The 112,904-nt window shown below is 34.6% G+C and overlaps 12 protein-coding genes across 32 annotated transcripts in view; 6 read left to right on the top strand and 6 right to left on the bottom strand.

The window, feature by feature from the left end:
- Positions 1–260, top strand: part of LOC122310395 (oryzain beta chain-like) — an 11,765-nt gene extending 11,505 nt beyond the window's left edge. The window contains exon 2 of the mRNA XM_043124290.1: positions 9–260. Coding sequence (XP_042980224.1) covers positions 9–260 — 252 coding nt within the window. The remainder of the gene's footprint in view (positions 1–8) is intronic.
- A 6,673-nt stretch (positions 261–6,933) lies between these two features.
- On the bottom strand, positions 6,934–13,729 carry LOC122311977 (cysteine--tRNA ligase 2, cytoplasmic-like). Of its 3 annotated transcripts, none has more exons than XM_043126779.1 (9): positions 13,442–13,729; positions 11,059–11,122; positions 10,479–10,640; positions 9,337–9,507; positions 8,975–9,256; positions 8,753–8,878; positions 7,756–7,989; positions 7,511–7,624; positions 6,934–7,436 (listed from the first exon to the last, which is right to left on the bottom strand). In XM_043126779.1, the coding sequence occupies exons 1-9, from the start codon at positions 13,609–13,611 to the stop codon at positions 7,179–7,181; spliced, it is 1,581 nt and encodes a 526-aa protein (XP_042982713.1). In that variant the 5' UTR covers positions 13,612–13,729; the 3' UTR covers positions 6,934–7,178. The 3 variants fall into 3 exon arrangements, with proteins under 3 accessions (XP_042982713.1, XP_042982712.1, XP_042982715.1); XM_043126778.1 differs by having other exon boundaries at positions 7,511–7,627; positions 13,442–13,724; XM_043126781.1 differs by lacking the exon at positions 13,442–13,729 and adding an exon at positions 10,715–10,955 and having other exon boundaries at positions 7,511–7,627; positions 11,059–11,110.
- A 21,408-nt stretch (positions 13,730–35,137) lies between these two features.
- Positions 35,138–36,130, bottom strand: LOC122311288. Its single transcript, XM_043125776.1, has one exon. It carries the CDS (start codon positions 35,867–35,869, stop codon positions 35,360–35,362), a length of 510 nt encoding a protein of 169 aa, XP_042981710.1. The 5' UTR covers positions 35,870–36,130; the 3' UTR covers positions 35,138–35,359.
- A 4,734-nt stretch (positions 36,131–40,864) lies between these two features.
- On the top strand, positions 40,865–43,834 carry LOC122309128. 2 transcript variants are annotated; one of them, XR_006242352.1, is made up of 4 exons: positions 40,865–41,881; positions 42,004–42,081; positions 42,312–42,387; positions 43,397–43,834. XR_006242352.1 is itself a non-coding variant. In XM_043122491.1 (3 exons), the coding sequence occupies exons 1-3, from the start codon at positions 41,123–41,125 to the stop codon at positions 42,315–42,317; spliced, it is 843 nt and encodes a 280-aa protein (XP_042978425.1). In that variant the 5' UTR covers positions 40,866–41,122; the 3' UTR covers positions 42,318–42,622. The 2 variants fall into 2 exon arrangements, 1 of the variants encoding a protein (XP_042978425.1); XM_043122491.1 differs by lacking the exon at positions 43,397–43,834 and having other exon boundaries at positions 40,866–41,881; positions 42,312–42,622.
- A 3,297-nt stretch (positions 43,835–47,131) lies between these two features.
- LOC122308749 lies at positions 47,132–49,125 on the bottom strand. The gene has a single exon (XM_043121957.1). It carries the CDS (start codon positions 48,485–48,487, stop codon positions 47,693–47,695), a length of 795 nt encoding a protein of 264 aa, XP_042977891.1. The 5' UTR covers positions 48,488–49,125; the 3' UTR covers positions 47,132–47,692.
- Positions 49,126–69,283: 20,158 nt separating this feature from the next.
- LOC122309993 (glutamine--tRNA ligase-like) lies at positions 69,284–79,159 on the top strand. Of its 15 annotated transcripts, none has more exons than XM_043123855.1 (21): positions 69,284–69,626; positions 69,906–69,953; positions 70,350–70,421; positions 70,496–70,595; positions 70,949–71,044; positions 71,442–71,488; positions 71,613–71,714; positions 71,812–71,904; positions 72,774–72,926; positions 74,353–74,439; positions 74,904–75,073; positions 75,185–75,307; positions 75,827–75,956; positions 76,057–76,193; positions 76,292–76,391; positions 76,466–76,561; positions 76,918–77,018; positions 77,103–77,208; positions 77,346–77,435; positions 77,570–77,699; positions 78,733–79,159. In XM_043123855.1, the coding sequence occupies exons 1-21, from the start codon at positions 69,489–69,491 to the stop codon at positions 78,825–78,827; spliced, it is 2,214 nt and encodes a 737-aa protein (XP_042979789.1). In that variant the 5' UTR covers positions 69,284–69,488; the 3' UTR covers positions 78,828–79,159. The 15 variants fall into 15 exon arrangements, with proteins under 15 accessions (XP_042979789.1, XP_042979788.1, XP_042979790.1 ...); XM_043123854.1 differs by having other exon boundaries at positions 71,427–71,488; XM_043123856.1 differs by having other exon boundaries at positions 69,285–69,626; positions 71,427–71,488; positions 75,185–75,283.
- A 3,312-nt stretch (positions 79,160–82,471) lies between these two features.
- Positions 82,472–84,161, bottom strand: LOC122309996 (MYB-like transcription factor EOBI). The gene is made up of 3 exons (XM_043123870.1): positions 83,789–84,161; positions 83,569–83,698; positions 82,472–83,418 (listed from the first exon to the last, which is right to left on the bottom strand). Exons 1-3 carry the CDS (start codon positions 83,937–83,939, stop codon positions 82,788–82,790), a joined length of 912 nt encoding a protein of 303 aa, XP_042979804.1. The 5' UTR covers positions 83,940–84,161; the 3' UTR covers positions 82,472–82,787.
- Positions 84,162–88,130: 3,969 nt separating this feature from the next.
- On the top strand, positions 88,131–91,220 carry LOC122309724 (acyl-acyl carrier protein thioesterase TE3, chloroplastic). Of its 2 annotated transcripts, none has more exons than XM_043123322.1 (5): positions 88,131–88,417; positions 88,581–88,681; positions 90,028–90,137; positions 90,723–90,818; positions 90,901–91,220. In XM_043123322.1, exons 1-5 carry the CDS (start codon positions 88,356–88,358, stop codon positions 91,018–91,020), a joined length of 489 nt encoding a protein of 162 aa, XP_042979256.1. In that variant the 5' UTR covers positions 88,131–88,355; the 3' UTR covers positions 91,021–91,220. The 2 variants fall into 2 exon arrangements, with proteins under 2 accessions (XP_042979256.1, XP_042979255.1); XM_043123321.1 differs by having other exon boundaries at positions 88,131–88,427.
- LOC122310393 lies at positions 91,210–92,003 on the top strand. Its single transcript, XM_043124289.1, is given in 2 exon segments — positions 91,210–91,324; positions 91,649–92,003. Coding segments are annotated over 2 exon segments (315 nt in total). The 3' UTR covers positions 91,849–92,003.
- A 1,671-nt stretch (positions 92,004–93,674) lies between these two features.
- LOC122309725 (universal stress protein A-like protein) lies at positions 93,675–96,179 on the top strand. The gene is made up of 4 exons (XM_043123323.1): positions 93,675–94,021; positions 94,154–94,245; positions 94,790–94,911; positions 95,943–96,179. Exons 1-4 carry the CDS (start codon positions 93,820–93,822, stop codon positions 96,019–96,021), a joined length of 495 nt encoding a protein of 164 aa, XP_042979257.1. The 5' UTR covers positions 93,675–93,819; the 3' UTR covers positions 96,022–96,179.
- Positions 96,180–96,307: 128 nt separating this feature from the next.
- On the bottom strand, positions 96,308–99,704 carry LOC122309726. Of its 2 annotated transcripts, XR_006242508.1 has the most exons (5): positions 99,450–99,704; positions 98,370–98,436; positions 97,124–97,204; positions 96,535–96,758; positions 96,308–96,481 (listed from the first exon to the last, which is right to left on the bottom strand). XR_006242508.1 is itself a non-coding variant. In XM_043123324.1 (4 exons), exons 1-4 carry the CDS (start codon positions 99,609–99,611, stop codon positions 96,688–96,690), a joined length of 381 nt encoding a protein of 126 aa, XP_042979258.1. In that variant the 5' UTR covers positions 99,612–99,704; the 3' UTR covers positions 96,308–96,687. The 2 variants fall into 2 exon arrangements, 1 of the variants encoding a protein (XP_042979258.1); XM_043123324.1 differs by having other exon boundaries at positions 96,308–96,758.
- A 1,243-nt stretch (positions 99,705–100,947) lies between these two features.
- Positions 100,948–111,278, bottom strand: LOC122310649 (D-xylose-proton symporter-like 2). 2 transcript variants are annotated; one of them, XM_043124736.1, is made up of 16 exons: positions 111,091–111,278; positions 109,978–110,153; positions 108,757–108,812; positions 108,095–108,192; positions 106,724–106,802; positions 106,379–106,438; positions 106,168–106,234; positions 105,950–106,074; positions 105,374–105,475; positions 104,811–105,179; positions 104,688–104,735; positions 104,415–104,477; positions 102,928–103,008; positions 102,529–102,627; positions 102,085–102,222; positions 100,948–101,329 (listed from the first exon to the last, which is right to left on the bottom strand). In XM_043124736.1, the coding sequence occupies exons 2-16, from the start codon at positions 110,030–110,032 to the stop codon at positions 101,198–101,200; spliced, it is 1,572 nt and encodes a 523-aa protein (XP_042980670.1). In that variant the 5' UTR covers positions 110,033–110,153; positions 111,091–111,278; the 3' UTR covers positions 100,948–101,197. The 2 variants fall into 2 exon arrangements, with proteins under 2 accessions (XP_042980670.1, XP_042980671.1); XM_043124737.1 differs by lacking the exons at positions 109,978–110,153; positions 111,091–111,278 and adding an exon at positions 108,922–109,184.
- Between the last annotated feature and the right edge of the window lie 1,626 nt (positions 111,279–112,904).

Raw genomic sequence — 112,904 nt, 5'->3', positions numbered from 1 at the left:
TCGACGAGCACAACGCTGCAGAGAAGAACTGGACCTACAAGCTCGGCTTGAACCAGTTCGTTGATCTGACTAACGAGGAGTACCGGGCCACCTACTTGGGAACGAAGTCCGTTTCTGAGAGGAGGCTTTCGGGGCCGAGGAGTGACCGATACGAGCCTCATGTCGGCGATAAGTTGCCCCAGTCCGTTGATTGGAGGAAAGATGGTGCCATTGTTGGCGTCAAAGACCAAGGGAGTTGTGGTGAGTTTCGGAGTTTTTAGAGTATTAATTAATTCAAATTAATATATATTTATATATATATATAGTTGTTATTTCAGTTTTTCCTTAAGGCAATCATTTTTATACGTTTGGGTCGGAATGTTTGATTCAATCACCAGATTCCTTCTTCAAAAAAAAAAAAAATTCACCAGATTCCAGTCCTCATAGCTAGGGATCTTAACTTGGACTTACGGATTTTCGGGGATTATCACTACATTAGCTTATTTTACAGAATTAAATTTTTTATTTATTTTGAAAAAAAAAAATCCGGGTAGAGGCCGGAACCCGGATTTCCGGGTTGTAAAAACCCGGATCAATCCGGGTTCCAGCCCGGGTCATAACCCGGATATATCCGGGCCGGATTTCGGCCCGGATTTAGAATCCGGGTTCCGGGCCGGGTATACCCGGATACCTAGTCCGGTACCCGGTTGCTCAGCCCTATGAATAGTAGTGAGAAGTGTTGAGGAGAATTGAGGTACTCTTGGTACCCAAACACTAATCACTAATCACCATCTTTCCTTCTTCCTTCACAAAATTTGGTTTAACAACATTTAAACTATGCTTAGAAACATAATAATTTTTAAAAAAAATAAAGAAGTATATGCTTTTGTAGGATATACATTTTTTTATTCCATTTTCTTTTAACACGTAATTTTTCAAAATCAGAAATAGTAGTATGATGAGATTTTCTCTTATCAAGATTTTTAGCAAAACTATATTCTTTATGTAAAGTAATTAAATCAATTTCAAAAGTTTTATTAATCACAGTAAGTTGACTATGATGAATAAGAGCAACCATATCTGAAATTGTTGGAGATAAAGATGAAGCATCCTTATTCTTTATTAGCTTCTTCTTTTATGGCTATACCTTTGGATACGTTTGTATCATTAGTAGTGTAATAAGCAAAAGTAACCTGAGAGGATATAGAAATACCTTTTAGTTTTAAATCGGGTTTAACGGTTTTTATTGAATCTTCCAAAAAGTTTATGAGATTTTGGTCTCTTCTTTCTAGGTTATCAGCAATAGATCCAACAAACAAACTTCTGATTCCAACAAAAGAATTTCTTCTTTCGTTATTTACTAGAGGTTGATCAAAACTAATTTCAACAGTACCATTCAAATATTGTTGAATATAATCATGGTTAAGTTCATAAGAAATAACTTTAGCAGGACTAGGAGCTTCATGTTCCAAAGTCCATTTATCAGGAAGAGTGATATCCTTCTAATAAATCATTTTTGAAACTTGAATATTAGCATAAGGAGTAAAACGCTAAATTAACAAAGTTTTACTTTTTGAAGTTTTTAAATTAGTTTTAGGATTTAAATTAGTTTTTAATATCCGATAATAAATATGGTAAACTATGGCAAGAGGTTTGCTACCTTCTTCCATATCATACCCAAATATCAAAATATTTAAAATCTAAGCTTTAAGAATATTAAGATCATCTAAAGCAAGAGTTAAATAAAAAAAAACAATCAAAGTGGATAGGACCACTAAACTGAAAAGATTGAATCATATTAAGTATACTAATTTCAAATTTTTTGAATCTAGCATCACGCCAACAAAGAAGTATCAAAACATTGATGTCTTTCCTCCTAAGAGCTTTAACAACAATTTGAATAGAACCAATATACAGAAATTTATAACCTTTTACTAGAAAATCTTGAATCAATTTTTTGTTAAACATACAACATTTCTCATGGATTTTAGAAATAGCATTAGTTTGTTCAACAGTTTTAACATTGAACTCAATCTTAAAAGTAGACTAAACCCAACTGATTTTGTAAATAGATTTAGCATCAATATTTGGAATACTCCATTTATTAAAATCAATATTATCAATTTCTTTAACAGAAAAGTCTTTTTCATTAATGATATTAGGAGGTCTACTAGATCTAGAACTAATAGATGAATTAGATCTAAATATCCTATTCATTATGAAATCAATCAAAACCAAACTTAATACTCACTAATCTTGTCTTCACTCATATATCTGTTACATGTTGTAACACATACCATGGGGTCAACCATTTCTAAATGCTCTCTCTAGCAAAATGGGCCAGCTTATAGACACGTTTCTTGGGATTCTGTACAACCGGGATGGTGCCAACAGAAACAAGAATTGAATTAGATTAATAGAGCACGAAGCAAAGAATTGAGAGACAATACAGGAGACTGGATGAATAGATATAAAATTTGGATCTATGGGTAGAATTTCTACATTCAGTATCCATGATTAATCGCTCGCACAATGTATTGGTACTCTCTCTTATTTGTGATTAATACAACAGAAAACCAGCTAGCTAGCTAGCTTTTTAAGCGATCGATTGTCGATCCATGCACCGTCGATGATCACTAACATATCCCCGGTGATATATGATCACTAACGTACGATCGAGTAGTACTGCTAGCTTCATGTATTATATATATATATATATATTAATGATGTTGGATCTGCATGTTTAATATTAGGGGTCGATTCTTTTTTTGATGACTAAAGACATGCATGATGAACTAAATCTTGAAGTTTCAAGTAGTACTCTATTAATAGTACTGTTAGTGATGATCATATGCCTTAAATATTTAATTTCTTGTTTCAAAGCTAAGACATTTTATTATAATGACTGCATTGTTATAATCTACACTCACTTTGTTGGAGTACTCTTAAATTCTTAATGTCTAGCTAATTAGTTTGCTTCGTTTTTTGCCTGTAGGCGCAAAACTACAGGGATTTTGTGCCTAGCTATGTCATGACTCATGCAGCAGCTTCTGCTTGTAGATGCAGGATGGAGAAACCTAATAATTAAAGAGAAATGATTTGTATAAGCTAGTTTAGATAAGTCTTATACGAACACTTTCCAAAAAGTGGCCTATCCCATCTAAAAATAGTGTAAAAAAACTATTTTTTATTAGAACTTATAATTAGTAAGACCTATTTTTTTACAAAAAACTTATTGATCACTTCAATTCGTCTATTTGAGATTTGTACATTACTTATAATTAAATCCTAGCTACTAGTACTCCGATCCTTTTGAGGCACAACGCAAGATTGTACGTACTTGAAAACGCAAGATTGTACCCTTAATCTACATAATCCCTCAAACTGTCCGCAAGGAAAAGAATACATACGCAAGCTAATTAATGCTGTATGGCACCAGGCCAGAAATTAATTAAGGTCAACAGTCGTAGGAAAAATATCTAAAATAATAGATTATACGTATAATCTGATCATATGTTTCTGAATATAGATATAATATGTGTGTGTATATATATATATATATATATATATGTGGGAGGAAAAAGACATATTTAAGATCAATATATATAATTGGTGGGACTACTTGAAAATAACTAAAAGAAATTTGCATGCATTAATTAATGGTCCATGAGACTATCGCATGCTGAACAGACTTTGGAACATGAGATGCTGATGGAAATTACAACCAGTTGGACATAATGTTGAAACTGAAGCTTATGAATGAAGGAATTAACTAATTAATTATAATAAAAAACTAACGTTCGATCTATTCATGGGAGTACTTTATAATATATGGCTGATCATATATATATATATATATATATATATCAAAAAATATATATATAAATACTAATTAAATAATTATAATATATCACGTTTACCGTAGAGAGATATATATACTTTTCTGATGATCAGCTAGCTAGCTAGCTAGCTAGTACCAAAAAGTGAAAGCATTTTATCAATATCTCACATCATAGGCACTTCCATGTCTTTTTGTTGTAAGATACTCGACCTGCATGGACATCAACTACTAGCTAGGATGTTTCGCAATGTCACCGAGTGCATGCCTTTTCATATCATGACCCGGAAAGTACGCATACTACTGCGCGCATCATGAACGCTCTTACCGCGCGCCCTTTTTCTCATGTCCTTTTGCTTATTCAAGCTAGCCTTTGTTTTCCTGTTCTATTCTAAGTTTCACTATGCATATATATATGATCATATATTTATACACATCATGTTAGGATATTAATTAAATAATTACTGATTTCATCATTTTTCATCTAATTAATCTTTCAGGACAGCTAATTATGTACAATTCATTAATTACCATGGAATCATACAAATTATATAAAGTTTATATATGCCGTCTAGTAAGGTATGAATGATGTCATTAAGCTAGCGTATATATTAAGGCTGTGTTTGATTGTTGAACTCATCTCAACCCAATCATTAGTTATTTTATTCAATAGTACTTTGACACATGATCTTGGTTAAGAAATTTCTACGAACAACCTTTGCCTCCAAGACGTACATTAATACTAATATTTTCCCCCCTTTTTCTGAAAAAGTCCCCGTGTTCAGATTGAAAGCAAATTTGAAACCCACCAATTCTCTTGCAGATGATGCAAGAAAATCGTATCCAAAAAGGTAGAGAAATGAAAAAAGACTTTAGAAGTTTACCCCTGGACTGATCAATCAGAGTGAAATTGAATCCCTCAAAGGAGATTGTCAGCTTCTGGGTCCCATGCATGGACGACTCTCTCACTTAATTTCTCGATCTGGTCACATTGACATGTCCTTGTGATGATCAAAGCAAAGAATTTTTATTCACTTTAGAGATCAAATTCAAAAACTTCTGCGGGGATTATAGTCATGTGCATGTCACAGCTATTTCTTTGAAGTTTCCAGCTTCGAAATTAAAGTAATGTCATATCCTAGCTAGCTAGATGTCTGATCTATGCACATACACATACATATAAGTCTTTGATCCTGAGAAGATTGATCATTGAGCATAATCAGCTAATCCAGAAGCTGTCAAGCTACTGATCTAGAGGCTAGATGTTTAAAAGGCCAGAAAGTCATCTGAGCGTGCCTTGTCAACCAAAAGAATTAAAAACGAAAGTTTATTTCTTTATTAATCACAGCCCGAGGATGCATACAATATTCAGACTGACCAGATGGATCGTCTGTTGTCAAGGTTACTCCTTAATTTTTTCGTTCTCAGCATCAGGGAAACATCTCAGACAGCATAATTCATCCTCACCTTGTGTTTTTAGGTCCGTTAAGCCGAAGTACTACCGGTTCCAATTCACATTCGAATTCGAAAGTCCCAAGTGAGAAAGTAAATTCTACAATATCTATCGATGTTTGTGGACATGAATGGTTTAGTCATAATCTTTCAACCGTTAAAGATACGCCGAATTGAAATAACACCATGTTGCCGACAACCGGTGGATGTGTAGTACATGAACATGGAATAAATGCATGACACGAAGTCCTGCCGTAAGAAGTACTTTAGTCTGCCAAGTTTCCATCACTCAAGACTCTTCATAGCCCCACTGTATGACACATTGTTAAGGACAATAGGACAACTCCCCTACTCTTAATTTCTCCTTTTGAATAATGCAGAAGCCTTCACAGTAACATGTCTTTTATATTGTCCTTGTGGGCCTGCCTGCCTGCTTAGAGTTTTCCATCTAGACTAGGGTTCAACTTTAACAAAGAAGACAAGCAGAGCTCAATGTGTACCGAATCACCGATGGTCCCGAATGGCAAGGTACTTTGCGTGGTTCTCAACTAAAAATGATGACACGCCCAACTATAATTTTACAGAAACGAGAGAGATGAGAGGTACGATGTACCTCCAAAGTGAGAGAAAAAAGAAAGTGTTCTCAGTACTACTTTTCTCTGTGGATGGCAACTATTTCCGGGGGAATGATTCGTCTTGGTAATTTCAATCAATCACACATGCATCAAAGGTGTTTAGATCATCGTACTAGCTACGAATACATCGTAGATTGCAAAAATAAAACACTAGCTAGAAAGACAAAAAAGTTTCACAGCGTAAGAAAAAGAAATAGAACATCCTTCATCCTAAAAAACGACAGTATAAGTTCGCATTTGTAGCCCATGAAATCATGAACTATTATGTCAGGCAAGAGTCTCTCTGGCGTACAACGTTGCGTATTGAAAAGAAATTAGAATTTTGTTATTAGCAAGTCATTGTGTAAATACATCACTCATTTTGAGAGCATTATGGTAATAAAAAAGTCCGAATACTTTTGCATATTAACCGAGAAAGTTTCTATATTAATGGAATTCAAATAATAACCTCAATTAAAATGATAAGACCTTTTATTAGAATCAAATAATACCCTCAATATTGTAATTAAACTGATAATTATCAATCTAACCCCTTATTGCAACTAACATCTAACAAGTAACAAAAACAATTGTCAAATATTAAGCTGCTGCTGTCCATCACCAAAGCACCTAACACGCTATTTGGTTCCTTTGGGAAGAGCCCAAGCGTTCTACATTAATGGAGCATCCATGCCGATTATTGCATGCCCCATTAACCAACCCATCGGGACCATTGCCTATTTTTTGAGTAAACACCAGATCTAGTCCGGCCGAGAGTGCAGGGCACACTTGCAACTCATGAGGGCAAGGCCTTTTTATTTTACAGAAAGTTTTGGAGATCATGCAAATGCAAAAGTAGACATTGTTTACATTCGCCTAGACAGGCTGGGCAATAAAGCTATATGAGTAGTAAGATATACATATACACGTACACATGAATATGATGCAATTTCATCCCGAGAATATCAGAATCAAACTACACCTACTAGACTTTATAATGAAAATTGATCGGCTTTTAAACTTTTGCATGTATAAGCAGCCAAACAAAAGTCACCAACCAAAGTTATTGTATTATTTTACACAGACACTCAAAGGCGGTTTAGGTGTTATATGGCCATAATAAGGGCACATTGCTTTATATTTAAGACCCCCTGGCTCTTGGTCACACAGCCTCTGGGGGTCATAGGGGTCATAACTACTTGAGATGGCCAATTATTAATGTTACAACATTATTACATAATTACAGTAATACCAGTAAATAATTAAAACTGTTAAACGGATGCGACTTTTCTTGTTCAACCAGTGGTGCTGGCTGTTTGTTCAACTGGCAGGGCATTATGTTCCTGTTCAACTGGGACACATGGTCTCCAAATAGTTCCATCGCCCACATCCATCAGCGCAATGCCCTTCACAGTTAAATCAGCCCTGATCTGATCACTCTTGGAGAAATCCTTGTTTTTCCTTGCTAGAGTTCTTTCTTCAATCAGATGCAACACATCATTTTCCACCATCCCTGCTCTCTTCAAAGCCTTGTCCTTTAATTGCTCCAGAACCTGTCAAGTGGAAAGCAACTTCTATATCGTATACTTCAATGGATTTATTAAACAAAAATCAGAAATAAAATCACCTCCAAGTACGTGGAAGAGGGTAGTAACCCTAGAATATTAAGAACTTCTTTAACTTCTTTCTCTACTGCGATAAGAGACTCAATCATCGATAACTGTTGTTGCTTCTGTTGCTTCTTCTGGAAAATATCAAAACGGATCATCTCTCATTTCACGTACAAAGCAATGAACAAAGAGAAATAAAGGCCTAGCACATCATAATATCATATCCCTGTTGGAACTGGTTCCAAACAATGCAAACATGTACCTTGAGCATGTTCAAAGAAGTGTTTATGAACTTCAAGGCTTCTTGAAAAGCAACAGTCAATATCTGTGCAGTGTTCAAGTCATCTGACATTTTAGTCTGAAACTCACTGCGTAGGTTACTGATGCACTCTCGGGCAGCAGAAGTAATTCGCACTGTTTTGTCTTTCTGTTCTGGCACCTCCTTAAGTCTTCCTCCTTGGAATGGGGATAAAGCATCTTCACAGTCTTGCAAAGTCTAACAATCGCAAGATAACGGATCAGCTTTACTGAAGCTAAATAGGACCCATTCGCGTGAATCTGTTCTTACAGTTTATATGCCTTGTGTGTCGATAAAATCAAAACATAGTAAATAATATCAAAGCAGAAGAGATAATATTTCAGCACACTAACTTTGGAAAACAAGGAATCAGATAGAATCCGTACACCTACATTCTAAATAGATTAGTATTAGCTCTATACATGTCATTAACCAGAATCATTCTAGTTCTACCTTCCATTCGTTTAATTAACCTGGATCTTTTATAGGGTGTTTGTAAATCTCACACAACAAACCAAACTATATTGGCCGAGAAAGATCCAGGTTTGACGGCTTAACATCTAATCATCATCCCTGCCAATTTGGCCAAACAGCAAAATGTCCTTTAAAAATAAGACCAAAAAAAAAGAAAGAAGGGGGGGGGGGGGGGGGGGGGGGGGGGGGGGGGGGATAAAAGAGGGGCTAAATCATTAACTGAAGTATCTAGGCAGAATGGCTCTAGAACTTCATCATGCAGTGGAGAAAATTACTGTTGTTCTATCAACTTTAAGGGGTTGAATCGACTCAAAATCCAGTACAATTAAAAACTCAAGCTACAAATAACGCACATGCATTCACCTGCATACACACACATGAAAACCTGAATATAAGAAAAAATCAACTAAAGGTGATCCATCTGTGGAAATTACGGAATTAGCAGAGACCCAGATGAAAATTGTGGAAATTAGGACAAGCTTCAAACCTGATATATGTAATAAACAGCATCTGATGCACTATCCAGCTGTGAGACTGTATAATTGAGAGGAGATCTATAGTGTGCGCTTATCAGAAAATGCCTCAAAGCCAGCGGATGATACCGTTGAGTTATCTACAAGACAGTTTATTATTTAAATGCAGATACTCATACGAGACTGCAGACAGAAAATTTAGTAGAAGCATTACCAAGTGTTTAGCCCCACTTTACCTGACGAATTGTGAAAAAATTACCCAATGACTTGGACATTTTCTCATTGTTATTAGTGACATGCCCATTATGCATCCAGTAACTCACACCGCTCTCTTGGCAAGCAGCACAGGTCTGTGCAATCTCATTTTCATGATGTGGAAAGATCAAATCAATTCCACCACCATGAATATCAAATTGGAAAGAAAGGTAATGAGCACTCATTGCACTGCATTCTATGTGCCACCCCGGTCTTCCAGGACCCCATGGACTGTCCCAACTTAGCTCGCCAGGTTTTGCTGCCTGTAATTATTAAAGAATATCTGATATTGATTCATATCAAGAAGACTTAAAGATAATGTCAATTGCAAAGCTTTTTACACCTTCCACAATGCGAAGTCAGCTGGATTACGCTTTCTTGAGTCAACAGCAACTCGTTCACCAGCCCTGTGGTCTTCCAATTTCTGCCCAGATAACTGGCCATAATTTGGGGATTTATCAACAGAAAAGAATACATCTCCATCAATCAAGTACGCACAATCATTGTTGATAATCTGCAAAATACGCCCGTAATATATTATTAAAATAAATAAAGAAGAGATAAATCCGCATCATGAAGGAGCCACTAAACCAAAGCAAAGGCAATTTCCAATTTTCAAATTCACACCATTCCCATAACACTCCAACGAAGACAAATTAATTTAAACTAGGAAGTCATATTATGCTTTTGAGTGAGAAAGCAAGATTGAACTAGATCCATGTGCCATAACCACATTATTGGGCTCAAGAAGGGAAGGGGTGAAGAATGCAACAGAAATAAACTACAATTATATACTTCCTCCATCTTGGATATTCAAGGTCCCATATTTAGTCCTTAATCAATTAGTGTAACAGGCTTTTCTAGCAGGTCAAGCCCAGCTCAATTTGACTTCAAAATGTAATACATATCTTTTTCTTTTATTTTGTTGTTTTTATTCCACAAAGATTTGAAATTTTCATTGATATCGAGTAACAGGCTTTTCTACCCCAATGCACTATGCCCCAGCTCCGTACACCTACACACAGTTTATCCACTTTATTCAAATATTAACTTACCTCATTAATCCAAGTATATTGGAGTTGAGTAGCCAGTTTTATAGTAATAAAAACGGCAGATTAGTTGGCAAAAATTTATTTTAAAACTACAGTTATAATCATTTGATCATCTTTATTCAGGTGAATATACCAGTTTATGAATTTTTAGAAATTAGGAATTCACATATTACATTTGAAAAAAAAAAAAGACCCAGATGGTATTATGTAGATATAAAAATTCAAGCATATGGAGACAATTCATTTTGACAAACACTGGGCGTGTTGGATGCCAGAAAAAGTAAATTAAAAGCAACGCCATGCCACTTTGTGATGTATATTCAACAGAACAGCTCTATTTTCCAGAAATGTACTCTCTAGTTGTGTGTTTTGTCTGTTATCAGAATTTCCCTACATGTATCGGACAAATTGACCCTGGTGGCAGAGATATAACCTGACTTATCATATCCTTTATCTGTTCCATGTGATCGGAAACGCGAGGCTGATGGGTTGGAAGGAGGCACTGAAGATCAGCCATGTCGACAAGATATTCTTCGCAAAAACGATTACTTAAACTTAAGGGTTCCTCCCCAAGCTCATTTGCTCTACGAAATATCTGCAAAAATCAAGATGTTAGCAATTTCCAGATTAGAATTAAGAACCCAAGGAATAAATAATTAACTAAGGTACCATGGGTTTCAACATAAATATCTTTTCCCTTTCTATGGTACTTCATTCCAACCTAAATCTTCAAAAGCAGCCTCAAAAGCAATTTGGAGCAATGGTACCAATACAGGTCTTGGTATCAGACCAATAAAAAGTCCATTCCTAAGCTTCGTTAACAGACAGGAAACAATTGACTTTCTTTATCCTCGCTCAATGGTTGAAATTTTTTTATTTCATCTCACGTCTTCTATGGCTTCGAACATGTCTGCATGCAAGATATTAAATAATTCCTGTCTTTGAACATCTCTGATTACAACATTTTAAATCAAACACATTCCTCAAATCCCAAAATTTATTATCCGTCTCACCTTGTCATCAACATCAGTGAAATTCCGCACGTAAGTAACTTGATAGCCCAAGTGCTGCAAGTATCTGCAGAGTTAAATTCCAAGGTCAAACACGACTACCTTCCTCATCATTATCCTTCCGCACACCCAGCGGTGGAACCAGTAACTTTTAGGAAAGGAATCTAATTTTTATATTGCGTGACACATTTATTAAAATAAATAAAAATTATAAATTATAAAAATATAACTATATATACAATTATATCTCAATAATTTGTTGTATATACACATATAAAATTCTAAAAAGCACAATTTAACATATGTTTCAAATTTCTGACGATAATGTTTTATAGAATAATATTAATTTATTATTACTTTTGTAATGAAATATTTACAATTTATTTTCTTTATAGAAACTATCAAGCGATTTTTTAGAATGTCATCTTTCATTTTAGTATGTAAGCCAGTTTATCAAGTTTCTTGAAAAATCTAGATATTTTCGTGTCACATTAAGCATATAATACTATAATTGAGACTTCAAAAAAAATTTTTTACTCAATAAAGTCTAGAGGATAAAACCTCTCAACTATTTTTCATGTAAATCATCAACCTTAAATGATTTTTTCTTATATTTTCAGTTTGAATTTGATATTAAGAAGTCTAATATTATACAATAAAAAATTTTGAGATCCGTACTAATAATTTATTATTTTTCCTAAATTTAGTTTTAATTTAATTTTGATGAGGCCACATCCTTGAAAATAAATAATCTATAGAAATTATAAAAAATTTCAGAACTATATAAAGGAAAAAAACTTGGAGAAAGATATTTCTAAATATATTAAAATTTTAAAAAATTTTGGAGAATATATGGGAATTTTTAAAGAATGGAGAGGGGTGCCCAGTGTAAGTACTTCTCCCTCTGAGCATGACTATAAGGATGAACAATTGTAATGTATGGTAAACAACCTTTCTATTGATATTAATGTTCAGTAAAGTGTTTTACTTATTTTGTTGTTCTTGACTTTATGAAAGTTATAATCTATAATCTCTAAGATTTGCACAAGTTATATCAGTATAAATATATATATATAAATATATATATATATATATAATGTCTACATCATCTTACATTAAGCTAGCAAATAATAATGATTTCTCGTCTTTAAATTTAGATTTGAAATCGAGAATCTTAAGTCATAGATAAAAAAAAATATATAGACATATAAGATAGGTCCTGCAGTATTCATACACAACTTCAAATTAAAACTTGAAAAAATTCTTAATAAATTGCCCAATTAAATGGTACATAAACTTTTTATGAGAAGGAAATTTTCTTTTTCTCTCAAAAATTTTTTTATATTTTTTTAAATAAAAAAATTATCAATATGCGAATTGATACGTACACTTACTTGTAACTAATAAAACCCGCTAAAAAATAGGAATGAGTTATTCAGTTAGCAGAGGTGGACATGAGGGTGGACCAATAGGCCATCACCCCGGCGCTTCATTTTAAGTCTTCTGTAACATATGGTGCTTGGGCCTTTTGGACCCAACCCATATATTTTATTTGGACCCAAGGGCTAACCGGCTGCAAGTCCTAAGTTTTCTTGGTAAGGTCCTTCAATGGGTAAAGCCAGCGCAAACCAAGAGAAGAAAAAAAAAGAGTCACATGTAGAGCATGAAAGCAATTCAGCCTGATGGTTACATTACGTTTGGACAGTGAGTTGATTTTATATATTTTATAAATAATAATAAAATATTAAATAATAATAAATAGCAGTAAAAAATATTAAAAATTAAGTGAAAATTAATGATATAATAATAAATAGAAATAAAGTATTATCATAATACTTTAGTGCCCTAACTATAGCCCTGACTAAAGGTCACAAGCATGAGGACAAGTTCTCAATCAAGACGCTATTGTTGTTATACACAGCATGAAAATACTGTATCATTGATCAAAGTGTTTATTAAATGGGCTATAATAAAATTTGTTTAGAGACAAAAAAAAAAATTAAATTAAATGGGTGCTCAGAACCCATAAGTTTTATTATTGTACTTAAGCTGTAAAAGTAATATTTTATACAGTCACTTTTGTGTACTCTCTATTCACTCTATTAATATAATTAGTTGCATCAATTTTTTTAATACATAATTAATCATATTAATAGAATGCACAAAAAAATATATAAAAATAACTGCATATAAAATTTTTGTTAAAAAAATAATAATCTTTTGAAAAAATGTCACCATTTCTCAGCAACTTGCTTGAAAGTGTCCGATCAGTTACAAAATTAGCAACAACAGACGCGTCTCTGTGTCGACACTTGACATTCTAATTGTCGAACCATCAGTAACAGAAAAAGAAGAAATCAGATACTCGAAAATGAAGGAGAACAACCTGAAAAGGATGTCGAAACTGACGGCGGCGCGAGCGTGGCCGATGTGGCTGAGGTCGTAGGCGGTGACGCCACAGACGTACATGCCAACACGCCCCGGCTCGTGCGTCTTGAAGATCTCCTTCTGCTGAGTCATGGAGTTGTACACACGAAATTCCTCCCCATTCGCCATATCCCTCCTCACAAAACTCCCGCTCCTCCACTCTCTCACAGTCACGCTACTCTCCCTGCCCAGCGTTTGTTTGCAGCGCCAAGGATGCGATCATATAAATAAGTAACCAAATAGTAAAACCACAAAGCTAATAATTTTTTATTTAGGAATAGATTCGCCGTAACTTGGACGCGAATTGAAAGGATCGCCTGCTTCCCCTACTTTACTTGATATGCCTACCACTTTCACCTATGATCATTACTCTTCCAATTAAATTATTCTAATGAATATTAAGCATTGTTGATATTTTTTAATAGATTGTATTTGTTAATAATATTTTTTCTGACATTACTGTTCTTTCCTTAGATTTTATTTTAGAGGAAGGATTACACGAAATCATTTTCTTCCAGGAAAATTTATTCAGTATTTTTGGGCATCCAATATTTCTGAGTGAATAACCGGCTAACCCAAAAAATTAAAAAAAAAAAAAATCTAATATTTGCTTTTAAACGGCTATGGAGAAAGTTTGGGATTAAATATTGAGAAGTGTTGAAATATGTTATGAATAGTAATGAAAATGTATGTGAAAAGTAATAATAAAATATTAAATTTTAATAAAAAGTAATAAATAGTAGTAAAAGGTAGGTAAAAAATAATAATAAAGTAATGAATAGTAGTGGAGTATGTTGAGAAGTGTTGAGAATATCTCAACACCCAAACTCTCTCGCCAAACCTCCGGTTTATATGTTTTAAGCTCTTGTAGCATAGCGGTATTTCTCACTTTGTGGGCTACTTTTATTCTTCGAAAATACTTTATTCACAATATAATTATATAAAATTAAATTCACAAATTGATGTGATTTGATATGATTATAAAAGTTACTTTTATTATAAAATAGATCTAATAAATTCTATAAAACTATATCAATTTATGAGCTTATTTTGTGTAATCTCTTAGTGTCTGTAGCTGTTCTCTTTTTCTTTATTCCATTCTATTGTTTATATCTGAGGTTCATCTTTTCATTCTGGTGTGTTTCTTTCCGTACGAAATAGAGAGAAATTAATAGAAAAATCAAAGTGTGTGTAGATATTTTTTAGAGTAATTTTTTAGAAAAAAAAGATATGTTCTTTTGATAGAATTTTGGGCTTAACAACTTGTGCATAGTTAGTATGAGCTATACAACGATAGCTAGGCTATCCTATTATGATAGAAAGATTTACAATAAAAATAAAATACGTTTAATGCAACTTATATATTAAAAAAGTATTTGATATGTTAAGAATAATATATCGTTGAAATAATATAAACACATTCGTACAAATATATTAAACAAAAGAAATACAGAGTATCTAAAATTATAACTTGCGTTCTTTTAAACAAACAAAATCATTAAGTATTAAATCTAAATCAAAATTCTTAACTATTTCTTTTTCAATATAGACAACTAAATTATTTGTTAAGAATTCATATTTAATCTTGTTGCAAAGTCTTGTTTTAACAATCTTTATAGCTGAAAATGCTCGTTTACTGGTTGTTGTAGACATTGGAAGAGTCAAAATTAGACAAATTAATCTATTAATAAAATAGTATGTCTTTGATTTCTCAATCTCTACCAATCTTCGACAGAAATCTGCAATGGATCTCAAATCTTGAAACTTTAGATTGCTAAGCATATTAACTTCAAAATGCTTTAATTGAAACATTAAATTGATTTTTTCATTCTCAGAAAAATCAAGAGAATAATATTCTTCCACAAGACAACATATATCATTATTATTAAAGGATTTATACCCATCCTTTGGATCCCAAACTGAACTAAGGGTTAAAAGTTTTGTCGTTCCTTCTCCAAACCTATTGTCAAACTCTTGCATTTGAAAATCTATAATAGAATTAAATATTTCAAAATGATAATAATGTTATATCGTAATGTGATCTCGTTGATGACAATCATGACCTTGTACATAATGAGAGCTCATTTCTGGAATGTCAATATTAAATTTCTTGAAAAAAGAGACAACATTCTCAAGCAGATTTTCTCAATCTTTATTTCTCAACTTTTGAATGAGTCCTTTTGTAGTAGAAACCATATTCATGACATTCAAAATATCTTGAAATTTTTGCTACAAAACTTGACAAAGAACATCAGCAATACCCATATTTTTTTCATTAAATGTAAAGTAAATATGAATTGAAATGAGGTAATTATTTTATAAGAAGCCTTCACAACTCCACGTTGAGAGTAAGTGGATCCTTCTTTTATTATGTTTTCAAACACCGAGTAAGTAGCTTCAAACATTTGCAATAGACTGCAAATAGAATAAAAATGAGAACCCCAACAAGAATCACCGGCTTGTTTGATAGTGCCAATTTGGTTAGCTCATTTTCCACTTTCAACTTCATCTATGGCTATCATATGTGCAATATTTGTTGCCTGAGCAGCTTGCAATTCATCATGATATTTACATGAAGCTCCCACCACATTGATAATAAAGTTTAAATTTAAGAAAAACTCATGAACAGAAGCCATCTCTCTAGACGCAACAACCAATGCGCGCTAACAGTAATCGATGAGCAAAAAAATGAACATAGTATGCATATGGACAATTTTTAAGTAATAATACTTGCAATTAGTTCCATTCACCACCATATTACTAACACCATAATATCCTTATTCACGAATATTTTGAATATCAAGACAATGACGAGAAAGAACTATATATATATTTCATTCTTTAGAATCAATGCCGATGTATCTTTAATATGTACAAGACCAAAAAATTGTTCTTGTATAAAACCATCAACATTAACAAATCTCAAGATTATAACTATTTGCTCCCTCTTAAACTTATCTCATGCTTCATCAACAATAATGCAAAATCGAGAATCTTCAACATTTTCACAAATTTTATTTCTTACTTTCTTTGTAAGAACTTATATTTTAAAGATTTATGAGCATTTTCCAAAACAAGTTTTCCAATCTTGTGATTATACAAAACCAATAGTTTAAGCATATCTAGAAAATTGCCTCGATTTTTTGAATCAAGGATCTCATCGTGACCTCTAAAGGCACATCCTTGAAATGCAAACCATCAAACAACATCAATGGATTTTTTATTCGGAGTCGATTGTTGAAAATTTGTTCAGAGTTTTGTGCATTCATTACTTTATCAATATATTGTGATTGGTTTAATAAATTCTCACAATATTTCACAGCATTAATATGACAAGAATAAGGATCCTTCCCAATATGATTAAAAAAGGCACAATATTTTTCATAATTAATCTTCTTCCAATTACTAAATCTCATGATAGTAAATACATCTCATCCAGAATGTTGAAATGTTTTCATTGTAAAAATATAACAATGTAAACAATATGTAACATCCTTTGATGGAGAATACTCTAACCAAGATTCAAATTATAATAACCATGAAACTTGAAGGTGACAAGGATGCTTTTCAGAACCAGAAAATGAATATTTTGAGAGACGTATTTGATATGGACATATTTTTAAATAAGCTCTTCTTATTTTATCACACTGATTAACTGGATAATCTCATGTAGGAGGATGTAATCCCGAATCTCATTGTAAAGAAGATATATCAATCTCTTTAGAATTAAGTATTGGCGATGTAAAATGAATTCCTTCAGATTCCAAAATTGGAGAGTTAAAATCAGGCTTTTTTTCATGTTCAATCCTTGAAATTTTAGAAGAATTTTCTAAAATATCAACTTCTTTTCTTTGAAGAATGAGTCGATAGTTTTTAATTTAGACATTATTTATGAACTTAAATTTAAAATCAAATTGAAACATATAAAATAAAGTTAAAAACTCAGATATTCTAATAATAAGGTCTCAAATTAAAATCAAACAATTTAAAATTGAAAATCAAACAATTTATTAATACACATAATGCTATTAAAAAAAAACTTAAATCAATACATACAAACATACACAATTAATATATGTAATATATATAATATGATTAATGCTAATATAAAATTTTTATCAAGAAATAAGACATACTCACGTACAAATAAAAGAGTAAGGTGTAAAGAAATGGTGCTCCGTGGGACTGTGAGATGAGAACTAATAGTCTGGTAGGGGTTATCTAATACGTTTGTTAATCTACTAAAAAACAAAATGTTAGTTTACTATATAGAAAAAAAAAATCATTAATCTACTAAATAAATAAAAGTATTAATCTATTAAACAAATAAATAAATAATATTGTAAATTTGTCACTTTGTAAGGGAGGGCTGAGGCCTTAATAAGTAAGTAGTGCCGAGGATTAGAAAAAAAAATATTAGAAAAAAGTAACTAGTGTCGAGACAAAAGAGGCCGAAGTTCCTTTTGAGTCTTTAAGTCTCTGTCTATCTAGAAGTTTTAAAATTCAAAATGGGTTGAACCTTTTGAGTCTAGAAATGTGATAGAGCGAGAGCAATAGCGAGGTTACGAACTTGCGAGAGAGAGAGATGCAATCATGCGAGAAGGCGAGAACTGAGAAGACTTATGGTCCTCTAGAGATCAGGAAACTAGAAATGGGTCCGTTGGTGGTCGCGTCTCACAGTCAAGCAGGTAAAGCTTTTGCTTCTTTTCTTCTTTGTTTTGATGTTGAAAAATAGAGAAAACAAAATGTGAAGAACGATATGTGTTTTTGTTGAAAAATTGAGAAAACAAAGTGTGAAGGACGAGATGTGAAGTATGGTATTGTGCCGTATGCGAAAAAAATGCAGTCTATAAATGGCAGTCTGGCAAATTGTTACAAGCCATAACTTGGAAATTGAAATGCTGTAGAAAATGGAAAGAGATTAGAAATACTACCGGTTATAGTTAGAATTTTTTTTTTAAATTTTATTTCTATTAAAATTATGTATTTTATTTTATATAAGATGTGTTTTATTTATTTCATTTTTATATCATATTAAATTTTATGTTGAGGCCAAAATAATTTTTAGAGGAGGGGCCAAAATTATAATAAATTAATATTATTTTATTAAATTAAAAAAATTAATATATAGTTTTATTTTTCAAATTTATGGGGGGCCTACCCCAAAGTGGTTTCATAGTTTTCCTCTGCCACAAATGAGGGTATTTAATAAAATTGAGGTACCATCTTCTTCTTAAAAAAATTGTTAAAATAAATTTAGATGTATTTATAGAAAGTTGAAAAATGTTGTAGGTCTAATGTGTAAAAAGGTATTAAGTTGAAAAATATTGTAGGTTTTACGTGTAAAGAAGTTTTGAACTAAGATGAATTTAGTGATTTGAAAATTAAGAGTTAAGATGAATTTTAGACTTAGCTTAAAATTAAATTGAACATAATTAATTTGTCCAAATTCCAAACGGGCCCTTAATCACTTAAATTGGCTTACTGTACTGACTAGAAATAGAAAGAGAAAAGTTGGGAGCCGGTCGTCTATAAAAGTTGTTTTTACAGCCAACTAATAATAAGACGCCATTTATGCATTTCATAAAATCCACTCATGCGTCCTATTACACTCGATATGTCCTCTGTTTCTTTCTCCCCCTCTCTGTCGAAAGTCTTCTCCTTCATGAGTCTTCAAAAAAACACTCTCGTCTCTCTATCTCCCACACGATCTCACAGTCCCTGCTCTGCCACGATGACTCACACATGTATTTTCTTCTCTTCTTTTCTACATTTTATTCTCTGTGTAGATGAGTTTATTCTCTTCATTTGATTGAAATTATGATTTTTTTTTCATGAGATTAGGATTTATGGTTTTCTTCATTATCTTCTCTAGGTTTATATATCCCCCAACAGATTTTAGGGCAAGTTGATTTCGACCCTTTTTTTCCCACCGCCTAGCCTTAAATTAATGTTCTTTTCCTTTGTGTCTCTGTGTCCAAATTAAATTTCTTTCACTTCAAAAAAATAAAAAAACAAGAAAATGGATCAGGCATAAGGAGGGATCAGGGTGTTTTTTTGTGAAGTGGTTAGCTGTGAAGGTTGAATGCATGGGGTTGAGATGGTGGTACAAATTAATCTTGGTTTGTGTTGAGTCACATGATCACTGTTATGGTTGAAGATATACTTTAAAAGGCTGACTTCAACCCTTTAGAACATCATTTTTGTGAAAACATTACATGAGTCAAGGTGAAGCAGATTTCTAAAACTAAAAACTGTCATTCTGGAATATCTGGAATGTGTGCTTTATCACACATTAGTTACTCAAAATCCTTCCTTGCTCAAATCTCACAACGTTAAGGTTTTATTCTCTAGCTAATTGCTTATAGACATCAAAGTTAAATGCCTTAGATTGAAGTACTTTATGATTGTTGCGATTGTTAGAATCTCAAATATAAAATTGATAATTCAGACAGTATATTCAGTTTGTAAGTGGTGTAGAAAATATCAAATATGAAATTGATACTCCTAGTGCTCACCAGGTCTCAAGATATCAAATGCATGAATGATGAGTACATCAAGAGTTCATATTGAGATTTTGGATAGTTTTAATTGTAAGATTGATGAAGTTGAGATAATTGAAGAGGATGGTGACATTGATGTCGACAGGAACATGCCCGAGGAAGACCATACAATGTCATTTTCATATGTGGAGCCGTATGTGAGGCTAGAGTTTGACGACGTAGAGAATGCACTTAATTGCTATAAAGCCTTCTCCAGAAGAACTGGTTTTAACATTTGAACAAATCATACTCTGTTGTCAAATATAGATAAATCATTAATTGGTGTAGACTTTGTGTGTTCAAGATAAGAGTTCCATTGGTATAATCGTAAACTTAAAGAGAGAGCAAGACCCGAGCCTCTGGAAACAAAGTGAGAGTGTAAGGCGATGATGACAATAAAGAAGAATTGAGGTAAATGGGTTGTGTCCAAATTTGTACTCCAGCATAATCATGAGTTGTTGACACATTGGAGTACAAGTTTGCTTCGTGGGCATAGACGGGTGACACTGGCTCAAAAAAATTTAATAAACACGCTAAATGAGTTGGGAATACCAACACAAAAAATAATATTCGTTTTGAATAAAAAGCACGGTAGTGATTATAATATTGGCTGCATTTATAAGGACATTCAGAATTATTTAGACAATCAAAGGAAGCAACTTCTCGAAGAGGGAGATGCACAAAAATTATATGAGTACTTTTTGGAAAGCGAACGTAATGATCCAAACTTTGTATACTCAATCCAAGTTGATGCAGATGGGTCAATGGAAAATTGCTTCTGGGCTGATGGTAGATCACTATCTGCATATCAATATTTTGGATATGTTGTTATGTTTGACACTACATGCCTAGCAAATCGGTACAAGATGCCATTTGTCCCATTCATTGGAGATAACCATCATTATCTGTGATGTTTGGATGTGCATTATTAATAAATGAGGCTGCTGAGTCTTACACATGGTTATTGAAAACTTGGCCAGAAGCGATACTTCGTCGTTCTCCCTCTACAATAATAATTGATGATGACAAGTCAATTGTTAAGGCTATCGTGGAGGTATTGCCCAATACAACTCATAAATTGTGCTTATGGCATCTCCTACAAAAAGTTCCTGAACATCTAACTCATATTTACAATAAATATCCACAATTTAAATATGATTTTAACCACTATATTCATGATATACTAATTATTGAGGAGTTTGAGTTGGAGTGGACTGAATTGTTATTGAAGTACAAGTTGGAAGAAAATAGTTGATTGCAAACTATTTATATGAAGAGAGAAAAGTGGGTGCCCGCTTACTTGAGATATATATTTTGCGTTAGAATGTCCACAACTCAACAAAGTGAGAGTATGAATAACTTTTGTAAAAACTATATTCGTTCAAGTACGATGATAAGTGAGTTCGTCCATCAATATGAAAAAGCTTTAAATGCTCGTTATCTAAGTGAGAAATTGAAAGATGTGAAGACAAAAACACTAAGGCCAATTATGAAAACTTGTCTCAGTATTGAAGAGGTTGTGGCAAACCTCTATACAAGAAAATTATTTTTGATCTTTTAAGAAGAGTTATTTACTAGCCAATGGTTCAAGTCACACAAAACAGTGAGGAAGATAGAAGGAAAATTTATTTGGTGGTCATTCCAAAGAGAGAAAAGTGCATATGAAGTAACACTTGAGAAGGATAAAAAAGTTGTGTCTTGCACATATCTTACATTTAAATTTATTGGCTTTCTATGTCGGCACATCCTACACATTTTGACAAGAAAAAATTATTTGGACTTTATACTTCAATCATATGTGTTAGAGAGGTTGACTATCAATGCAAAGAATCACATGATAGAAGTGATATGCGTAGATGAGGGGCCATTGGAGACAATCTCAACTATTTTTGATAAGAAATATCATTTGATAAAACAGTTTTATATAGTTGTTGAGGTGGGTGTTGGAGTTTTGAATAAATCCGAGATCACCAAGATCTTTTATCAAACCAGTGAAGAAAATTAACAAGAAAATATACTTCCAATCACTTGTGATGGATTTTCCATGGAGCTTTAAAGTTCCTGTTAAAGAGAAAAGAAAGTTTGTTTTCTATGGAAAAATACTGCTCTCTATCCCTTTTTTTGTGTGTCTCAATACGTGTCTAAGTCCCCTTATTTTCAAAGAGATGAAAAAAGGGCCAGTTGAATACACATAAAACTCATTGGGCTAATTCTATTTAATTGAGGTGAGAGTAGAGGCCTCTATGTGTCTATAAAATGGCTCATCTCATTACAAGCTCAATGTTTAAACTATAATGCTAGTCCATTATAAATAAATACAACAATCTCTCACTTGGATAACATTATAATTAATCACAACATAAACGCAAACAAGCATCTCAAAATCGAAAAACCTTATTCAAAATGTGCATTCAAGTACAAGCTAGTGAACGATACACCGACAGGGTATACGACACATGGCTAATAATTGCAATCACGTAACTCAGGCCAATGAGATGCAAGTGCATTATGGAAATAATCAAAAGAGTAACAAACACTCATTTCCATATGAAGCCCCAAAGACAAATTTGAATGTCTTTAAAGTAATAGGCCTTGTCCAAAATGCAGTTGCAGCACCTAGTCTAGTGACTATATCGACAGGATATATGACACCAAATTTATACTCACAACCACCTGACTCAGGCATAGACTAATTAGATTATCTCTAACAGGTAATAAGCCTTGTTCACAATACACATGACTCAGACATGAGACTAATCAATATGTCTCAGTACATAAAGTATGTCATGTCCAAAATGAGCGTGACTCAAGCATGAGACCAAACATAATGTCTCATTACATAAACAATCGCCTTGTCCAAAATGCACGTGACTCAGGCATATATTGACATGGATATATTTAAAACAGAATATGAGCATAAAAAATATAAGCAAACAGTTAATGATCACAAAACTTCCACTAACTAATTACAACAGAAGACTCTAACAATCCTAAATGAGTCACCTGCTCCTAAAACAGTTTTGGAGCTAAACCTTTAGTTAATGGGTCAGCTAATATGTGTTTTGTGGAAACATGCTTAACACAAATACAAGACTCGGCTATTTTCTCTCTAACAAACAAATACTTAATATCAATATGTTTGGAACGAGATGAGCTTTTGGTGTTTCGAGAACAAACAACTGCTGCAGAATTGTCATAAAATATCTTCATCGGCCTCAAAATGGTGTTCACAACACCTAGCCCCAAGATAAAGTTCCGCAACCATATAGTCTGACATGTAACCTCATAACAAGTTATGTACTCTGCCTTCATTGTAGAGGAAGCTGTAAGTGTCTGTTTGACACTTTTTCAAAAAATAGCTCTTCCTGCCATTATAAAAACATAACCAGAAGTGGATTTCTTGTCATCTAAACAACCTACAAAATCAACATCAGAATATCCAACTATATCAAGAATGTCAGATCGCCGATATGTAAGCACTAGATCTTTAGTGCCTTGCAAGTACCTAAGTACTTTCTTTGCAGCTTTCAGTGAACCAAACTAGGATCACTCAAGTATCTTCCAAGTACACCAACAACATAAGTAATATCAGGTCGTGTACATACTTGGGCATACATCAAACTGCCCACAACTGATTAATAGGAAATTGTTTGCATTTGAGTCCTCTCATTATCATTCTGAGGGCATTGAGATTTAGAAAATTTATCTCCTTTTACAATAGGTGCTTTCCCAGGAGAACAAGAATGCATATTAAATCTACTTAGAACTCGATCAATGTAGGTTTCTGAAACAATCCAAGAACGTCTTTAGTTCTCTCACAAAAAGTCTGGATGCCCAAAACATAAGAGGCCTCACCAAGATTTTTCATATCAAAATGAGATGACAGCATGCGTTTTGTCTCAAACAGAAGCTCAATGTCATTTGTGGCGAGTAATATATCATTAACATAAAGAACAAGAAAGATATACTTACTCTCACTAATCCTTAAATATATGCATTGATCAACAAGATTCTCCTTAAAACCGCAAAAGGTAACAATCTCATCAAACTTCAGGTACTATTATCTCGATGCCTACTTAAGCCCATAAATGGACTTATTAAGCTTACATACCATGTGTTCCTTTCCTTCCACTTGAAAACCGTATGGTTGCTTCATGTACACATACTCAAATAAATGTCCATTAAGAAAAGTTGTTTTGACACCCATTTGATGTAGCTCGAGATCAAAATGAGCTACCAATGCCATAATAATCCCAAAAAAAATCTTTCGTAGAAACAAGCGAGAAAGTGTCTTTATAATCAATGCCTTCTCTTTAGTTAAAGCCCTTAGCAACAAGTCTAGTATTATACCTTTCTACTTGACCTTCAAAATTATACTTGGTCTTAAAAACCCATTTGCAACCAATTGGTCTATAGCCACATGGTAGTTCAACTAAGTCCAATACATTGTTTCGACACATTGATGCCATCTCATCATACATAGCATCCATCCAATGTGAAAATTGAGGACTATCAATGGCCTCCTTAAAAGAGACTGGATCAAGAGACATACCAATATTAAACTCATGCTCCAGCAAATAGACAATATAATCATCAGAAATTGCTAGTCTCCTACTTCTCTGTGATCTCCTTAAAACAATATCATTTGTTCTCATATCAACATCAGCTATAGTGTCAACAACCTGGTCTTAGACAATAGTACTGGTTCCCTCTGTCGATGGTGGTGCAGCCACTGATGGGAAAATAACCTGAACAGGTATAACAACGTGTTCCTCCCTAAATAAAACCTCACGTGTCGCTAAACTCCCACTATCACTAACATCCTCAAAGAAGATGGCTCGATCAGATTCAATAATTCTAGTAACATTAGAAAGGCAATAGAATCTAGAGCCTCTTGATCCCAAACAACAGCCAACAAAATAACCAGTAATGATCTTAGAATCAAGTTTCTTCTACTGAGAATTATAAAGCCTTATTTCCACTTTACAGCCCCAACCACAAAAATGATGCAAACTAGGTCTCTTACCTGACCATAACTCATATGGAGTTTTAGGAACTGATTTACTTAGCACTTGATTCAAAACATATGTAGCAATTTTCAAAACCTCACCCCCACAAAAATTTAGGTAAAGTGGAATGACTAAGCATATACTGCACCATATCCATAAGAGTACGATTTCTTGTTTCTGTAATACAATTCTGTTCAAGAGTTCCAGGCATTGTGTACTGAGCCTCGATACCATATGCCTCGAGAAATCTAGCAAAAGGTCCATGATTTCTACCAATTTCATCATATCTCCCATAAAACTCACATCCTCTATCTGATCTTACCGCTTTGATTTTCTTATTTTTATGAAGTTCCACAGCAGCCTTGAAAGCTTTAAAAACTTCCAATGAGTTTAATTTTTCTCGAATGAGCTCAATACAACTATAACAAGAATAATCATCGATAAAGGTAAGGAAGTATCTATAATTTCCCAAAGCGGCAAGTGAAATGGGACCACAAACATCAGTATGAATTAAATCTAGAATCTCCTGACTTCTACTAATCTTTTACTTTCTCGTTTTCGCTAGAAGTTTCCCTTTGATACAAGCAACACAAGTTTCAAAATCAAAAAAATCAAAGTCAACTAGAATGTTATCTTTAATCAACCTTTCCATTCTTTCTCTAGAAATATGACCCAACCTTTTGTGCCACAACATAGAAGAATTCTTATTGGATCTAGTACGTTTAGAGCCAACTACAGTATTCACAACAGAAACACTAGAAGAAACAGGATTTAAAGCAGGAAGTAAGTCAATTTTATATAAACTATCATATAAGGTAGTAATACCAACTACAACATAGTCATAAAAGATTGTAGCATTTCCATTTCCAAAATGAAAAATATATCCAAGTTTGTCCAAAATAGAAACAGAGATTAGATTTCTTCTGATGGAAGGTATAAGAGTAGTATCAGACAAGTTCAAAACATGTTTAGAAGCTAAAATAAGTCTGACTGTACCAATGTATTAAACTTTAACCTTCAACCCATTGCTCATATTTACTACTAACTCTTTATCAATTGGTTTTCTGTGATTCCTTAGTTCTTGCAAAGAATTTGTAGTGTGAATGGTTGCACCAGTATCTAGCCACCAAGTATCAAAAGGTACATCGACTAAATTAGACTCAAAACACACTAGTAGCAAACGTGTACCTTTCTTATCTAACCAAGCCTTAAATCTCCTACAATCAATCCTCTTGTGCCCAAACAATGACAAAAGTTACACTTTTCCTCAAAAACTTCCCTTTTAGGCCTATTTGGAACACTCATACTAGCTTGTTGAGGAGGCTTCTTAGATTTCTTCATCTTACGGAAATTGTTACTATTATTCTTAAAGAACTTCTTCTTCTTGTTATCAACAGTTACCATGAACCAGCATGAGACTTGGCCTTTTTCATCATCTTCTCTTCTTGAATTACAATAACAGTCATTTCATTCAAGCTTCATTAATCTTTCTGAGCGTTATAAGTGGTCTTGAGTGCATCAAACTGAGGTGGTAAAGATTCAAGCACTTGCCATACAAGAAAGCTATCTACTAACTCAACTTTCATTCCTTTGAACTTGTTAAAGAAATGAGTAAGTTTCATGATGTGCTCTCTAGGGCTGTTCATCCGGGTTCCGACCCGGGAATCCGGGTATACCCAGACTGGAACCCGGATTTCAAACCCGGGCCGGAACCCGAACTGGGTTATCTCGAGTTAGATCCGAGCTGGAACCCAGATGAATCTGGGTTTTTAAAAACCCAAATTTCGGGTTGAATCCTGGTTTTTTTTTTTTTTTTGAGTGTAGGGATCTGTTTGGTTCGAGGGAAAATGAAAGAAAAGTTTTGCCAAACATCAAAAGGAAATTAATGAAACACAAAGACTTCTTATAATATGCAAGAACTTAGAAAACAATTAATGGACTTCAAACTTTTCAACGTTTTCGTGCATGTTGTGTGCAACTTAAACATCAAATTCAATGCTTTGTTGAGAACTCAGTCATATCAGAAGTCTAACAATGGCTAGGAGAAGAAATGCTTTTTAAAGCAAATAAGAAAGAAATGGAATTTAATGAAAATGAAACCATTGTAATGAAAATGAAGTCAAAAATAAACCCTTTTTGTTCTGATCTGGGCATTAGCCAAACTTGGAAGAAAGAGAAAAATCAAATGGAAAAAGAAAAATGAAGAAAAAAAATGGAGAGAAACTTTGCAAGTGGAGTCCAGTGAAAGATCCTTGGCTAAACCCCACATAGGACCCATAGATCTAATTTCTAGGACCAAAAAACATCACCTTTTAGAATTAGTAGAAATGAAAATTGTTCTTGTGTTAAAAGAAAAAAAAAATTACAAAAAAAGAAAAAAAAAAGGGAAAAAGAAACATCCCAGCCGAGTTTTATGAGAAAATAAAGGAAAATATCAAATCAACAGTCTCGTTCTTGATCTTCAAATATTCTTCCACTAGAGATTAAAAGAATGTGCGGTATGAAAAGAATAGGGCAGTATGAAGACACAACTCACTATGCACCCTATAATAATCCAAAGGACCTACAACCTGTCAATCATGAAAAAGAAAAAGAAAATAAAAAGTGGAGGTATACCTCGATTTCCATCCTTGTCAAGAGAAAAAGTGGAGGTATTTCCATCGTTTTGGCTTACTTACCAAAGAATCATAGTCAGAGCCAGTAACCTTTTCAGTTCTCTAAAAAATGCGCAACCTAGTGTGAAAATCCATCACTTTCCAAAACTAGGGATTCAATTTTTTAAAAAAGCAGGTATCAGATTTCAAATCCGGATTTCTGTTTAAATTCCGGTATCCAGACCGGATATAACCCGATTTTTCTATTACGTTTATCGGCTCGAAATTATTCCGGGCTGGAACCCGTAACTGGAATTCGATTTAACTAAATTCTAGACTAGGCCGGATAAAAATCGGCCCAGATGAACAGTCTTAGTGCTCTCAGACTCCACTAACCCCATCATAGGTTGTGGTAGTAAGAAGCTTCTTCAGAGTTCCATTTTCTACCTTGTCAAACTTAGTAAATTTCTTTCCCAACGGCATCAAGATATTATTTAGCACTGTCAATATCAACTATGCTGAGCCTGATAGACTTGTCAATAGTATACTTCATAATCATGAGACAAGTCTTATTAGAATGCACCCATTGCTCATAACGAGTCTTTTCAGCCGTAGAACTTTTACTAGTGGGCTCAACAGGCGCATTGATCCTCAAAGCCAAATCCAAATTCATAATAGCCAAATTAATAGTAAGAGACTTATACCAATCCTCATAATTGGTTCCCATCAAACTCTTGATAGCAGATAAAGAAGGAGATATAGCCGCATTGCCATAAACTGAGAAGAATATAATAAAAAAAAAATTATTATGCATGTGGAACAAGAAACATGCACCCATAAATGTCTCAATTAGGCAATCTTATATCCATGCCAGAATCTTATTTAAAATAGACTCTTACGCAATATGCTAGAGCCCAAGATACATTAAAAGATTCTTACATATGATAAAACAGAATAATTAAATACAATGACTTAAAATGACCCGCTACCGAGAGGATAGGACTTGGCTACCAAGTTCCAAGCACTTAACTATTATCTTTATCGTCCTAAGCATCCTACCAAATAATGATTTGCCGACAAGGCAAATTCACTATTTGTATAGATATTAGTATAATATCATTAAGCGGAAGCATGATCAATAATAACAACTCCGATAATTTGTTATTACTAGCCCCACAAGAGATGGGTACATAGCCACTCCAAACCATAGGTATTACAACAAATGACATAATCTCCATATAAGATTCTTTATTACCACAATAAAATTATATATATATAATAAAATAGTACAACAGTACTATTATACTACATTTGAACAAAAAAATATTCTCCTTTTTTTTAATAATATTATAATCGGTCAAATCGGGCAGTCAAAACTTGGTCAAACTGGGTCAAATCGGGTGGTCAAAATTGGGTCAAACGGGACAGTCAAACTTGGTCAAACGGGACAGTCAAACTTGGTCAAATCTGACAGTCAAACTTGGTCAATCAGCCCATATTTAATCCATCATCCCATACGTATGGGTTTTGCCCATATTTATTTTTCTCAAAACTATTCCCTTATGACAAGGGTCTAAACAACATATGGGCCAAACCATTATAAAAACCCAATCCACAATAGAAAAGAACCAAAATTTAAAATCAAGCTCATGACTTGAATTAAAACCCTACCTAGATAATTAACTCTTCTGACCCGAGTTACTATAGCAAAAAAGAACTCTGGCGCCGCAACTATTCGGAGCACTATTCCGACCACCGATTCAGCCAACCGAACCATTTTTCCGGTCGATCTAGATGAGGGGACGCCGGTGAGGACATTTTCGTTATCCGCCCATGTCTCCGGTAGTCCACTTTAGTCAAGAAGGCGAGACTACCAAAAAAAAAAAAAAAATTGGCCACCAAAAGTGGCGGTTTTAGACATTTCCGGTGATTTACACATCGACATTGGCAACAGAAAACTCAAAAATGAAATTTTTGGTCACCCAAGAACTCCAAAAACAAAAACAAAACGAAAAAAAAAAAAAAGATGAACTTAAGTGGTGAAAAAAACACAATTCCGAAAAACAAATATTTCACAAAACTTATTTCCTCACAAATCTGACAAGTTAGGCTTTGATACCAATTGTTGGAGTTTTGAATAAATCCAAGATCATCAAAATCTCTTGTCAAATCTGTAAAGAAAATTAACAAGAAAACATACCTCCAATCACTTGTGATAGATTTTCCATGGAGCTTTAAAGTTCTTGTTGAAGAGAAAATAAAGTTTGTTTTCTATAGAGCAATGGTCCTTTCTACCCCTTTTTCTGTGTGTCTCAATACGTGTCTAAGTCCCCTTATTTTCAAAGAGATGAGAAAAGGGCCAGCTGAACACACATAAAACTCAATAAGCTAGTTCTATTTAATTGGGTTTAGAGTAGAGGCCTCCATGTGTCTATAAAATGGCTCATCCCATTACGGGCTCAATTATTAAACTATAATGTTAGTCCATTATAAATAAATACAACAATGGGGTCACTATCCATTAAGAAATATGAACATGTTTAACGAGGAGTTGAAACTATTCATCAAGAGCTTCTCTTGATGAGTGATGATGATGATGATGGTGGTAACACGGAGGGACATGTGGGCTAGAGCCAAATAGTCTCAAACTTTTCATTGCAAGATCCCTCAATCATTGTTTCTAAAGGTAGGTCCAAAGCTTTACGACAAAAAAATCTAAAGGAAAATGTGCCAACAAAGAAGCGACGACGTAACATTTGTAAACAAGAATGACATGTTAGAACGAAATGTCCATGATCACAGAGGTACTTGCAATACCTCGCAATGATTTAATTATGTTTTTAATTTTGTCGTATGTTCCTTATGTGAAGCTTTTAACTTGATGAAATATTTTTTATTTATAGTGGTATGGGTGAACTAAGTTTAACCACATTACCTCCACACCCGACCATTATGTTAGCAACATTTGATGTGTATAAATACTAAGCTTCTCTTATTTATTTTATATTTAAATGTTTGATTTGTTTACTTATTGTCATAACTTGATGAAAATTTTTATTGGTTTATAGGAATATGCAAGTTCCAACAATGTCACAAAATGAGGAGTATGGAGCATCGTATAATTTTCACTTTTTAAAAAAGAATTAATTATTGGGTAGCTAATGGAGTAGAATTTTGAGGAGTTTGTTCTTTCCTCATAAGATGACTTTTTGTAGCCATATTATTTTTGCAGCCATGTAAGTTGAATGTAATGATGAACAAGTTAGCTATAATGTTGAATTTAGTAATAGAATGGAGAATTTAGTTTGTTGGCTGTAATGATGAATGTGGTTTGATCTGTGTCAATGCAGGACTACAAAATAATTTATCCAAACTGTGTAGTGCTGTTCCCAAACTGTGTAGTGCTGTTCCAGCTGATATATAATGAAGTTACTTTGATTTTACTCCAAAAAAAAAGGCACTTCAAAACAAATTGATCCAATACATTTGCATAGCCACTTGACCAATACAAAAGATTTTCAGTCGACACTGCCACGACATGATAATTTCCAACGTGCATGCTTAGAATTAAGTCGTTGGTTGCGTAGAATAAATGGGCCGTGACTGAAATATGGATTACACAAAATAATTTCAGCATAAACCTGAATTCCTGCATAAACCTGAATTCCTTCCTATTCAGGGAACTCATGTATCATGCATGCTTAGATACATATACCCCTATTATCCAATTCTTAATGAACCAAGTATATCTTAATGTAACATTAAATGATTTATAGAGCATGAAGGCTCATAAAATTTCAGCATAAGAAATAATGCAATAAATAGAATCCATGATGAAATCAAGACACATTTGTCCTTCTTCTTCATCGATTGGAATTTGGTGTGTTCAATTCTTACACATTCAGCTGTTATCTTTTCATTTCTTCGATGTGTTAATTTTAAGGTTCGTTTACAACAATCCGGTAGGTCCATTTCAAGATCAATCCATTCGAAAAAGTCACACTGTTTTTTATCTTTATAATTTAGACAATTGAAAAACCGCTTCCCAAAATTTTTTGGATTGCCCAACGTCTGCATTTTGGAAAGAATACCGCAATAACATATTAGTCTTTATCCTGATATCATATCATCTCCTACTCTCATAGACTGTTTACTAGATATGGTGTCTCCTCCACTACTATTTAGATAGCTGCAAAAAAAAAAAGCACTCCATCAACTAATAATAGCTTGCATCCTGGGCACTCCAACTAAAACACTCCGCTACTTTACTCATCACAGCAACCATCTTCCATTTCCATACCATGAATTAATAATCATTACTAATCATTTAACTCTATTCACTTAAGTCAAACTATCGGTTCACTTAGCATTTCTATACCATTTTTTAACAATAGGTAAAAAAAAAAAAAAAAAAAAAAAACAGAGAAAAAAACAATAAGAAAGTAATCACAGTAGTAAAACTATTAAGAAAAAAAATGTTAGGCATCGAGCAAGACGGCTTAATAAAAACAGAGGAAACTGATCTGAGATTCTGAACATATATGATTTATTTACAAAAAAAATTATTAAAAAAACTTCTATTGGACGATGATTTAATAAAAAGCATCATCTTTTTCATTCCACTCTTTTAGACAGTATAAATAGCTTCAAGATCATACCAGATTTGATCTTTGGCGCTACTATAAGAAACGGCTGGGTTAAGATAGGCCTTTCGAACCATCAAATGGGGTTTTGCCGGATATTAAGCCGAGGGGGGAAAGTGTAAGTAAATGTCCTGCAATTCTTGAAACAAGCCTCAAGAATGCCTTGTTTTCAATACAGTGGCATTTCTTTTCGTTTAAAAAAGAATAATAACATAACTCAGTAAAAATATATATCGAAACTAGAATTTTTTGTGGGAGTGAGTGGTCTTTACCACTTGCAAAGATAACATATTATGCTTGTAAATTTTAAATTTGTCACTCATTCGAAGGTTATATATGGAGATGTTCTAAGGGGGTTGAAGTCAACCTTTTAAAGTGTATCTTCAACCATATCAGTGATCATGTGGCTCAACACAAACCAAGATTAATTTGTAGTACCATTTCAACCCCATGCATTCAACCTTCACGGCCAACCACTTCATAAAAAACACCGTGATCCCTCCTTATGTCCTGATCCATTTTCTTGTTCTTTTGCTTTCTTTCTTTCTTTCTTTCTTTCTTTTTTAAGTGTGAGAGTTTTAATTTGGACACAAAGACACAAACAGAAATAACATTAATTTAAGGCTAGACGATGGGAAAAAAAGGGTTGAAATCAACTTGCCCTAAAATCCATTGGGGGATATATAAACCTAGAGAAGAAAATGGGAAAAAAAAAAACCATAAATCCTAATCTCAAGAAAAAAAATCATAATCTCAATAAAATGAAGAGAAGAAACTCATCTACGAAGAAAATAAAATGTAGAGAAGAAAATACCTGCGTGAGTCGTCGTGGGAGAGCAAGGACTGTGAGATCATGCGGGAGGTGGAGAGATGAGAGTGTTTTTCTAAAGACTCATGAAGGAGAAGATTTTCGGTAGAGAGGGGAGAAAAAAACAAAGGACAAATCAAGTATAATAGGACGCATGAGTAGATTTTATGAAATGTATACGTGGCGTCTTATTATTAGTTGGCTGTAAAAATAACTTTTATAGACGACCGGCTCCCAGCTTTTCTCATATAAAAATCTAAGCATTCACATATGAGTGATCTGCTTTTGAATCATCGGTTAAATCCGCTTATGCCCCATTTTGCATCCTAAAATCCGATGAGAAAAGTGTTGATTTCCTTGTGTTATTGGATTTTGACAATTTAGACAATCGGTTAACATCTAACTATCAGAATTAATTAAAATAAAGTTTGGTTACGATCTTGGATCCTTTAAGATCTGTGAGGTCGCGTTTATTAGTTTTTAAGGCAAGCCCAGTAAGAGCGCCTATGCTTCAGTGATGCCCGGACCAGATTTTTTTATCCTTTTTTCGGTTAATGATCCAATAGCCAAAAAGAGACCCAACACGAAAGGGCCCAAATCCTTTATTCAGGCTTAAAAAATTAAATAAGGTACTATTTTTATAAGGAAAATTTTATTTATAAATCTAAAAAATTCTTAACTTTTACAAAAATTTTATGTGAAGTTATTTTTTTTATTGCACTCTACTTATGTTTGGTTTTCTTACATATTTTAATATAAAATAATTATTTTAATTATTCATATCAAAATAATACGTAAGAAATATATAAAATTAACTATATAAAGCATAGCTCGTACACGAAATCATAACTTAAAAAACTGTAAATTCGCCAAGAGTTTATAACATATAACCCAATTATCAAAATAGAAAACCTAATTCAAAACCTCTCACCTCCTTGTAAATAATAATAAAAAAAAAAAACTGTAAATTCGGTACAAAACGAGTTGAAAACTCATAAAGTAATGACGTGTCACATGTACAGGTGGGGGTATCACAGGCAGGCCCGCAGGTGCGTGCATAGTGCATTGGTAATGAAACTAACGACTTCGGATCTGAACAAAGTTTTGGTCTGTGTAGACAATTAAAAGTACACGAAACTAACACCAGCTGTACATCAAAACAATTGAAAAAAGCTTCAATTGTCTCAAGATGAAGGGTGTTTTCCCAGCAAGCAATATTGTCATCATAACTCGTGGAAGTTCACTTCATATATGAGAAAACCAGGAGTATTATTACACAATCTCAAGATTCTCAACCTTTATTCAGTTATTAGCTAGGCTGAGTTCTTTCACTTCTCAAACTCTCCCCCCTTCATTGCTTTACGTCTGCTTTAACGTCTAACCAATCAAACTATAACACGTGTACAAGATATTAGGTTTGAGTACTCTTTAACTTTTTCAAACTCTCCTACTGTAATTTACTTGTTTGATGTTTCCATCCTCCCAACGGCAATAAGCAATTAGATGCCGACTTGCTGATCAGACTTGGCGTAGCCATGGGTTAAATAAGGGTTACACGCACATTAAAGCAGCTTTTGCGATTAAAGTATTTAAAAAAGTTCTATTCGTAAGCCCATGTAAGACCTATCTTTTATGCTATTGAGATGACAAAACTTGATTTATAAGAGAAGTTTATAATTCAAATTTCTTACAAATTAAATATGTTAAGTCAATGATATAAATGGTGTATTTTCCACACCAGCTTATAAGCAAACATACTCAAATGTTTAAAATGACATGCACATCTTATTTATACTAATTAAGTGGCATGAGTTCTTGTAACGAAATAGCAATGCAGAATAACTCAAACGATTTTTAAGTAAAAACTACATATTGTAAAGAGAAATAAGAGTTGCAGTTATAAATATGTAAAAATTGCACAATTATTTTAAAAAAATAGATAAATACAGAACTCATATAAAAAAAATATTAATATTGAATCTCACTCTTTTTTAAAACGATTGTACGATGCTTACACATTATATATCTGTATGTAGCATCACTTATAAAATGTTTAAAATTAATTAGAATATAAAGATCAATTTATTCAAAACCCAAACCAAATCTCACCTCCACAATCTCCAAAACTCACGTGGAGAATATAGACAACAATAAAAAATTTAAAAAAAAAATTAAGCAAAAAGAAATTACAACAAACTCAATAATTCCTTTTTTGGTTTTTCCATCACCTTGTTTTCCCTTTTGGGTAAAATCCATCATGTCCAGCACTTCGTTGGGTTTGCTAAATTGATTCTTGCCTCTGCATTCTCATCTCTTCGTAGAACCTTCGAATAAACCTCTCAGCCCTCAGATCGACGGTATCTTCTTCATCACACGAACCCAACGGCTCCAGGATTAACTGCCCTACTGCAATGTCATGATCTTTTATGACAGGAAAAGCAGGCAGAGATTCTAATGTGCAGTCTGCATCCTCCTCCTCATGAGCTCTCAAACTACCCAAACATCTACATAGAAAGAACATCGAATAGATATCTCGAGGCCTTCTGTTCTTGAAGTGGTACTTTCTGCGGTAATGAATGAGGGGAGTGCTTGAAGGAGAGAATTGGTACTCCTCCAGAAACCCATAGTTGTAATGTTTGAAAAGCTTTAACTTCTTGACCCTTCTTGCTTTCCTTATAAGAAAGACGAGTTTTGGGATAGCTGGTTTTCTCATTTTGGCAATGAAAACGGAGAACTTGAGAAGATTTGAGACCTTTCGGAGAATGGGTAGAACTGGTCTTTTTCTGGGCATTTTACGTGGTGGAAACTCGGTGAAGTAAGGGAGAGAGATGGGGTTCGGGGAAACACTCTTTCTGGTTGCAGAAAGGTTGTATGGCGCTTGCTTTCAGCCATGGGAAGGGATCGAAGCTTTTTTAAGGATAGCAAAAAGGTGAATGATTTAGGCGGATCTGATGTTTTGGTGGGGAGCCGAGCTGTAAAAAGATGGGGAGGTCGGTTGCATTTTGGACTTATATTAATGATATAAAGTAGTATATGCTCCTAGCTAGCCGTTAGGACCCCGGGTGGAGCTCCCTTAGTTTTGAAGTTTGAACTTCGAACCTTTCTCTATGAATTTTGCTCCTCTTCATTCTTATACATTATATTTATTTTTATTTTTTTAAAATTAATTAATTAATTCTTCCACTCATTATCTATACATCATATATTTAATAAAAGAAAAAAATTAAAAAATTATAACTACAGTGTGCCGTGAAGATGATAAATAAAATTTTTCTTCTTTAAAATAAAACAGTAGGATTATTGTTGTTCGATTGATGTTAAATGGGAAATATTGATAAACTTTTAATTAGAGTGTAAGTCTAATACTCTTATTTTAAAAAAGTGGATCGACATAAAAGAAACTTTTAATATTAAATTTTATTATTTTTCTAAGATTTACATATTATAATATTGTATCTGGAATTATTCACATTAAATATATAGTCTTTAAATATACAAATTTTATACAATTTCTTTGAAAAACAATGACAAAGAGTTAAAAATAAAAATTAAAAAAAAAAACATGTGCCGACACCTCGGGTGACATCCTTTACAATCAAATGAGAAGCTTAACTTTGTCCTTTTTTTTTTTTAATGATTTTACCTTTTCTACTAGGAATTTCTCTTTTGTAGTAAACATGGTTTTCACTCGCCATGGGGAAGATATTGGGGGAACGAAGGAAGATGATCTAATTGCAAACCCTCTTATAATTTCGTACTCCATGTAAAATGGTCAAAAAATGATAGGTCATTAGTTCCATATTTTCAAAATTTGCTTGCCAAAAGAATAATATTATATACAATTTAAGATGTATAAATCTCATTCACTCTATACGAAATCTAAAATTGCATATATATTTTTGTTATAACAAATCTTCTTTCATTTTCCGAGGGAAATATTATGGTTAGCTTGTCACTTCAAACAACTTATCACTAATAAATATGCTAAGAGCAAGAGTAGTGCTCTTGATATGGACACAAATGTCTTAAAATAAAGATAAATCTACCATATCGCTCTAAGTATATTAAATGACTGCTCTTTAAATTAATTTTTTTATTTTTTACTTAATTATTAAAGAAATAATTTTTGATATATTGGTGTATTTTTAATTTATTAAAAATATGAAGATAAAACAAAAAAATAAAAAAACATATTTGTTCTAAGCGACATGCTCAGCGGTCATTGTTGGGCAGCAGCTTAGCGCTGCTTTAAAATAAAACAGACACTTGTAAAATGTGTAATGTTATGTCTAATTAGAAAATGTACAAGTTTCGTACAATCGTTTCGAAAAAAAATAGTCTAATATTAAAAAGTTATTATTTTTTTATAAATTTTATATTTATTTAATTTTTTTTAAAATAATTATACGATATTTATAAACTCACGACTGCAATTTTTATTTCTCTTTTTTATTTTGATAGCTGCTAGCGGTTTGGAGAATTAATTAATTGAGCAATTTCGACATCGTTTAAAAATTCAATTTGCTTTGCAAAATGCTGAAGTAATAATTCAAATGTTACACTGTAAAAGAGGTAGGTAATAATTTAAAGAATCCTACGTATTTTTTATTTAAGTGAATAATTATGAGGAAGTTGAAGTACGGATTAGCAGTAGTTTCAACCCATCGCAATATATTATGTCATAAATATCTATTACTTCTATAAATAATTTTAATTACACGATATTTTGCAATAAGATAAAATTATAATATATCCATATCTTAAGATATTTAATACTTTTTTTCACATAAAAAGGTATAAATTTTAAGGCCTTGTATATGGTTTTATTTTATTGCAACCCAATACTTCCGAGTCCATTAGCTTCTTATCGAAATATCAATTTAAGGAAAATATTACATTCTTAAAAAAAAAAAAAAAAAAAAACTATTGTTTTAGGGTTCTTTAGACAGTAAAGTGATTTCAAATAATCTATAAATAATAATAATATATTAAATAGTAATTAAAAGTGCCTCCCTCAACCCAAACACAGTCTTAGGTTGTGTTTGGATAATGAGATAATCTCAAATATTCTGTAAATGGTAATAAAAAAATAATTATAAAATATTAAATACTAGTGGATAATAATATAAAATAGTAAAAAATAAATAAATAATCATAATAAAATAATAAATAACAGTAAAGTCTTCTCGGAACACTACTACCCAAATTACTTACAAACATCTCAGAGAATATAAAATGTGATTCATCTCTATTTAATCAACAAGAGTAGTACTGATACAAATACAGAATTTTTTATTACTCTTTTTTCAATTATATTTTTAGTTGAGGGCAATTTTGAAAATTAAATAATAAAAAAAAGGGATTAGTTGTAAAATATATTATAAAATAGTTGGATGAATAATATTATCCAATCATTAATACCCATACGGGTAAATAAAAACAGAAACAGAGGAAGAGTAGTTTTTAATAGGGGAGACCGGGAGGTATACGTAGAAGGCTGCAACAAGGGTAGTTTGGAGCTGCCTCCCAGAAATGATCAATACTCTCCTTGTAATGCTCTTCAGATTGTTTGCATTTTTTCTCTTACATTTTACCGGATTTAGATTTTGTTGAGTTTTTTTTTCTTTTCTTTTTTTAAATCACATTTTCAGATATAGAATCAAGAATAAATAGACATATAAAATAGATTTCACATTCATAAATTAAAAAAAAAAATGACATCATTTATAACTGCTTGTATATATTTATCGGATAATCGTAAATATTAAATAAATAATATGAGCTTCAATTTATGTGTCTATCTTTTATCTCACTGGTCTTAGAAATCTGGGATTGACATCTCATATTATCATTTATAGTTCAATGTTATTCCTCCCTTCTTCAAGCGTGAAAATATAAGGTTCAGGTCATTGGTAGGGGAAGGTTTACAATATTATAGGGCATCCGGCATTTCATTCATGTTTGTGAAGTTGGAACAAGAAAAAATTATTGAACCCCACAATCTCCTAGAATTTAGCCCAACAAAAATGCCTGTGGTTGGGGACCTTGTTAACGTGAATCCTGGGGGGTTGAGCCAATGGTTGAAATGAAAGCTTCAATATGTTTAATTAATTAAAAAACTAATTAATAAAAATGTTACCATGATCACATTGGGTCTTATCTTTTGGTGAAAAATATAAAACCTGATTTATTTTCTTTATTAATATTTTTACTTAAAGCATTTTAAAGTGAGGGGCAATAAATTAAGAAAGATTTTACTCATTAGTCCTATATCACACACTTATTTTTATTTTTTTATTTTTTTCTTAATAGGTATATGATGTAAGATTACTGAATAAAAAAACTCATAAATTAATAATGCATTCATAATTCAAATTTCCTTCAGAATGCTTCGAATGAGAATGTCAAGAGATTATTAGATACAACAAAAGGAAAAGAAAAGAGTAGTGTTAGGTTGCCGCCCAACATTGACAGTTGGACGTGCCGCCTAACACAATTGTGAGTTTTTATTTTTGAAAAATGATATTTACAGTCGTGGTTATGCAAGTACCATGCAATCTTTTTTAAAAAAAAAAAAGTGAATTAATACAGAATCTATATGAAAAAATAAAAATTAATTTTTTAATCATGGATCCTACTATTTTTTAAAGCGATTGCGCGATATTTACATACTCCACGACTATATGTAGTATTACTCTTTATTTTTATGTCATTTTTCTTTTTATATTATTTTAATATATTTAAATATTTTTTAAAAATAATATTTTAATATACTAATATATTAAAAGTCACTTTTTTATTCATTAAATAAATAAAAAATAAAAATTAAATTGATGATCGATTAAAATCGATAACATTGAAGCGATGCACTACCATTTCTTAAAAGAAAAACCTCTGATTATAGCTTTGGAAATTATTTTATTGGAAGAAAGTTGGATAGACGTGGCCGGGCAGGGCCAGTTCAACCCAAACTAATATAATAAATAATGAGAATTTGATTGAAACAGGTTAGTAATATTTGGCCACGCAATCACATAAAAGGCCAAAAAATAGACTTCATTAGTGTCTTTCTACACTATCTTTACACCAATAGCAAACAAATGAAGATCCATCCGACTCCAATCCCATTCCTAAAACATATAAAATAAAATATAAATTATCCATTTCATAAAAAAAAAAAAATACTATTTATAGTTGTGATTATATAACTACGGTATAATCTTTTAAAAAAAATAAATTAATATGATATTTATATTAATTTTTTAATCATAAGACCTTATTCTTTTTTAAAATAATTACACGACGTTTACATATTCTACGATTACATGTAGCATTACTCTTCAAACAATTAAAAAATAAATAAAATTATCCTTTTCAAACATTTGTGTCTAATGCAATGTTTTATAATTTTATCATCAAATAAGGAGTTGCAAACTAAGTCGTAAGCAAGCGGTATAAATTAATCATCTACATAATAATGAGAGTATTTTGCATTTGTGAAACAAAACGTGGGAATTTATTTCCTTTAATTTTAATGTTTTAGTTTAAAAAAAATGTTTTAGTAAAATTCAAATTGCAAATATTAAGATATAACCCAAAAAAACTAAAAGGTATAAGAGATCAACGGCTATAAGAGAAGATCATGAAAATGTTAACATACATCCAACGACAGGAATCGCGCCCACCTTCACTCAAAAACGACGTATAACCCGGGAAAAGCTAGCCCAGCGGCGCGCATAAAACACACCCATAGCGTATTTTAGCATGGACCACAATAGGGACCAGAATGTTAACCCGAACGTTAAAACGGCCTTCCCTCACTGCTATATAAACTTGCGCTTCCCGGCGATTTTCCGCACAGAGAGAGACAAAGAACGGGGGATACGAGAAACAATACCGAAGAACAAAAATTTTTCGAGAAAATACCGACTGATCAAAGTTTCTAAGAAATCTTGGAAAGCAAACGAGGGTGAAGGGAAGAGAGAGAGAAAGCTCTGATCCGAGTGCGCACTGTTGGAGTCTATTTGGTTTGTGGTTCCGATAGATGGTCTCTGCTGGTCTTCAAGGAGAGCGAGAGACAGTACGACGACCCGAGAAGACGATTATGGCGATGGAACCGGAGAGATCGAAGGCTCTGCACAATTTTACGCTGCCTTTGAAGTGGGGGAACCAGAGGTACCTGCGGTGCATGAAAGTGAGTCCGGAAGGTGTCGTCGGAGTTGATCGGAGATCTATCGCTCCGACACTAGAGAGCTCTCCAGTCACTCGGCGTCGGGAATTGGAGAGGAAGAGGAAGAGGGATTGGAAGTCAGGAATCGAGAGCGGAGGAGGAGGAGAGGAGGGCATAGAGGCGGTGAGGAAGGAGGTCTTGTTTGATCTGAAAACGGCAGTTGATAAGATGAAAGTCGAGATTTTTAGGAAGGAGGTGGAAGAACAGGTAGAGGAAATTGAAGAGGACGAGGAGATAGAGGAGGCTAACCAATCGCCTCCGGTGGACGAATCGGCTCGGCCGTGGAATCTGAGAACGAGGAGAGCCGCGTGTAAGGCTCCGATTGGTGGAGGAAAGGGATTGAGGATTGAGGAGAAAAAGCTGAATTCCTCGCCGTTGATGAGCGAGAACAATGGCGTGAGGTCACCAAGGTTGAGAGGCGGAGGCGGAGGAGCAGCTTCGGAGAAGAAGAGAACCAAGTTAACGGTGCCGCTGACGAGGAAGGAGATCGAGGAGGATTTCATGGAGTTTCTGGGCCATAGGCCGCCGAGGAGGCCCAAGAAACGGCCCAGGAACGTTCAGAAGCAATTGGATGTAAGTACAACAATTCCAAATAATTTCGTTTCTTCTTCTTGCTTTCTTGATGATATCGCGTTGTCCTTTTCGCGTGGTAGTTTCATTTGGTATTCTAGTTTTGATGTTTATTTTCTGCGCAGTTGGTCTTTCCGGGCTTGTGGTTGATGGATATCACAGTTGATTCCTACAAGGTTCCTGAATCCGGTGAGAACGGCAAGGTAATTTGCTCTCTTCTCCGTCAGTTCTGGTCTTGTTTGGTTGCTGGGAAATTATGAGCAATTCAATTTTTATTTTTTCATTGGGTCTGCGAAAGCGACATTCGCCTCTTCTGAGCCAATTTTGGCCGTCTGGGGGCTCTACTGAGCGGTGGATTTTGTTTTCAATTGCCATTTTTGGATTGGGTATATTTAACATCGATGAGCTTAACTCCGGTCCTTCTCTTTTGCAGAGGTAGTAATGGGAGTGGCGGCCTGGGTCGGAAGTTTCAACTTTCAAGGACTCTGTTTCCTGACTACTAACTAGTGGTATACCACACCCCCTTAGTTGTGAATTGGGAACTTGATAAAATTGTTGATTTCCCAGTTAGTTGTGGTACATGTCCAGTAGCTTTTAAATGCTAATTTTGTTCTTTACTTATGATTTGTTTTTCTCTTCACTTATAATAAATAATTTGGGTAAAGGAAAGATTGGTGGCTGTTGTCAGATGGAAGAGAGCTTTTTTTCTCAATCAATTTTGAAAATTTTGGCTGTTTGTTCTCATTCTTCCTAATCTCTATTGCTTTGAAAGAGGTAAGATGTGAGTAGTGTAGCTTGAGAGGAGTAGATCTTGTGTGGTAATGCATCGTATGAAGCAGTTATGCTAAACAAAAGTCTTGGGGTCTCTTCTCTTGAAGCTTGGTGTAGCCTTGAGCTAGTGACCAAACTCATGTTTACGTTGGCTTCTTGCTTGAGTTACTGAGGTGAAATTCGTACTTCATATATGTTTTTTGCTTGAGTTTAATCTCATTTACCTTGCTGCAACAGCTCTCTACAACAATGTGCATCTGTTTTTTCCTTTGTTGGTATTTTAAGTATGAGATCCTGTCTGGTCACCATGGTAAAGTTTAATGGAAAATGCTGAGAAGTTTTTTGTATCTGTGATATTGGTAGATGATAGCCTTTACAGAGTGCTTTACATATTTGAATTTGAATTAATAGAGATTCTTTATGCAGTCCTGATGAACCAAAGGATCTTTTTTTTTTTTTTTTTGGGTGACAATGTTTATGTACTAAATCTAATACATGAACGCATCCTAGGGATTCTTGACTGTCCCTTCACACATCACATTTAGTAGTCCAAAACATGTAATTCTTTTGTTTGCATTCTAACAAAAACCTTTTTCTTAACTACCAAAGTTTACCATCGCTGTGCAATATGTTAATATCAGACTCCATGGTCTTAATGAATTTGTCCTCATGTTTTCCGCCTTGGTACTGATTATTTGATTGCCATCATAGAACTGAATTGAAAATCTGGAATCTTATTTATTATAGGCTGGTTTGAAGTGAAATCACATTTGCTTTGACATCTGGGAAAATGAAGTGCGTTGTGGAATTTGGATGTCATTGTCGATATCCTGCTAAAAAAAAGTGTCAGAAAATGAGCAGTAAGCTCTTGTAATCTCATTTTGAGCTTCTAAACTTGAGTTTGGACTCCGAAGCTGTGGAAGGTCTCGATTACCAACCTGCTTGGTTACCGTATGCGACGTGCGCGTAATTTCAATTTGCTGCAAATTCAACCACGACCGCAGGGCTCCGTGGCTGCTAATAATCGTCTCAGCGAGTTGACTAGGATATTCTTTTGGGCCCCATGTTGACCATGAAATTCCCCGTCCATCCATTGCATGGAGTCTTACCGTTGTTTCTCGGGAAACGAGCGTCAACTCTTTTACCGGATTTACTATAATTTTTTTATTTAAATATTTTATACAATTCGAGTCACTGGCGGACCGGTCATGGGGTCTTCCCTTCCCCCCCCCCCAAAAAAAACTTTTTGAAAATACAAAATACCTCTAAAATTTTATATGTAATTCTACAAATATAGAAAATGGTTTTCAAGAAATTTATAATTTTCATATGCTTTTTAAAATATTCTAAATTTTCAATATACTTAAAGATGAATCTCTCCAATTCTTTTTTTTCTTATAGTTCCAAAATTTATTTAATTTTTATATATTATCTATTTTCAAGGATGTAAAATTAAGTTGAGGAGAAATAATAAATTTATTAATATAAATCTTAATTTTTTTGTTATACAATATTGAGTTTTTTAATATAGAATTCAAAGTGAAAATATAAGAAAATTTATTTAAAATTGATGATCTATATGAAAAATAGTTTGTAATTATATTTTTATAATTTTTCAATCTCTTTTTAATTTATATAAAAGAAATGATGTTTTGCAATAATAGGATGTGCAAACTTCGCTCACTTCCTTTGAAAAAAGTAGATAAATCTAAGATTTGCATGAAAAAATTTATTTTGTAATGGTGGGTTCATTTTTTTCTTCAAAATGAGTGCTTAAAACTTGCACATTCTTAAAATTGTATATGGTATTATTCTTTATATGAATGTGTTATACGGTAGAAAAAGAAATACGTAAACCTTGCATACACTAAAAGAGTAACTAACATCATTCTTTATATAAATTGGCCTCCCCTCAACACATTTGTTGGTTTCACAACATTGTATATTGTGTAGGTTTCACAACATAATACAATGGTATTGATCTCAACATATCCGACCCTCTGAGCTCCGATCACTGCCTCTCCAACTATCATTTCCGGCCGCTCCCATCCACGTCATCATTAATAAGTTCAGCCTTAGTTTTTACTCTTTTTTTTTTTTTTTTTTTTTTTTAAGAGTACTCAATTTTACTTGTCTAGGATTGAAATGCATTTCAATGTTTTTGTCGTTTTCCAATAACGTTTGAGTAGGGGTGTCAAATCGTATTAACAGGTCGTGTTCGTGTCATGTCAAATCGTGTTAACAGGTCATATAGGTCAACCCTAACCCGACCCATTACGCTTATCGTGTCAAAATCTCAAACCCTAACACGACCCATTAACATAACGGGTCGTGTCGTGTCAACCCGTTTTGACCCATTAATAAATATTACGAAATATGTTTTTTTTTATAAATAAACAAATAAATTAAGAAAATATTACGAAATAAGTTAATACGACACAATATAACTCATTTTAAACTATTTATGTAAATGGGTTGAATAGGCCCGAAATTAACCTTTTTAACCTTATTAAATTTAGCATAATTTTATATAAATGTTAAAATTACAATATCTATAAAAATTATAAAACTAATTATAAGTCCAAAACTACAATCCAAATAATAAAAATATCGAAATTGAAATTCTAATAATTTTATTTTTAGATATAAGGGTATAATTGTAATTTTAACTTTCTTAACGTGTCATAACGGGTTATAACTGGTCAAAACGGGTTAACCCGTTATTAACCCGTTAAGCAATCGTGTCTTAACGGGTCAACCCGTTTTGACCTAAACCCATTAAGGTTAAACCTTAACCCGCTATTATCATGTCGTGTTCGTGTTGAGTTAACGGGTCGTGTGACATATTGTCACCCCTACGTTTGAGCTGATTGCGTGCGTGCGTGCGTGTGCACTGTGTTGTTTGTTTCTACGAGTTCTGCCGAGTTACTAATGATGTGCGTTAGTTAACTTGGGCTCAAGGCCCATGGAGGCTCTAGTTAAGTTGGGCTCAAGTTTACATATGGTTGGTATTAGTATCGCCCACAAGTGTAGCAGCAAGCACTTAGTAACATTCCTGAAGGCCAACGATAGTTGTTGTTTGTGAATAAAGATTAATATTATATATAATCGTAAAATATATAAAATATTATACAGTTATTTAAAAAAAAATTATTATTAAAAAATTAATTTTTTATATAAGTCTTATATTATTTATTTTTTTTAAATTAATTAAATAACAATTACACACTTATGACTGCAAATATTATTTCTAACCAGTCAATCAAGCTTGCACCACCATGCATACACCAAATTTTTGGGGACACTGTTTACATTTTTTTTTTTCCTGCAAAAAATTAATCCAACAATTACAATATATATTAAATACAGTAAAATAAAAATAAGACAAGGGTGTCGCATATATTTTCTAAGATTGAGACTCGATCGTTTCTATTGAACTATAATTTAAAAAAGAAAGAAGAAAATTTATGTATTACAAATTTATATCACTCTCATCATTTTATGACAGTTTCTTATTAGTCTTTGAATTTATTTGTTTAAATCATAAGAAATGATCCAAAGATGATGGAAAATATCACATTCATAAAATGGAATGAAAGCAAGATTCTGAAATATGTATTATTTTTCTTTCAAAAGTTGCCTGAGAACGAAAAAATGGCCTGTTGAAAACTTAGATCTCCAACTCTAGTGGATAGTGGACTACGAGCCTCTTTGGAGTTGTGTTAGGAGGCTTAAAAATTATTTAAATGGTTATAAAATTATTTAATGATAAAATTAAATTTTTTGAATGTTACATATTAAAATACTTTCAATATAAAATAAGCTAAAAAGTAGGTTTACTTAAACGTGATTTTTTGAATAATTGTAATTAATTTTAAAAAAGATAGTCAATGGACAAAAATACCTATACAAATTTCAGATAATTGCAGTTTTATCATTTGATCTTATCACATATATGACATTATAATTTTCAAATGACATTTTCTGTCAGTTTTACCTCCAAAATCATTTTTTTATATTGTTTGCAAACAAATATAATATGTTTAAAAGTAATTTAGATATATGATTACATAACAGTAAATGACTTTTTAATAGTAAAGTTTATTGTTTAACATCTATAACTATAAACCTTAAGCCAAAAACTATATTACCTAGTGGAATCCAATCCCGAGCATACACTACTTATGTCTACTAAACTCAACAGAGGACTGATCCTGGCATCTCTGTTGCTCCAAGAAAGCCTTTTTTTTTTTTTTTTTTTTTTTTTTGAGCTTTCAAGAAATCCCTCATCTAATAGGAGATTGGGATGATGCAAGAAATGGGCCAAGATTAGGGAGGTGGTGGCAACTGGCAAATAAACAATTAGCTGCAGTTTAGACAGTGATTTGAGATAAGATGAGTTGACATCGTTTCTCAATCCGAATGAGTCTTAATGGCAACTAGCAAGTCTTAATAGCAACTAGCAAATAAAAAACTGGGCAATAGACCAGAGGAATCCGATTATATTATTAGCAAAGCTAAAAGTTAAAAGAGGACCCCTTGAATCAGTGATCTCTCCTTTTTGAAATACCAATCCTTTTTAAGCAACTGTTTTTGTCCCGCTTAAAAACGAAAAGACCAAGATTATATACAAACCATACAAAAGAAAACACCAAAAGAAGTCCTCAATCAAAGTCCAAAAGATCAAAAGACCCCCACATTGAACAAGTAAGAGAGGATTCTAGAGAGAGAGAGAGAGAGAACCCATGGGCCGGGAACGGGGAGGAGAGCCACAAAAGAAGTGAACCTTGTTTATCTGTCTCCCTTGCCCATAACATCTTGATGTGATGACAAAGAACCATAAAATAAAAATTACTGCCCCATGTAGATTTCAACACCACTGTTTTTTTTTTTTCTTTTTTAATCTTTCTGGTAAAAAAAAATATATATATTGTTTTCAATTTACAGAGTCTGAGATCACATGCATGTTGGTTCTTGAAACAGAATGATTGACAGCTAATCCATTTGTTCTTGAACGTGAGGGCCAGGGAAGAAGCTGAAACGTCATTTCTTCTTTCTTTTAACCTTACCATTACAGAAGAGAGATCCAAACCCGAAAAAACTTACTGTTACTTTAGAAATGTATGGTGGTGGAAGGTTCAAAACAGGACTGATTCGAACCCCACTGCCGTAAGATCCGCTGTTCTTGTTGGGCCAAGGCTTCTGCGACGAACTATAGAAATAATACGTGCTCGAACATGTTCCCGATGATGACTTTCTGCTTGATACCGACGGTTGTTTCTGCAAATGCGGCTTTTGGGTTTCCTTTGAAAGTGTTGCTGGTTTGACATTCGGAGCTGAACCGGTTGAATTGCTTCTCGATAAGAACTGTAAGGGGCGGATTAAACTTCGGCTTCGAGAACTATCGCAGTTGAGGCTGTTACTTCGCTTGAACTGCCAGAAAGATTTTGATGGAGGCTTTTCTTCTACGTCAAAACTGTGGGACAAGAACTCTTTGAGCTGTTTCTTTTCTGTGTTTCCAGTACAAGTAGGCCGGGAACGAGAAGAAACAGGCTCAGATTGGCGTATTTCATCTGGGCGAATCGAGTTTTGCTTGATTTCTTTAGCGCGGATCTTGCCGTTGGAGAAAAGCTCATCGGCCGGAGACAGTTCTTGCGCAAAGCTGTTGCCAATGCAGAAGACGAAGTCGGAGCCGGAATCCAAGAGGCTCAAGTCCGACCGCTGGTGATGATGACGATCTTCGTTGGACAGAACATCTGGCTGGTTCAGATCATGGGAAAACGAGATTCTCGGACTGATCCCTGGGCTTGAAATCTCCGAGCAGACATCGATTGCCATGGCCACGAGTGCCCCCCAACAAGCCAACCAAAAGCTATTTTCAGGAAGTGAATCGGTTTTAAATATTGTGCTTCATTTTCAGAACGGTGGCGAGAAGAAGTAGAAGTTTCAAAAACAGGCTGAAAGTGCAAAGGATGTCGCAGATTTGGAGTCAAAAGTAAGCAAATGAGAAGCAGAAGTCAAAAATTGCAGCCTTGACCTTTCTTTTTGTCCGAGCTATGAGCATCTTTTCATACTGGGGAATGAAATCAGGGTGGTTGATGTATTATGGATGCTGAAACAGAGTGGCAATTGAGTTTGATTCCATTGTTCGAAGATATCATCAGAGAAAAAGAAAGAGAATGAGAATGAAAGCAGTTGGATCGAAGCACCGAAAGGCTACAGAAGGATCCTCCCTGAGAGTGGTTTCCAAGGACACTTTTTCACTTCATGAATGGGATCCTCCCTGAGTGAGAGATATATAGAGAGATGCTCACTTTCGGTTTTTGTTGTTTTTTTTAATGTGATTTAACAGCCCTTTATATTAGAACTGGTCTTAAAAACTGTCTGGTAGATAAGAAAAAGGAAAATGAAATTGACAGGAGGCGCCAATAACAATGTGTAATTAAATACATGTCATTTATACAAGATGCTGCCTCTGTTCAAGGGTGGGGAAAACTCATCTAGTATGGTAGGTCTCTTCATCAATTGCTCTCAAATGGAATTTGGATTTTAATGCAGGAGCATATTTTATTATTTTGAATCTTGATCATTTAAAAGGGGAAAAAAATCCAACAAATTGACTGGTTGAAACGTGAGGTAATATTAGATATTCTGTGAATAATAATAAAAATGTAATAAAAAAGTTTTGAATACTAATAAATAGTAATACAAAATATTAAAAAATACGTGAAAAATAATTATAAAATAATAAATAATAATGAAGTATTATTTTATCACCCAAACCAACCTAAATCTCTCTCTCTCCAAAAAAAAAAAAAAAAACATTATTAGCTATTAAACTACTCAAGAAACAGAACTAATCTAAACGTTGGTGATTAAAGATGGATCTGACATTGGAGATAGCATAAAGGTTAGCATTTTGAAGTTGTTATACAATTAGAGACAAACCCAACACCTTTAAATGTGAAAATATTTAAATTTGGGGATGTGAACTTGTCCTTTGCCTGGTGGAATCACAAGGTAAAGGTTGATAATTGAGAGGCTAACAATTATGTGCCACGAGATGTAGGGTCCATTAAATGTTCTCAATAATTTAGTGTAGATAAGTGTTAATGTTTGACTAGGTATCTATATGTATCTATCATTGATAAACATAGTGTCTGATCTTCAAGTAACTCTCCACAGACAAACAATGGCATCTAGGCATATATGACTCCCTAAGTTTAGGCAACAAGCAATGTTTGAGCCTTTTCCTATCCTACACTCCCCAAAAATTATGTCTCTAGTCATCATCACAATCCCATAATAGTCCTTTCCTTTAACTCATCTTATACTTAATTATTTTTAGAGATTGTTTGGACAATAAGACGAGATGAGATGAGATGAGATAGTTTTAGATAAATATTAAAACTTGAATATTTTAATATTATTTTTTAATATTATTATTATTTTAAAATTTGAAAAAGTTGAATTTTTTATTATATTTTGTAAGAGAATTAAAAAAAATTATAATAATGAGATGTGATGAAATGGTTTCTCAATCCAAACCGTTCCTTAATCAAGAAAATATCACCATCCACCTTACATACACTAAAATATCTTTTAACTCCGTGCACACAAATAATATGGCTCAAACTGCTCGAAGAGTACGATACTCTCAATTTAATACAACGATATGATGAATGAAATCCAGCATTATTTGGATTGAACTTAGACGTGGAGTGAGCTTTCACTTGATCATTACAAAAGGGTTTATAAATATTTGTCAATAATTGATGAAAATCGATAGATTCTAATTTTTTGAGGTGTACAAGTTAGATTAGGAAACAGTGAATGAGAAGTTGTAAGCCCAAATGGGGCAAGCTCCCGGAGTTAACTTACTAAGAGGAGGGTTAGAATTAAAAAAACTCTTAACACAAGTCATATCATTGTGTAATCTTTGCTTGGCAACGTTGGATGTTACTTGCAGAAGAACATGACCTCGTGCAGATTCTCTTTCCCTCATCAACTGCTGTTTTCTCCAAGAATTTCATTATTGGTATGTGTGTGTATATATATATATATAATTAATTTATAAATTATATATATATATATATATATATTTTTATAAATTTTGTATTTCTTGATGGATATATATAGATCTTATGATTCTTTGAAGAGATTGACAGGTGGGCAATGTGGACAAAATTTACTTAAAAGAAAAAATCTTGAGTTCTGGGGGACACTAGTCTCTGTCAGGGTGTCCTTGAGACCTCTGCCAGCATTATCATTCCTCGACCGGCAGGGCACATGTTCAAAGACCACTCCGGATCACATCGCCTGCGTTGGATGCATTTGGCATCTCCTAGGAAGTTAGGAACAACTTTCGTTTTTCTTTTACTGCAACGGAGAGGTAAAATTCGCATGGATCTATCTGTTCTTGCCAGGGAAAGCTAAAAAAAATATATCTACGTGGATATACTTCCACCATGCCCACGAAGCTAAAATACTTATGAAAAAAATATATATATTTAAGGGAGACAAGGGACAAGTGTAGATTGTGGTAGATAGACAGATGACAAGAATCATGCTTACTTCTAGTTCCTTTAAAACTCAAATGTTGTCTTCAATTTAAATTATTGGTATTTTGTTATATCACCATTTACCATAATTAAAAATGGACATGATACAAGAGACGGTCAAAGAAAAATTAATGTAAAGAATTTTTTTTTTTTTTTAAATATGTAAAAGAAGCGTTCATTGAAGAGAGAGAGATTAAAGGATTATGAAAAGTAGTCTATGGGGGCGAGTCGGGTTCTAGTGACCCGCACTTGACACTAGATAAATGTCAACCAATGAGATCCATACTAGTATTCTTATCCATTTCTATGGTCTTGGTGGTGAGACATACGTCTAATTCACAACTTGATCTATTTTGAGAGTACAATTATGAATGGCCAAAAAATTTAAGGAAACTACTAAAATTTTTTCGAGTTTCTCTCAACTGTTTTTCCCGCTCTGGAGAGCGATTGCGGAGAATTGAGTAGTCTTCTTTCTCCTTTGAGGAAGAAAGCGTTTGGTCTCTTGCTTGCGATTGTGAGTAGAGTAGTGTTTTGGCTGAGTAACAAGTGATGGAGGAAATGGAGGAAGTGTCGAGGCGACTGAAGTTGAATGATGAAGAAGATTGTCTGATAGAGATACAAAGAAAATCGATTGGTGCGATGCGAGGAAAGGGTGATCACAGTTTGGTGGGAAAAATTGTCTCGAATCGAAGGATTAGGAAGGATATAGTCAGAGCTATGATGGAAAGAATGTGGAAAGTAGGTAAGCCTCTGGAATTTCAAGAAATTGATAGCAATTGTTTTGTTATCACATTTGTTTCTCGTAAAGATAAATTGAGAGTGATTGATTGTTGTCCATGGCTGTTCGACAATCACTTGTTTGTTTTAAAAGAATTTGATGAAGAGACTCAACCTAGTATGATTGATTTTGATCATGCATGTCTTTGGATTCATATGTTAAATTTACCGTTGAATTATATGAATAAGATGATGGGGGAGGTAATAGGGAGATTAATGGGGGAGGTTGTGGAGGTTGATGTGCTGGAGGATGATTCAGCTTGGGGTAGATGTCTGAGAGTGAAGGTAGAATGTGATTTGAGAAAATCTTTAGCTCGAGGAAGAACAATTGTAGTGGATGGGAGGAAATGTTGGGTGCCTTTCTAATATGAGAAGTTGCTGAGGATGTGTTTTAAATGTGGAAGGATAATTCATGAGAATGATGGTTGTAAGGAGAGTGCAGGAAGTTCTGGCCAGTATGGTGTCTAGCTTAGAGCTATATCTCAATCAAGGAAGAATGCAGTACAGAAAGGGGAATAGAAAGATAAAGATAAAAGTGAGGAGATGGGAGATCAAGGGAGTCAGAGCTTGAATAATGTGAAGGAAGATGGGGTATATCATAAGGATGAGGTTAGAAAGGAGACTGAGAAGATGAGAAGTAATGTGAGAAATGAGGAAACCAAATTGACTGAGCTTTAGGTTGGGGCTTCACAATCTCCAGTCTTGTTGCAAGAAGTGAATAAGGAGAGGTCAATTGGTATTGAAAAACATAAGGAGTTCCAGATTACTATGTTTGGAAATGAGCAGTTGCTTGAGAATATGTGTGCAGGTGAAGGGGATGATAGTAAGAGGGTTTCAAGATGGAAGAGGAGGACTAGAGCTAGGCCTGAGTCAGGTAAGACTTCTACTCACTCCTTGATTAAAAGAGGTTTTGAGGAGGTTAATGAAATGGTGGTGGAAGGAAAGAGGTTCAAGGGCAATTCTGATTTGGTCTGTGTTGAGAATAGACAAGCAGCACCACCCAACATTATGAATATTATATGTTGGAACTGCCGAGGGCTTGGGAACCCTCGGACAGTTCAAGATCTTAGCCTATTAGTTAAGGATAAGTGGCCTACATTGGTTTTTGTTTGTGAAACAAAGACTAGATCTTATAAAATTTCAAACTTACAAAGAAGATTAGGCATGGAAGGATGCCTTGTGGTGGATTCTGATGGGAGGAGAGGAGGTTTGGTCCTGCTATGGAGATATGAGAATGCTGTAGAGGTGATTAATTACTCAAGCTCGCATATAAGTGTGATGGTTAAAGGTGAGAAGAAAGGAAGGGATTGGCAATTTACAAGTTTTTATGGGCACCCGAAAACAAGGAAAAGAGAGCTTTCTTGGGAGCTATTAAGGCAGTTAAAGCTTGATAATGGTACTGCTTGGTGTGTAAGGGGAGATTTTAATGAAATATTGTGGCAAAATGAGAAGGTGGGAGGCAAGAGAAGACCAGATGGTCAACTCAATTTGTTTAGGAATGCATTTGAGGATTGTGGTCTGGGTGATATTGGCTTTCGAGATAGTGCTTTTACCTGGTCTAATAAGCATGGTGATCTTACTTTTATAAAGGAAAGATTAGATAGGTTTGTAGCTAATGAGAAGTGGAGATCTATTTTTAAGGAGATGAAAGTAGCGATGCTGACTAGAAGATGCTCTGATCACCAGCCTATTCTGCTTTCTATTACTGAAGGAGAGCCTTGGAGGAGAAGACAAAATTATCCTTTCAGGTTTGAGTCTTGTTGGATGAAGCAGGATGGATGTGAACAAATTATAAAGCAGGGTTGGGAGAGAGGATTGTTAATGAAAGAACCTGTGCAGAGAGTCCAAACTGGACTACAGTTTTGCAGTGAGTCTTTATCATCTTGCTTCAAAAGAAAAGATAAGGGGAGAGTCCAAGAGATAGACCGGATTTCAAAGAAGATCAAGGTGTTGCAAGAGAATATGTCTCAGGAAAATGTGGTTGAGATGAAGCTGCTGCAAGAGAAGGTTGGTTTGTTGTTGGAACTGGAAGATATTAAATGGAGACAATGTGCTAAAAGAAATTGGTATACTTTGGGGGATAAAAACACTAGATTCTTTCATGAGTGTGCCAATCAAAGAAGGAAAAGAAATAAAATTGTATCAATCCTGGATGGTCAATCAGTTATGAGAGAGGATGAGGAGGTATTGCAGTGGCTTTTCGAGATCATTTTTCTAAAGTTTACTCAAGTGCCAAGCCATCAGTAGAAGTTATAAATGAATGCATTGCTGAGATAGAGCCGAGAGTGTCAGGAGCTATGAATAATTTCCTTTAGGAGACTTTTACAAGAGAAGAAGTGGAGATTGCACTAAAAATGATGGGGCCTATGAAAGCTCCAGGGCCTGATGGCTTTGGGGCATTTTTTTTTCAAGAATTCTAGCATGTGGTTGGAAATGGGATGAGTGATGCTGTGTTAAAATTTTTAAATGGAGGCAGTTTACAAGGGTCTGTTAATCAGACTTTTATAGCATTGGTACCCAAAGTTAAAGATCTAAAGAGTGTTAATGAATTTAGGCCTATTAGTCTTTGTAATGTATTTTATAAGATCATTACAAAGACTCTTGCAAATAGGTTTAAAAAGGTGATGGATGAGATCATTTCAAGAAGTCAAAGTGCCTTCATCCCTGAAAGGTTGATATCTGACAATGTTATTGCAGCTTATAAAGTGTTACATTCTATGAAGTGTAGACAGAAGGGTAGGGTGGGAAGCATGGCTATAAAGCTTGACATCTCTAAAACCTATGATAAGGTGGAATGGGGATACCTAGAAGCAGTAATGAAAAAGCTTGGTTTTGGGGCTAGATGGACAGGATTGATTATGAATTGCATTTCTTCAGTGTCTTATGATACTCTTGTGAATGGAAGGCCAGGTGAGTACATTATTCCTATTAGAGGATTAAGGCAAGGAGATCCACTATCTCCTTACCTTTTTTCTTCTATGTGCTGAGGGATTAAGTATAATACTTGAAAAGGCAAAACAAAAAGGTGAACTTAAAGGGATGGCAGTGGCTCGAGATGGGGTTAAGTTGACTCATTTGCTATTTACAGATGATTGTTTAATTTTTGGGAAGGTTGCATGGAGGGAATGGAGGAAAATCAGTTGAATTTTGGAGGTATATGAGAAGGCATCTGGCTAGAGCCTTAATAAGCACAAGACAACTATACTATTCAGTCCTACAGTTGGTTTGAATGTGAGGAATGCAATTGTTAAGGACTGTGGGGCTCGTGTGTAGAACAACTGTGAAAAATATTTAGGCCTGCCAATTATGGTTGGTAGGTCTAAATATCAATCTTTTAGCATTCTCAAAGATCATGTGTGGAAAAAACTAAGTAATTGGAAGAATCAATTCCTCTCTCAATCGGGGAAAGAAGTGCTATTGAAGGCAGTTATTCAAGCTGTTCCTACCTATTATATGGGTGTATTTAGATTACCAAAAAGATTGTGTAAGGAGATAGATTCACAAATGGCTAAATTCTGGTGGAGTTTTAAACAAAAGGATAACATAATACAATGGAAGAGTTGGGCCAAGATGGGAATGTCAAAATGTCAAAATGTGATGGAGGGTGATGATGAATTCCTTTTCTATGGCAGCTATAGTTTTGAAAGATAAATACTTCAAAAATTCAGATATATTGCACTCCTCTTTAGGTTTAAACCCTTTGTGATATGGAGAAGTTTGTGGAGTTCTCTTAATTTGTTGAAGGAGGGTCTGATTTGGAGGGTTGGTGATGGGAAGAGTATAAGGATTTGGGAAGATAGGTGGATACCTATGGCTTTTACTTACAGAATTCAATCACCAATAAAAATTTTGCATGCTAAAGCAAAGGTGGAGGAGCTGATAAGAGCTGATAGTCGGGAATGAGATGTTGAACTAGTAAAGCAGGTTTTTAATGAGTGTAAGGCTTCAATAATCTGTAAATTACCTGTCAACTTTTCTGGGCTTCCTGATAAACAGATTTGGGCATTTTCAAAGAATGGTATGTGCAGTATGAAAAGTGCATATCATTTTGAAGTTAACAGAAAAAGAAGGAAGAAATGGGAAGTTTCAAGCAGGTCAAGTGAGGTATGAAAGGGGTTATGGAGAATGAGTATCCCGGGGTTAGTTAAAATCTTTGTTTGGAAGGCTATAAATAATTGCCTATCAACTAAGATGAATTTAATGAGAAGAGTTGTCCTAAAAGAAGCTACTTGTCCAGTTTGTAAGAACATAGATGAGTCTGTATGTCATGCTCTATGGAGTTGTAATGGGGCAAGTGATGTTTGGCGTGTGAAAGGAGTCGAGTGCAGAAATGGCAAAGTAGTGAAAATGACTTTTTTGAATTATGGTCTGACTGGTTCTCAAAATTGCCTCAAGATCAATTAGAGGTAATGGTTGTGGTGCTAAGAGGAGTTTGGCCAAGAAGAATGGGTTGGTGTTTGAAAATAAGTTTGAAGGACCCAATGTAGTTTTTAATAAAGTTGTTGAATGTTTGTCAGAGTATCAACTGGCACAAGTTAAGCAAGACAAAGTTCAAGAAATTGGTGGAACTCCTGGTAGCAACTCTTCTCATTGGAAATTACCTGTGGGAGATATGATGAAGGTTAACTGGGATGCGGCTTTTAAGTCTAGTGAAAACAGAGGTGGGATTGGGGTAGTAATTAGAGACAGTCATGGAGAGGTGCTAGTATCTCTATGCTATCCGAAAGAACATGTTGCAGATCCTGTTATAACTGAAGTCTTTGCTCTATGAAGGGCCATGAAGTTATGTGAAGAGCTCAATTTCAAGAATGTACAACTGGAGGGTGATGCATTAACTGTTGTAAACGCTGTTAACAATTCAGAAGTGAATTGGGAATGGTATGGTCAACTGATTGAGGATTTAAAAGCTGTGTTGAATAACAGAAAGAACTTGACAGTGGTATATATGAAGAGATCTTGTAATAGTGTTGTCCATAGTCTTGCAAAGATGGCTTTAAATATAAGTGAAGAGTTAGTTTGGATGGAAGATCATCCTAAGGAGGTACTGAGAAATGTCATTTTTTTTAAGCTGTGTAATTTGATTAACACATGAATACAACGTACAGGTTTCTTAAAAAAAAAAAAAAATTATGAATGGCCATATGCAATGTGTGTGACTAATTTTCATTTCTCTTTTATCCCAGAGGCAACTTTGCCTATCAATTTAATCAAAGTTGATTAACAAAATAGTAAGGAAAGGAAAATTTGATCAAAATTGAAAGTATAAGAAATAGAAAATTCAAAATTAGAACTTATGAACTAATTTGTCTGAAGTAATGTTATATATAGTTGTGAGGTACGTAAGCATTATGCAGTCATTTTAAAAAGAGTGAGATCCACTATTATAAAAGTAATTTCTTTTTGTGTAGGTATTGTGTTTATTATTAATTTTTAAAGTGATTGTAATGTAGTTGTGCACTCACAACTATAAATCTGCAACTATTATTTCTCATCATAGAGGCAAATCACATGAATTATTTTAGTATTTAACCTAGATATAAATATACATATAAGAGCACTAGCATTAGTTTCTCTATATGCATCTTCAAAATCACAACTTTTGAAGATTAATTTTGCATATAAAGAAAAACTTCCACATTGAATTATGCATTTTTTATCCAAATAATAATAAAATATTATTATTTTTATTATTATTTTTATATATTTTACAATTAACGCAATGTGCTCAAAAATACAAATTTCATATATCTAAATATTATCAATTTTATATATCGAAATGACCACTTCTATTAATAAACATTAATATATATTAAAAAAAACACTTTATATCATCAACTTAATATAAATTTAATATATTAAAATCATCTTAATAAAAATTTCACAAAATTGATTTTAATAAGTAGGAGAGAGAAAAAATAATAAAATAATGTTTGAAGAATGAATTGTGGTTCTTCAAACTTGAATAAATACTATTCATAATTCTTCAAAACTTTAAAGATACATAATTTAATGTAGACTAATTTAGAAGAATATTATGAAACTATGAAAATGAATATGAAGATGGGTAATGATACACTTACCACTCTTTTACCACTATTTTACCGTTTATAGTGTATTTATTTTTTTATCATTTTCTTTTAAGTATTTTTTTAACATCCTTAGCTATTAAGAAAAAATTTTAAAAATATATAATTTTAGTGATAGTCACTTACTTAATCATTAAGTAAAAGAAATTTTTTTTTAAAAATTAAAAAAATTAAAAAAAGTGGTAAAAGGGTGGTAAAATAGTGGTAAGGCTATCATTATTCTATGAAGATACATAGGCCATTGTGTTAGACCCTCTAGAAAAGTTACCTCAGGACAAGTCTCGACACACTCACTGACATGTCTAGTCATCCCCCATGGTGAGCCAGCAGCATGCCATGGCAAGCCCACGAACCAGATCAGCCAGCCAGCGCCATGGCCCATGCCATGGGTCATTTTCAGCACCGGCTAGCACCAGTCAGGCCGTGGGTCTCACATGGGCCCCACGACCAGAATTTTATAAGTATTTTATTATTTTAATAAAATCATCTAGCATTTATATATTTCATTATTTCCTTGTTTTAGTACAACTAGGAATTAATTCCTTAGGCTAGTGTTACTAGGAATTAATTCCTTTCTAGGATTTATTTCCTTGTTCAAGCACCATTAGGACTCTCCCCTTGTAAGTCTATATAAAGGCCACCCTAGTCCCATCTTTCATTATCTTTTAACAAATTCCCTTTGTGGTTGGCTTATTTGCTCTTGAGATCTCCTTTGGTGCTTGGCACTTGGGCTATTTGGGTGCAACCCGTGTGAATCCCAAATAGAGATTCAACACCTTGACGTTTGTGGACGGGTGTTGCTTCATCTATCAATCTATGAGCAAGTTTGTTTCTCTTTTCCATTATTGAGTTTCAATCTTGTTATTTACTTGTTATTTGCATTACTCTTTTTGCACTTAACATTATATCACACGCCACATATCATCCCAACACACTAGATCTACTTTGCCAAGTAGATCTAGCCTTGTTGGATTATTCCCTTCATATTTCCTTCACTTCCATATCATTCCATCACCATATTATCATCCATATACCTTTCATAATCCTAGATCTAAACCCCTTTCATCATAAAACCCTAGATCTACACTAGATCTAGTGCCTCCATATTCCCTACCATAAACCCTAGCCTCCATAAGGATTTCCTATATTTTAGGAAACCTTAAACCCTAGCCTCACTTCCATAATTACCATAATACCACCTAAGGGGCGCCTACCATAGCCTAATCACACCATTCGGCCATCATCATACCATACCATACCATACCATCATCATACCATACCATACCATCATCATTTCATACACCATATCATCCCACCAAGATCCAATTCACAAACCACAAACACCCATCATCCATATTCACCAAATCTCATCACTCAAGTCTAGACTCAAGTAAGAAGGCAAGCAAGAAAGATAGGCTCATCGGTTATAGTTGGATGAAGCGGATTTAGATAACCATAGTGTTTAGGGACTAGACCGAGGTCCCTAACATTAATTGGTGCTTTCATTGAGAGGCTTGCCTCTTTTCATTGATAGTCTTGCCCATGTCATTGTGAGCATTGCTTTGCTCAGAGATCAAGAGAAGTCCTTACCATGCAAGAAAGTGCAAAGGGGCCCTAGAGGCCAAGTGGTTCCCATAGGGACCGAATTGAAGTGCTAGAAGGTCAAAGTACACGGATCCATAGCGTCCTTGATGAGGTCATGACTGTTTTGGCCGAATTAAGGATGGCCATGAATGTGAACAACCGGAACAATGAAGAGAATAGAAGGGCCATTGAAAGTTTGAAGAGAGAAAGGCATGAAGACTGTTGCCCAGATGATTAACACAAGAGGGGGGGTGAATTGAGTTGTATTTAAAAAAAATAACAATTATAAATCAAATATATAATATAAAAAATAAACAAAATATGAAATAACAATAAATATAAAGAGTAAGGGTAAGAGAGAAGCAAACTCAGTATGTTAACGAGATTCGGCCCCACTGCCTACGTCCTCGCCTCAAGTTACCCATTGAGGATTCCCAAATTCACTATTCAACCTCCTTCAGGTGGAGATAGAAACCTATTACACCTTTGAACAACACCGCTACAAAGGATCCGTGTAGAACACCCTCTACACTTGCAATGACCTTACACGTGGTGATTCAACTATTCCCCGTGTAGAATACTTTCTACACACACAAGGGTTATACACACCCTTTTTCTGATACAAGAGCTGATTGTGGGTAGGTTATCAGAAAACACTCCTCAATGAGTGAAATAAGAACAATACAGCGCAAACTATATCTCTCAAAATGAACAAGGATTAAGGCTCAATGCTTAGAGAAGAGAAAATGAAAGCTTTGAATGAATGTTGTATGCTCTTGGTGTTGTGAATGTGAAGCTCTCAAATGATCTATTTATAGGCATATGAGACTTCATATTCAAATTTAAAAAGATTCACATGTCAAAGACAACATCATTCACTTTTTCAAAAAATTCAAATAAAAGGTTCTTCTTTTTCAATTGTCAAAGACAACATCATTCACTTTTTCAAAAAAATCAAACCTAATCTTTTACTTTTGGCATATGACAAAATGAACACATTTTCCTTTTCAAAAAATTCAAACCTAATCTTTTACTTTTTGCATATGACAAAATGAGCACACTTTACTTTTCAAATTTTTCAAACAAAATCATCTACCTTTTGTATAAGTCTAAAAAAGCATCAATCACTTTTGAAAATATTCAAATAAAACATGCACATGTGAAAGATGACAATCAATCATCTTTAATATTTTCAAAGTTCAACCCTTTAATCAAGGCATGCACATACAAAAGATGACAATCAATCATCTTTCAAAATTTTCAAATTTAATTTTCAAAAATATTCATGCACATGTGGAAAATGTATTTTAATGCTTTATGATAAAATATTAATTTTGAGCATTAATCCTAATTTCGAATTTTGAAGAGATTTACAACATTACTCTATAATTTTAATGTGAACTTGTTCTCTTCTTGCTCATGCTTGTTTCCTTGATGTGCTTGACTCCATTGTGTAGACAACTTGAGCTTGAGACTTCTTTATTCTTTGAATTCATTTGTTATCATCAAAATCTATGTGTAAATATATAATTACACAAAACTTAAAATCTTGGGTTCAACAATCTCCCCCTTTTTGATGATGACAAATACTTGATAGAACCTGAAACCTGTATTAATACTTAAGCTCCCCCTGAGAATGTGCGTTAGATTTTCAAGCAAAAGTATAAATATAAATCCAAGCATATATAACAAGTTTAGCAATTTAAACAGTGTTAATGTTCTAGTCTAACACTTCTCCCCATTTTGGCATCATTAAAAAGGATCCGCAACAAGTAAATAGGCTGAAGAAAACGGTGCGTAAGTAGACACTATAGATAGTTGAAAAATGGAGCCGTCCGTGACCCGACAAGTGCTGCAAAGCCTCGAGGCCTAACTCTATGAATTTAATACGGCTGAAGATTTAAAAAATCGCCTGATGTTGTTGACAAACGGGATTGAAGGCTTCGAGTTTCTATAAAAAAATGATCATTTTTATCAATCGGCTGCCAAAAAATAATCGCTTCTTGACCTGAGTTCTGTTTTTCCACAAAGATAGAATGGCTGAGCAATTCTCTTCCACTAATGTTCCAGACTTGAATCAGGAACCCTTGACGCATCAATCATCAATCTTCTCTCCTGAGGCCGTCAATACCATGATAGGAGCAGTGAACCGTTTTCATCACAAAATGTTTCAATATTTTTATTAACAAACTCTTTTCCCCTATCACTTCGGATACTTGAAATAGTATAGCCATTTTCATTTTGAATTCTCTTGCATAACTTGGTAAAGGCATTATGTGCCTCATCTTTATGAGCAAGAAAGATGACCCAAGTATATTTAGAGAAATCATCAACAATAACAAATGCATAATATTTTCCTCCTAGACTTGCAACTCTATTTGGTCCAAAAAGATCCATGTGTATCAGTTGCAATGGTCTAGTAGTGGAAATATGTTTCTTAGTTTTAAAAGAAGTTTTTGTTTGTTTACCAAATTGACATGCATCACAAATTTTGTCTTTAAGAAAATATGTTTTTGGTAAACCTCTCACAAGATCATTTTTTGAAAGTTTGGAAATAAGTTCCATGTTGGCATGACCTAATCTTCTATGCCATAACCAACTAGTTTCATTTTGAGCTGAAAAGCAAATAGCATCTTGTGAGGTAATTTCTTCAAAATCAATTGTATAAACATTATTGTTTCTAAAAGCAATAAAACAAATATTACAATCATGATCATTCAAAATAATGCATTTATCCATTTTAAAAGTAACTGTAAATCCTTTATCACATAATTGACTTATGCTCAAAAGATTATGTTTTAAACCTTCAACAAGTAGAACATCTTCAATTATGAGAGAAGATTCATTACCAATTTTACCTATTCCCACAATCTTCCTTTTCGAGTTGTCTCCAAATGTCACGTGTCCTTCTTCTTTAGATTTAAGATCAAAGAACTTAGTCTTATCTCCCGTCATGTGTCTTGAACATCCACTATCTAAAAACCATTTGTTTTTGCTTGTGGAAGAGTTCATGCATACTTATAAAAACAATTAAAATGATTTTTCTTGGTACCCAAGTTCTTTGGGTCCTTTATTTATTAGTATTAGAAGAAACAAGATTTTTAGGTACCCATATGGCCCTAATAGTCATTGTATGATTTCTTCTAATAGGACAAGTATGATAATTATGACCATTTCTATTACAAAAATTGCAAATAGCATGTGACATATATGAAAAACTTGAATGATTATAATAATATCCTTTTTTGACAAAATTATTTTTATGAAAAGAATTTTGAATATTAGTCTTTGATGTAGAATGATTATCAAAGAAATTTTTATAAGGTTTATATTTTTGTTTTGGCATATATCCCAAACCTGCCTTGTCAAAAACACATCTTTGACTACTAAGAAATTTTTTAAAATTTCTTTTTCCATTCGTAGAGTTTTCAACAATATTTTCTAAATCGGTTTTCTTCTTATTCAATTCAAAATTTTCATCTTTCAAAATGATACTTTCTTTTCTTAAAATTTCAATTTCGTTTGTTAAAGAAGAATTTTTCTTTTTCAAAGCAGTATACTTGATACCCAATTTTTCAAATTCCTCATATACCTCTTTTAAAACATTTTGCAATTCTTCATATGAAGGATCTTCAATATTATCAAGATTTGTTACCTCAATGTCATCTTTAGCCATAAGACAAAGATTTGCTGATTCTTCATTACTTGCTTCACTATCTGAGCTACTTGAATCATCATCCCATGTAGCTTTCATTGCTTTCTTGCCCTTGTTTCGATCTTTCTTTAGCAGAGGACAATCTGGCTTGATATGACCAGGTTTATTGCATTTATAACAAATTAAAGTGTCATTTTTACCTGAATCTTTCTTGGAAAACTTTTTGAAGGATTTCCTCGGAGGAGTTCTATTTTTCTTCAAGAACCTCTGAATTCTTCTTGTTATCATCGCAACTTCTTCATCTTTATCTTCATTTTTCTCATCTTCATCACTTTCACTTTCATGAGGAATAGCTTTAAGTGTTAAGCTCTTCTTTGGCTTTCCTTCTTCTTCTCCTCTTTTCAATGTGTACTCATGGGTGATAAGTGACCCGATGATTTCATTGACTTCGAGTTTCTTGAGGTCTCTAGCTTCAAGAATCGCTGTCACTTTTGATTCCCAGCGTTTTGGTAGAGAGTTGAGAATTTTTCTTACTATCTCCACCTTGGAATAAACTTTGCCAAGAGTTGTCAAGCTGTTTATGATGTTAGTAAAACGAGTGTGCATATTAGAAATAGATTCATCATCATTCATCTTAAACATTTCATATTCATGAGTAAGAATATAAATTTTTGATTCCTTGACTTGCGAAGTTCCTTCATAAGTAACTTCCAAGTTATCCCAAATTTCTTTTGCCGTAGCACAAGTCATTATTCTATTAAACTCATTTCCATTGAGAGCATTAAATAATAAATTCATAGCAGTTAAATTCAAAGTATAAAGTCTATCGTCTTCACGATCAAACTCTTCTTCTTCCTTTTTGACCTTTACTCCATCAACCACTTTTGTTGGAATATAAGGTCCATTTACAATACATTTCCAGATTTCTCGACCTTGAGCCTGAAGGAATATTCTCATTCTAACTTTCCAGAATGAGTAATTATCTCCACAAAAGAGTGGAGGCTGACTGCTAAATTGACCTTCACCAAACGAAGCTGAAATGTTAGCCATAAGATCTTAACTCAAAAGATAGTTAGTCTTATAATAGAGCTCTTAGCTCTGATACCAATTGTTGCCCAGATGACTAACACAAGAGGGGGGGTGAATTGAGTTGTATTTAAAAAAAATAACAATTATAAATCAAATATATAATATAAAAAATAAACAAAATATGAAATAACAATAAATATAAAGAGTAAGGGTAAGAGAGAAGCAAACTCAGTATGTTAACGAGATTCGGCCCCACTGCCTACGTCCTCGCCTCAAGCTACCCCTTGAGGATTCCCAAATTCACTATTCAACCTCATTCAGGTGGAGATAGAAACCTATTACACCTTTGAACAACACCGCTACAAAGGATCCGTGTAGAACACCCTCTACACTTGCAATGACCTTACACGTGGTGATTCAACTATTCCCCGTGTAGAATATTTTCTACACACACAAGGGTTATACACACCATTTTTCTGATACAAGAGCTGATAGTGGGTAGGTTATCAGAAAACACTCCTCAATGAGTGAAATAAGAACAATACAGCGCAAACTATATCTCTCAAAATGAACAAGGATTAAGGCTCAATGCTTAGAGAAGAGAGAATGAAAGCTTTGAATGAATGTTGTATGCTCTTGGTGTTGTGAATGTGAAGCTCTCAAATGATCTATTTATAGGCATATGAGATTTCATATTCAAATTTAAAAAGATTCACATGTCAAAGACAACATCATTCACTTTTTCAAAAAATTCAAATAAAAGGTTCTTCTTTTTCAATTGTCAAAGACAACATCATTCACTTTTTCAAAAAAATCAAACCTAATCTTTTACTTTTGGCATATGACAAAATGAGCACATTTTCCTTTTCAAAAAATTCAAACCTAATCTTTTACTTTTTGCATATGACAAAATGAGCACACTTTACTTTTCAAATTTTTCAAACAAAATCATTTACCTTTTGTATAAGTCTAAAAAAGCATCAATCACTTTTGAAAATATTCAAATAAAACATGCACATGTGAAAGATGACAATCAATCATTTTTAATATTTTCAAAGTTCAACCCTTTAATCAAGGTATGCACATGCAAAAGATGACAATCAATCATCTTTCAAAATTTTCAAATTTAATTTTCAAAAATATTCATGCACATGTGGAAAATGTATTTTAATGCTTTATGATAAAATATTAATTTTGAGCATTAATCCTAATTTTGAATTTTGAAGAGATTTACAACATTACTCTATAATTTTAATGTGAACTTGTTCTCTTCTTGCTCATGCTTGTTTCCTTGATGTGCTTGACTCCATTGTGTAGACAACTTGAGCTTGAGACTTCTTTATTCTTTGAATTCATTTGTTATCATCAAAATCTATGTGTAAATATATAATTACACAAAACTTGAAATCTTAGGTTCAACAAAGACATAGAAAGAATTGAAAGGAGACTACCCGAAGGGCGTGGCCAAGGGCCACCACCTCAGCCCAATGAACCAAGGCACGATGCCTTTGTTGATGGGGTTGAGACAAGTGTTACCGAGTCCATGCAAGAGCCACAAAGAGGTGAGTTTCGAAGAGGTGGTCGTGTTGAGAATGACCATGTGGCGGTTGAGAGGTGGATCATGAATCCACTACATCGCACTAGATCCCCTAGTGTGAGAGAAGAACCACAAGATGTGAGATTTCAAGAGACACAAAGAGAAGAAGAGCATGAGGCCGCATATGCTCATGGGGGAGAGAGGCCTTACGACCGTGGAGAGCACCAAGAGAGAAGACGTCATCACCATGATAGAGATGGTGGACATTATGGGCGACGATATGATAATGAGTACCATGATGATAGAAGAGGAAACCAGCCTTATGACCGGGGACCCAAGAGACTAAAGGTGGACTTTCCTAAGTTCAATGGTGGAGATCCTTATGAATGGCTTGACAAGGTCGATCACTACTTTCACACTTATGAAGTACCAAGGAAAGAAAGAGTGTCAACGGCATGTTTTTACTTGGAAGGAAAAGCAAGCAAGTGGTGGAGGTGGATCCGGGACCAATATGAGAAGGAGATGAGAAGATTAGGTTGGACGGCTTTTGAAAAAGAGTTCCTCATGCAATTTGGGTCATCTCCTACCATTAACCACCATGATCAACTTGCCAAGTTGAGGCAAGAAGGTAAAGTGCATAGTTACATTGAAGAGTTTAGGCAACTACAAACTCTTGTGAGAGGGTGGTCTGAGGAGGCCCTTGTGGGCACATTTGTGGATGGGTTGAAGACTTGGATAACCAAGAAAGTTAAGTTGAAGCAACCCTCTAAAATTCAAGAAGCTATGAGGATGGCAAAGATCCTAGAAGAGAGCACTAATATGGAGAAACGTCAATCTAAGGAAATGGGAAGTAAGGTAACTACACCCTTGCAAACCAATGTTCCTTGGAAAGGCAAGGAGGAAACGGGGAATGCTTCTAAATCTAAGCCACTTGAAGTGAAGAAGCTTTCAAGAGAAGAGGTCCAAGATAGAATAAAGAAGGGTCTTTGTTTTAAGTGTAGAGAAAAATGGGGCATATGGCACAAATGTAGATTGGGGCAAGTATACATGTTGGTTGATGAGAGAAGTGAGGAAGAGGATAATGGTTATTTTGTGGAATCCTCTAGCCAAGAAAACAACCAAGAGGAGACCAAAGTGAACAAAAATTATGAGGAGGCCGAGTTGTCCCTTAATACTTTGATAGGGATGCAAAAACATACCTCCATGAGGGTAATGGCATGGAAAGGAACAATAGAAGTCCCTTTGTTGGTAGATAGTGGCTCCACACACAACTTCATCAACTCCACCCTTGCTGCCAAGGTTAGGTTGAATATGTTGCTATAGAGCCATTTGAGGTAAAGATGGCTAATGGGGACAAGATGAAATGTGAAGGGCTAGTGAAAGAAGTAAAAATAAATGTGCAAGGAGTGAGAGTAGTGGCAGATTTACACATACTTCCTTTGGTGGAGCTTGATATTGTATTGGGCAATCCATGGCTCAAGAGCCTTGGAAGGGTAGTGCTTGACTACAACAAAAGGACCATGGAATTCAAGCTAGGGTCCAAGAAGAATGTATGGGTAACTTTAGCATCCAATGAGGCCAAGTCGGGTAAGGCATCAATGTTAGAAAAGTTGGGCAAAGGAGGGGCACATTATTTTGCCATAGAGATAGCTAAGGAAGAGAATGAGAAGAGGGTATGAGCATTTTCAAATTTAATCCTTGAGGGCAAGGATGTTCTTGAAGGGAAGGGGAATGTTAGATCCTCTAGAAAAATTACCTCGGGACAAGCCTCGACACACTCACTGACATGCCTAGTCAGCCCCCATGGTGAGCCAGCAGCATGCTATGGCAAGCCCACGGACCAGACCAGCCAGCCCGCGCCATGGCCCATGCCATGGGCCATTTTCAGCACCGGCTAGCACCAGTCAGGCCATGGGGCCGATGTCAGCATTTTATTATTTTAATAAAATCATCTAGTATTTATATATTTCATTATTTCCTTATTTTAGTACAACTAGGAATTAATTCCTTAGGCTAGTGTTATTAGGAATTAATTCCTTTCTAGGATTTATTTCCTTGTTCAAGCACCATTAGGACTCTCCCCTTGTAAGTCTATATAAAGGCCACCCTAGTCTCATCTTTCATTATCTTTTGACAAATTCCCTTTGTGGTTGACTTATTTGTTCTTGAGATCTCCTTCGGTGCTTGGCACTTGGGCTATTTGGGTGCAACCCGTGTGAATCCCAAATAGAGATTCAACACCTTAACGTTTGTGGACGGGTGTTGCTTCATCTATCAATCTATGAGCAAGTTTGTTTCTCTTTTTCATTATTGAGTTTCAATCTTGTTATTTACTTGTTATTTGCATTATTCTTTTTGCACTTAACATTATATCACACGCCTCATATCATCCCAACACACTAGATCTACTTTGCCAAGTAGATTTAGCCTTGTTGGATTATTCCCTTCATATTTCCTTCACTTCCATATCATTCCATAACCATATTATCATCCATATACCTTTCATAATCCTAGATCTAAACCCCTTTCATCATAAAGCCCTAGATCTACACTAGATCTAGTGCCTCCATATTCCCTACCATAAACTCTAGCCTCCATAAGGATTTCCTATATTTTAGGAAACCTTAAACCCTAACCTCACTTCCATAATTACCATAATACCACCTAAGGGGCGCCTACCATAGCCTAATCACACCATTCGGCCATCATCATACCATACCATACCATCATCATACCATACCATACCATCATCCCATACACCATACCATCCCACCAATATCCAATTCACAAACCACAAACACCCATCATCCATATTCACCAAATCTCATCACTCAAGTCTAGACTCAAGTAAGAAGGCAAGCAAGAAAGATAGGCTCATCGGTCATAGTTGAGTGAAGCGGATCTAGATAACCATAGTGTTTAGAGACTAGACCGAGATCCCTAACACATTATCAATGCTCTAAACGCTTAATTGAGAAAAGAAGTGCATACCGCGTTGACCGGCTTGCCCGTTGCGTTGGAAAGGAATTGGGTTTACAAAAAAATGCATTGCTTGGGAGTGGGACACAAGAGGACCCAAGCCTGCTCGGTCAAAGCAAATATTCAAGCAAGCAAATATAGATGAGAAATTATATCTATAGTTATAAAATATCTAAATCTCATGTATTTTTTTTTTATTGAAAAGGATAATTTTACATATAATTATAAAATATATAAATATTATATAATTATTTAAAAAATAAAATTATTATTAAAATATTATTTTTTATATAAATTTTATATTTGAATTATGCAATAATTACATAATTTATGATTATAAATATCTTTTATTATGCATAAAATTTCTATATTATAATACTGTACGTTCCATTACTTAATATATTTCCTCCTATTTTCCAAATTTGTCGAGGAAGAAGAAACTTCGAAATAAATTCCTCGCTCGGCCCATAGAATCTATCTATACCATAACGGCTGTAACTAACACTCCCCCCTCTCAAGATTCTCTTTCTGATCTTTAGGGTTTTTCTGATTTTCCCAACACGCTCCAGTTTCAGAATTTAGACACGAGATTTTGGACTGTCCGTAGGTTCGTTACTTTCTGCGAAGAAAAATGCCGGTGAAGGACGAGAGCCCTGACAAGGAGAAGTACTTAGACTTGTTTCTGAAGATCGGATTGGACGAACGAACCGCGCGAAACACCGTCGCCAACAGCAAGGTTACGGCCAATCTGGTTTCTGTTATTCACAAGGTATTCGATCCTCCACTTCCACGTGCTCGGAACTTATTTGCTTGTTGTTAAAAGCTTCTGTCTCCATCTGTTTTTGTTGCCGATAAAATCTGGGGAAATGATTACCGTCTTCCAGCCATTGTTTTCGACTTTAGTGTGTTTTATCTTAATGCGTTTTGTTCTCAACCAAACGGATCCTTCAATGTTTCGATTGCTTCTGTTATTTTCTATTCCGGAATCTATATGATCACTTGATCTATTCACGTCTCCTTCACAAACTATCGAATTTGTGGGTTTCAGGCTGTCACCGAGGGATGCAGGCGGACTGTTGGAAATCTCCTATACACGGTAATATAAATGTTGAAGCAATGATTTTCACTCTCCATGTTTTGGCCAAAATATATTTTCCAAGTTTTTATCTTGGTTGCTGAATTATAATGTCTCGTAAAATAATAACTCTTTGCAAGATCGCTCTTTCCACCACACCCCCCCCCCCCCCCCCCCCCCCCCCCACAAATAAAAGTGGTCCTGAATTATGTTTCAGATTCCAATTTCCTTTTTGAAATATCAGTTGTGTCAATTTAGTACTTGTAGTTCTAAAAATTGGACTATTATTTTTATTATATGTAAACGAAATAAATTTTTTGATAAGTAAAAATTGGACTATGATTTGCCCCCAATTAACTTCCATCAACACCGGTACTAGCAATCTTTGACTTATTGCTGAGATCCTATGCGTGACAGGTTGCTAAAAAATATCCAGCAAATGCCCTTGTGCATCGCCCAACCTTGCTGCAATACATTGTTTCGTCAAAGGTTTGCCGCTGAATTGTGTCTAAAACATCAATCATGAGTTTGGATTTTATTTTTACACACTTTCTGTTTCACAGATTAAAACTACGGCTCAGTTAGAAGCGGGTCTTTCATTTTTTGTAGCTACTGCATCAGATGATTTTAAGTTGGATGCACTCGAAGAAGCATGTGGGGTTGGTACAATAAAAAGAGCATCTTTTTGACACGTTTTCAGTGTTTAGGATGTTCTTTGCCTTGTTCTTAGTGTTTCTTTATCCCAGATTCGATGCATCAAGTCTGAACATTGGGTTCGTATTCATTTGTTTACTCTCCTGGGTCTCATTCTTTTTTTTTTTTTTAATATATATATATATATATATATATTTATTGTTTACCCTAATTTGAGTGCGATAAGGTAGTCTTTTTTATTTATTTTTGATAAGTAACTGTGATAAGGTAGTCTTATCATCGTCATCATTATTTTTATTGTCTGTGGATGTTTGTTCCTTCTTCTTTGTAGATGTTAATAACTTCATTGGATTTTCAACCAGGTGTTGAGGTTTCAGCAGAAGATATTGAACAAGCTGTTAATGATGTTTTTGAAGAGAATAAGAATTTGATTTTGGAGAAACGATATCGAACTAATGGTTAGTGATTCATTCTTAGGAAATTGCTAGTAATTTATTTATGTACTTTGATAGTGTGGTGTCATTATTACATGGATAGCTGTAAACAATATTACAATTGTTCTGGATCATTGTGTAAACATTTGGTTGGCTGTATGTATGGGAGGACTGCAGGGGTGTCATTCTCCATTTGCTTGTGTGTACATGCATTACTGGTAGCCTTTATTTATTTGTCCCACCCTCCAGTTCAAGCTGCACCATTTTATTATTTCCTTCATCATAACATATTATATTCTATATGGTCATTCAAAATTTGTGCCTACTTGTATTCATTGTTGTAAACACTTGACCTATCCCCTTTATGCTACACCATTACTATTTTTTTTTTTTTTTTTGTCTCGAGTTGGTGAATTATTAGGTCACGTTCGGAAGAGGCACCCATGGGCTGATCTGAAGAGCCTCAAGGTATTATTCTTTTTATTGTATTAGAACTTTTTTAAGAGGTGGATGAAGTTTGAGAAGTTATCAAATTATTTTAATTTAAATGTCACTAAGACTATTTTTCTTGGCTTGTTTACCCTCGTTGCAGCAATTTGTTGATGCAAAATTTTATGATCTACTTGGTGAAAGGACAGCAGCTGATAATGAAAAGACTTCCAAGAAGAAGAAAGATAACCCCGCTGAAGTAGAGGTGATGATGTTGGCAAGTTGTTGCTTTTTTCTTTTTCAAATTTCCTGCTCCCTTTTGTGATGACTGATAGTTTTCTCTTTCCTTCATGCTTATGTAGGTTAAAACAGTTGCCGTTGTTTCTCCAGAACAGCAATCTGAAGAAGAACTTAATCCATTTTTGATATTTCCTCGACCACAGGAAAATTTCAAGGTGTGTTATTGCTTGTTTTTTATTTATCTTGTGATCCTTTTTATCAATGTTCATATTTGCTGCTTATGACTTCTTTTTTTGACGATTTTTCAACCACTTAACATTCATGTGTTTAAAATACAAAGCCTTGTTGTTTCCTGGCCCCATAATGTTTTTGTTCATGCTGATCTTCTCCTTTACCCGTATTTGTCATCTTATTTGTTTTGGTGATTTGATCCCGAATAGAAGGAAGAGATCTTCAGAAAGAGGGTTTTTATGATGGAACAATATAAAATCAGGATGTGGTGTAGAAGGGGCTTTTACACCCTCCAATTAAAAGTTGCCACATCAGGTTTTTCATCATAACTAAGATACTCACCCACACAATCAAAACTTTTATTTATTTTTTGTTTCTAAAACAATTAATGGTGGCTTATGACCAACTCTGGTGACCTTTAGGGTTGGCAGCCGGAATAGTGATTAAAATTTGTCTTAAAAATAACTAGCATCGGGGTTTATAAGAGTGTAAGGTTCATATTTTAGGACTTATCAGAAAAGGGTTCATATTTTAGGGTCTTAGAATTTCGTTTTATTAAAATTTAATTCGGTGTGGTTTAGTTCATTACAGAATTGGTAGAATCATGATGTGGTGGTGTGTGATTGGAGGTTGCAAAAGCCATTTTTACACCACAACCTGACCAAAGATGCACCTATTTATGGTCTGATAAAGTATCAAACTTATTTAAATGTTCCTGCTATTCTATATTATCTTGCAAAAGGGTGCTCGGCCTGCGGGATTTGATGCTATCTTTCTATACAAAGCATATCTGCAGTTCAGAAGAACTGCAGAAGAATTTTATAAGATATATTATAATTCTCCTGCTTTTCAGGTGCACACTGAAGTATTTTTCAGTGATGGCTCTGTCCTTAGGTGTTGCAATACAAAGGAACTGCTCGAAAAACACTTGAACGCAACGGGAGGGAAAGTTTTAACTCGCTTTCCTCCTGAACCAAATGGTTATTTGCATATTGGTCATGCCAAGGTAAATAATGCAGTTATATATTTAAGTGGGATTAACTTTTTTGTCAACAGTGTGCCTACCTAAGTGGGGCAGTAGAGTTGTATTTCAGGCTTTGCCATTCTTTGATCAATAAAATTGTTTATTTATCAAAAAAAAAAAAACTTTTTTTGTCAACCATGGCTGTTTCTTATTCCAGTTATTTAATGGTTACTCAGGCAATGTTTATTGACTTTGGCCTTGCAAAAGATAGATCTGGAGGATGCTACCTTAGGTTAGAATTTCACATTTTTACTTCTTTGGTACTCCCTCTGTCCTGCAAAAATAGTCCATTTGTCAAAAGCACAAGTTTTGAAGTAATTTCATTATTTGTAATTTGCAACGAAACATCTCTCTGAAGAAAATATGTCAAAGTTTGTTATAAAAATATATATATATATATATGTCAAGTATATCCTTCACTTTTGAGCATGGAGAAAAAGAATGTAAGAAAGTTAATGCTGACTTTTTTATGGGGTGGTGGTGCTTTAAATATTTTCCTTCTTTTTGTTCGTAGAATGTCCATGTTGAGGTCACCTTTGTGTTTTTAACATTTCCAATCCAGTTTTATGGCTTGATGTTTCTAGTGCACAATCTTGGTTTCCAACATCTGTGTTTTGTGTCTTTCATGCCATATAATTTATTTGACTGATCGAAAAAAAAAAAAATCATGGTAATAGGCATTGAGTGACATTCTGTCCTCAAATACCCCTGTCTAGCACGTTTTGGTCATGCAAATTATAGATGGTACATTTTTCATTTATCAGAGGTTACAGTTTTATACAACTTCAAGCATTTGTGAAAGCTGCTGCTAGTCGTTGATATATGTAATCTGGGTTGGTTCTCTTTTTACATGGTAGAATAGGATTCACAAGATATGATTTGTCAGGCAGTTATGGCTGAATACTGGCTCCTCCTTTGAAGATTTTTGTGTGTCTCTATGTGCACAGCATAATACTGATAGATGACTGAAAACCTATAATCTTGAACTGAAAAGAAATTCAATTGATTCCCTTAAAAAACTGAAAAGATTGCTGCTCGTGCTTGTTAACATGTTAGAAGATTATTTTTGGGCTTATTGTTTGTTACAATATAATTTAGTCTCCCTTTGAATTTTTCATATGCTCTTTATCCACTGAAAAAAGGTAATGAAATTTCCTGCTAAAACATAGAAAAAAGAAGAAAAAAAATTCCTACTCCCCAAGTTCGAGATTGATACCTGATTTGTGGCACTATCAGGTGTGATGACACAAATACCCAAGCTGAGAAGAAAGAATATATTAATCATATAGAATAAATTGTCCATTGGATTGGTTGGGAGCCCTTGAAGGTATTGTAGCTGCTACATTGATGGCAAATCCTTTGATCTGGTGCTCTTGGTTTTCACACCATGTTTTTTCAACTTTTGCAGATAACTTACACCAGTGATTATTTTCAAGAGTTGTACAATTTAGCCGTGGAGCTCATACGAAGGGGTCGTGCATACGTTGATCATCAGGTTGCTGTTTGGTAATTGTAGAAAATATTAATGGTCTGGAAATTTCAAACATTATTTAAATATTTGGTTGCTGTGAATTAGCTCCGACTCAATGGTTTGGTTCAGTGCTGCTTCCCAGGACTCATTCAACCCCGCTATTGATTTTTTTGCAATGCGTTGCATGACTTGATGCATGAAATGGAGTTATGTATAGCAAGATGGACTCTTGACTACCTTGCGTTGGTGGTGGATGAAGAGTTGTAACCAAGGCTTTCTTTTTTTTTTCTTTTTTTTTCTTTTTTTTTTTATTGGGCAGCCAAGGCTGCTGTTGAGTTCTATTGTTTTGTGTTTTCTTTAATGGAATTTAATTAGGTGAAAGAACAACAAAAGCAGAATCTGACCTAGGCCTTTTTAGATTGCAATCATGTGATTATTTTCTTAACCAATCTTGAGAAAGGTACTGACTTTGTAAATATTTGTTTTAGACACCTGACGAGATAAAGGAGTACAGAGAAAAAAAGATGAACAGTCCTTGGAGGGACAGACCTGTTGCAGAATCATTGAAACTTTTTGATGATATGAGAAAAGGCCTTATTGAAGAAGGGAAAGCGACATTGAGGATGAAGCAAGACATGCAGAATGATAATTATAATATGTATGATCTTATTGCTTATTGTATCAAGGCAAGTGTGTACAACTAAATGTCTTTGATTATCAAATTTATGGAAATCATCACATTCAGTGTTGCTTTTTTTTATTTCTTCAGTTTACTCCTCATCCACATGCCGGAGACAAGTGGTTTATCTATCCCAGTTATGATTATGCTCACTGCATTGTGGATTCTCTTGAGAATATTACACATTCGATATGTTGTTTTTGCCTTTGATAGGTATTACTATCTGAATCCTTTATAGATCGAATTTAAGATTTTTCTCTGCTGGAAAATTTATGTAAGGAACTTGTCTTGCATTTTAAGATAACTAAGAATTGTGAAACATCCTTCAGGGAGTTGGGTAAGAAATGATGGGTTATTTCGATTTTGTATTAGTGATCCAAGAACAAATTTGATTGCTTGTTAAATAATATGAAAATCCTAGGGTAAATCAACTCTTGTAGTCATGTTACTTTATGTGTTGGTAAGTGGGGTTTATGCTGTTGATCTGAAAACACTGTTGTTAATTTTTCTTAATCGAGGACAGGAAACATCATTAACAATAAAACGTGGACAGGAAGCCATGCATAAATGTTTTTAAAAAAAACTTTTCCTGCATTTTATCAATTCTGAATGTTTTCATGACTTGGATGATTCTTTTTTTTTGTAAGAATGGTACTTGATTGTCATCAAACTGTTTATTTATTATGTAAAGTGTATCAACTCTGTTAGTCAGCTTTTGGATATTTTATGCAGCTTTGTTCACTTATTTGAGACACGCCCTGCTTCATACTATTGGCTATTACATGCGCTGAGCCTTTACCAACCATATGTATGGGAATATTCACGACTTAATGTTACTAACACGGTGATGTCTAAGCGGAAGGTGAGCGAAAACATATTTCTGTTGAAGCCTTAATGATGGGCTCTCTTATCGTGCTTGATGAGTATTTCCTATAATAATTGAATATGGTATACACTTGCAGCTAAATCGATTGGTGACAGACAAGTGGGTTGATGGTTGGGATGACCCTTGCCTTATGACACTAGCTGGTTTGCGTCGTAGAGGTGTGACTTCAACGTCAATTAATGCTTTTGTTCGAGGAGTTGGGATCACTAGAAGGTTTGATATATGCTTTCTGGGTTTACTTTAAATCATACAAAATATGTAATATTTAATGTGTCCTTATTATCATAAATATGCTGTTTCATATACAACAGTGATAATAGTACAATAAATTTGGATCGCCTTGAGTATCACATAAGAGAAGAACTAAACAAAACGGTGCCTCGTGCAATGGTCGTGCTACATCCGCTGAAGGTTTGTTTATTGTTTTGCATACTTTTCTGGAATGTCTTAGCTCAGGATACAACTGATCCTTTCTGTGTTTCAAGGTTGTTATCACAAACCTAGAAGCTGGCTCAATAATAGATCTTGATGTAAAGAAATGGCCCGAAGCCCAATCAGACGATGCATCTGCTTTTTACAAGGTGACCTTGTATTCTTTTAAGACTTAAAATTATAGTTCTGTTTTCAGAGAGTAGTACGCTTCTATATAATATTTGAACAATCAGCAAGGCAACTTAACATTATTTGCCGTCAATCAGCTTTGGGACAAGAGTACATGGCTCATTGTGATAGTTGTTCAATTGATCTTAATACCATCATATATGCTTGGTCTTCAAATACCTTCAACGCATATGAATTAAGAGAACCTTGCTCTCTTTACAAATGTATTAGATTTTTTATTATAATTGCCAAGTATATATTAATTCAGAATTAATTTTCCTCCAAATTTCAGCTTATAATCTTATCCTGGTTGTGCTTTTTACTGCTTCTGTTGTAGGTTCCATTTTCCAATACTGTGTACATTGAACATTCTGATTTTCGAATGAAAGATTCCAAGGATTACTATGGACTTGCTCCTGGTAAATCTGTCCTGCTCAGGTATGTATAAATTGCAAGTTTCTATCTTCAGTCAGATTGAGCAGATCTGGGCTCAATACTGAGATTACTTTTTTGTTGGTGCAGATATGCATTTCCGATAAAGTGCACTGAAGTTATCCTATCTGATGATAAGGAAACTATTCTAGAGATCCGGGCTGAGTATGATCCCTCTAAGAAGACAAAGCCTAAGGTTCATTGTTGTGCTGTATTTGCCTTGTAATCATGGACTTTTTTGAGCACTCCAAAACTAAAATTGGTGCTTTTTGTTCAATATTTGTCCTAATTTATTACCTACCATTTTTTTTTATAAATTTATATTTTATGTAGGGTGTTCTTCATTGGGTGGCTGAACCTTCCCCTGGGGTTGATCCACTCAGGGTGGAAGTCAGATTGTTTGACAAATTGTTCCTTTCGGAGGTTGGCAAACATCTATTATCCATGCTGTCTTCCATCCCCCCCCCCCCCCCCCCTTCTCTCTCTCTCTCTCTCCCCCTCTGCTTTAATTTTGAAGATATAATGAGTTCTTATTTGTGTTCTTATTATTGAATCAGAATCCAGCTGAACTTGATGATTGGCTTGCTGATCTGAACCCTCAGTCCAAAGTGGTGATTTCCAGTGCATATGCTGTACCCTTACTGAAAAATGCTGCAGTTGGAGACAGATTCCAGTTCGAAAGGCTTGGTAGAGTCCAGAAACTTTTTATTATAGTTTGTATATTGGATAGCCTAATTGTGAAATATAAACTAAGGTCTCGTTTGGTACATGGAATGTGCATTTCTGTTCTTTTGTTTGGCAACAACAGATGATATCTTGGTTGGAATTAGATCAAAATTCCTAAATATCATAGCCCCAATTTATTTCCAAAACAAACGGCCCATTGATTTTCTAGCCTAAAAAGTAGAAAATATTTAAATGAATGGTCTCCGGAGTGGTTGGACCCACCCCGGTGGGTTTGTGTGGGTGATCGGGCACCCTTGACGATTTTTATTTTTAAAAAAATTAATTTCTGAAAAAATAGAGGTTTTTTTAGAACTATTCCCATACCCTGGGAATAGCCATTCCACGCCTAAGAGCCCAAAACTATGGATCTATTCCATTCAGGGGTCTATTATTTGTACCCAAAAGCGCACATTGCGTGGGACATAGACCCATTTTTAGATCAAGTTCTAACCTAACTCACCTTGGTAAAAACTCCTATTGTTCATTGCTGATGGAATAAATTTGATCTGAATTTCAATTTTCCAGAGCTTGTGAGGAGACATTATTAAGTTGATCTTTTTCTTCCAAATTTTATCTGGCTAGTGTTATCATTTACCTGTTGTTGTTTATTTATTCATTAGAATTCCTATAAAGCCAGATCAATGAAGTGATACAGTATACTAAAGCCGCTGCAACGTCTCTTTTAGTTTTATGTCCTTAAAGTTGGCATTTAATCACAAACTTTTTCTTATTGCTATGGCAGTCACACTTAGATGGCAGACTATATCATCCCCCATTTGGGTTTTATGCATATAATTGGCTTCCACCACACATGTATTGTTGTCTATGCCACTAATTGTAGCTTATTTGTGTCAGTTCTCTTCTAAGTGAATATCATTTGGGTTTTATGGATATAAATAGCTTCCACCATTGTCTAGCCATATTTCTTGAGTGAATATGTTTCTGCGTCATTTTTTGGTATTTGATTGTATGCGTTTTCTACCTGCAATTCCAGGCTTTTTTGTGCTTGATAGAGATTCCACTCCTGAAAAGCTTGTCTTCAATAGAACAGTCACATTAAGAGACAGCTATAGTAAGGGTGGGAAGTAGGTCCGTGCCCTGAGAAACTGCAAGTAAAATACAATTTTGCAAGCGGGAGCTACCATCTTGCAACTTGCGAGTATTTTGTGCAGGTCAAGTGAAAGAGGAAAAAAGGTGCTTTGTCATGTGTATAATGCTCAACTATTTATTCATTACAAACTACAAATACGTTATACATCCTGCTTAGTGAGTTGTATGCAACTTTAATCCCGTGCATTGTATATGGGGAAAATCTTTGGAAATGTCATGTCGAAGTTCTGTAATCCTTTATATTTGTGCTGTTTCCTTGTAGAACTCTCTGTTTATATATAAAACGGGTCATGAAGCTTTTCACCTGCCAACATGATGCATGCATTTGATGTCAGTATTTATATAATATTGACTTTCTTGCTTCCTTTTCATATGCGTATGATTCATAATTTTTCTTTTTATTTGAACCGGCAGTGGTGCTTTATTCTGGAAGAGTGAAAGTGGCTGCTGTCTTTCATTCATTCCTTCTTTTTTTTTCCATCTCTTTTTTTAGTTTATTTTTCTTGATCTTCCACTAGAAATTGTTATTTTGTTTTGATTTCATTAGTATACAAACGATCCTGCAAGTTCCTCACATTTTGAAGTCCACTTGATATGTATAAAACACATTACATTTGCCTTTATTTTCTCCAAAGGGAAAAAGGAAAGAAAGAAGAGAAGCAATTATGTAAATTCCCCTTATCTTGTGATACAACCTGTCAAGGACTGGGTATAAGCAGGAGAGTTAGATATTCTGAATTGGATCCACACAAAATGGTTATTTAAATTACCTTACACATGATTCTTCCCGGAAGGATAATGCATTCGAGATTTACCCTGTGGGGATAGGTCCGATGGGCACTGCTTTGGTAAGATGTGATAAAGCATCCAAATTGAATTCTTGTTTTTTTCTAAGGCTGTGAAATTGAATTCACTCGTCACTTCGTTATGCTATTACATCAAATGGGTACCTTTCCCCAACCTTTAATCCCTCTGGTTACTCTTTGTTTTTTCTGTGGTAGAACTTGATCTCAAATCTAGACTAGATGAAAAGAATTCAGGAATTGATTTGTCCAACGTTCATAAACTTTCCAAGTGGAACAGTAAAAAGGAAACATCCTTAAATTGATGACAAATGAGAGAAGCCATCGTACTGCCGGTGCTGTCACTATGAAATTATTTAGAAATTTAGTGCCTTTCACTTCAAGGGACCCACTTCCACGTAAAATAAAAAAAGGGTGCACTTTTTTCATCATAAGATCTGTAACTTCATTCTCTTTAAACTCCCAATCATGATAAGATACAAGGAAGTGCTTCTCATATTTGTGCAGTATCTTCAAGTGACTTAACATTGTGAGGTTAGTACTCATATCACTTTTAGGACTCAGAAATAGGAATGTACTCAAAATAATCACTCATATCAAGCTTATACATGTAAATTAGACTTGACATAACATAGACAATCCACATACATCATGAAATCATTAGGCCTCACAGTCCAAATCTTTGACTTGGGATACCCTGTGGGTGTCTGGAAGTTATGGGATTGGATGGCCAATAAGGGAGGCCGAGAACACTTCTCTCAAGCAAGAAAAACAAAAAGACTTTTTCTTTTTGTGAGAGTTTAGTCTCTTCACGCTTATATGAAAGATTGATGGATTTGATATTGAAATGTACTGAAAGGATGGGAATCTAATCTGTTGTGCCTAATCTATCTCCATCCATCTCGCTTTCTTCTAGGTTCCAGCTCAGGATAGAAACTTAGAGCACAACTTGGCGCATGTTGAGTTGCCACTTTTTTTCTCCCATGGAAAAGCTACCCTTATGGCCCTGATCTGACAACGGGGAGCAAGGAAGAAAATTTTCGTAAACGTACGTCAAAGCTGGTTAATATACCATTCTGTCATGCACGATTGGCGGCTGTAAATAAGCCAGATTGGAGTATAAACTCCATCCCAACGACGTATTAGTCTTGATATTGAGATGTTGAAATTTATATCAAATTTACATTGGCTCGTACGTTGAGCAACGTAAACTGTTTTTTCATTCTTTCTTCCATAAATCAATGAGAGGATTACTATGGGAAGTTATACTAATGAGTAATGATGTTGCGAGTGCTATTTCCTTCAACGGATGAAAAATAGGATGCCATAGTTAAGCCACAGGGCTGGGCTGGTCAAAATTAGGTGGTGAAAACGATATGGCACTTTGACATTTTCTAAGATTTTTGGCTTCAACTATTTGTGAGCAGGGGGTTTATCAAATCATTTGTCTTCCTAGTCGTGGTCATGTCCCTGGCAATCTTTTGAACCTTTGTTTTTTTCCCCGTGCCAGAGAGAACAAAGTTCACAGCACTTCGATCCCTAGATTCACCCACCTCAGATTTGTCGTTATTCGGTTAAATTACTTTTCTTCCTTGAATTCTATTAAGTGAACTTAGTTATTATCATGATCAAGTGAACCTGTTCACTAAGCCAAGACTCATGAATAGACTAGTCAAAGTTAGCCAACAAGACCAAGTGATGTCTCCAGTGACAAGCACGAGTTGTTTCTACATCTTTTAGGGCGGTCCTGTTAAAAGAATGATATTTATGCTTTCATTTGCAAAGTTTTTTAAGAAATTAACACACATTTGGGTTTTGAGAACTTGTCATGTTGAAATTGACTTGAACTTTATATAATTCTTTTTGCTATTTGTTTTGCTTGCAGTAGTACTTCCTTCTCATCTCTGTTCGCGGACTCGATCATTGAAATCACTCACCCTAATGCATCAACAGCTGTCATCAAGAATAGTGTGTTTCAACTTTCAAAAACTACTTGTTTCTTAACCCATTTTTAAACGTTTTCTGAAAACTTATAAAAGAATTAATGGCTACGAACCCAGCTTACTTCTGTGGTAGATCATATGTAGAAAGGAGGTGGAAAAAGTTGGTTTATGTTAGACTTAAGTCACACTGTAACATGCCCTTTTTATGAGTTTATATTAATTGGATTTGTCTGTGGGCATCAGTCATGCATATGGATTCAAAATCACTCTTGAAGAATACAAATATGGAGTAGCTACGCTCGCGGGTGGGGATGTTTTTCTTATTATGCATGCAGGCTTCAACATGCATTTTAGACCAAAACTGGCCGGGATGATGGGTATGGGGTCAAATTACTAGACTTCTCTTACTTACAAGCCAATATATAACCAGGCCGTTATGTAATCTTCAAGCATGTCCATGTAAGACACAATTCTCTTTCTTTGTTACTTTTCATCATCCATCTGAAAAAAGAAAGTTTGAAACTACCTTTAGAAAGTGACTGCTGATGATTTGGTCTGCTACAATTTTTTTTGGGTGGATTTTGCCGCTATAAGCTCATTATATTCAAGCTTGTGTACTCGAATATTTTCAAGAAGAGTAGCATTTTCCGACCACTTCATGCTTACACCTTCACCACATTCACCGTCCTTTCCTATGAAACATGTACGTATATTACAAGTGCCCACCACAACTAGATGTGACTCCACCTATCTTCTCTATTGGTGCAACTTCCTCTTAGATCCTTTCATTGATTGACTACATAGTTGGTATCCCATATTGGTTCTTCACTATAGTGGTCAAGTTGCAAATAATTTCGGTTACTTGTTGAAAAGGCACTGATAGCAAACCGACAAAAATAGATACATTTGCTTCATCTACTTACAGTATTGTCCAACTCTTAGAAACTCTGGTACAGTATCACTCACTACATAACTATGCTATGCACCAGTTAAAATTCAAATTGGCTGTAGATTCTTAGTTACATAAAACATACTTAAACTTATAATATCGGAGTAGTTGAGTTACATCAAGTTCTAATCCCTATTCGGATTAGCATAATTAGAACTGGATTGTGATTACTGATGGGTCGAGCCTCACATAATAACGAGATCACCCAAGATGCTCCTCTCATCTGTAAACCTTTAACTGTTTGTTACATATCATTCATGTTCCATAAAGAATCTGCCATGTCATCAGACAGCCAATCACCACCTGCCATATGGCAATCCAACAGAGAGTTCTCATAGATGCCCATTGCGGACATGGGGTCCAGGATGAGAGTCTCCATGTCATAGCTTCTGCTGTCTATGATGTAAGAATCAGTTAAGTTTGTATGGTTGTAGATTGTGTTGCCAAAGGCATGGATAGTATCTGCTGCCTGTACTGGAACTTGAGGCTCTTCTGAAATTTTCATGGAATCTGAGGTATAAATAGTTTGGTTTGTGATAGAACATGAGTTTTCATTGGGATAATTCAAAGTCGGTATCGGCTTGCTTGGTGTAGGAGATGAGGGTGAAAGCGAAGCAGCTGTTGGATTGGGTGATAGAGGAGCTGAAGAATTCTGGGAATTCATGGATGTCAATGAAGAATTAGAAGTAGGGGACGACGTTTGCTCCATCTTCTGTAGCAATCTTGGCATCCAAAAACACTTAACTGCATCAAGAAACCTCTTGCTATTAGACTCAATATTAAGTTGCCGAGCCTGTTTTTGCACCCTTGTTCTCCAATAGTTCTTGATTTCATTGTCTGTTCTTCCAGGTAGATGTTGTGCAATCTTTGACCACCTAGGTTTTTCAAACAAACAGATATGGAAAACGCTGAGTTATTCATGAATTAACAAAAATTGTAAAAACAATAGCACGATCAACCAAAAAGTCTTCTCAATACAAAGCAGTCCAGAATACTTTGGGAAGATGATATATGCAGAAATTCACCTATTACCCCACTTGGAGTGGAGTTCAAGGATCAAGAGCTGTTCTTGTGGAGTAAGGTTCCCACGCTTAATATCAGGTTTCAAGTAATTCAGCCATCTCAATCTACAACTTTTTCCAGTCCTCTTCAGTCCTGAAAGTGAATAAAAACGTTAACCCAATTCAAGCAAAGAAAAGAATAAGCTATATCTTATTCATGTGTTAAATAATATATGTTCTTTACCTGCATATTTAGCTAATAGATTCCAACGACCTTCGCCATGGCAAGCAATGTAGTGGATGAGAGTACTGTCTTCTTCAAGAGTCCAGGGACCTTTCCTTAGCTCCATATTTTCTTCATTAGGATTACGAACTTTCTTTGTGCCAGCAGGCATGGCTGCTCTCCTTTTGTTTGTTTGTATGTGTCCCTCTCTTCTGTATCTGTGTGTGTTATGCGTGCGTGTAAGAGAGTACTAGGGGGGGAGGGAGTTATGTGCAAAGTTTCCCTTTTCTTCCCCTTTACGGTGTTTCAGTTGGATTTATTAAAGTAAAAGCACAAGAAGCCACAGATTTATAGAATCCAACAGGTTTAAACTACACCTTGGAATTTAGAAAAGTAATCCCCAATTATAAGTTTTTCCCACATGCTCTTCCCTTTTAGAGTTGCTGATTGTAAGATCGGTCCTACCTATATATTATCCCTAGGCCATGAAAAATACCTATAGAGAGAACTGGCCATCGTTAATTTAAGTCTTCTTTTTCCATCATGAATGAAGAGTGAAGCTAGACACACACTAGAGCTCCATTTAATTCTAATTCAATAATAAAGCAAACCACAAGGCCATGATCTTCTGGTTTTCTCTGATTAATTTAGTGGGTCCACCATGAATAAGTTACCCAAAAAAATGGAGGGACCCAGCATGAATAACGTGTACTTTTCATGCATTGTAAATATTATCCATTTACTCAATGTCCGCATATTCTAGTATAAACAACTTATATTATAGGATACATTTTGAGTATTGAGGGAGAGAACTGAAAAAAGTCTTGAGAAGAGGAAGAAAGATAAGAACAGGGTCCTTGAAAATGTTTCGTCTGGGGGTATATAATTCCTTGCATTTTGTCGCAGTGCTTGAAATCCATGTAAGAAGCGTGATTGACTAGAGAAATTATATTATACGATAAACTAAATAACCAAACTTGGAATTATAGGGCGTGTTCAGGAGGGGTAGGGCGGCATTGATCAGTCAACTTACAAAACTTGACTGTATGATTGAACAGTACTATGATGATTGGAGGACGAATGATGCATGTTTCAAGCACAGTAAACTTTTGGGTTTACCTTTGTGGATTTGTTTCTCCATCCCCGTCAAAGGTAGGGACAAAGACTACTCCCCAACAATTATGTACAGAATCCATACATCAAATTTAAATAAATCAAGAAGGGTCAAGGAGAGTGCATGCAGCTAAATTTGACTGTGCTGTAGATCATGTAGAAATTAGATTGTCTGCAAGGAGCTAGGTCTGCGGATGCGAATCTCTCTCACCCACAGCTTGGAGGTCGGAACTGAAAATTGACAATTTTTGTTTATAATCCTTTTAATCAGTATTCTGATCACATCATCTTTTAATGTGATATCATCCAATTATTTGATGACACATATATAATAAGGTGATGATTAAGATGATTATATATAGTATTTTTTCTGTAAATTACCCAAGTTAATTCGGGGGCACGTACAGGAGTACTAGGACACTTGGAGGGACCTCTGAGTGTGGCATGTGGATGATGGTGATGGGTCTAAGAGGCTTAAAGATATGGATGACATGGGAATCAATAATTGAAGGTGCAAGCTGGGGTTCGTACTCTGTGAGAGTGTCGAATCTCATGAGTCATGAGGATAGAGTACTATCCCATATTGAGTACTTAAATAGTTCTATCAATGGAGAGATGCTTTGTCACTTAGCACTTTTTAAGGCATCTCAAAGCTACGATTGCCCAGCATGTGACCTGGTTTTAGATAAAGTAAAAACGCAAATTCTTGTTCATAAGATACATTCCAAGGACATGAATATGACAAATTAATGTTGTCGTATATGAGCTTCACATTTTGTTTATGTGGTGGGAGACTGCCTAGGAACTAAGCCAATGAAAGAGAGAACAGAGAAATGGAAGGTGTACGTAGGAACAAGGATGATGATGCCTGACTGTTTTTTGTTTGATATAAAGTATATATGCAGTAAATTCTTCCAAGTTCATAATATATATATATATATTTGTTTGTGTTAATTATATAAAGGGCCTTAATTTCATGTAAGCTGTGAAAATGAATAACTCTTGAGTTACTGCACTTGTTCCTTCCCATAAAAAAGGCAAATTAAACAGAATAATAATGTTCTTTTTCTGGAAAATTAATTTTACAAAGATTCTGGCCTTAACGGGGCGGGGCAGCTTTTCCCTTGAAAGCCTGTTAATCGAAAATGATCAGTACGCATTGTGAGAAGTTGTGTGAAGATTTAGAATGTTCTTTTGGAATCGTATAGGGAAGTAGTGTTTTGGTTCCAGACTTCTAGAGTCTAGCCATTAGATTCTAATTCTTCCTTCCCCCCATTTCCAGAAAAACGAATTGGGTTAATTTGATTTAACATTTGATTCCAAACCACTACTGCTATTGATAGAGTAGTACCCATATCCATGTGAGTATTATATGCCATTTTCATGTTATCATGTGCTGTCCTATGTTAACTTTTCCCCATTTTGGTGATGGTAGAATGGTGCTTTATTTGTCCCAAATCAATGACAAAAGGAGAAGGAATCGAGAAGAAAGTATGAACGAGAACTGGGTTTTATTTGGATAGCTCATCATGTACGTTTCATATCCATGATCTATTATATATCTCTCCCAAAACAATTCTCACAAGTCATAAAGTAATTTTTTTGTTTCATTTCTTTACGTAACAATTAGTGTTTTTAATTTCGTACCGTACCGATCAATACGGTTAGAATATGCCGTACCGGCCACTGATCCGGTATAAAAATTATACCTATTTCATATTGATCTAAATATTGGCCGATATTTCGACTTGTACTGGGCTATGTACCAGCCGGTATTTCAATTTTTACTATTCTTTTTTTCATTTTTTCAAACTACAAGTTTATTTTTTACCCTCAATTCAGACCAGTCTATTTATAATTTTAATATATATGTATTTTTACATAATTTATTCATATATAAATTATTATTTTAAAATATAATTAATATATATTTATATATATAATTTATTCATATATCGACTATCCCGAAATGGTACACAAAACGATACTGATATCGAAATATTTTATTCCAGTATCTTAACCGGTACGACATCCAATACGATATTCCATACATTAGTAACAATGACATAACACTACGCACTTTGTCAAACTTAGTGTAGCAATGATAATGGTGGAATGGACGGGTTGAACATTAATGCCCATTTCACAGCATTTCCTCTTCCTCTTTGCCACAATAGTTCATTGGCCCATGTTTTACATTTTACCAGTAAGAATAATGGAACACAATGCTTTGAGGCCTGAGGGTTAGATCAAGTAAAGTAGACAAGAAAGAAAGGAACCCAGCTTTAAAAAAAGAGTAAGGAACCCTTGAAAGTAATGAGGCTCATGTGTACTAATACTTAACTGATATGGAAACATAAGTGAAAAACAAAATGAAGAAAGTCTTAGGAAAACCGTATAGTATCTCTTTTCATTTATTCGTCCGTCACATTACTACACAAGGATGAAATTAATGTGATTGTAATCACAATAGAAAGAGAAATTAAAGGGAAGATAGTTGCTTCTACATGTCCAGTAATAATGGCAATCTATAAGCCCGTGGATAAAGTAGATCAGGCCCAATCATACGGGGCCCATACATAAGGCCTAAGCCCAAACATTTTAGGGCAGTCTCACCTTACAGAATATGTACAGTCACAGAGATGATAAGATAAAATAAAAAAATGGTACGTTTAGTTAATTAAAATAATAAAAAATTTCATCTCATCTCAATTTATTATTATAATTTTTTTAAATTTTTATATAAAATATAATAAATAATTTAAATTTTTTAAATCTGAATACAAAATTAATATAAAAAAATTATATTATAATAATATTTTATTTATTACTATTTAAAACATCTCATCTGTATAATCAAACGTAATTAAATTGATATATTTGATCGATTCAGTTTTTTTATTTATTTTTTATTTTTTAATTTTATTTGATGATTAATGAAGTAAATATTATAAATAAATGCATTTTTTATATTTTTTAAAAATATCTAAAACTATATAAAAAATTATTAAAATAAAAGAAAAATTTTTTAAAAAAAATTACACTACATCGGTTATCTCATTGAAAAAATATAGTTGTAAACATAATTATGTATTAATTTATGTATTAATATGATGTAATTGATTAAAAAGTAAATTTTATTAAAAATAATATTAATTTAAATTTTAAATATAAATAAATTAATATTAATACATAAATTAATACGCAATTATATTTATACAAAACTCTATTTCATCAGTACTCCATCGGTCCGATAAAATAAAACGAAGACACAAAAGAACATTTAGGACAGTTATATGAATCCTAACGCCAATGCTTCGGCTCCTCCGCTCCGACACCACATGTCGCAGTTGCCCGCCTTTTCACTTGCCCACCACTCACACGTGGCGATTTCTGCCTCACGTTCCAAGCCCGCGTGGGTCCATCTCCGCCGTGCGTCGGCGGCTTTTCCCTCGACTTGTCACCTCTTGCAGCTATGCGTACGACCACGCCTCACCGTCAGAAGCTGCAGCGCACTCCCATTTCTGGATCTCAAAGGTGGCCAAGGGTACCCCCACAATTCTCTCTCTCTCTCTCGTGTTTAATTGGAGTTTTTTTGCGGCAATCCATAAAGATTTTTTGGTTAAATTTCATCAGCAATTCGGTTTTTCGTTAAACATACTTCGCTAAATTGCTTTGCAATTATTGGGTTACTTTGAAGAATGGGTGTGTTCTATGAAGTTGAGCTCAAAGTTCGTGATTACGAGTTGGATCAGTATGGAGTAGTGAACAATGCTGTCTATGCAAGTTACTGCCAGCACGGTGAGACTATTTCTGTACGATTCGTGTTAAAAATTTGCAATTTTGGCTGCTTCTTTTGGTTGCAAACATAACTATGTGGAAGTTTTCTTATAACTGGAATTGTGTACAGTAGTTTCTGCAATTGATTGTTATGTTCCGTGTGGATGATGCATGCATTGAATGAATTAATGAGGAGTCTTGAGGCTATCATATTCCTTATTAAAATTATGAGATTGCTAAAACTGAGAGTGCATATTTACGAATGCATAACACCGCTGGGTGAATTAGTTCCAAATTGTTATACTTACAATTCCTATGTGACAGCTGAATAATTGCTCCCAATTTTTTTTTCCTCTCTCTGTGGACAAAAAATCTTATGGGTAAACCCTGTCAATTCTGGCGAGCATTCTCCAAGGATTAATACATGTAACTTGGCTTGAAAAGGTTCTTTCCAGGGTCTGTGAATGTCTTGAATGACATAGGAGATGTTCCAAGAAATATTTTTGCATGTTTTGTGGTGGGCTTGAGGGCTGAAAGTTGAAGTTTGAAGACTAGGGACTATGGGAAAATATCTTTATGCTTTTTATAAAGAATTGGGTTTGGAAAAGACTTGGTGAATTGGATCAAAGGACTGCAATAAAGAAGAATGTTCAGAGCTGTGAACAATTCTATGAGTTACTGGCATGGACTATGGCCAAGATAAAAAAGAAGAAAAAAGGAAAGGAATCTAGATATATAAGCCTTCCATAAGTCATCGAACTTAATTTAATTATTAAACTTAGAAGTATGAGAAACTTTTACATATTCCAGCTCTTAACTTCTACTAACAAGCCTATAACGACTTCTATTTCGGTCAATAAACAAGATTTTATTTGGATTGGACAAGTACACGCATAAAAATCCATAAACAAAAGAATATTTTCTATTAATAATTTGAACAAAAAAATCAATGAGCACTACCGTATCCCACGATTAGTAGTTATAGAATTATGAAACATCGATGACTCTAGATAAATGAAATATAGGAAAAGGATGAAATATTACTGACTTAATTGACTATTGTGGCATTCATTCTTGGAGCAAAAGTTTTAGGCTCCAAAGAGGATGTTTCTCTTCTAACCATGCAGTATCACACCATCATTGGAAAAGCTTGATTACTTTCAAAAATTCACCCCCCTCCTTTTCATTCCACCATACCTCAAACTGGATGCTGACCATGAATAAGGGTGCAATAAGATTTCTCGTGAGCATTTGTGTTGCAAATGTAACTTGAAAATAGCTCTTCTACTTTTTTGTGGCATTCATAACTGTATAACATCTATTGATTTGCTAAAAATTGATGACTTTCCATGTGATACAATAATCAGGTCGTCATGAACTTTTGGAAAGGATTGGCATCAGTGCTGATGCTGTTGCCCGCACAGGGGATGCATTAGCACTTTCAGAATTGTCCCTCAAATTCCTTGCACCTCTAAGAGTATGTCTTTGAACTTTACAGCACGCTAAACCTTTATCTACATACGTATCGCAATGTCAATGTCAGTCTACCACATCTATAAAGTTCAAGCTAGTGATACATTAGCTTAAGATGCTTTTTGCAAAGAAGAATGGTTTCTAATAGCCTTAAAACCGTAATCTGCTTGGTATGATGCATGGAGCACTTTGCTTTTACCACTAAAAAATATCCAAGTAGTTCCTTTAGGAAGCAGCTAGAATCTATAGTTTTGCAAGTCTAAAAAAATGTTAGCCTAGAGCTGGGAAAGCGGTACTTCCTTGGTATTAAAAATTTAAGTTGACATTGCTGAGTGTGGGGTATTGTTATTGGTACAATTTGTTTTGCATCTCTTAGACAAGCCCTAAAATTAGTAGTTATTTCACAAATTTGCATTTCACTTGATTGAAGGATTAGTGAGTGCCTTGCCCTTTTGCCTGCTGCAGTTAGTGATCACTAGGATTAGGTCTTGATACTTTATAGCTGAAAGTCATAACCATATTGATGAGTTTTATATATATATATGTATGTATGTATGTATCTATATCATGGTGTTTCCTGTGCATCTAGAGTGGTGACAGATTCGTTGTAAAGGTGAGGGTCTCTGGCTCTTCGGCTGCTCGGCTATACTTTGAACACTTCATCTTCAAACTGCCAAGTCAAGAGGTTTGTTATTGTAGTCCTAGGGACCAAAATTCTAAACCACTTGAAGGTAGATTCCCGGTAACTTTTTGATATGTTTATGCAGCCCGTTTTGGAAGCAAAGGCTACCGCAGTTTGGCTTGACAAAAACTATCGTCCTGTCCGTATTCCATCAGAGATGAGGTCTAAAGTTGTTCAATTTATGCGCCATGAGGATTCAAACTAATTTTACTGGACACTCGATACTTAGAAAGAATTTCAGGTGTGAGGATCCATTGGTGTAGTATTATCTACTTGTTTGTTCTTGTTTTTCCCTTGTAAAAAGGAGGGAAAAAGCTTCTAGCCACAAATTACAATTCAGCAAAGAAATTTGTTCAGCTTGAAAAATAACTATTCTTTTCTATAGGATTTCATCATGTCTGTGCAGTTCGTTTGTTTCTGTCTGATGCAAACAATTTTCTTCTGCAATGATTTGAAGGAGTCTATGGAATCTTTCTGGCTTTCTGAAACCCTTAATTCTAAGAAGCCTTGTAACATGCTTCAAAATAATGAGCAAGACAGATGGGGTCTTTCCAAATCGATCTAGTTCTTGTTTCTGTGTGAAGATGGTTCAAAATAATCATAAGCAGTATTCTTGATTAGATCAGTTTATGATAGAAACCCTGAAATCATTTTTATCCCATGGCTTCGACCCAATACCTTCCCTTTCAATTTTATTTTGAATCTACGCTTATCGTGAAGGTGAAGTTTGTAAATAAAACAATTCCTTCTGTCGTGTATCCCCGATTAATGTAGCCTCAGATGCTTCAATTGTAGATTCTAGTATTGAGCGAAAGGTTACACCTATGGGTTAGGTCAATCTTACCTCACTAGTACCAATAGGCAGCATAGGGGAAGAAGCACTACGCCCAGGAATCAACAATAGGAAAACTTTGTTATAAAATTTTACCTTTTCTTTATCGGAATCGGGACTAAGAAGAATGGTTGGTACAACAAACATCCATCTCGTTCGTATTTTGGATACCCATATAACCATCGAAGACTGTTGAAGTGACTAATTCCTGGAAATTAAGGGGTGTTAAGAACAAAGAAATTGTTAGAGTTATCATTTTTATCTAGTACCAAGATACTTGATATTAAGAAAAGATCTTTTACAGGAAGGTTGGCTAAAGATTTCTTGTAAAAACACTAGCCCCGTTCGGTTCATAATGAAATAATTTCAATCTTTTCTTGATGTTTTGTTTTTGTTTTTTAAATATGTTTTCGCGAATTAGGGCACTGTACTCAACTAAGATCACGTCCCGGCCTTCAAAATGTCTTCAGCCCTGAATCATTAGAATTCGCATGTTTAGCCCACATGCCTTGAAAGAAATTCCGTGAAATGAAATAAGATCGGACATCAAACTAGATTTTGCACAATAAGTGGGTAAGATGGAGTCACCCAAAAGAATAAAACAGTAAAATTGTTGCAAAATGATCGATCAGATTGATGACCAAAGGAACTCAAGTCCATAAATGAAAACCTTTGAAGTTGAATTGGTATAAATCCTTTTGAAGCTCAGGCCATTCACCTTGTGGCATGCAACTCAAGAAGTTTTGTCACCTCAGCCATACAAGGGAAATATTAATTGAGTCTCTTTTGAAGTTTTGTAACTCTGGGCAATGAGTTTCAGCAGCCTGCAGCCCAAAAGCTTTTGATTTTTGCGCATTATAATTTCAATATTACAAATGAAAGAAGTTAATACAATCTAAAAATATAAAAGTAGGTAGCACATCATTTTTTTTTTCCAAATAAGTAATTAACTTTAGTCGAGGGACATATATAAAATAAAAATTGGTGTTTTCTCAGTCACAAGTGAGATCTATGATCAATAAATAAATCTCCCTAGATGCCAAGAAACAGTACCCCCACAATACACAGCTGTTGATTTACCAACGTCATTACTAGTTACCATGGTTTATCTTCTACTACAAAGACAAGACTAGAACACATAAAACTACATCAACCCCACATAATTAGTGAAAAGCACGAGGACTAGCTCGATCTAGAAAATGCTGAAAGATCATGAGTAGCAACTAACAACTTTACCAAGTGCATAAAATCAAGGAATAATTAAGAGATGCAGCAATCCATATAGTTTAAGACTGCCCCGTACAATTACCAGCAAAACAGGATATGTGCTAATAATGGTGGCCAGTTTCAGAATTCAATCCAAGATTCCGAGCCTCCATTAGCTTCTTGTTTTCATGCTTCTAGATGACGGTCGGCGGATTCAAACGCTCATCAGTCACAAGCTAGATGGTCTTCATCATGCATGCCCAGAGATAAAATAAATAAATACTTCGGCTGGCCGCTTACGCCCACAGACGTACAATATATCCATGTTTAGTCAAGATTTAAGGATATGACACGTTGTCTTTTCCATCTCAATCGTCGTTGATTTTTTATTTTCCGGAGGGTCAGTTTTCTTTCACGTTACGTTAGCTGCCCATTTCTTTCCTATATATATACAGTGTACTGTCATGTCAACGATATTGTGACTTACACCTACATGAAATTTTTTATTACTTAGAAACGTGAGTTGAATAAAATGAATATATATATGTATGTATGTATGTAATTAGTAAAGACGGCCGTGCCAAGCATGGTTCAGGCCGCAGATGAGTATTTAAGGCGAGGGTCCATTGAGGTAGGGAGCCGAGCCAACACGGAGAGGATGATCATCTGTTTATTGTTATATATAATGCGAATGCGTCAGCTCCACGTGGTACGTAACTTAACACCTTTAATCCAAATGGATATCAAATATTAAATTGACCATCTTTCGAAAAACCAAACAGACAACGCGTGATGTATAGCTGATCTACTTTGACTTGTAGTTGGTTTGATTACGAAATCATTATGGTAATGCATCGGAATCAGAGATCGAAGGATTTGGAAGGATGAATGGGTGAACGACACGCTACTACAAAAAGCTGTGGGAAGAACTGCAAGACGTACAGAAAGAGTTAGTGAGAGAGAGAGATGGATAATGAGGTGGAGAGAAAGAGCAGTGGGAAGAAGAAGGTGATGGTGGCAATAGATGAGAGCGAGTGTAGCCGCTGCGCTCTCCAGTGGGCACTGGACAATCTTGGCGAAACCATTGCCAATTCCGAGCTGCTCATCTTTACCGTGCAGCCCATCGTTGACTTCGGTTTCGCTTATGCTTCCACTCTGGGTGCTGCGCGTACGTTTCTCTGATCTCTCCCCCCCCCCCTTTGTTCCATATATATTTATGATTTTCTTGGTACTATAGACATATATATTATACAGATGGGGTTTCTTTTCTTTTCTCTGTCACCCTCTCTCCTTTTTGCAGCTCCGGAGTTGATGAGATCTATCCAAGAAAATCACCAGAAGATTGCATCAGCTTTGTTAGAGAAGGCTAAGGAGATCTGCGCTAACCACGGGGTACTGTTTTCTCTAGGGTTTGCATATTATTAGCCATGAACAATCTCTTCCCCACCCCTCAAATAGGTTCATTTTCAAGCCAAATCTGCTAATTTTATATTGGATTCGCAATTCGATCGGACAAAAACTCTCAGCTCTAAATGTATGGTGGTTTAGATGCTGTCAAATCCAATTCAGATCCTATAAGAGTTCATCCCAACTCCACTTATCTGATTAAACGGATTGGAGTATTCAATCCTAAGGGCTAATTTCATTTGATCAGGTTCGTAGATCTTATAACAAATTGTCAACACTCTACTCCTCTATCCCACTATAGATGATATGCTTTCCCTTTTGGGCTGTCTTAAAATGGGTGAAAACATATTCATCTCTTTACCTTGTAGATTATCCATAGCTTGGAATGTACTTTTTTTTCCGATTGAATCCATTTTTTGAGACGTACATATTAAACCATTTTAGGAAGATTGGTATGCGTTCCATCATCGAACTTTCATCTATTGTAGAGCGGTGAGCTGGGATAATATTCTTTGGTTCCTTGTTACAGATCATACCTGCAGAAATGGTGACAGAAGTTGGGGATCCTAAAGAGGCAATATGTGCAGCAGTTGAGAACCTCAATATTCAATTACTTGTATTGGGCAGCCATAGTCGTGGAGTTATTAAAAGGTTGGTAGCCAAGAGTTATTACTTGTGTAGTTTCAGTTTATGCATTTACTTTTTATTTTCAAACTGTCCTTTTCACTAGAAATGCATGTTGTTAATGTTTTCAGTGGTGCAGGAGGTCTGTGTAGCAAAACCCAGAAAATTATAGTTTTTAGTTTATTGTTAGAGACAGTTACGTACAAGAGAGATGCTTTGGGACCCAAAGTGTGTGCCGACAGATTTTTTTATTTTTTTTATTTTTTTTTTTTACTTAGTCACTAGGGAAGTATTTTTTTAGTAATATTATAATTTTTTAAAAATATATTTAAAAATATAAAAAAATGAATAAAAAAATCGAAAAAAAATATTTTTTTGCCTTCTTCTGTAGGTATTCGGGCTACAGCAGTACCCTACATACAAATATGCTGAATCATGAAAGTCAATTTTGTTTGGTTTTACCTCTTACAAATTCCAATACAGGGTAAAATATGACGATATTGGACAAAAAAATTAAGTATAAAGGTTAGATGAAGCCAACGAGGATGCTCTACAATGCGAATTCTGTCCTTATTTTTCTTATATAAAAGAACAATTTTTTGTTTATTTATATATTTATTTACATATATGTTGACATGTTTTGATTGTGTTCAAGAAGAGAAATGATTTATACAAATTTTGAATAGATAAACCCCATATAACTCTTAATAAAAAAAATAAAGAAAATATTTTAGTCATAAAAAAATTATATAAAAGTAAACCTATAAATTGATGTGGTTTGATGTTATATATTAGATTATATATATTTTTATTTTAAAGTAAATCTAACGAATTTTATAAAGTTACATAAGTTTGTAAGTTTATGTTGTGTATGTAACAATTCTCAGAAAATTAGGAATTTAGGACCCACTTAAAAGTGTAAAAAAATTATTCTTTATTAATAAAACCCACTTTTTTACCTAAAACACTTATATAAAATTTATCTATTACAATACCAGCATACAATAATACAGATTGTCATACTATCTTGAATTACTAACGCAAGTATGTTGGAACAGGGCGTTTCTGGGAAGCGTCAGCAATTACTGTGTTCATAATGCCAAGTGCCCAGTTCTTGTCGTTAGAAAACCAGTTTGAAAGACTGGGCTGTAAATCGTTACCCACCTGCTTTGAAATTGAAATCTGTAATTCTGTGTTGCTATGCTTTTTTTTTTTTTTGGCACAATATAAGGAATTACGCCTTGTAAAGAATTCTGGCATTCTGCTGTATTAATTGATTTGCACTTGGTTGTATGTCACCCAGATCTTTCTCCCAAAATTGATTTTGGGACATTGCTGTCTCAAGTTTAGATCTAATCAGATTGATAAATATTGTTCTTCATCTCAAATTCTATTATTTTAGTCGCACTAATATGACACATTCTTAAAGTAATTTCACATTTATATGACTCACTTATAAAATCACTTAAAATGCATTACATCAATTATAAAACTACTTAAATATGTCGGACAAAAAAGGCTACAGATGATCAAATTCAAGAAGAGTAGGAAAAGAAAATAAGTTTGGGAGTAACAGCCAATATGGGGGGGAAGCAACCTTAAAAGACCGAGTTACAAAGACGGTACTAACATTGGACAATACAACCCCACCTTTAAGCCTCTTTTTGGGGCTATGTTTTCCTCTTCTAGCGCGTTCTCTTCTTCTTCCTCGTATTGTAGATCTTAATCATAAACTATCTCTGCCCCCCGTGTTCTCAGAAACATTACAACAAATTGAGTTAACCTGTATGCTTTCTCATCATTTTACTCCGCCATCGCATCCCTGGAAATTTCAGCAGCTGCAGCTAATGTAGACGATTTTCTTTTGCCCTTACCTGTAATACATGCACCTGATATGAATCCATAATTTACAAGCAAATGCCCATTGCAAATAAAAAAATAATTTTCTTTTTTTTTTATTGGCACCGAGTGTAAGGAAACAACGTCCCGACTAATCTTGATGGCGCACAGGCCCTCAATAAGGAGTTTCCGACAAGTGCACCTCAGGTAATTCAAAGAGGAAACCCCCCCAGTCTAATGACCCCTAGAGATTGTTTGCACCTAGTGGGATTCGAACCTCTAACCTTAGAGGGAGCATACCACCAAAATCAAGGTCTTTATCACTTTAGTCAACCCCTAGGGGTTTAATTAAATAACTTGGCACAACAGCTAAGACAATCACCGTATGAGAAGTTCTTACCTCTGCGCTTTAGTTTTTTAAGTTTCAGACTCTTCTTCATGTGGAACACCGTTGGTGTTCTGTTGGTGTCCTGAGATGTACCTGCTTCCGGAAATAAACTTAGTAAAAGCTTGAAATTAACATCAGGTGCATTGTAGATAAAAATTATCTAGCTCCTGTAGCACTGTTTTAATATTAGCAACAAATTTGTAAGTTTCTCAAAAATTCACTATGAAGATATGACACTCCAACCTCTGCTTGCAAATACAACTAAGGCAAAGGAAAAAAATATATATATTTAAAGTTATATGTTTATAGAATTTTATTTTCTGGAAAAGTAAATGGCACCTCAACTAAAACCAAGTACTTAAATCTAGTACAATCAGGTGCTGATTTATGTCAACTAAATTTCATTCACCATTTCAACATTTTTGCAGTAAAATAAAATACATCCGATTAATATGGTGCAACTGAGCAACTGATTCCTAGCTTCTCTGCCTTATGCTATTAAACCACTGAGATCAGATTAATGTCCATGGACAATCCAAATAAAAAAGCATAGAGTTATCAGTAAGTCCTTTGATATTACTAGAATGAACTTGAGATGAACACAGGCAGAAGTTATTTCAAAATATAGTCCATCTATATGACTATTCGATAAATTAGAACATGTTAATGATGAGCATTCCTACAGTAAGATTATAACATTCATTTGAACCATGGTTATCCGACACCCTTTTAGTTCACATGCAAGTATAAAATCCAAACACATTGAAAGTCTTAAACCTCTAGCATCAATTGTAAAAAGTTTCTGAACAATTTTCACCCAACTCAAGTACTAATTGGTTGTGCTCCCCACTCCATTCACTTTATTCAATCAAGTCACCATTTGCCACTCACTAAGGAGCCATAAAAAGATGCCATGTTTTCCAGAATTTCAGTTACATAATAGACCTCCACTGATGTCTCACTAACCACAAATTTCTTTATCCCTTAATCAATATTACACCTGACCAGGGCCGAACCCACGAACTGATCCTTTATCCCTTATTTATGGATTAGGGAGTGAGAAAGTATAGTTTACACCAAAGAACTTTTAAGTTTTAAAAGATGTGGCAACATCTCCACTCTGGCTAACCACCACTTGTTAATTAATAAGTTACATGAAGTGTATCATGAAATGAAAGTATACAAATATAAACAAAGGGTAAAAATTAGAAAAGCTCAGCAAAAATTGCGTGCATGTCTGAGGGCGCTTTGGAGGTACCTTCAGCTGATGCCATTTCCACATCTTCCATGTTCAGTAGACCCTTCTCCACAGCCTCCTTCTGGTCCTACATTTTTTTTTTTTTTTAAATATTAATCTAAAAGAGAGCATTGCACAACATGCACAGCATAAGGTACATGCTCTCAAACCACAAGTTACAAGCATCTAAAAGGGCCTGCTTTTTCTATTATATATTTATGCAGCAGAACTCAAAGTTACCAACATACAAATATAATTATAGAGACGGAATATTCAAATGTTCTCCAACCAACCTATTACCAATTGGACCAAAACCATAATCTCCCAAACCCAACCCTAAACCTCAAGACGAAATTCAACCTTTCCAAGTTTTTGCATCTATAGCTATTGATACCATCTGGGTGTTTCACAACAAAGCCAACAACAATCGACCGATCCGCTCAGCCCTTGAAACTGCAAAGCTTCTCACACGAATAGCCCAAGAATACTCACATGCCTGATCTCAAAACAAAAATCACGGCAGTTTGGAACCCCCACCCCCCAACTTCCGCGAGAGATATGCCATCATAGCAGGAGTATGCAGAAAAAATATTGGGGACATCATTCAATCATGGGTCAAAAGCATTCCGGAATCCACCCCTCTACAAGGGGAAGCTCAAGCAGCTCTTCTGGCCATGCAAGAAGCTCTGCTCCTCAAAGCCACGAATGTTATTATCGAGGGGGACTCACTTATAGTCCATAATGCACTAACAAAGCAATCATGAGAAGCAGACAGGCCCATCAGAACTTTGTTAGAAGACTGATTCACTACTCAGAAACTTTAATGAATGGACCCCTCTTCATGTTCCCTGAAGTGCCAACTCAATGGCACATGAGCTTGCTCAAAGGGTGGCAAACACTTCTCAAAGTGTCAGCCTATCGCAAGACCCAGTCACTCATAACTCTCTGTATTCGTCTCACGAGGGTTTTGACCCATCCCAGTTTTTCTATCTGTATCTGAATAGTTCTTATTAATATTATTATTAATTATGTTTTATCAAAATAAAAGACATAGACATATATATATATATAGAGAGAGAGAGAGAGAGAGAGCAGCCGTACCCTGCGCCATTTTTTCAAGAGCTTGCGCTTGCGTTTGCCCGAGACAGAGAGGGACTGGGGCTTAGTCTTGAGCTTCCCAGTTATAGGATCTCCATGAATCGCTCTCTTTCTCTCCGCTATTTGAGCTCTTCGCATCTTCTGCACCACATTGAACTTCGCCATCTTCCTTCCAAAACCCTATCTTTCACTCTCGCAAACCTTTTATTTCTCTCTCGTCTCTAGGGTTGCTGTTTCGTGTTGTTGATTGGGCGGGCTTTGGCTTTGCTGGGCCCTTCTCATCCCTTAAATCTCGGATCTCTTGTTATTTTTAAGTCGGGCCATTTTTAAGACCCGGATCACTCTGTATTTTACAATTTACATTGTTTATTGACAATTTTTTGTTAGAAAGAAAATTAATAAGAAATGTTTATTGAATTTCTTTACTCTTGTTAAGATACACTTAAAACTTGATCAGAATAGCCACGATCCTTTATATCAATTGGCAAACACCTTAGTTTCTCACTAAGAGAACCAACGATCGAATCTCCCCTCCCACATAAATCTCAAATAAATAAAAAACTTGATTAGAATTGTTGTTATATAATAATACCTTTCATCTTTTATCTTATTAAGTTAGAGAAATGTTAAATGCAGTCTTAGGATGTGTAAGTCTGTACACTCCATTTGAATAAAAGTAAAAGAAATATAAAACTCACATGAAAAAATTAACATTTTTTTATTTATAATTAACCTCACTTTTTTAAAGGAAGTGACCCGACTCGCATACCCTAATAATATATTTAACATTAGTCTAAATTAAATTGATTCAATAATATCACTTAATTATTGAATCTTTAGAGATGATTCCGTGTTACAATTTAGAGATAAAAATTCATATCCACTCATCAACTTATGATATGACTTTAAATTATTAAAGATTATTTATTATATTTCACTTGTGAATCTATCATCTAATACTATATCATTAGATGGTGAAAAGATAATAAGAAACGGGATGATTAATAGATTTTTTCAATATACAATAGGTAAACTTGAGGGAAAAAGAGAATTCATTTTTATTAGTCAAATTTACGCATTCAATCAAGCCTAGCAAGAAAAGATCTTCATCGCGTGGTGTCTCCTAGAAATTAAAATATTTTTAGAAATATAACTAGCAATGAAAATTTGTTTAATGAAGAACCAGGTTTTCACAAAGTCCTGAGACTGCTCACTGATCATTCTCATTCTAAAGTCCTGCTTAAGAGACACCCTATTATAAGTCCAAAACAGAGTTAACCCTTTTCAAATTCTCCAAAAGTTATTTCAAATTTTACTTTGAATAATTTTCATTATTCAACATATTCTTTGCATACATGTAGATTGGCAACAATTTAATTGAGAGAGAGAGAGAGAGAGAGAGAGAGAGAGAGAGAGAGAGAGAGAGAGAGAGAGAGAGAGGAAGCATATGAATAATAGCAACAACAACATATAATAGTAAAGTTATAAATAAGAGGGAAAAAAAAGAATTGTTAAAGCATATCTTAGGGAATAAAATTGACATGTAAATTCTGAGCCTCACATCTGTTCCTATGCTCTGATAGGAACAGAATAAAAACATCTGTTTCAACTTATGACTATTGTTTGGTTACAGCCACGACTTGATTACATACAGCATATGGTTTCTCCCTGCATATATGAAATTGTGGAGAGATTTCTTAACCCAGGGTTTAAATTAAAATTTCAGTACGAGGAAATGGAAGCAAAAAATCCTAAAGGCATTTCGCTTCGATTTCCTCAAGAGTGAGCCCCTTTGTCTCTGGTACCACAAAAAATATGAAGATAAGAGACAACACAGCAATTGCCCCAAATGCATAAAATAATATTCCAGCTCCCAGCCACGCCTGTAATCAAACGTGAAATGATAATGGTAAGAATCTGCTGGTGATCATGCAAATTTAATGAAGAGTGAAGATCCATGGACTGGTAGAATGGTAAGGCATGATAAAGGAATACAAGGAATTTATCTGTTTGTGTGCACGTCAGCATGTGCATGTGTATGTAAACAAATATAGTCACCATGATTTAGCTTCCCTATAGCACCACCCAAAAAGGACTTGAGGTTTAGTTACATAGAAAAAAATCTGAACATCAAAGCCCACAGGGAGAGGTTTTTTGCAAGAACCACCGGGTATAGCTGATAACCCCACGAGGTTTGAGAAACAGTACTTCTGTAGGTGTGTGTATTTGTGCTCACCCAGGCACCCATGTGTGTTTCCGTAAGGCACAGTTTTTTTAAGGAAGAAAAAACACATAATTTCTATGATCAATGATGCCATAACAGAGCATGGAAAGGCAAAGATAACAAGAAAACCAGATTCTCTTGGTGCCAATGGCAAAATCAGCTAAAAGTATCAGAGACAATCACATTCTCAATCAAATGCAGTATATGGATAGTCACGGAAGCTGACAAATAAGTAACGATGATTATAAGATTATCACATGTATCTGAATATAAAAGCGATATGCCTTGGATAGCATCGTCCGGTAATCTTGATGACTGTCTTACTATTCAATAAAACAAATTCAATATGATGTTAACGCTATAAATTTTAAAGAACATATGCTGGAAAATAGAATAATTGAAAGGCGTCAGCACCTTCAAAGGAGAGAACGCAAATGTCACCAAAGCATTTGCACCAAAATTCACAAGCACTGCAATACTGAGTCCTCGCCCTCTAAGGCGTAACGGGAAGATCTCTGAAATCATTAACCAACCAATAGGACCAAAGGATAACTGCAAGACCAATTTCAAGAGTGACATTTTTATGTGCTAAAGAATGAAATATAGTTGAAATTTGACCATTTTGATGACTCTGATAGCAGATGGGGAATCTCCCAATAATTAAAAAAAAATCTTACCGCTACTGCACTACAATAAGGGTCTTCACTATGAACTAATGGAATATCCTCAAACATAAGACATACATAAGATTTTGAATATCTGAACTTTCACCAACAAATGTACAGAAACTGATATATGCACTATACAATATTCTGGGATGAGAACATCAGTAGGGAATAAAATTAAATTTCTGTTTACCTGGTAACATCCAACATAGAGTAGCAGAGCAACTACCGCCACAACGGGTACATCATCCAAGAAAAGGTAATAGGACCCCAGAAGGAATAAAGAGATAACCTGTTACACTGAGTATTAATATTATTTGCCTTCCAAATAATTAGCTCAGAGGTCCATTATTCAGAAAATTGGAACTGCCATGCCTTTCAATTCCTCTCTTTTCTACTTTCTCCCCACCTTAAGGAACCTACTTTTATCGGAGGGTTTAAAGACAAGTAATTCAAAACAGGGATCAAATGTGACAACAGCATGGCCTTGCAATTTTCAGTATGCAAGTCAAATGTTGCCTCCATTCATCTCAATGTTTTGGATTTGAAAAATCAACCAACCAAACGTCCAAATGGAGACATACGGACTTACCATCCCAGATACACCTCCGAGTAATAAAGGTCTCCTCCCAAGTCTATCAACTACAAGAACAGCTGCTCCAGTCATGATCAACTACACGAAACAAAAGAACACATTTTCTTTATTTATTTTTTATTTTTTTAAAGAAATGACAATAACCTCATAATTTTGGGGAGAGGGAAATATGACCATTCGTGTGCACATAGTCCATAGATATGTAAAGAGAGCACTAGTATCGCCTCTCTCTCTCTCTCTCTCTAACATGAGTATACTCAGAATAGTAGACGAAGAGAAATTGTACAAGAACATTCATCACCCTTTACGAGATAAATTTCAAGTTAAACAACGTACATACATATATTCCCCAAACTAACGAGCAAAAAGCGTTTAGAATGAAACTTAATGGTAGTTTGAAGCATATATAAAAGCTCAATTACCTATGGTTCCACAAACCTAGAGCCACTTCTACCTTGTATCAGCAATTGGCAATACAAAATGGGTGGAAATATGAAAACATAGATGGATACTCCAACATTCCTTCAATTTGGGTAGAAATTATGATCTCCCTTGTATCTTTAATATCAGTTTATTCCATGTCAGTGGATTCTATCAATAAAAAGATGTAACCACTGTTTTAAATTTTATACCGTACTGGCCGGTACGATTTGTATATGTTGTACTAGCCACTGGTCCAGTACAGAATTGTACCTGTTTCGTACCGGTCCAAATACCAGCTGATATTTCGGCTTAGACTGGCCCGCGGTATTTCGGCCTTTACTTTTTTTTTTTTTTTTTTTTTTTCATTTCTTCAAACTACAAACTCATTTTTTTACCCTCAATTCAGACCAGACCATTTATAATTTTTATATATATGAATTTATGTATAATTTATTCATATATAGATTATTATTTTCGAATATAATTAATATATATTTATATATATAATTTATTTATATATTAACTATCCCGAAACAGTACCGGTACCAAAATATTTCGTTCTAGTGCCTTAACCGATAAGGTGTCCGGTACGGTATTCAAAACATTGGATGTAACTCAATGATTTTTCCCTTTTTCTTTGGACAAAAGATTAGGAAGCATACTCCATTTCAAGAAAGAAAATAGCAATATACTTTGATCGTGCGGAAAGAAAACAAAATCTGAGAGAAAAAGACTTTTGGTAATCTTATAATAACAAAACTAGAGGTATTTTAGGCATTTCATATGATTATAATGGGAACATTAACAAATTGTCTTTGTATAAGAAATGGGTTAAACTGAAGTGTATACCAAAGATAAATCCAATGGGAGGGTGGTGCGTAAATTCTTATAAAATCCAAGGGAAGTTGGGGTAATTTACCCTAATATTCTGTGCATTAACAAGAGAATTGATATATTTGAGTCACCAATTTCAAATATTATGAAATTTCTGGGATAATGACATAACTACCTAAATATGCATCTAACAAAGATCCAGTTATTCAAGAAAAGATAAATGTCACCTTCAATAACCCAAGTAAGATTGAGACGCGTGTCGCATCGGATGCTGCAGAGAATCCTGCACTCTACATGGCCATTGGGTTATGAGTTAAGTACACTTGACCCAGTAAGGATACAGTTAGGGCTCGTTTGGATACTAAGAACATATCAATATATCTGTGAATAGCAGTGAATAATTTGTGAATAGTAGTGAAGTAGCCTGAGAATATCTGAGAACAAAACAGGCCCTTTTTGTCATTATCCAATTATAACCCTAGATATAAATCAAAAGGTACCTGAAGGATTGATGCAGCATAGTACAGTACACTCGGTTGCCCAGTGATCTGTCATCAAGTTAATGGCACGCATCAGTCAGTGTTGGTAGCAATTACTTCTGATCCTTTAACTAATGAAAATACCTGTTGAAACAAGACTAATCCAGCACCAATTGTAAGGGATTTCAAGCATTTTCCCTGGAACATTTCCCAGAGAGGCACTTCTTTGTTATCACCAACATATGAAAGCTCAGCCAGTATCTCATCCACTTCTTCAGGAGCCGAGACACCAAAAGCTGGACCCCTAAGCCGGCACAAGCAACTTATTGCAAGATCTCTTAATTCCTGCATGTTGCCTTTTCCCTGCATAGCACGTAAAAGTAGCCATCTAGGTGATGCTGGTAGCCACCACATTCCAATTCCCATGATCACTGCTAAGGGGGAACTAGCTCCATACATGTAGCGCCAACCAGCAACTATGTCAACTAAAAGGCTACCAATTCCATAACCTGCCTGCACAAGATTGCAGGTGCTTACCATTTATATAGACCATAAGGAGGTATGGTAATCAAATATATATGTGATGTCATTATTGATGAAGCCAGAAAAGTTAAGGGTAAATCCAAGACAGCTCTTGTTGGCTTCATTTCATGTACTGCACACCCTAAAACAAATTCAATTCCTCAGTTCAAAGTTGAAGCACTTACAACCATCCCAAGAACTATGAAGAACTCTTTCAAAGAGATTAGACGACCGCGTATCTTACTAGGAGCTGTCTCAGCAATGTACATAGGAGCTGCATGCATTGCCTAAAAGGGAAGAAATTGAGAATCAAGTGTCACATATAAATAAAAGAGAAAAAAAAAATGTATATATATAGGCAAAGAGATATTCACTTTTCCTAGTTGCCCTTTCATTTGCAAATCTATTCCCACCTTAACGTTTCCAAAGATGAAAAAACCATGCTACACTTTGAATTGAAAAGGGACAAAAAATTTTACCATTATTTTTCATGATTAAAGGGTTCGAATAAATATTTAAAGGATTTCAACATTTTCATTATATGTGCCTAGTTGTGCATACGCATGGTGATTTAATAGGAGTTTATAGAAAGCGTTCAAGGTAAATCAAGGTATATGCATATTTGTGTTAATATGGGATGGCTGCCCAACATGGACAGGTGATGCATAAATTGATATATTGGTGTTTGTATGTGTACATATGTGGGTGTAAGTCTACATAGATCAATTTGTATAGAATGAAATACACATGATGTTTATTACCAGTCCAATTCCTATGCCAAACACAAAGCGTCCAATGACCATAACAGCCAAGTCAGGTGCTAATGCTGTTACAAGAGCTCCCACAAGGTACAATATAGAAGCTGCAATCAACTCCCTTCTTCTTCCTTTGATTCAAATTAACCATTTAAATTTCATCAAGACATGGGGAATATCACAGATATCAAATGCATAGATCACATTGTAATAGATAAACTAACCTAGGAAGTCAGCAACATTAAAGGCCAAGATAGAGCCAATCAAGGCACCATATAACGAGCCACTAGTCTGCAAAATTCAGCATCCATGCAATTAGAAACAAAACAAGGGTGCATTCATTTTCCCTAACAGCGGAAAAATTTCAAGGAACAACTTCTAGTATTCACTCAGAGGAATACAAAAATATAAAGAACTGCTCGGTTGTAAACTCACTATGAGACCAATCTCCACAGAAGATAAGTTGTACCATGATACTCCACTCAATGTGGCTGACTGCAAGAAAACACAGAGGTTATTCAGGAAAAAAGAAAAGGATAAAAAGAATGTCATTAACTTGACTTTATTATTCAGGGGGGAAACAGTCATTAATTTGAACTATGAGGTCTAAAAAGAGCAAATTAACATAATAAGCTGCAATTGATCAATCCTAAGAGCAAGGAAATATATGATGCCTTTTTTTTGGCTATTACGATTATTGAGAACTTTTTTTTATTAGAAGAAAGAGACTTGGCAAGGCAATATGCACGATAAGTCTGCTACAGTTCATTAAAAGCATACCTCTATCGAAATTGTAGCACAAGATGTAGCACCAATGTCATAGCCATATAGTAGTCCTCCAAGAGCCGGGAAGAAAAATCTGAAAATATCATGATATGCATTAATAGGCATATTTATCTATTTTAATAGCAATCAGTTTGATAGCTTGCTATTAATAGGGTATGAATACACCAGTCTGGTGGTACCCAGCCTGCATGTCAAGCGAGGGATGAAACTTCAAACTGGGCTTCTATGTTTCTCAAAGAAAGAATCGAATAAAATTTGTCACAACATACATTTCAGCACTGGCTATCTATATAATCTCGATCCCTACAAATTGATAGCTGCAAAGTTAAAGATGCCCCCCCCCCCCCCCCCCCCCCCCCCCAAACAAAACACAACAAAAAAAATAACACCCAGACACTCAGATTTTAGCACGATTCTCCTACAAGGGCTTTCCATAGCCAGCATAAACAGTGACCAAGAATTTTCATTATGCATAAACTATATCTTTTAGGTATTGTGAATTTGTATTAGAACCACCAGGCACAAATTGTTAACTGATTAATTACTGCACAATTAACATATATGGTGGTGTTAGACCACCTATATAGATAAATCCAGGTTCTATTACAGCTGAAAAATCCAAGTCCTCTTACACATTGATGGCAATATTCATGGTGACGATTTTTCATTCAAATTACTCACCCAATGGAGTAAAATCTAAAACATAATTGTTTGGTTTTCCCCATCATTGAAATTTTCTTGTGTTTTCCATGCTGCGTTTATATTGCCCCAAATAGTGGCCAGATATGAATATCATATTGTGATACCCCATATGATAAGGACAAGGATAGATTATGTACGAAATCTCACATTTTTTTTGTTTTTTTGATAAGTATGTACGAGATCCCACATTGCTTAGAAATGAAAAGTTCTTGCTTTATATAAGGTTCTAATGGAACTCCAATTGTATCATTGACTAGTCCTTTTGGATTATAGACCATGTGATTTGGGCCTTGCATTAGGTTGTTACAAATGGTATTAGAGTCTATCCTAATTAGAAATGTGGGATTTGAGCCGTGCCACCTACAATGGACTGGCCCGAAGAAGACGTCAGAAATTTAAAGAAAGAGATTGTGATATCCCGTATGATAAGGATAAGGGTAAGTGGTGTATATGATCTCATATTGCTTGGGAATAAAAAGTTTTTGCTCTTTATAAGAATTCAACGGGGCTTCAATTGTATCATAAACTAGTCCTTTTGGAGTATAAGCTATATGGTTTGGCCTTCTATTAGGGCGTTACTTATATACATAGAGGTATGGCAACTTAGAACTGCAAATTTTGAGGAAGAGAAAAATTTACAAAAGAAGTTCGATGAATACTCACGGTAGAATTGCAGCAAGAACAGAATAGCGTTCAGAACTGTGAACGCCATTAAGAAGAGGCTCCTCAGCACCGCCAATCTCACCCGAGGACTTTCCTACCTAATAAAAAGAACTAAAATAATTAACTACTTGAACAAAATATTAAGTATCAAAGAGGGAGTAAATTTAGAAATTCTCTCTTTTTCTTTGTTCTCTTGCACTTTCTTTGCGTTCAGAAATTTTAGAAATAAAATAATACGAATATAGGTATCTTACTTGAAGTTTGGATATACCTCATAAATAATCTCAAAGACTACAACCAAACGACATTTTCTTTCCCTTTTCTTTGTGTTTCTAAGAAACCAACAAGGAAAATAACTTTCTAAAACTTTTCATTATCAACTCTGACAATAATGGTCTGCAAAAAAGAGTAACAACTTGACACCAAGTTTTCGTCTCAACGGAAACTAATTTCTCGTTGTCTTCTCATCTCATGTTCCCTCCTAGAATGCAACAACCGCCTCGAAGTCAGAAAACTTCCCAGTCTTCTAACCCTTAGTATTTTTTTTTTCCCTCGCACTTCTTCTTTGGCACCAATAACAGACCAAAAAATAACGAACCCAAAAGAAAATTTCTCAAAACAAATAAAGCGAATGGGTTTTCGAGCATAAGGGAGTCGAAGACCTTTCCGAGAGACGAAAGCGTGAGCCGCTCAGGATCAGACTCCATGTAATTCCGGTCTGAGAGAAATCAAGTAAGAAAGAAACAGAAAAATGAATAAAATGAAATACAATACAAGGAGTATCATGCGAAACTAAAGTCTCGAAAGAGAGGTTGAATAGTAAATACGTTTTACAGATGAAAGGGAAGGAAGGCCTGAAGGCAAAGTGAGGTCTTTTTTTGCGTGGGGTTAGGTGATGGGAGCTTATTTGAAAGAGACAGATGATTTTGGGTCCAGAAGGTGGCAACCGAGACAGGAAAAATGTAGAAGCCAGAAGGCGACGACAAAGTCGGAGAGACGAGAATGGGGGTTAGAGAGGATACAGAATCGGAGTCTTAAGGAAATTTGGTTGGATGGTGGCAGATGACATGAATTCTGGCTGTTACTTGTTTCTTCAATCAATTTGACTTTTAGATAACCATACATTTGACAAAATAAAAATTTGATCGTAAGTCCTTTTTTACGTATTTTGTGTATATTTTTTTAATATAATTAATTATATATTAAAAAAATTAATATAATCAATTATATCAATAAAATATATAAAAATAATTATAGATAACATTACTCTACGAGCGATATATCATTAGATTTGGAGCAGTATGATAATAAAATAACTATCAAATCCAAGATAATCTTTCCCACAAAAATAAAAACCCTTCATCGTAAATTAAATATAAACATGTTACAAGTGATATATCAGATTAAAATATATCAATTTATAAATTTATTTTTATAAAAAAAATTTAAAAAATAAATTTATAAATTAACGTAATTTTATATAATACGTATTTTTAATAAAAATAACTTTATAATCTAATATATCATATAAGGTGTAGTTTAAAAATGATATTACCAGTCAAGAGATCGAAATACTCTAGATATAAAGTGATTATATAAAAATAATCTTACAAATTGATGTGACTTGATATTATTCGTCAGATTATAAAATTACTTTTATTATAAAATAGATCTAATGAATCACATAAAATTATATTAGTTTATAGAATTAATTTCGTGTAATCCATTTGTAGCTATAGCAACTTCTAAACGACAATTATGAAAAAATAAAAATTAAAAGAATAATAAATAATATTATAAAAAAAAAAAAAAAAGTGTGGAAGGCCCATTCTATTCCATCTACACAAACAGACGGATGCAATTTGAACAACACGACTCCATACTTGTCCTCTGCATCTTCACCAGCTTGTTGGCACCGTTGTCATCCTCCTTGTCCATTCATTTCAGCTTCGTTTTCTTTCTGTGAAGTGCAAGAACAAAACCCCATGTGATTTTCGTGAAACTCATCTCCTGCCACCGCTCAAATGATTAGATTTTGGCCATTATACACGGTCCCAGTCTGCATTTGCAACAGTGAAGTTTGTCTCTACGAGAATTCAATAAAAATAAATAAAAATTACTACATCTCTAATATTATTATATTCTATGTAAAAATAAAAATTGATCATCTTTTTAACTATATCCAAACAAGGAGGGGGCGCATGCAAGTCCCAAAGCTGAATATTTGTGCCTCGTTACCGTAGGGAACTAGACTCTAATCTGCTTTGAAAGTTAGCATACTAATGTCGCTGGACCTACTTTTCTGTACTGGTAATTTAGCTGAAGTTCTTACCCTATTCCTGTCGTTCAATGGCAGTTGGATTCGGACTAAATGGTATGCAGTAAACGTAAATGTTAACATCTTGTCCCAAGACTTCTCACCCGGTGAATTACGGTACAGTGAATACTCAAACATATATAAGAAATAAAAAAATGAGAAAACAAGGGGAAAAAAGCGGTCAAAAGACCACATCAACAAGAAGGGGATCGTGATGACTACAAACACATAATGCCAAGCAGTGGGACAATAATCAAACATCATTATCCCACGATAGCTTCCATTAGTCAGAGAATGAAGTAAAACAGTTCGCTATCTTCTCCTAACGAAACAGGTGCAAGATTTTCAAAGCTTCAAAATGGTACGTACAAGAGATTAATTATTCATGAATACAAGAGACATATCCCAAGATGTTCAGGTTTTATTGGGAACTTGTGTTGGAGGAATAGCTTAAACCTTTGTGGGTTGCCATGGTTGGTATCTGGTCCAGTCTCTCTGCCCTGGATTAAGAGCATGTCCCATGGAATGGTGGATATACTCATCACTATCTCCAGAAAAGTTTTCCTCAATCCCATATATACCTCTTTGGTTTTAACATCAAAAGCTGACCAAATGCATTGGTGCTCAAGTAAATGGTGTCTCTGAAAATGATATCATATAAAGAAAGAAAAGGGCTTGCCTCATGATCTCCAGTGTGATCGGTAGTGCAGCCAACCATGCCATTCTGGTGGCACCCGAGAAGCATTTGTAGTGGCCCTTCTCTGCATATTCCACCCACCTGGGTCGCCCTACGAGATCCCCACCAAAATCACAAGCTGCAGGAATCCATCAAGCAATAATATAGAGAAGATGGTAATAAATGCTGGCATGCTTCTAACGCAAGTACAAAAACATGCAAAATTTCTTACTACAGCATTAAATAAGCTCATTTTGATGGTGATTGTTCTCCCTGAATACGTGCACACATAAATACGACCAATGCTTTTACCTGGAAAAAAAATAATATATATATATATATATATAAACATATGGGTTAAGGCGCCATGCATCCTCAGATAACTGCAAGCGGCAGATCATCAATTGCTCAAGCGTACAGGTACCTTAGCAGTTTGTTCTCCTTTCTTTCAAGGAGATAAAAAAGCTTTAGTCCAGATATATTGGAAAAGGAAAAATATCCACATTGATGGAGGAGATGTTCCACATAAGAATAGCAGTGCCGATATGGAGCTTTTTACAGACGTCTTAAATTGGCCACAGAAATATTAATAGGCACAGAAGGAACAACATATTCCCAACAAACAAGTTGAGAAACTCAATATTCCATCGGAATAGAGGAACGATGGAAGAAAATTATAGGAAATTTCTCTGATAGAAAGTTGTCAAGTTCTTGTTTTTCTAGCACCAAAGCAGATAGATAGATCTTCAGCTGGGGCCATACTCTAGGTGTAGTACTTTTGGCAGATCCATATTATTAGCCCCCAAAGTGAATTGAACACCAAAACATGCTTGTGCATAGAGGAACAATCGATTCAACCCTTTGGATGCCCCCAAAACAAAACCAATATTGTTTTTCTTTTAATTATTATCTGCTTTGGCAGCACAAATAGAACCTATCTGGCTAGATGCATGAAGGGTTATCATTGAAGTCAGTCACATTATGATGACTCAGATATTCATTATTATGATTCAAAATGGCTCTATTTTCAGACGACTCCAAATACCACAAAAAAAACTGTGCAAAGAATCCCTATTCATGGCATAGACAAATGCACGGCAACGACTCTCTCGTTCAAATGGAGGGGAAAAGTTAAAAATAATAGTAATACTTTTCTGCTCAAATCTGAATTCGGTGAAAAGTATGTAAGACTATGATGCAAGGCTCTTTCTTGCACTTGATGATCTCAAGGTTAGTGACAGTATACACATGAATGTATACCTGATTATGGACGGTTTGGGGCATTCATACATGATATGACATATATATGTAGCAAGATATGTTTCCTGTAAAGAGAGAGAGAGAGAGAGAGAGAGAGAGAGAGAGAGATAGAGAGAAGAAGAAGAAGAGAAGGTTTTGTTGAGTCTTGACTGACTCCTCAGTTGTGCCTCCCTTTCTCAGTTCGACCTTTTGGGTTTTGGGTTCTTTCTTTCTTTATCTGCTCCTACCTTTGCCTTTTGCTATCGTCTTCATATCCTCCGTTTTTCTAACAGATCCAACTCCAGCTCACCCACCCTTCTCTTTCTATCAAGCCGGTTCTGATTTGCGGTTTGGATTTTTTTGTTGATTCACAGTTTGGTGATCTAGGACTTAAATGGGCTGGAGCTTCAATAGGGATCAATACTGGTGCTGTGGATGTATCAATGGAACTGATCTAAGATGTATCAATGGAACTAAGTAGATTAGGCCGTAATCGGTCCGGCTAATCGGTCCAGCTCGGTCAGATTTTGAACATATTTTATAATTGAATTAGTATATATCGGTTTTGAAATTTTAAA

The sequence above is a fragment of the Carya illinoinensis genome, chromosome 5 (assembly GCF_018687715.1).
Source record: "Carya illinoinensis cultivar Pawnee chromosome 5, C.illinoinensisPawnee_v1, whole genome shotgun sequence".
Taxonomy (NCBI): Eukaryota; Viridiplantae; Streptophyta; class Magnoliopsida; order Fagales; family Juglandaceae; genus Carya; species Carya illinoinensis.
This window is presented reverse-complemented; position numbering and strand designations above follow the sequence as displayed.

Excerpts from the sequence above, each read along its gene's own strand:
- LOC122311977 (XM_043126778.1), bottom strand. The coding sequence starts at position 13,611 with ATGGCGAATGGGGAGGAATTTCGTGTGTACAACTCCATGACTCAGCAG. Across the intron at positions 7,628-7,755 it reads CTTCTTTGAACATGCTCAAG|AAGAAGCAACAGAAGCAACA; the intron begins GTACATGTTTGC and ends GATATTTTCCAG. Across the intron at positions 7,437-7,510 it reads CCTCTTCCACGTACTTGGAG|GTTCTGGAGCAATTAAAGGA; the intron begins GTGATTTTATTT and ends TCCACTTGACAG.
- LOC122311288 (XM_043125776.1), bottom strand. The coding sequence starts at position 35,869 with ATGCCCAGAAAAAGACCAGTTCTACCCATTCTCCGAAAGGTCTCAAAT.
- LOC122309128 (XM_043122491.1), top strand. The coding sequence starts at position 41,123 with ATGGTCTCTGCTGGTCTTCAAGGAGAGCGAGAGACAGTACGACGACCC. Across the intron at positions 41,882-42,003 it reads ACGTTCAGAAGCAATTGGAT|TTGGTCTTTCCGGGCTTGTG; the intron begins GTAAGTACAACA and ends TTTTCTGCGCAG.
- LOC122308749 (XM_043121957.1), bottom strand. The coding sequence starts at position 48,487 with ATGGCAATCGATGTCTGCTCGGAGATTTCAAGCCCAGGGATCAGTCCG.
- LOC122309993 (XM_043123854.1), top strand. The coding sequence starts at position 69,489 with ATGCCGGTGAAGGACGAGAGCCCTGACAAGGAGAAGTACTTAGACTTG. Across the intron at positions 70,422-70,495 it reads AATACATTGTTTCGTCAAAG|ATTAAAACTACGGCTCAGTT; the intron begins GTTTGCCGCTGA and ends TCTGTTTCACAG. Across the intron at positions 76,392-76,465 it reads TCGTGCTACATCCGCTGAAG|GTTGTTATCACAAACCTAGA; the intron begins GTTTGTTTATTG and ends CTGTGTTTCAAG.
- LOC122309996 (XM_043123870.1), bottom strand. The coding sequence starts at position 83,939 with ATGCCTGCTGGCACAAAGAAAGTTCGTAATCCTAATGAAGAAAATATG. Across the intron at positions 83,699-83,788 it reads TCTATTAGCTAAATATGCAG|GACTGAAGAGGACTGGAAAA; the intron begins GTAAAGAACATA and ends ATTCACTTTCAG. Across the intron at positions 83,419-83,568 it reads CACTCCAAGTGGGGTAATAG|GTGGTCAAAGATTGCACAAC; the intron begins GTGAATTTCTGC and ends TGAAAAACCTAG.
- LOC122309724 (XM_043123321.1), top strand. The coding sequence starts at position 88,177 with ATGAATCCTAACGCCAATGCTTCGGCTCCTCCGCTCCGACACCACATG. Across the intron at positions 88,428-88,580 it reads GATCTCAAAGGTGGCCAAGG|AATGGGTGTGTTCTATGAAG; the intron begins GTACCCCCACAA and ends GTTACTTTGAAG. Across the intron at positions 90,138-90,722 it reads AATTCCTTGCACCTCTAAGA|AGTGGTGACAGATTCGTTGT; the intron begins GTATGTCTTTGA and ends CTGTGCATCTAG.
- LOC122309725 (XM_043123323.1), top strand. The coding sequence starts at position 93,820 with ATGGATAATGAGGTGGAGAGAAAGAGCAGTGGGAAGAAGAAGGTGATG. Across the intron at positions 94,022-94,153 it reads TTCCACTCTGGGTGCTGCGC|CTCCGGAGTTGATGAGATCT; the intron begins GTACGTTTCTCT and ends TCCTTTTTGCAG. Across the intron at positions 94,912-95,942 it reads AGTCGTGGAGTTATTAAAAG|GGCGTTTCTGGGAAGCGTCA; the intron begins GTTGGTAGCCAA and ends ATGTTGGAACAG.
- LOC122309726 (XM_043123324.1), bottom strand. The coding sequence starts at position 99,611 with ATGGCGAAGTTCAATGTGGTGCAGAAGATGCGAAGAGCTCAAATAGCG. Across the intron at positions 97,205-98,369 it reads GGAAATGGCATCAGCTGAAG|GTACATCTCAGGACACCAAC; the intron begins GTACCTCCAAAG and ends TTCCGGAAGCAG. Across the intron at positions 96,759-97,123 it reads TAAAAAACTAAAGCGCAGAG|GTAAGGGCAAAAGAAAATCG; the intron begins GTAAGAACTTCT and ends CATGTATTACAG.
- LOC122310649 (XM_043124736.1), bottom strand. The coding sequence starts at position 110,032 with ATGGACAAGGAGGATGACAACGGTGCCAACAAGCTGGTGAAGATGCAG. Across the intron at positions 108,813-109,977 it reads GGTGAAGATGCAGAGGACAA|ACCGGAATTACATGGAGTCT; the intron begins GTATGGAGTCGT and ends GATTTCTCTCAG. Across the intron at positions 104,736-104,810 it reads GATTAGTCTTGTTTCAACAG|ATCACTGGGCAACCGAGTGT; the intron begins GTATTTTCATTA and ends ACTTGATGACAG.